Source organism: Lathamus discolor, chromosome 4, assembly GCF_037157495.1.
Source record: "Lathamus discolor isolate bLatDis1 chromosome 4, bLatDis1.hap1, whole genome shotgun sequence".
NCBI lineage: Eukaryota > Metazoa > Chordata > Aves > Psittaciformes > Psittacidae > Lathamus > Lathamus discolor.
This window is the reverse complement of record NC_088887.1, coordinates 110138064-110282242: the sequence shown is the minus strand read 5'-3', so window position 1 is coordinate 110282242 and position 144179 is coordinate 110138064. Positions and strand designations below refer to the sequence as shown.

The 144179-nt window shown below is 40.5% G+C and overlaps 1 protein-coding gene across 5 annotated transcripts; it reads left to right on the top strand.

Moving 5' to 3' along the window:
- The first annotated feature begins 95806 nt into the window (after positions 1–95806).
- Positions 95807–143960, top strand: RNF17 (ring finger protein 17). Of its 5 annotated transcripts, none has more exons than XM_065678616.1 (38): positions 95807–95879; positions 96375–96456; positions 97836–97927; positions 98590–98648; positions 99377–99432; positions 100795–100885; positions 102889–102969; positions 104059–104159; positions 104936–105107; positions 106569–106645; positions 107513–107587; positions 108784–109052; positions 110227–110292; positions 112840–112995; positions 113621–113810; positions 114303–114468; positions 115794–115984; positions 116942–117080; positions 117556–117709; positions 118379–118494; positions 120413–120533; positions 121192–121309; positions 124020–124241; positions 125185–125335; positions 126356–126474; positions 127237–127327; positions 128016–128131; positions 128757–129064; positions 130255–130418; positions 131214–131333; positions 132427–132507; positions 133210–133335; positions 137753–137860; positions 139804–139960; positions 140969–141098; positions 142267–142456; positions 142837–142938; positions 143289–143960. In XM_065678616.1, the coding sequence occupies exons 2-37, from the start codon at positions 96407–96409 to the stop codon at positions 142933–142935; spliced, it is 4722 nt and encodes a 1573-aa protein (XP_065534688.1). In that variant the 5' UTR covers positions 95807–95879; positions 96375–96406; the 3' UTR covers positions 142936–142938; positions 143289–143960. The 5 variants fall into 5 exon arrangements, with proteins under 5 accessions (XP_065534688.1, XP_065534687.1, XP_065534690.1 ...); XM_065678615.1 differs by having other exon boundaries at positions 95828–95879; positions 96371–96456; XM_065678617.1 differs by lacking the exon at positions 95807–95879 and adding an exon at positions 95890–96036.
- The last annotated feature ends 219 nt before the right edge of the window (positions 143961–144179 follow it).

Genomic DNA, 144179 nt, shown 5'->3' with positions numbered 1-144179 from the left:
TTTGCCATATAGTGTATTCTAATAGCAATTTAATAAGCCTTAGATCAAGATACAAAAGAAAAAAGAAAAAAAAACCAAGGGAACTTTAAAACACATAAATAAAATCAGCATATTCCAAGACATGTGTTTATCTGCTGTAAATCCATGTGACTCTGTTTTGCCAAGCAAATGTATATGTGTAGCAATGAACAGCCTCACACACAGAAACACAGGCACTATAGAACTCAGATCAAGCCTTTACTGCCTGGATTTTTCTCTATATGAAAATCATTTAATACCAATAGTTAGAAGTTTCCAGCAGAACTGAATGACACAGTCCATGTTGAGTCGGGAAGACTGGGAAATGTCTATATGAACAACTTTCATACATGAACGCTATACACACAGCATTGAAAGCACATAAGTCTGTGCAAATAACATCTGGTTCTCAACACCATTACATTAAGTGACACCATTCAGCCATTACTCCAAGCGTTAATCCTTCTTCCAGTAGAAATCAGAGAACACCTGGGATGGGACAAATCCTGTGGGAACAATAAATGGCAAAAAAGCTTCAACTTCAAAATGTGTTTCAAGGCAAGATTTCCAAATGTGCCTGATGGCAGAAGTAGCAACCACGAAATATCAAACACCTAGCAGGAAGTTTGTGCGAGATAGGTGCCAGGTCAGTTTGGGATTGTACAGGTGAAGACAACTCATGCCTTGAAGAGTGTCCATTGAGGTGGATAGGGCAAATGGAGGCAGAGGGGGTCAGACTGGTGGCTGCCAACTCACAGGCCACAGCAGAGGTCCAGGTGGCAAGAACAATTTCTCTGGCTTACACTTGGACAAGATGCTTTCCAGTCACAATCCCAATCTCCACAGTGCTCCCATGAGCTGCCTGGAAGTGCTTTGCCCTGACGGGTGCCTGGGATGGAGGACTACTGGGAGAGAGCAGGTCACAGAGAAAGAAAGGACATGGGTGGGAGTGGGGCAAAGCCAAACCTCCTTTTTGGTTGGGTTTCATTTTCGTGTCAGGACAAAGTCCTAGTAGAGAAATGTTTTGTTCAACACAAAACACTGAGAATATTTTGTTCCACTGGCTGTGTGACAGCTGTACTCAGAGCTGAAGTGTTATGACGCCAGTATGCAGTCTGCATTGCTTTTTTCACTGTGGGCTTCAGGTCTTAGACTTGTACCTGAGGAGTAGTTAGATTTGCCCCAGGTTTCCCTTTTCTTTGCTTGTGCTAATTTCTATGTGATTGGCATGTCTCTTTTCATTAAAAAATACACTCTCCCCCACATAACTCCTGGGTAGGAGTAGAAATAGATATTTTCAGCAAGCAGTATTTCTTTTTCAGAACTCCGACTTTTTCTAGAATGATAAATAATGCTATGAGTTTTATAGTGAGAATAAACCTAAATAAATAAAAATACCCAGAATTTGTGCAGGGACATGGATAAGAACATTACCTGGCCACAACAATGGCAATAGGAGATGCTGTTTCAACAACACAGAAACCTGGCCACTTTCTGCGGTCCTTTCCCATCATACTTCTGCATCATCTACTATCAATCCCTAATCTAGATAAGCGATATCAAAGGATACATACCTGTCTTTCCCCTTTAGTACTAGTTTTGGACCCGTTATCTATGAATCTGCCTAATTCCTATTTGAATCTGCCCTGGTAAAGTAGCTCCAAAACCTCCTGGGGCAACAAAATTGAAGAAATTGCTCAACCTGCCATGTTTTATGGGTACTCTGTTCCATCCTTTGGGTAATCTTTCCATGCTCTAAATTCTAGCCTTTTCCTTTTTTGTAGCCTTCTTACTGTTTCTGTTGAGCCACACACAGGTTTTGTTGTATGGCTTTGCTATCTTGTTGTATGGCTTTGCTATCTTGTTGTATGAAGATGCGTGGTGGTAAGCATGCGGGGTGGACAGGACATTCATTTTTTAATAATCATGTCCTCTTCTAGGGGCTTCAAACCTTCTATATTCTCATATTATATCCTCACTGAACAGTGTGGTGCAGGTCCACATACTCAGTCCTGCCCCCCAGCTCACTGGGCCATATGCAGAGCAATACACCTGCAGCCCTTGCTGCCCAGACAAATGGAGACATGCATAGATGCTCATACTTCTACCTGAAACTTGTGAAATTCCGAGAGGTTTAGGTAGTTTGCTTTCCTAAAAAGTGCTTTTGCATCTGTTTCAGGCACATGCACAATAAAAACAATTACAGATCTTACAAACCAGACCACTGAAAAGTTAGAAAGACTACAAGATGAGTCAGCGCATTGTCCCCTGGCCCTTCTTAGCACTTTGCACTAGGAAAATGACATCATTGGTCAAAAGAAAAACTGGTTCTCCAGGTGTGTGAATGATATCAAGGGGTTTTGTTCTCCCCTTATTAATATTCTTTAGCTGTGTGAGTTTGCCTATTTCAAATATGCGCAGGTAATAAAACATGTATGATGATGTATGCTTATAGTTTTAACATTCTAAGGATTTTTCTTTGTTGTACTATGCTTTAGAAATACAGTTACTGTGCTTGATTTGTTGCTGTATCTCTACGATTAGAAAAGAATTGCTGGAAAAGGCTGGTGTAATAAGGAAGACATCTGAAGAAACTGGATTCAAAACAATGTATGGTTTACAAGTGAGTTTCAATGAGGAACCTGATTAGTTCGTGATTTATGTTTTTAAAGGTGAATTAATTCAAAGTATTTAGAGAGGGGTTTGTGCCCCAAAGGGAGAAACTGGATTCAAAACAATGTATGGTTTACAAGCGAGTTTCAATGAGGAATCTGATTAGTTCATGATTTATGTTTTTAAAGGTGAATTAATTCAAAGTATTTAGAGAGGGGTTTGTGCCCCAAAGGTCCTGTTAGGACTTAATATGGTCTTCTTATTTGCTGGAATAGTCCTAAGAAAGAAGTGATATATTATTTGCTGGAATAGTCCTTCTTATTTGCTGGAATAGTCCTAAAGAAAGAAGTTATATATCACAACCATAAGTGAAGGAAAGCTGAATGATATAAACAAAGAATTATCAGGAAAACTGGACCGCTGTTACTTGTTAATAAATTATTTTTTGGCAAAAAAATCATAAATATTAATTTTAATGTCTACATCCTCTATTTTTTTTTCCCTAGCAATACAGTTTTACAGCTGTAGCCTCAACAATAATGCCTATTGATTGTCACTCACAGCTTTTCGGCTCCAGTCACTAACTTGTCAAAACTAAGCCTATGTCTGGTTGTGGGAGGAATAAGGGAAAAAGATCATTTTGTGAAAAGGTGTACAAAGAAACAGCCATGACATTTTCCCTCGGACAGAGTAGAGAACTGTAAGAAAATGCTGTTTCAATTTAATCCTCAGAAGCGAGGTCCAGTGGACCTAACCTGTGCCATGTCACTCCGCTGTAAGCCTTAGAGAGGCAGTGATGCTCCCTTTGGACTCAGCCAGGAGAAGCAGGTACAAGCCTACAAAACAGGGAGAGTCAGTCACTCTCCAAAGGTGCCTGTTTCTGTCCCATGACTGTGAAGGGAGCTCATCTACAAATTTTAGGTGCAGTCAACTCTCAGACATATAGATTTACTTAGAATGAATTCCACCCAAAAGTTATCTGCAGCACACATATACACAATGGCCACAGTTTGCATCGTGAGGGAAGAATCGTAGGTCACAGAGATGACAGAACTACTTCGAAACTATGAATCACATAGTTTAGTGCATGACTGCTTTTTTGCATCCCATGGTAGTGTCTTGGCAGGTGGAGAGATGGATATATGCAGGTGGGCTGCTGGAAAAGTACAGAGCTGCCCCTCGTCACATCTGGCCTTAACAGGTTCAGTATGAATAACATATGGACTGTTCAATAGAGGTGAGCGAGAAGTTCAGCATCCTCCAAGTAAAGCCCATAAGCAAAGGCCAGAAACAGTGCCAGATGCCTCAGTTTTCCTTTCCCATTTCATTTTTTTTCTCAGATGTTGTAAAGTTTCTCAGAGCTGCCAGCTGGGGTATGCCAAAAAATTTCCTAATTTTGTTCAGAGAAAATGTTTTTATTTGTGCCAAGAAAACCACATTTTTAGCAGCACTGAAGAACTTGGCCTTGAGACCAAATTATGAAAATACCTTCTTTTGCTTGCCACATCTGTTCAAGTTCTAGCAAATCACTTCAGGGTTCCAGAGGTTTGGATGTTCAAGGATAAGTGATACAGAAATGCTAATTAATACATGTACTTATAACAATTCTTTTCACCCCTCCTTGCAATTGCAGCAGAATTATTTTCTTTCCAAAGACAACTCTGGATCGCATTTTTTAGTTGCAAAATATAGCATAAACTAATTATATATTGAATAATTTAATGAGGCTTAGTTGTACAAAACTTACAGACTTTAAAAAAAAGATTGCTATAAAGATATTATTTAGTGCTTGAATGAAAGATACTTGTTGATCTGCTTATCTTCTGGAAAAAAAGGCAATCTTAAAACTTTTGTTACTCAGTGGGTTTCACAGTTAATGCAGACAGCTTACATACGTCAGTTGTAATCCACACTCAAGGACTTACAGAATGATAGAATCACAGAATCATAGAATCAACTAGGTTGGAAAAGACTTTTAAGATCATCAGGTCCAACCATTACCCCAGGACTGCTAAGTCCATCACTAAACCATGTCTCTGAGGGCCTCATCTACACGGTTTTTGAACGCTTCCAGGGATGATGATTCCACCACTTTCTTGGGGAGGCTGTTCCAATGCCTGAGCACCCTTTTGGTGAAGAAATTTTTCCTAATATCCAAAGATATTGCAAAACTGCAGAGGTTCCATTTGAGTCCTACCAAGATGGTCAAGGGAGCCACAGTTCATGGCCTACAAAGAAAGGTTGAGGACTTTGGGCTTGCTTTCCCTGTAAAGGGAAGGCAAAGATGGGTGTCTAATATCCCTGTTTGAAGGGGCAGTTACAAAGAAGATGGACAAACTCTTCTTGATAGTGGCAAATATCTACCAAGGGATAAGGACATAGATTGTAGCTCAGCAAGTTCAGGCTGAGCATTAGGAAAAACTCATCTACCTGGAGGAAGAGCAACACTGGAACCAGATATTGGGAGACTGGGAATCCTCATGTTTGGAAGTTTGCCGGACTTTTCTAGACAAAGCTGCGATCAACTTGATCCAGTGTTGTTGACAGCACCACTTTGAGTGGGAGGCTGAGTGGAGACCTCCTGGGGTCTGTTCTCACCAGTCTAGCTATGAACTTGTCAAATTAACTTCACAACCTGAATGCAATAGATCTTATACTATAGAACTCCTTTCACCCTGGCGGCTCAGGGTCAAGGCTGCAGTGTGTCAGTACTCTGCTTGCACCTGGGGCTGTCTAGTATGTCTTCATCCCCTTTTTAACCTCTGGGTTGCAAGAGAGATCACTCAAATCACTACTGAGATTAGCATTCGATCCTTACTTCTTGTGAGCATCTCTGGCAGCGTAGGAAAGGTGTGTATGAGTTTACATAGGGGTGCACTCATGGTAAGGTTCTGCTGCAATCTCCTGGCAGTTGCTGGCCTAGCTGCCAGAGAGATCTGACTGTCCCCATTGCTCTTCCATTGCCTGTCTCACAAAGAATACCTTTGGGATGGGGTGTCAGGTTGGGATTTTAGCCTTTCTTTGGGCTTGTTATTGTATAATTTGAACAGTGCACTGAAATCACTTGCCGCCCTGACTCCGTATTGGTTAATACCTACTGAGGCATCTTCAGCTTACATGGGTTCTTCCAGGGAACCTTGAGCCTTAAGCAAATTAAGACAATAATTGTATATTTCTTAATATTTTCTAGCCAGATCTGCTAGTTAGTAAACATGCTGTCGTCTGGAAGCTTGCAGGATGTAGAATCAGTGAGATCATAGATCATAAGCCCCTTCAGACGATTAATTTACCTCTATGCTATCTGCAGTTCAGCTTGCTCAGCACAACAGTGAAGGAAGATGAAGAAGCATTGCCTTCCACTCATCACTAGCAAATTATCAGAAATAACTATCCTTACAGCAACAATAAAAGAGCAGATGATCAAGTATTTGCCTGGAGACATATGTAAAGCCTGAATATTTAGCTTAATTATCTCAGAAATGTGATAAGTAAAAAGTATTGTCTCAGCTACAGCTGTTGGGAGATTTTCCTTTCTTACAATAAAGATTTTTACAAGTTTAAGCTATTTACTGTGTTTTAATAGTTTTTAACAAAATATGAAAAGAGAAGTAAAAATCTCAGCATTTTAATTTGATGGTACTTGTTTCACACAGAGGGCTAGAATCCAACTACACTCCAGTTAAACATTTAACTTCTGCTCACTTAAAATTTACTCTAAAGATAGACTTGATGAATGTATCTCTCTTCCTTCCCTCATCTGAGATGTTGCGGTCCCCAGTGCTGCGACTGTCTCACAAGCAGCTGCATTTCCGAACTGCAAAACCTCACCCATAACTTGTCAGAAACAAGAGGGGATTTTGACAGGCAGCACAGATAGCAACAGATGAAGTTAAAAATAGCCTCAGATTTGCTCTTTCAAGGCTTTATTTTCAGTTGCTGATGATTTTTTCCAACTCCTTGCACCCAGCTTGAATTTTTCTATCCTTGGTTGGTTTCCTTTGAAAACTCCCAGCCAAAACATGATGTTTAAAAGAGGCTAAGTGATGTCACCTCCCCATATTCAAATATTTCATGTTGGAGCTTTAGTATTCTCCTATCCTGGAGCACACCTTCGATGTTTGGAAAAGGGGCTGGCCTGTGCTGAGACTAAAAAAACTTCCACAGTTGATGGAGTCCGGAGCCTCTGAAAACAACCAGTCACTCTAGCAGAATTTACATCTAAATCCCCCCAAAGCTCCAGATTTGCCATAATCATGAGTGGGGCGGGTGAGGTTTAGCAGGACATCCTCTGCAACTACCCCAACACCCACCACAGGCCAATCTTCCACACATCCCCCCAAAAACAGAGGGGTGATGACATCATTTCTACTACAGCAGCAGGTTCCTATCTCCTCCCCCTAAGACACATGTCTTCACTTGGTTTGTAAACTGTGTGAGACACCATACCACCGGAGAGCATTTCTGCTCCTTATGGTTTTGTGAAAATATGCAAAAGAAAGTGGGAGCTGGAATCATGGAATTAAAAAAAATCTATTGTATTTAGCTTCTTTTTACATAATGTAAGTAAATACTTTATCATAATGTACATGCAGAGAAAATGGTGCAAATTGCTCAGGTAACTTTAATTTTGTTTTGGAATTTCCCAGTGTTTAACCTTGTAATCTTAATTCCTTTTTAACATCACTCCTAGGACGCTGATCTCTCCCCTCTCCGCTCCGGTGTTGCAGGCGTCCTCTCTCAAGCTACTCACCTCAGCAACTGATCGAGAGTGGCCGTTGATGGCCGGTTTGAATCTGACACCGAGCCTCCTGGCTCCGCCCCCTGTGAGTCAGCCCCTCGCGGGAGCTGAGCTTCCGAGTCCTGGGCAAGTCCTGTTGAGGACTTGAGGCTCCCTCCTCAGTGGCTCTTGTCGCTCTGAGGTGAGGCTCCTGGACGCTGATCTCTCCCCTCTCCGCTCCGGTGTTGCAGGCGTCCTCTCTCAAGCTACTCAACAAGGCATTTGATACTGTCTCCCACAGCATCCTCATAGATAAGCTAAAGAAGTGTGGGCTTGACGATCAAGTAGTGAGGTGGATCGAGAACTGGTTGAAAGGAAGAAGGCAGAGAGTTGTGGTCAATGGCGCAGAATCTAGCTGGAGGTCTGTGACTAGTGGAGTTCCTCAGGGGTCGGTGCTGGGACCGGTGCTGTTTAATATTTTCATCAATGACCTGGATGAGGGAACTGAGTGCACCCTCAGCAAGTTTGCTGATGACACAAAACTGGGAGGAGTGGCTGACACACCAGAGGACTGTGCTGCCATTCAGCGAGACCTGGACAGGCTGGAGAGTTGGGCGGGGAGAAACTTGATGAAATTTAACAAGGGCAAGTGTAGAGTCTTGCATCTGGGGAAGAACAACCCCATGTACCAGTACAGGTTGGGGGTTGACCTGCTGGAAAGTAGTGAAGGGGAAAGGGACCTGGGGGTCCTGGTGGATAGGAGGATGACCATGAGCCAGCAATGTGCTCTTGTGGCCAAGAAGGCAAATGGCATCTTAGGGTGCATTAGAAAGGGAGTGGTTAGTAGGTCAAGAGAGGTTCTCCTCCCCCTCTACTCAGCCTTGGTGAGGCCGCATCTGGAATATTGCGTCCAGTTCTGGGCCCCTCTGTTCAAGAAGGACAGGGAATTGCTTGAAGGAGTCCAGCGCAGAGCCACAAAGATGATTAAGGGAGTGGAACATCTCCCTTATGAGGAGGGGCTGAGGGAGCTGGGTCTCTTTAGCTTGGAGAAGAGGAGACTGAGGGGTGACCTCATCAATGTTTACAAATATGTAAAGGGTAGGTGTCAGGATGATGGAGCTAGGCTTTTTTCAGTGATATCCAGTGATAGGACAAGGGGCAATGGGTGTAAACTGGAGCATAGGAAGTTCCACGTTAACATCAGGAAGAACTTCTTTACTGTAAGAGTGACAGAGCACTGGAACAGGTTGCCCAGGGGGGTTGTGGAGTCTCCTACACTGGAGATATTCAAGGCCCGCCTGGACAAGTTCCTGTGTGATGTACTGTAGGTTACCCTGCTCTTGCAGGGGGGTTGGACTAGATGATCTTTTTAGGTCCCTTCCAACCCTTGGGATTCTGTGATTCTGTGATTCTTTAAGGGACATAATGATGATAACAACACGTCAATAGTTATGGGAGCATTTGAATCCTGGGCTTTCTTTCTTTTTGCATGCACTGAAGCATGTAGAAATGGAAAGCACGTCTACTGTAAGACTCTTCTTCTGGCACTCCCCATCTGTCATGCTGTCACCAAAGAAGAAGAGACGCTTGAGGCCCATCCACAGCGCAGAATATTTGAGAGGCAACATCTGAGAGCCCAGAGGAGAACTGGACACATAACCAACAGAAGGCAAGGAAGCAATTTTTTCTTGATTTGTCTCTCCATCTCTCTAGCCCGCATGAATCCCACTGTGGAAATCTCAGCTTTTCTCCTATGCACCATAAAGGTAAATGCATAGCCTACTGCCAGCTTTCCCTGTGATGTTACTCAGCAATAACAGCTAAAACAATGCACTAGCAAACATGAAGCAAACATATATGAGAGCAACTGATGGCTTGATTTAGTAAATGAGTTGAGGGGGGGAAAGTGCTGTAAGAACACTTAAAAAAAAAAAAACAGTACAAATCCATTTGATTTGAAGCAGCTACTTTTTCTGAGCTGAAGCAAACCTCTTCCCTAGCGCTGCATTCAGAACAAGGTCTGGCTTACCGCCGGCCACTTTCCCCAGGCAGTTTAAGAAATTTTGCAAGGGGTTTTTCTCTTTCTACTCTTTAAAGTCTTCCTCTTTGTGTAGAAAGTACTCAAATATTTGTTGAATTTGCCAGGCAAGTACTCGGAAGATGAGGCTGTCTCACACAGTGGGTATTTCATAGTCTGATACAATATTGACTAAATTCTCAGAATAACATAGTTTTGCCCAGTAGCCAAGGAACTAAATTACTTTTTTGAAATGTTGGAATCACTGCTTGAAACCTAAGCTCCAGAGAAGGCAGAAAAGGACATTTCGGACACATCTAGCTAAAGGCTAACGAACAGTCTCTCCTGCGTGGTTTGTACAATGGAGGGTGGATGTCTGTTTGAGACCTGCATTAGTTGAAGCTATTCCTGGAGAAAATTTATCAGATTTGCTTAGGCATCCCCTACAGACCAAGGCAAAGCAGCCTAAAGGCCCTAAACCCTTCTCACTGACAGCAAAGGGCTGGATGGACTTATATCCCATAAAACTGAAATAACACGAGTGAATCAGCTACAAAGGCTACATGCAAATTCAAAACAGAGTACCTATTCCAAGAGGCAGGCCCTCAAGAGCAACTGTCAGTTCCTCAAGGAGTCTATATACTGCAATGAAGCCTTTTGACCCCTGGGCGCGGGCTGGCTGAAGGTGCAGCACCCTCCGTAGACAGCCTCTGTAGTCATCAGGACATTAACAGAAAGAAAGAAGGACATGACTTTTTTTTTGTACCTGGGACACTGCCATCCTCAGCTCAGCATGCTGACAAGAAGGGGCTAACCTATCATTTCAGCTGTCATGCCAGAGTGTGGACACAGGGAGTACGTGCTATCTCCAAAAGAGGGGCTGGAAACACCAGCAAAACAGCAAGGTAGAGTGTATGAAGCAACTTAATTTAGGTGAAAAGCTAAGTCCAACAGGGGCAGTGACTTACAGATGGGAGTTTCACGGACAGTGACAGACGTTTAGGTCAATGCACTTCAGCATCACAAGGTTCCCTGTTGGGCACAGTCATTTACCAGGACTAGGTCCAACCTGTCGAAAGGACTGCTCACTGCAATCCCCTACTACTAGAGAGCTCCACTGTAATAATATGGTCATGCTTGTGCTGCTGCCTTGCTTTCAATGACAAAACCATCTCAATCATCATTAGCTGAGGCGGCTCTGCACAGTATTTTGCTGCTCCCTGAAGACATACCTCAAATTCCACTCAAGTCCAACTGTAGATACCTGACTGCTGTATTATTTGGTTAACCTTATAGCTTTAGGCAGTCTTTAGACACTAAGGCAGCCAGGCAGTAATGATTTAATAAGCTTTTTAAAATATTAATAAAAACTACTCCAAAGACTGCATATGCTTGTCATTTTGCTGAGACTAAACTAATGTTTCAGCTCCAGAATAAGGGATTTGTTTAAACTAAAGAGCTCTGGTCTTTCCGGTTTGTGATTGTTTTTTTCTAAGATACAAGCCAACCGAGTATTAAATGAATCCAGTGTGGGAAGAAGAGGAAAAAGTGAAATTAAAATTTATTTATATAGTGAACGCTCCACACAAGGTTCATAAAAACAAAGCATATTATGAAAAGTGAATTAAAATCCAATTTCTTCCAGTTTGAGAGTCTGATGAGCTTATTAAGCAATGTTTTCTCAAACCCAAGGCCTGCAGTCTCCAGAGAAGGTGGATAGCTGAGGGACACACCTTCAGACCACCGGCTCACTGTTTCATTCTCCTTCACAGCACAGCTCGGCAGCCTGAGTGGCACAAGAGCACCAAGAGCCACCTTCACCAAACCTCTTTGAAGTTCTTCTGAGAAAGGTGAGCCACCTTGCAATGATCTGGTGTGTCTTGCAGTGATCTGGTGTGTGCCATCACTGTCCGGAGGATGAAGTCAGAGCTGCTTAGCTTTGTGTCATAAGCTTTCTTTATGCAATAGGCAATGGCGCTTCCCCTTCACCTCCTCGGTTAGACTCTTATAGCAGAAAGAAGATCTGTTTTGACATTCCCAGTGTCTGGGAGGGGTATTGGTATGCCGAGAGCGAAGTCAGACAACCAGAGACTGTTCACAGCATTATGGCAATGCAAGCAGTTATCTGCAGCAGATTAAATCCTGTCAGTGTCCTACGTACAGTATGTAAGTTTCTGCTGAATAATATTTGGTGTCTCCTTACAAAAACATTGTTAAAAAGTCCTGCTGACTTCCAACAATGCTTACCACAGGGACAAGGTCTTCTGGCAGCACAAACTGGGACAATTCCCAGACATACTTGATTCCAGGGCTTCAGAAGTGCCAAGTTTTGGATGTTACATCACTTTATCTGAGACTGTCTTTATCGGGACCTAACACTGTACGTTTCTTAATAATGTGTGTGTATCTAGCCTCATGTTTTTCCTAATCTATCTGTCAGATTCTGAGCTACTTAGATATGTTTGCTTAAGTCTTGGACGCCATCAGTTCCAAGCAGAGGACAGGAAAAGCATGGGGCTTATAAAAATAGTACCTTTAGCTCAGCCCTCTTCCATTGTTTTTTCCAAGCATTTTATTATAAAATCTTTCATTTTTGGTAGATCAAACAACTTCATTCCTAACTTCATAATTTCTTCAAAACATAGGTCTGATTTGATCCACGAGCCTTTTGCATGAACGTATGCCCTGTATTTTATGATTTTGGCCAAATTCACATCTAATTTCCAAACCCTGTTACAAAACATAAATTCTTTAAATTAATTGAAGTAGGTCCTGCTATGGGATGACTTCAGATGGAGTGAAAATTTCAGGATTTGTTCCATTTACAAGTGATCTTTGGTAATACCGCAGGGAACAATTACCAATAAATTGCAGTAGATTCTGTGTTTCACAGAAATGTAGTTTCGAGACTTCCAATGTACAAAACAGAGGTTTGATCATTATACAACATCATGCAGATCTAGCTTTAGCCTGAAAGAACTGGAAGGCCACAGCTTCCTTGTATACATAATGTATCCAGCAGTCAGAGGGGAGTTCATGAACTGAGAGCATCCTATGGCCTTCTGAATCAGAAACAACCACACTGGCTCTATCACAATAAAATGTTTATAAAGGTCAAGAGACTCTGACTTTTGTCTCTGTGTCTTCCTTAGGCTACTGTCAAGACTCGTACAATCATTGATTCAAAGCTCTGTAATTCTTCTTCATACACGAAAAGCAAGAAATGTTCTTTGAATGGTAGGGGCATTACAAATGTAATTTTCAAACTCCACTTAACACATAGTAACATATTGGTACTTTTATGAAACATGGGCCAAGTACGCTTCCAAACAGAGAATGATTTTGTATTCCAGTGGGTATACTATCCATTCTGTAGTGTGTCAAATGTAATTGCTCCCTAAGCTCCAAAGCACTCTAACACACTTTCTCAAATCATGCACAAAATGGACTCTCAGAAATTATTGTGAAATTAAGTGTTTCAAGAAAAAAAAGTCTCCAGCTACCCAAGCTCTTCAGATTGCAAATCCAGCCTTGTTCTAACACAATTAAATTGATTTCCTTTCATACAGACTTCTTGGGAAGGAGCTGATATGTCGGTGGTTGAATGTACTCAATTCAATAAATGTAAATATGAAGAGAATTTTTATGCAAAGCTTTTGCTGGCTTGTTGCACTGGTGGATTAAAAATTGGCAGTTGCACCAGTTTCTTCTTTCAGAAACTGAGCTATTTTCTTAATTTAGATTTTACAGTCCTCTAAGATGCTAGAAAACAAAAGGAACCATTACATCCTTTTCTATCACAACATGGAACTCCCTGTGGAAAATACTCTCTCCTGCCTATTCTTCAGTATTATGAAAACAATAGGAAGTTAAGTTAGGCTGAGTTCAGATATGAAAAAAATTTTCTAAAGCTTCAAATCTTCTCCTAAACACCCTGGGTTTATTAATTCTCAATGTTGACCCAGAAACCCCACCAGTTTTTTTCAGGAGCTTTCTTGTAATTTCTTCTCTTGGACTGAAAATACAGGAGAAAAAAAAAAAGAATCTCCTAATTCTCTACTAAAGCTCCTTACACAAAACTGAACTACAGCTCTGACTTCAGGCTTCCTTGTACCTATTCTGACAACACTGAGGAAATTAAGAGAAATGTAGAAATTAAAACCCACCCCCCCATCTGTCTATTGACAGTGTACCATAATTTAAATTCATATAAAACACAGCTGGGATACTGTCCAACAAAGCCCAGCACAGTGATCTCTGTACCTTAGGCTGTAAATCAAGAATGAATGAATATATAGGGCTCCTAAAGGCATATGATTTTCTATTTTGCATAGCAGAGTGCCCTCTATGCTCAAGTGTAACTTTCTGAGCATGTAGTAAAAAAGCATTTATATCCCACCAAAGCTCCTCTGCAAGGCAAAGAGGCATCTTATTCCCATCAGAACTCCAGAGCAGTTCACTCCCTTAGGAAGTGCTCAGAAATGTCTGGCTGTCTACTCTGAGGACTATACAGAGAGCAGAAAATAACCAGCTCTGATAGAGGTGCCCACACTGGAAGTGTCCACACAGATGAACTTCACCAGCACTGACTATAATCTGTGACCACACTCCTAACATAAGTAGCTGCTTAGACAGCTTTCAGGCTTTGCATGCAGGTTTGTACTCACAGATGAGCTTTGAACTCAAGGAGGCAGCAGGGACTGAAAACCTTAACTTCTGCAGCCTGCTCCTGCTCACCCAGGAGATCACTGTAGGGTGGAGAATTGAACTTGTCCTGGCTACATCACTGCACTCAATATCATCACAGTTACAGAGAACCCTTTGTTGAATTCCATTGTTTCTAGTAAGAACAGTGCCTTTAATCAATGTCTAAAACTAATTATACAGGTAAAAGCGAAGGAAAAAATTCATTTAAATCAATATTTATTTCAGTCTTGTACAGAATCTGCACCACAGCACTCCATTCCAGTGATGCAGCAATTTGTCACACATTTTAAAAAAAGTTTTGTGAAAAGCCTAAGTAAACCCCAAATGTACTCTTTCTTTTTCCCCATATAATTCCAGATGACTACTGGTTATACAGTTACTAAGTGCTAAACAACCACACTGTATTTATCAGTAGACAGAAATTCTCAGCTGTTAAATAAAAGTGATTTTCAGATGGCAGAAAAGCAACTTTGGGGTATCCGAAAGATAAGAAAGTACTGGAAGAGAGCACTTAGCCTCATTGAACTTCAGGAGGTTTACACAGCCCACTTCTCCAGCCTGTCTAGGTCCTTCTGGATGGCATCCATTCCCTCCAGCATACCAGCCATACCACTCAACTTGCTGTCATCTGCAGATGTGTACTCAACCCCACTGCCTATGTTGTTGACAAAGATATTAAACAGTACTGGTCCCAGTAGGGATCCTTCAGGGACACCACTTGACACTCATGTCCACTTGGACAGAGCCATTGACTAACTCTTTGGATGTGGCCATCCAGTCAACTTCTTATCCATCTAGCAGTCCATCTGTCAAATCCCTATCTCTTTAATTTAGCTTCAAAAATATTCTGGAGGACTCCATCAAAGGCCCTACAGAAGTCCAGGTAGATGACATCCACAACCTTTCCCTTGTCCACTGATGCGGTCACTCCATCCTAGAAAGCCAGACTGTCAAGTGACAGATTGTCAATTGATTGTCAAGGCAGAAAGTCAGGTGACTAATCTTTTTACTACGGGTGATTTTCCTAGTAGCAGACAAGGTGTTTTTGCTTCCAGAATGCAGCAGCTCTGTAATTTGTTATCTACTTCTTATTTTTGGTCTGAAGAACCTTCTTATACTGCCTTTTCCCATTTAAATCTTCAAGTAACTGGCATCTAAGAGAATCAAAAATGCCCTGGACCATGCAAGGGATGCTCACCTAGAAAGTCCCCTTCTTATGAAGGGCGTGACTCTGTCTAAGAGGTTGGCAAATGTACTCTAGTGATACGGGTGAATATTTCAAGTTAATTTTTCACTTACAGCTTGACCTATTCTTTTTTTTTTCCACTCCAGTGAGGAATGCTGAATCTCCTTTGACTAAAACAATTCCTGAAGCATACGGGCTCTTCAAGCTTGCAAATGTTAGATCCTAGCGAATTAACTCCACCAAGAATGATAAATCAACAAGGCTGTACTAAGACTGTAAAGACAACAAAACCATCAAAGTCTGAAAAAGGCTGAGCAAAAGGCAAAACTTTCCCAGCTGTCATGATCTTTAAAATATCTCCACTCTATAACATTCTTGCTTGGCTTTGCATTTTGGGGGAAAGTCCGCATGAAATCACATTTCATACTGAGACTAGCAAGTGATAGTCCCTCCCATATTCCTGTCAGCAAGGAATAAATTGGATTAGGCTCAGACAACGTATGGTGTTCTGAAGATGTAAACTTATGCCAATAAGAAATAATATAACTCTCCAATTTAAACAAAAGTAATGCACAAAGGAAGCCAGCAAGAGCCATACCAAACTTAAGTTAGTCATAATAGTCAGGGGCAGAACATGGGATGCCAGCAGATTTACCCAACCCCTGGTGAACATTAAAAGCATTGTAAATAAGAAGGGCAAACTTGTCTTGCTGAACCTATAAATGCCACATAACATCATGTGCTAGATCTCAGAAGGAAGATCCTAGGGATCAAAACATGACTTTGAGTCACCAGTCTGAATCCGATCTGTAGCAAATGCAACTTGCTATGATGTGATGACCAGGCAGTAACACAGGAGAAATTGCGTCGCAGCTTGACTTTGTTTTTCAGCTGCTACAAGCATGCAGCAGAGAAACAGCCACCCTGGTTACCAGTAGCTGTTATCGTGAACTTGGAAAAGGCGTGGAAACTGGAAAACTGACCCATGCTCTCACCTTTCACAGAGGTCAAAATTGGACAAAGGAGGGGAGAACTAAAATCCTGCTGCTCAGTGAACTAAGGACCCTGTTTTTCAACTTCCAAATCCAGCACCAAACATGCAATTCTTCCTGCCATCCATAATCCAGAGTAAATTTAAAATAGATGCCCCTGAGTCAACAGAGGTTCTCCAGATTCACACCAGTGTAACAGAGGGTACTGACACATAACTACATGTATGTTACATTACAGAGGGTTGGGGGTTTTATATCTTGCTACCTATTGCTCTGTTCTTTGCAAACGGCCAGGTTTTTCACTCCTTTGAGGGTGAGCCTTATGGTAAACAGACTCTGAAGGGACTGAGTAAGCTGTGGGAGCAGTCCTGGAGGACTCAACAGCTGGGAGGTGTTATCTGCTGCTGGCTGTAGACCATATGCAGAGCAGAGTCTATGTACACAAACACAATTCCCTCCTCACATTAGCAGCTGAGAAGAAACTGGGTAATACAGAAATGAACCAAGCCTTCTTAAATTTGCATGAAACCTGAAATATTCATGCGCTTAAATGGCATTCAAGGGGAATTATTTTGTGTAAAGTCAAAAAAACAGAACATAAATGCTGAGAATGTGGTATTTTGATCCCATTCTCACTTGTTGCAATCAACTTTTTGACAGCAGAGTGTTCTGTAATGATAATACAGGGGGATCTAGCACATTTGAGTTTGGTCAGCATTACCTATTAAGAAGCTTTCAAGACTATTACAGTGATAGTGCTGTGCCTGTGTGAGCCAGCACAACAGCTATTATGATCTCTGGAGTAGTTTGTACACAGCCTTTTACATTAGAGCCATTTCCTGCCAGGCTGAGAAAATGCTACCCAGGACATCAACAGCATCCTTAAACCTTGTGAACAAATAGTTCCACTGAATGAGCTGTTAAATAAAAGAGCCTCTGTTTCTGTTTAACAAACACTGAGCTAAAAAATACATCTAGTGCGACAGCAATATCACCAGGTAGGAGGCTGTGTCTACAGCACTACAATAAATACCCCAGGCTTTTCTAGCCTTTTTTCTCCATCTGTCCTAGTGTTCCTCTGAATAGTGCATATTTTGGAATAAGAAGCTTATAGTAAAATGGATGTGGATTAACAGTCTCCATGGATCTGTCAGATGCTGTAATGCATATTTCTCTAGCAAACCTGCTCTTTGTTAGCCAGCATCTTCCCCTGACAGTCCAATTGTATTTAAAAACATTGGATGCACTCTGCTAGGGGTAGTAAACAATAGTGCCGACTAATATGAGCACCGGATAATTATTAATACACAGTGCCAAATTAAAATACTATCCATTTAGGTATATGATAGAGACATAAATAAAAGAGTCAAAGCAGAGAAGGATGTATCACAAGTTCAGTTCCCCAGGGCTCAGTTTTGGGACCAGGTCTGTTTAATCTCTACCAATGATCTGGATGACGGGATCGAGTGAGCCCTCAGTGAGTTTGCAGATGACACCAAGTTGGGCAGGAGTGTTGATCTGTTAAAGGGTAGGAAGGCTCTGCAGAGAGATCTGAACAGTCTGGATGAATGGGCTGTGGTCAATTGCATGAGGTCCAAAAAGGCTCAGTACTGGGAACTGCACTTTGGTCACAACAACCCCACACACTACAGTCTGGAGGCAGAGTGGCTGAAAAGCTGCTCAGCAGAAAAGGACCTCAGGGTGTTGGTCAACAGACAGCTGAACATGAGCCAGCTTATGCCCAGGCAGCCAAGGAGGCAAACAGTATCCTGGCTTGTATGAGAAAGTGTGTCCAGCAGTACTAGGACAATGATTGCTCCCCTGTACTTGGCATTGGCGGGGCCACACCTCAAATCCTGTGTTCAGTTCTGGGCTCCCCACTACAAGAAAGACCTGGAGGTGCTGACACAGGTCCACAGAAGGGCAACAGAGCTGGTGAAGGGTCTGGAGAACAGGTCTGATGAGGAGCAGCTGAGGGAACTGGGGTCATTCAGGCTGGAGAAAAGAAGGCTCAGGGGAGACCTTATCACTCTCTATGACTACCTGAAGGAAGGTTGTAGCGAGGTGGGGGTTGTTCTCTTTTCCCAAGTAACAAGTGATAGAACAAGAGGATATGGCCTCAGGTTTCGCCAGGGGAGGTTTAGATTGGATATTAGGGAAAATTTATTCACTAAAAGGGCTGTCAAGCATTGGAACAGGCTGCCCAGGGAAGCAGGTGAGTCACCATCCCTGGAGGTATTTAAAAGATGTGTAAATGTAGTGCTTCGGGACATGGTTTAGTGGTGGACTTGGCAGTGCTTGATATATAGTTGAACTTGATGATCTTAAGTGTCTTTTGTAACCTGAAAAGTTTTATGATCCTATGTATGGAGAGAAGGGCAGGGAGAAGGGAGAAAGAAGAAAAACAATTTTCTGGATTCCCAGAATAAAGAGCAAACAGCAGCAGCTGTACCCCAGCTGAGAACAAATGAAGAATTTTATATCATTTAGTAGAGACCCACAGTATATTTTTCACCAGTTGCTCTGGATAAAATCACACATCAAAGAAAGCCATTCCAGTACTGGCTGATGAAACCTGACAATGGCAATCTCGGTATACCAGTTCTAGCACTGCTGTGTCTTGAACTCTTTGGGTAGGATTCAACTCACAGACTAATATGGCTAAATTTAGAAGTCTACATGCACATTAGGTATCTCAGCTCCCTTTGCTGTCAGTAGAGATATAATCAAGTCAGTCAGGGAGCCCAAAGAGAGATTCAGTTCACCAGAGAAATAGAATCATAGAATCATAGAATCATAGAATAGTTAGGGTTGGAAAGGACCTCAAGATCATATAGTTCCAACCCCCCTGCCATAGGCAGGGACACCTCACACTAAACCATCCCACCCAGGGCTTCATCCAACCTGGCCTTGAACAGCACCAGGGATGGAGAATTCACAACTTTCCTGGGCAACCCATTCCAGTGTCTCACCACCCTTACAGTAAAGAATTTCCTCCTTATATCCAATCTAAACTTCCCCTGTTTAAGTTTTAACCCGTTACCCCTTGTCCTGTCACTACAGTCTCTGATGAAGAGTCCCTCCCCAGCATCCCTATAGCCCCCTTCAGATACTGGAAGGCTGCTATGCGGTCTCCATGCAGCCTTCTCTTCTCCAGGCTGAACAGCCCCAACTTCCTCAGCCTGTCTTCATACGGGAGGTGCTCCAGTCCCCTGATCATCCTCGTGGCCCTCCTCTGGATTTGTTCCAGCAGTTCCATGTCCTTTTTCTGTTGAGGACACCAGAACTGCACACAATACTACAGGTGAGGTCTCACAAGAGCAGAGTAGAGGGGCAGGATCACCTCCTTCGACCTGCTGGTCACACTCCTTTTGATGCAGCCCAGGATACGGTTGGCTTTCTGGGCTGCAAGCGCACACTGAAGCCGGCTCATGTTCATTTTCTCATCGACCAGCACCCCCAAGTCCTTCTCTGCAGGGCCGCTCTGAATCTCTTCTTTGCCCAACCTGTAGCTGTGCCTGGGATTGCTCCGACCCAGGTGTAGGACCTTGCACTTGTCATGGTTAAACTTCATAGTGTTGGCATCAGCCCACCTCACAAGCGTGTCAAGGTCCCTCTGGATGACATCCCTTCCCTCCAGCATATCAACCGGACCACACAGCTTGGTGTCATCAGCAAACTTGCTGAGGGCGCACTCAATCCCACTGTCCATGTCACCAACGATGATGTTAAAAAAGACCGGTCCCAACACCGATCCCTGAGGGACACCACTTATTACCGGTCTCCAGCTGGACATTGAGCCATTGACCACAATTCTTTGTGTGCGGCCATCCAGCCAGTTCTTTATCCACCGAGTGGTCCATCCATCAAATTGATATCTCTCCAATTTAGAGACAAGGATGTTGTGTGGGACAGTGTCAAATGCTTTGCACAAGTCCAGGTAGATGACATCAACTGCTTTACCCTTATCCATCAATTCTGTAGCCCCATCATAGAAGGCCACCAAATTGGTCAGGCAGGATTTCCCCTTAGTGAAGCCATGCTGGCTGTCACCAAGCACCTTGTTGTTTTCCATGTGCCTTAGCATGCTGTCCAGGAGAATGTGCTCCAAGATTTTGCCAGGCACAGAGGTGAGACTGACTGCTCTGTAATTCCCTGGGTCTTCCATTTTCCCCTTCTTGAAAATGGGGGTTATATTTCCCTTTTTCCAGTCGTCGGGAACTTCACCTGCCTGCCATGATTTTTCAAATACGATGGCCAGTGGCTTAGCAACTTCATTTGCCAGCTCCTTCAGGACCCGCGGATGGATTCCATCAGGTCCCATGGACTTGTGCGCATTCAGGTTCTTAAGATGGTCTCAAACCAGATCCTCTCCTACAGTGGGCCCAAGGTCTTCATTCTCACCGTCCCTGAATCTACCTTCTAAGACTTGGGTGGTGCAGTCAGAGCCTTTGCCAGTGAAGACCGAGGCAAAGAAGTCATTCAGAACCTCAGCCTTCTCCAAATCCTGTGTAGCCAGTTCTCCTGAAAGCTTCCTCAGGGGGCCTATGTTGTCCCTAGTCTGTTTTTTGTTTGCTACGTACCTGTAGAATCCCTTCCTGTTATCCTTAACATCCCTGGCTAGGTTTAATTCTAACTGGGCCTTAGCCTTCCTAACCTGGTCCCTAGCTTCCCGGACAACATCCCTGTACTCTACCCAGGCCGCCTGTCCTTGCTTCCACCTTTTATAAGCCTCTTTTTTCCTTTGAATTTTCCTCAGCAGCTCCTTATCCATCCAAGGAGGTCTCCTGGCCCTCCTGCTGCACTTCCTTCTAGTTGGGATGCAGCACTCCTCAGCTTGTAGCAGGTGATCCTTGATAGATAGAGATATACGTGGTTGTCTGAACTTCCCTGCCTGTATTGACCAGAGGCTTGACTCCTGGCTACAGAAAAGCACCTTGAGCTGCTTTTAAGTATCCCAACTTCAGCAGCTATCCCAGAAGACAAGGGTCCTTCACAGGTCTTCTGTAATATCTGCCAGTCCCATGCAACTCTCCTGGATACCCAGGTACACCTAAATAGCAATAGGCACCTAAGTTTCATCAACTGAATTCCATGCTAAAGCTCACTACTGAGATTTAAGGGGCAGACGCTGAATCCTGCAGACAGAAAAGTAAACAATGTTTTAAGAAATGTGAAAAACAAGTGCTTTTTTACTCTTACTAGTATGCTCCAGCCTATGTTTGTATATATCTTCTACATGTTTTTTCAAGCATTCCACAGAGCTTTAACTGTAAGAGTCTCATTAAAAGCAACTCCTTATATATTAAAGCCTCACATATCACAGATGGAAGAGGTTAATAACCAACAAGTATTTTTATTTCTGCTTCGTATATAGTTATATTTGTTCTCTAAAGAGGAAAATGCAAATGTACTTTCATGCAAATGTAACCTTTCTGCTTGTAAGAGCTGAATGAAAAAGGTGTCAGCATCAGTTCGTTTTATAATAAATTTTATGGCATCTAGAAGTTGTGGAGATGGAAAGCTGAAGAGTTTTGTTCCAGAATTACCAAGGAAAGCAGAAAAAATGCAAAATCTATTCATACCTTTCATCACGCAAGTTCTCAGTAAATACTGTTAGGCTTCATAGTGAGGGTGTATAAACATTTCCAGGAAGCACACTTGTAACAGCAGATCTGACAAAGATAGTGGCATGTTGCTTCTATTCCACTTAGACAAGAAAAAGATTGATGATTAGCACCTTCTTAATATCATTTGGAAAGCCAACACTTAAACATAACCTATATTCCATGAAAAATCTCCAGCCAATGGAAGGTTTAAATTTACCTCTGGGACTGAGCAGTTTAGATCAGAAACTACTGATTAGGACTATGAACTCACTGTTTGATACTGTGCTCAGTGCTTTATCAGCATTTCACTACCTAACTTGGAAGACCTCTCCCCTTCATGGGATTAGACAAATCCATCACTGTTAGGACAGTGTATGTGGTCTCTTGTTTCATTTCTGCATAAGGCTGGACCTTTTCAATGGTGGGTAGCACCTATCTTTTTAACCCAGGTTGCTACTGCATGTGTCAGGAAAATCCTCTAATATTTCATAAGAAGCTGCTCAAAACATATTTGATTGAGTTTAGATTGTTTTCTGCTGAAAGCCGCACCTGGAAGTGAGGCATTTCAGTGAAATACATCCACTCCCATTAAGTCTTTCAATAGAAAAATGGCTGCAGGTTTTGTTTAGACAAACAAAACCACTCCACTGTGACCACTGTGATGTTTTTCTTCCAAGTGAGTTGTTTTGATGCATTTCAGTTTGATTGTTTACTGTAATAAAACAGCAAGCTAATAATGGATTATATGGTACACAGCATTTAATGTTAAATAAGCTGCACTGTGATTCATATTGAATGGCAATATTAAATGCAAACCAAAATGAATCAAAGTGATGCTATTAGAATCATAGAATCATAGAATAGTTAGGGCTGGAAAGGACCTCAAGATCATTTAGTTCCAACCCCCCTGCCATGGGCAGGGACACCTCACACTAAACCATCCCACCCAGGGCTTCATCCAACCTGGCCTTGAACACCGCCAGGGATGGAGCACTCACAACTTCCCTGGGCAACCCATTCCAGTGTCTCACCACCCTAACAGGAAAGAATTTTCTCCTCATATCCAATCTAAACTTCCCCTGTTTAAGTTTTAACCCGCTACCCCTGTCACTACAGTCCCTGACAAAGAGTCCCTCCCCAGCATCCCTATAGGCCCCCTTCAGATACTGGAAGGCTGCTATGAGGTCCCCACGGAGCCTTCTCTTCTCCAGGCTGAACAGCCCCAACTTCCTCAGCCTGTCTTCATACGGGAGGTGCTCCAGTCCCCTGATCATCCTCGTGGCCCTCCTCTGGACTTGTTCCAGCAGTTCCATGTCCTTTTTATGTTGAGGACACCAGAACTGCACACAATACTCCAGGTGAGGTCTCACAAGAGCAGAGTAGAGGGGCAGGATCACCTCCTTCGACCTGCTGGTCACGCTCCTTTTGATGCAGCCCAGGATACGGTTGGCTTTCTGGGCTGTGAGCGCACACTGAAGCCGGCTCATGTTCATTTTCTCATCGACCAGCACCCCCAAGTCCTTCTCTGCAGGGCCGCTCTGAATCTCTTCTTTGCCCAACCTGTAGCTGTGCCTGGGATTGCTCTGACCCAGGTGTAGGACCTTGCACTTGGCATGGTTGAACTTCATAAGCTTGGCATCAGCCCACCTTACAATCGTGTCAAGGTCCCTCTGGATGGCATCCCTTCCCTCCAGCGTATCGACTGGACCACACAGCTTGGTATCATCGGCAAACTGGCTGAGGGTGCACTCAATCCCACTGTCCATGTCAGCGATGAAGATGTTAAGCAAGACTGGTCCCAACACCGATCCCTGAGGGACACCACTCGTTACTGGTCTCCAGCTGGACATCGAGCCATTGACCACAACTCTTTGTGTGTGAAATATTAGCATATACATTAACTTTACAGACAGAATTACAACCACTATGTCATGCCTAACTTACAACCAATGAATACATTGAAATAAAACTTCTTAATAGTCCCTGAACAGAGATTATTGCAAATTTTCATTTCAGGGGAAATGCTGAAGCCCTGTTCCTTAAAAAGATACTCAGCAGTGGAAGACCTTGTTGTGCCAATCTGCACAGAACATGTGTACAGACACAAGATGATATTCTGAATTATAGCAGCAAAAATAGTAATCACTAGTTCATCCTAGGATGTTGGAGCACTCAGTTATGGAGCCCACACAGGTATCTGCTGGACTAGGCTCTGTAGAAACCAAAACAAAGAGATGAAGATAACAGAATTAGAATAGTAGAAAATAATACAGTTGATGGCGAAAAGCTATAAAAAAATAATTAGACAGTCTCATCCAGCAACTGGGGAAAATTGCTTTCACTCACCATCACCCTAACAGTTGTCATAGCTACTCTTCATAACACAGTAGGTTTGCACTTTTTTGTACCGCAGTAGTGGTATCAATTTCCATTACATATTAAGATTTCAGGATAAAGAATTCAGAAAGAACAAATGAAGCCTTGGGTGGGATGGTTTAGTGTGAGGTGTCCCTGCCTATGGCAGGGGGGTTGGAACTAGATGATCCTGAGGTCCTTTCCAACCTTAACTATTCCATGATTCTATGATTCTCCTCTGTAAAGTATGTAACTTTTCTTTCCTCCAATAGCAATGCCTGGCCTGGCTTACATGTCCTGCTATGTGACACAATGGCAACGTAAAACTGCTGACGCCTCTTCACATGAGACAGGACAATGCCCACCTCTAGCTATTACCTACAGAAAAAAGCAACATCTAGAATTCAAGTTTGAGTGTAAGGGCTACATGGATCACAAATTAAAGGTCTTTCTCAGCCGTATCTGTAGTCTCTCTCTGGATGTTATGCTGAATGGAAGCCTGGTTTTGAGCTCCAAAACAAAAACGCTTTCTGACACTAATGCACAGCTCCTTCTGCCATTAGCCCCATGATTACACTGACTTCAGACAGAAGCGTTACTGGTCCTTGGCAGAAAACCAGACTTCAAAAAACAATGTGCTGGTCCTCCACTGTGCCTGTCTCACTGCTACCTGTTTGATATTTGCCGTGTGTTCTAACAATAGACTCCAAGAAAACTGCCAAGGTATATGTCAGCCAAGATGTGAGGAAAATGGTCTTTAATATTTAAATCAAATGCATCAAAATATTGCTGAGCTGTTCCTGAAAATGAACTTCAAGTTCCCCTGGCTCCTCATGCCTTACAAAAGCATGTATACATTCCTTACACAGCAATAACCCTTAAAGGTCAAATCTCCTTCCTCAGGCTTCCTAGAGACATGGAGATAAAAGCAGAGGATATAGGAGGGAAATTGTCCTCTCAGCAGAAAGGTGATCTGGTAGAAAGATGCATGATGCATGATGCAGTTAATCAAGCACATGAAAGCATTGCCCTCGCCAGTGTGTCTCACGACAATTTGCAGAAGAAGAGGAGCTACAGGCAGGCACAGTCACTGCAGCAGATGTGCTGATGGGCTAATAACACCAGATTTTCGTGATCACTCTTAACCTGAGTCATGTCACATCTCTGAGCTTCTGTAGTGTGGTGGTCAGCGTAAATTAGAAATACAAGATTAACAAACTTCTATATGAAAGGTCTAATTTCCCTCTCACCAACTGTGGAGTTACCCAGGAAGCAACCTCAGTAGGTCACTGCAGCTCCTCAGAGAGAAAGCAGACAGGGTAGAACACAGGCTTCCCTTAATGGTGCTTGGTCTTACTCAATTTTGCTTCAAATACTCAACAATTTAACTGGATTAACCAAGGTCACCTTCCAGTTGGAAACCTGTCTTTTACAGGAAGACACCTGCAGTGCATGTGGACATTAGTCACCTGATGTCCCACATAAAGGTCAGCTCTGAGATCAGACCAGGATGCTCAGGGCTTCATCATTCAAGGGCAGAGACTACACAATCACTCTGGGCAACCTGCATCACTGACTGACTGTCCTTACGGGGACACATCCCCAGTGATTGCCTCAGAGGTATTGGGGTCTTCTTTAAGGCCCCACCTGAGCCATCTCTGCTCCAGACTGAACAAGTCCAGCTCCCACAGCCCCTCCTCAACAGGGCTGGTGTTCCAGATCCACCACCTCAGGGGCCTCCTCTGAACAACAGCTGGTCTATTGGTGTCTGTCCCGTATTGAGTTGGGAGATGTGGTCTAACCAATACTGAGCGGAGGGGAATAATGACTCCCCTTGACCTCTGGCTCTGCCTTATTCATACAGCCCAGGCTGCTGCTGGCCATCACTGCTGACAGGACTTTCTGCTGGCCCATGTCTTTCTCCCTGCCCATTAGAATGCTCAGAGCCATTTCCTCAGAGGTGGTCCCCAGGCAGTCTGTTCCAGCTTGTGCTGTTGCACAGGGCTCTTCCATCCATGGGGCAGGACTCACGCACTAGTTCTTACCAAATTTCATGAAGTTCTGTTAGCCAGCCTGCCTAGGTCCCTCTGCATTACACACCTACCTGCCAGCAAACCAACATTTCCCAATTTGTTGTCATCTGCAAACATGACAAAAATGCACACCATCAGCACCTCAGTCTGAATAGATGGACTATACATTGTATTGCCCATTCACAACACAACAATAAAGCCCATCTGGATCTGGCGAGAGCCCTTTCCAGGCTCTGCTCCTGCAGGGGTGGCTACCTGCATTCTCAGGCTGTGCATCCCACGTGTTTTTGATTTGGGAGCCTGTTCTTTGTTTCATCCAAAATCCTCTTTCGCACTGGAGTATGGCTGTACTCCCACATGTTTCTTTCATATCTGTTTTGTTCCTGATGTGTTTATCCTAATGTTTTCACTGTGTGATATTTTCTGCCATATGTCATGGTGAAGAGAGCTGTGCTTTCTCCATGAGGGTGCCACTGGGTGCCAGAGGCACGGTTCCACTACATGTTCATGCTCGAGGAGAAGCTCACACACTAGATGTGTCAGAGGCAGCTGCTCATGAAGACATAAGAGGCTCCAAAGATCCATGCTGCTAGAAGCACGATGCAAATTGAACATCTCTCCAGGACCTTCTCCAGCCAGACTGAGAATGGTAATACCATGAGGATCATGAGTGGAGCCAGTGAACAAAGTCTCAATAGTACAAGCGTTGTGCTGGGACATAGGATCTGCTGGTCATTCCCAAAAGGCTCTTTTCCAGCATCTAATTTGCAGTAGTGGAGTCATTTTAAGCACATGCTGCAGCAAATGGACTGAGCAAGACAACTCCTTGCAGAGTGAGATTTCAAGGTACGAATAGTTTCCTCCAACTTCAGCCTCTATTCTAAGCTAGCTATTAGGATCCCACTATGCTAATGGAGAGAGAAGACTAGAGAAGGAGCGTGCATTTATCCTTCCTCCCCTATTTCAGGATAGGATGGATCATCCCCTGGAAGTGCCTGTCTCTCTGCAGTGATTAGAGGAAACCGAATGTTCTCAGATTCTCCTTCAACTGGTTAAATTTGGACAAGGATACTCCTGTCATTCTTCAGGCTGTGTAGCAGTAGTATATATTCAATGAATGAAGTTTTTTACTATCACAGCAAAAATCAGAGATCTAATGAGATCAAGAGACTCTGTCTCAACAACACGGCTGTCTTTCATTCACTTTAATCCTGCTTAGTCCTCAAGCAGGCTATTTGCAAACTTTTTGGAGCCAGGACCTGGCTGTATCTTCTGTTAAAGCAGCTGGCACATGGTTAGTCCTGTACAAACAAGCAATAATGACGTTTTATAGAAGCAGATGTTTGGAACCTGTTCTCAGATGAAAATGGCTCTAATTTAATGGAATGCAAATAATGTGTTACATGCAATTATCTCCATATGAATTTTGGACTCATTAATTAAAAGGGGACTTAGGGAATTTATTACACACTACATCAGTCTGGCCTCACAGGTAGATGTTTTCCATACAAATGACTATGGGTGTCAATCCTGGTCTTACTGACATCCATTGTGAAAATGTCACTGAATGCAGTGTGAGGCAGATTTGGTTCTCTTCTCACAGAAATGACTGTGAATATTCCCTTCTCCCTTTAGTATGAACATAACTATAGAAATATTATGAAGCCAGTCAGAAAGTCTCCAGAGACTGATAATTTACCATGTGATTTTTAAAATCTTTAAAGATCACATATCGGTATTTGTACGTGATGCTGTTTCTCTCACTTCATAGATTATACAGCTCCTGAGCAGCAACACTGATCATCAGTGGGTATCTCTCAGATAGCAGAAAGCAAAGATGTGAGACAGGTGGTATTCATTCTGCCCATCCCATATTTCATCACGGACTTTAAACCATTGACTAATACGTACCTGCTGAACCAGAAATGATTCTCCCTTTGCTCACCCATCTGAGTGAAACAGGTTTTTATTGTAATCAGACACTCTATACAGACTATGTTAGCAGATTGTTTAACCTACTGGAATTTAGTAAAAAAGGATGAACAATTTGTTTTCAACATAACAGAGGATGTTCAAGAAGAAAATATTATATGCACAGCCTAGAATGTATGTTATGGAAATTTAATGTAACAGAATTTTTATTTCTGCTGAAATAGATTCTTACAGCTCCACCACCCCCATCAGCCTTTTGTAGAGATAGATACCAGATACGTGCGTCTTTCATCACCCCAAACTATGGTCTACCTTCTTTGCTAATTCATTGCTCAGGATATTATTGCACTCTCGTAAGTTAACTTAGCTTCTGGCTTTAAGGACCCAGACCTCAATTCACCAATCACTTCTGTTTGTAACTGCATTGATTTCAGTGAAGTGTTACTGATTAACAGCAGTGTCAGTCAGAGAGGAATCAGAGATAGCTACAATTTCCTTCAATGATTACCTACAGATTCGAAGCTACAGATAGAAAAATCTGTGCAGAAACAACACTGCTGAAGTTCTTAAAACTCAGTTTCGGGTGAAGAAACCTGGATAACATTCCTCTGGCCTGCCAGGTTACACCTGCTTTGCTTAGTGGAGAGACCTGAATCCTAATTCTGGTTGTCACAAGTTCTGGTCAAAAAATTGTGGGACAGGCTTCTCCGAGGGAAAAAAAAAAAAAAAAAAGATTTGAAGAAACCAAATTTATTCATGAAATCTCATTCATTTAATACCATATCCTGTGCTAGGATCAAATGTTTTCAATATACAGGAAAACACTCCAAGATATGGAACAGTTGCATCTCTTGAATTTATACAGTGCTTATCCTTTTTCTTATTCAGAGAATGGCACTGCTTCATTAAAACATGAAGGGAAAACCATGTGATTTACAGACAAAAATTAAGATGTTTCAAAACAATATAAAATTGGTTTAATATTTTATGTTATTTATGATAAGGTATGTTCGGAACTTCTGCAATTCCAAGCTCAGAACAAAGACAGATACCATCGTGAGAAAAAGCCCCAGAAGCAGGAATTCTGCATTTTTAGCAGCTCAACTTCATACTGAAGTTCTCAGTAAGGTTGTTCTGTAGGCTATAAAGCTAGGATTATCACCACATGGATTTGGAAAGAAAAAGGAGCCGAATATTAGCAAGTATTAACTAATTGGAAAGCTTATTACACTGGAATAGCATGTCAGAGAAGCAGAAGATCTTTCTCCTGTGGCACTGAATATATATGGTTGGAAAAAGCACTTAGGAAACTGCTACAGACAAGAAGACAATCTGACAGATTAATTCTTCATAGCAAAACATTTTCATTTCTACTATCTGCCCCTCTCAGGGAAAATTAGATGTTCAGTTTTATCAAGAAGACTGAACTTGATATAACTGCTGGAGAGCCTTTTAGTAATTTCATAATTTCAGATTTCAAAACTACTTAAGCTAGTTCAAGAGATTTCCCAAACCTGAATGCTGCCTTTCATCTTCCAGAGGAAACGATTCTGAGCACGAGCAATATTTTCAGCTTTGAGGTTCGAAGTCACAGCAGTAATTGCAAATGCAAAGTCTTTAAAATGAACTGAAGTGTGTTGCTTGACACTTCTTTGCTCTCTGCAACACACACTCTTTCAGGTACACAGTCTGTGCCAAATTCTCCAGTCCTACCATGCACTGCAAATGTAGCACTTGTTTCAAGACGGCTGTTCTGGATTTGTTTTCTGCTAACACTTTTCTTAAGCAGTTGTTTACTTCCATCTAAATAGCAAAATTATTTGATATACATAAAGTATTTCCAAGAGGAAATATAAGGATGATTTTTTTTTTGTTTCATACAGTTCATATTTTTCCAGTTTCTATGGTGAAAACCGTGTGATATCAATAGTAAATTCCTTGCTAAATTTTAAATATATTCACTCTCAATTTTTCAGAAACTCAATATGATTATATTGTGCTGCAAGAAATGAAAACTTTACCTCCTGAAAACAAGAAAGCATCAGAGGCCCCACGTCACTTAATTTTCTTTCTGTGGTTGGTTAGATTTTGTTCCCTACATTCCATGGTCTGGCCGTTGTGTTCACAGCTTTGTTACCTCCTTGTTTGACTGTGATATAATAGTAACAATGCCAGCATTATAGTCAATGAACTGTGTCAAAGAAGCAATACACTGGATGTGACTTTCAGGACTTGGAAGACTGCAGTTAGCACACAAGGTTCATGTCTGAGATACCCTCATCCATGCTAGCTCTCACAAACAAATCAAACTGCCCTCACTCTCCCACACTGCCTCTCCTAAGCTTCCCCCGAGTAATAAATATGAAATGAAGATCCCAGACAGGTCTCTAAGGCACACTGCAGACCGCACCTACTTCTAGACGAAGTCTCCAGCTGGCACTTCATGTCATCAGCACAATAAAACTTACTTAAGTAATAATAAGAACTTCTCTGTATAAGGGAAAATAAAAACCAACAAACCCAAACTTCCTCTGGAGACAGCACTAAACACTGAGCGGCACTTGCACTGAAACTAAAGACAGTCAGTCCCCAGCCTCTCTGCCTGATATTCGCAGGGCAGAGCAAATTTCTTTGACCCTGTCTCAACCAAAAAAGCTACACGCATGCATATGGATATATCTTCTTCAGACATTCAAAACTGAAACACCATCTGTTAAATTTTCTTCCACTGAAAGAAGGAGAAAAAGCATATTACATATTAGTCATGTCAAAGAACTCACTCCTGGAAGGTGCTGTGCTGTTGAGAAATTAGCATAACATATAAAGGCGGCAAGGCAAGGCAAAGCAAGGCAATGCTTGGCTGATTTCAAGCTCTAATCAGTGTAATTATCTGGCTTGGATCCTCCCTACATATACCTATAATTTCCTTATTTTCATTTCCTATCTTAAACTATGATGCACTAGTTACAACAGGAGAGCTCCATTCCAAAAGTGAATTCATTAAAGAAACAAACAAATGGTTTTCTTACTATGCCTTGCCTGTCAGTGGCAATGGCATGTGTGTTAATGTTGTATTTATTAAATATTGACAATTTTCTTTAAATCCAAGTACTGGTAAACAACAAATACACCTGCATTAAGAATAGGTTCGTTGTTCATGCAAAGAAAGGCTATTAATTTATCTGTCCAGCTCCATCAACCTTCAGTTCTATGAAAATGAAGGCTTTCAGCTGAAATATTACCAAAGTTATAGCTTGAGCTATTACCTTTGTTAAATGACATTTTGTACAGGCCAGGTTAGTTTCACACAGCTGAGATGATATTTGCTTAAACAGCTATACTCTTACAGAAATCACAGTACTGAAAATGTCTCTGTACGTGGGCTGGTGTAAGAAGCCTGTTATCATAGACAGCTCAGTGGTGTTCCTGACATTTTTCAATAGCTGCTAAGAATAGGACATCTAAAGCCATTTTCTTCAGTTCCTTGTTTGGGATGACAATGATCTAGAAAGCCAGAAGAAACCATTTTCAACTCTGTTTTAACTGGATTCCAAAGCAGCACAGGCAACAATAAAGAAAAGGTAAGAAAAAGCCCAGCATTTCTGGCAATGTAAAAGAAAATGGTAAAAGGTCTGCTAAGATTATCAGATAAATAAAAATGGGCTTCAAGGGAGAGCAATATAAGCAGAATGCTGGGCTCAGATGCAGGTTTCCTCTAGGACAGCTTTGGGGCTCAACAGAATTGGCTTCACTCCCCCACATCTTGGACCTCTTCTCTGTAAAAGGATTTAAGTAACCATTCCTGTAAACCACTTTCAAACTGAGAAGAAAGAAAATTATAACTATACATTAGTAAGTTATTATTCATCCACAGCAAATTTGTGATACAGTCTTCATGGGTTTCTTGAGCCAACAATAGCAGTTGCTGCCAAAGTGACCATGAAAGCAGGTAAATAACTTTTATCAGCAAAATGGCTGGAGCGGCCATGTAAGTCTGTTCTCAGCAACACCCCAATGACTAATTTTTGTACATCAACCTCTGTCACTCACCACCATTTCAACTTCATAGATAGAAGCAAGCACTGAGAGGAAGGGTTTGCCCTCTTTGGCTCCTTGTGCACTGCAGAGTGCCATGCTTTTCTTGGGCATACACAGCTGCTGAGTGCAACTATCACCTGCTGGGTCCAGGTTTGTAAATTACATGTTTACAACTTAGATGTGTCAATTGCTTCAGTCCCTTTTTCTTCCTCCTCACCCCCCAACACCAAGCCCATCTCTATATCACAGAACCACAGAATCCCAAGGGTTGGAAGGGACCTAAAAAGATCATCTAGTCCAACCCCCCTGCAAGAGCAGGGTAACCTACAGTACATCACACAGGAACTTGTCCAGGCGGGCCTTGAATATCTCCAGTGTAGGAGACTCCACAACCCCCCTGGGCAACCTGTTCCAGTGCTCTGTCACTCTTACAGTAAAGAAGTTCTTCCTGATGTTCACAGTCACACAACATGTCTCTCCCAACTCAGTTATGGGTCAGGTTTCTGGCACAAGGCAAGGAGACGCTGGTACCTGGCTGACCATTGCAGCAAGGGCTCCAGCAGGAAAACTCAGGTGATGGGGCAAGAAGATGTTGGAGAAAAGGAAAAAGATACAAGGCAGCAATTACACCACAGGGCATGAGGGACATAGTACAAAGGACCCAGATCGGGAGAAGACAGCTGGAAATAGAGGCCATGAGCATGGCAGGGGATATGGAGAAATTCAGTCCAGAGGATGCAGCCCTTCATCAGTTCAAAGCAATTATGGTCTGCCAAAGGAAGCAAACTTTCCTCCAGTCAGCAGCCTCACTGATTTCAATGGGATATGGAAAGTTGGTATAGCTGTAGGCCCTGAGCTCTCCTTGAATTTTATTATGACAAATAGTCTGTAAGGTACAGACTGTACCACCTCATAGTGCTGCTCCACAAAGATCAAAGACTTTAGAAAGGATCCACCTACAGGGCTGCAGATTTTGGAAGGCAAGTCTAACCCATTTACTGCCCTGGGTGTTACATGGAAGCCCTCTTTGTCAGAGCAGGTGAAAGGAACAAGAGGGATTTTATTGTCTGGTAACAGACAATATGGGAAGCTGAAATATTAACTATAACTTTGCTTTTAGCAATTAACAGCAGGGTTGTTTCACCAGGCTTCTGTGCTTTGGGGCGTGAATGCTACAGAGAACCATGCAACGAATTGAAAAGAACCACACACAAAAGCATTAGTAAAGGAAAATTCCCTTCGAGCAAAGGAAAGGCTGGAGTGACTCAGGAAGTAAAAACACAGCACTGTACCTTTGGATAGCAAATTCAGCAGAAGGAAAAGTAACCACAAGAAATGGAGCATTGTGTAAAACATAGTGTGTCTGTGGGTAGACTTAGTAGATTTACTCAGATACAGAGAAGAGAAACTCACTCAAAACCTCTTAATAATAATAGGTCAAGCTACAGATTCTGGGGGCCTTTCAAACCCTACAATGCTTATCAACTGTTGATCATAAAGCCCATGGAAACGAGTGATTAACTTTCCGTTAATCTGAAAAAATTCTGTATCAGTAATAGAGATTACTGGCACTTAATATCCACACCATTGTTTTTCCCAATGGCAGTGACATCTCCTTGTCACTTTTTTCTAGCAGAGGGAGCGGACAGATCCCACCCAGCCCTCTGTTCTGCAAACCAACTGCACACAGGGGCCCTCTCCTAATGAAACAATTATTTTTACCATGGAAGATAATTAGAAGAGGCTAACTCCCTGTCTCAACCTGATCAGCCAGTAAAAACTGCAAACTGCCTTCCTTTCACAGAAATTTCAGATAGTTAATTCTACTTAAAAACAGTTCTTTTCCCAGAAAGAAGGGTAGGGACTGAGGATTCACCTGTATAATGGTATTCTGTCCTTGTTCATTAACATTTTCTAAAACAAAGGTCATCTTATTTCACAATGAAGACATAACCTAAAACTTGAGTAGCTAAAACTCCTGCAAATAGCAGGTCATGCTGGTATAGTCAGTTACAGTGTTGAGAAAAGCCTGGACTTCATCATGTGCCAAAGTGCAACTTGCCAAATCTTCATTGCATGTGCAGAAGCTGGTGCTCCAGCTAACTTGACAAAGCAGCAAACATCCTTCCTGATATGGCTCAGTTATACCACTGTATTTCCATGGTAAACACCTGGATTGTAAACAAAAAGTTGCCATGGTTTGGTGGGAAGGGCTGAGCTCTCCGAACAGGGAATGATGCTCTTGGTGAAATTTCTCTCTGCCGAATTCAGCTCCTTTGGTGGCCAAGGACAGAGACACAGCTTCAGATTTAGGATGAAGAGTGTGGCCTGAATGTGCCTGCTTGTTGGCCACAAAGGAGGCAAGATGTCAATAACTAGAGCAGATGCAAACATCTACAGGGAAATATTATATGTGGTCGCATAAATTCCACCCTTATGTCAAAAATGACACTACCTGTCCTTGTAGTTGTCATGGCTCAGAAGCAAATAGTTTTCAATTAGAAATTCATATTCTACTATATAAAGCATATGTAAGAAAACAATAGCTGGTATCTGCTACATAGCAGCTCCTTAAAAATATTACAATTCATACAGTGGGAATAAAAGTCATCCTGGGCATGACGTGCTGTGGTATGGAATACCTCTTTGGCTAGTTCAGGTCAGGTGTCCTGTCTCTGATTCCTGGCTTCCCCTCCTCCCTTGCAGAGCATGAGGCTCACAAAGTCCTTGGTCAGACTAAAACAGCGGTAACTAAGAACAGCGGTAACTAAAAACAGCGGTAACTGAAAACATCAGTGTTATCAGTGCTGTTCCCAGGTTAAAAGTCAAAACACAGCACTGCAGCAGCAACCAAGAAGGAGAAAAATGACTGCTACTACTGAACCCAGGACAACTAGTGACACAATCACAGAATAGCTGAGGTTAGAGGGTACACCTCTAGATCACTTAGTCCAAGCCCACGCTCAAATCAGGGTTACCTACAGCAGGTTGGTCAGGTCCATGCCCAGTCAGGTTCTCTGCTGCACTGCTTTCCACTCAGCTGGCCACCAGGTTAATGCTTTGTCTGCTGTTAACAGGTAGATAAAGTTCTACTTATCTCACTTACACTGCTTTAGGGTCCGGCTATATTTTAATATATTGTAATGTTGCTCATGCAAATGCACGTGTTACTGTAGGAAAAGCAAGTTCAGACTAAGTAATTAATCATTAATGCTGATAGGATAAAAAGGACAGCATTTCTTTGATGAAGAAATAATGAACTGAATTACAATTAAGTTGATTTTAAATTAATACTTCATTGAGTGTGAAATGGAAAACTATCAGTCTCAATAACAAATGATAAAATGTAGCAGCAGAATGGTCGATAAATGCATATTACTACTGGGTTTCCTGTGATGGTACTTCATACAGGTACCATGATGAGGCCACCAAAGAGAGTGCAACACAGATAAAGAACAGAAGGATCAGCACAAAGGATCAGCAAAACACAGAGGTGACATTACTCTTTCAGTCTCACAGCCACAAAGCTCGAAGATGAATCCAAATCTCCTGAATCACAATCCATTCATGTAATTAAAACTAAACATTAAATAGTCCTGGTAGAACAATTTTCTTCTGATTTTGTCAGTGTGTTGAAATGTAAACATCCCTAAAGATGGCTGAATTTCCAGTGGAAACCAGTTAGAAATCTCTCTAAATTCCCAACAGTTCATCTTGTAACAAACGCAGACTCTGATTTAGGATCCCAGGAAACTGGGGTCCATGATCCCACCACAGCCTCCCATATCTTGAATTAAGAGCCAACCCAACCTGACACATCTGCTGAAGTGCCATTACACTTTGTGGAAAAATGAGACCAAGTAAAATCAAAGACCTGTCTTACAAGGAGATGATTCACTTCTTGGAGGTGCCCACCTCTTTCCAGGGAATGAGAAAACCTCGATGACTAGCTTAAACCATATCCTACCTTTTTGGATGGCTAGATGATAGCGGAGATAAACCCAACAGTTTGTGTGCAATACAGGAGTATTCTCCTCATAATGGTTGCCAGCAATTAATATAATTATGAGCTGGATTTGCAGGCTTGTATCAGCTGGAAAACAGTGTACAAAAATCCTTAAAATTACAGATTAATAAGGAAGAGGAAGAACAGACTTCACTGTTTTCTCATGTCCATTCAAAGCAATTAAAAGGCATGTGCTGATAACTTCTCTTTTGGATTAACTATCCTGCTATTTTGGAGAGACCTTTTCCCAGATAAAGAAGACAATAGGAAAATTACTTTGAATGAATGCAGTACAAACTTCATAGGAGCAATTAAATGAAGCATAGTTTTTCATTAAAGTTTAATAAAATACTGTAATTAGAGATTACTTTTATTATATAGCACTTTGCTCATATATGGCATGGAAGTCTGATCTGAAGAAACAAATTAACCACCAGTTCCCAGAAGCCCCATCTCTGTCTGCTACTCTCCATCTTTTCTGAAAGGATTGTCTTGTCATTGTTTCTGGATATCATCAGAAGAACTCAAACAGATCACCATAGCTTCACAATAAATTCCTGTCTGTCATATTATGGCCTTGGGAATTATTACTGAATTTAGTAGATTTTAATATGTGTGCTTTGAACAACACGGTACTGGTGATAAGTTTGTAATATCTACCAACTAAAACCCTTTAACTCCTTATTATTAACTGAACAACATTACTGCCTTCTATGATTATTTGACTATGTGACTTCAGTGATCTTCTTCATACTTGTTCAGAGGACTTGTTCTGGCACTGTCATCTATCAGTTCGAAAAACAAAAATATGGCTAACCACAAAGCAAAAAATATTTCTGGTAGCAAAAGACCTGTCTGATCATGTTCCTTTATAGCCATGATGCACGCAGTTTTCTAAAATCAGTCAAAATTCAAAGTCCTTGACCTTCAGCAGTCCTAGACCATTACAAACCTTTCAGGAAGGCTTAGATTACAGTTTTGTAAATCCCCTTAGAAAACCTGAACTTTTGGTGGTTTGCGGATTTTTTTTTATCTCCTCTTTTTAACTCCTTGTGAAAAAAAAAAAAAAAAAGCATTGATATGGTCCCATGGATTGCACATGGGAAGTTTTTGACAACAGAAGCAGAAAGGGCGCAGAGAAGAACCTATCAGCTTACAATACCACACTGTGACCAGTCAGAAGTTACAGGACTTACGAAATGAATGGTTTGTCTAAAACTGAACTAATATGTTCAGAGAAGTAAAACAATGTCAGGCCTCCAGGAGAAGGTGCATTACCAGATAGAGTGTTTCCCCTGGTAGGAGACAAGGGCATGGATCTGTATCTTCTCCTTGTACTACTGATTTAACTCAGCTTTCAGCCTAAGGAATACCTAAAGTGAAAAGAGAAATTAATTGTGAATATACTCAAAAAACAATGTAATCAAACACGGAATTGTTTGTTGTTGTAAACAGAACAAAATTAACCATATCCCTGCCAGCAGGCATGCAAAGCAGTGTCAGCCAGGATCTGGTAGGATAAGAGCTAAGGCATGTGGAACAGTAGGTTGGGTAGATGGGAAAAGCACACTGAGAAATGTACAGGGTCAGACAGCATAGTCTGGGCTCTGCTGCTGGGTACTGTACCCACCATCCTCTGAATGTCAAAAGGCACTAACAGGAATCAGAAAGGATCTTGTTAAGATACAGTATTAAGAAAGGTCAGGATAAGCAGAGCTGAAGCCAGATTCACCAATGCTGCCGCAGTGCCTGATCTCCAGCCATGCTCCTGAGACACGGCCTATGTTGCCATTGACATTAGCCAAAATTCCAAAACATACCTTGGAAGGACTAGGTTATGGAGAAAATCCTGGGAAGTGCTTGACATTGTTTAGGATGATATTCAGAGTGCCACAAGAGGTAGAAGAGATTAAAAGGTGAAAATAAATTCTTTTAAATCATCAAGTTGATTTTTAAATGAATAATTTGCTACGCACAGTCTTTATCTGTCTCATGAACATAGAGATTGACAGTGGAACAAATCAGTCCAATTTAATTAATTAATTAATCAAGCTTCAGAGGAAATGAAATGATGAAATACTTAGTCTTCCTATGCCCTGTCACTGGCCTATGCACTGAAGCATTAACATTACTAACACTTTTACTCATCCAATTTGCTTGTGTACCCTCTTGGCTCTAAGAAAATTTACAGAAATAAACAAAATCTAGTATTTTTCAAAATATAAGCTAGGTGTTGCTTTTCACGTCAGCTGAAAACCACTGCTGTCCACTGTATGCGCTCTCCTTGGTGACAAAGAAGACTTGGCAAAAGGACACCAAAATATCCATGAGGGCCACTCATGTCTTCCCCTGAAAATCACAGATAACTATTTTTCTGATGACTGCAATCCAGTCTCAGGAACAATCTCTTGTTAATCTTCAAGTGATATATACAATGTTTTCAAATTGTGTTGCACCTCATAAGCTTTCCTAGGTATTTTAAGTGACTAGTGGATTTCATTGCCTCAATTTGGAGATCTCTAAAGACATCCTTTTGGAAAGAGATAAAGTCTTCTCTCTGTAAACTAGGTTCTGAACATGTTTGCTGAACACAAAAAACAGACTTAAAATTACTGATTATATAAAAACAAAAAAACAACCAATCACACTCCCCCCTCCCCCCCCCCCCCCCCCCCAAATCAGAACACCACCACCAAAAATAACAGCAAAAATTACAGCTACAATTCTAATGTACTGAAGCAAAATAATTTCCTGGGGATTGAGTACTAACAGATCTGCTTGTAGCAGACCTGAAAAATATTCCTTAAAACAAGCAACATTGTATGCTTCAGCACAAAGCAGCACCCAGCATCCTCTGGAAATGAGTCTTCCTGGGAATGCCTACTGCTGAGCTGAGCTCTTCTGAAACACCTTATCTATTTGCTGAGACCACCTAGGAATATGGATCAGGAATTGAAAATCTGATTCAAAGTCTATTCAAATAAATAGCAATTCCAACTCATTCCTACAGGCTCTGCCTCAGGATATTTAGCAAACAGGTTTTAGATATTAGCTTGGCTTATAGCTAAATCATTTACTTATCAGAATTCCTTCACACTGAATCCTTCTGCAGCCTGCATCCCATCCTGCAGGCACTGGCCTTGCTGGACATCATCTGCAGGTAACAAGAATGGAAATAATTTTTAAAGTGCTTGGAATAAATTAGCCTGCCAATGGAAATCTGGCACCCCCTTTGCTCTTGTCAGACGTCTTGATCCCATATGAAATGATCAGTCATTGATAGCATTGACAGCTTTATTACTGCGAAGTGTCAGAATGTCAGAAAATCAAAAGAAAGCACAGCAAGAATATGAAAAGGTTGAAAGCGATAGAGACATTACTGTTGCCATGATACAACCCAGCATCTAGGAAGGCCAGCAGGACAGTAGCAGTGACAGCCAGTGCTGAGGCAGTTTCTTTGTACCAAATAATTCAAATAAAGCATCTGGAAAGAGGTAGAGGACAACCTGCAGAGCACAGCCATCATAGCTCAAGAGAGGTTTCATCAAGGACCACACCAGCAGCTTATTATGAAAAGTCAAAGCAAGAAATGCTCAAGTCCTTCCCTAGGAGCATGGACAGCCACTTAGTTATTTATCTCAAAGGTTGCCTTCCATCTGCCCAGCTGCTGTTGCTTTCTCAGCAGCCATGTGGACATAGGAAAGCAAGTAAAAAGCAACTTTTTTTGCAGTTTTCAAACTTCCCAAACTTCTTAATTTCAATTACTTCTGAAAGCTTTGCCTGCTTCAAAAGCAGATATGGCAGAAAGCAAAAGAAATAGCTGATTTAATGTCAGTGGAAATTAAAACTGGATAAAAAGTTATGTCACGTGTTACTTCCTATAATTACTTTTTTTTTTTCTATCACTTTAACGTTTTGTCTATCTTTGGTTACCCTGTCTCAGAAGTATTTCTTTTTGTTGGGGCCATAGCACAGTCATCCATCTGCAATGACCTCACCAGCTAAACAAGGGAGACGGATTATAGAAACAGATAAACCTTTTTGTTTGTGACTGAGCTTCCCTGTACCCAAGACCATGGCAGAACACCAACTTTCCTGCAAACAAGCTGTACTCAGAATGACTGAGTATACTAGTTTTATCATCAAAATACTTGGCTCTAACACTGTAACATTGTCTTTAAATTTATTCCTTTGGGATTAACATTTATGAGTGGTTTATGTATTCTAATTGTGTTTTTTTAAAAAATGCTTTTACCAGAACAAATACATCAGCTCATTGGCAGAAATGGTATAAGCAACTTCCCAGTATCTTATGAAGACACAGGGGGCAAACCCAGCCAAATTAATGGCAGGTTCACAGCAGTGCGTTAGTTTACAGCCACTGCAAGGGACAAGACAGACTGGTATGGAAGAGAATGATGGCATTTCTTCCTCCTCATCTTTGACTTCACCTCCCTTTTCCTGCTGTTAGTATCACAGTGAGGAGTCACGACACTTCCCTTTCCACCAGCAACTCCACATTGCACAGATCAGCCCTCTGCCAGACCTGGGCAGGGAGGGAGAGGCACAGGCACAGAAAGCTGCACAGAAAGCACTGGTCTTGCATGTTTCTGTAGGGATGCCCAACCTGCCTCTTTGCCCTAGTTCTCCATTTGCTGACACTGACCCTTAACCATGGTATGGGCTCTAGCGTTTGGTTTCACCTAACACCTGATGATACCACTTCATAATACAAAAAAGCAGCAAGACAAGTTGTTCTAAGTAGACAGCAGCAATATTCTGTGTTACTCCAGCAGCCAAAGTATCCGTGATAACAGAAAATAAAAGTTAAAAAACTTATAGCAAGTCTTAAGTAAGGGTATATCTTGCAAGTCACAGGAACTGTAACTTGCAATTATCAAGAGCTTTAGTGCAGCTCTGGTTGGAGCACCATGTCCAGGCTTGCACGCTGTACATGAAGAAACACTCATCACTGGGAGTCCAGAAAGGAGCGGTCTGGAAGAAACTCCTCTTTACTTTGTAGGCATAGTGAGGCACTGAAGGACAGCTGAGAAGGCTGCGTGGTCCCTACAGTCAGAGCTTCTAAGAAAATGTTGGGTAACTGCTGGGTCAGTTCCGGGTCAGTTGCTGTGGTGAGCAGCTCCAACACCGGAGCGGAGCGGAGCGGAGCGGAGGGAAGCTCAGCGTCCAGGAGCCTCAATTCAGAGCGGCGGGAGCCACCGAGGGAGCCTCACGCCCTGCACAGGCCGTGCCCAGGAGCCGGCAGCTCCGCTGGGGCGGGCGGGGACTCACAGGGGGCGGAGCCAGGAGGGGCGGCACCAGCCCTGGGTGGGTAAAAACCTGCCCCGGGGAGCGCGGCGAACAGGGCGGGGCGGGTTGCGGTGGTTGGTGCGTGCGGGGGAGCGCTCAGCTTATGGCCGGGGCCCGCTCTGGGAGCTCTGCGCTGGCTGCCCCGGCGGTGGCAGCGTCGGCACCAGGCAGAGCCGATGAGAGGGGAGGCTGCAGCGCGGAGCTCGGGGGCAGAGAGTGCCTGCGCTGGGCTCGTGAGGGGAGGGTGCGCAATGGGCAGGGCTGCGCCCGGTGCTCCCTGGTGGAGGCCCTCCTGCAGCAGGGGCTGAGCTGCGGGACGCTGTCAATGGGCTGCAAGGAGTCAGGGAAGCGGAGAGGAAGCAGCGCTGCCTGCTCCAGGCCCGAACTGTGCAGGGGCCCCAAGCGTCCATCGTAGCTCATGGAGGAAAGAAGGAGGCCGTTACCCCGGGAAGCTGGGAACCAGTAACAAAAGAACCATCAAAAAAAAGGAGGAAGAGGACAATTAAAAGCAAGGGGCTTCCTCCTAAATCTGTTGTCCCCACCCAGAACCCCTTTGCACTGCTGGTGCTGCCAGGAAAAAGCAGCAGGTTGTAGTAGCAGGGGACTCTACTTCGAAAGGCACAGAGGCACCCATCTGTCAGCCTGACCCAGTCTCAAGGGAGGCGTGTCGCCTACCAGGGGCACGGATCAGGGATGTTGCAGAGAGGCTGCCTGCTCTAGTAAGTCCCACTGACTATTACCCACTTCTAGTCATCCATGTGGGTGCTAGCAATATAGACAGCAGTAGCCCAGAGAATGTAAAGAAGGACTCCAGAGCCCTGGGAGAGGTGGTTAGGGGCTCTGGAGCTCAGACAGTCTTTTAGTCAATTCTCCAGGATAAAAGAGAGGACCTTAAAAAGGATAGGAGGATTGGCCAGGTTAATAAATGGTTAGAACAGTGGTGCCATAGTCAGGGGCTTGGGTACCTAGAACATGTGACTCAGTTTAGGAGGCCAGGTCTACTGAGGGCTGGTGCAGCTGCTCTGACAAGGGGAAGAGCAGTTTTGGTAGGAGGCTTGCCAGACTCAAGGATGCTTTAAACTAGATGTGTTGGGGGAGGGGGGCAGCATTCCATCCCAACGCACCCAGTCAGTTGCCAGCACCTATAATAAATGCTTGGAGCAATGTAGAGATATTCCAGCCTTTCCAGCCAATGAGCCAGCTTCAGTTGGATCTCGTCTCAGATGCCTCTATACAAACGCCCGTAGCATGGGGAACAAACAAGAGGAATTAGAGATGTGTGCACGTCTACGGGGGTATGATATAATAGGCATCACAGAAACGTGGTGGGATGGCTCCTGTGACTGGAGTGTTGGAATGGAAGGTTACAGGCTCTTTAGAAAAGACAGGCCCGGCAGGCGGGGAGGGGGAGTTGCCCTTTATGTTAGGGATAGGCTGGAGAGTACTGAACTCTGTCTGGGGGCAGGTGAGCAGTCAAAAGAGAGTTTGTGGGTCAGGGTTAAAGGGAGAATGGCAATGGGAGACATTACTGTGGGGATCTGTTACAGACCGCCTGATCAAGAGGACTCTGTGGATGAAGCACTCTACAGACAGATAGGAAAAGCCTCACGCTCGCAGGCCCTTGTTCTCATGGGAGACTTCAACCACCCTGACATCTGTTGGAGGGATGGTATGGCCTGGCACAAGCAATCCTAGAGGTTCCTCGATTGCGTGGAAGACAACTTCCTTCTGCATGTAATAGAGGAGCCAACAAGGAGAGGTGCCATGCTTGACCTCGTGCTCACCAACAGGGAAGGGCTGGTTGGAAATGTGATGCTCCAGGGCAGCCTTGGTTGCAGCAATCATAAGATTGTCAAGTTTGAGATCCTCAGGACAGTGAGAAGAGTGCAAAGCAAGCTCACTGTCCTGGACTTCATGATAGCAATCATTGGCCTCTTCAGGAACCTGCTTAGTAAGGTTCCATGGGATATAGCCCTAGAGGGCAGGGGTGCCCAAGACTGTTGGTTGATATTCAAGGATCACCTGCTACAAGCTCAGGAGTGCTGCATCCCAACTAGAAGGAAGTGCGGCAGAAGGGCCAGGAGACCTCCTTGGATGGATAAGGAGCTGCTGAGGAAAATTTGAAGGAAAAAAGAGGCTTATAAAAAGTGGAAGCAAGGACAGGCGGCCTGGGTAGAGTACAGGGATGTGGTCCGGGAAGCTAGGGACCAGGTCAGGAAAGTTAAGGCCCAGTTAGAATTAAACTTGGCTAGGGATGTGAAAAATAACAGGAAAGGATTCTATAGGTACATTGAAAATAAAAGACAGGCTAGGGACAGCGTGGGCCCACTCTGGAAGCTACCAGAAGAATTGGCTACCCTGGACTTGGAGAAGGCTGAGGTTCTGAATGACTTCTTTGCCTCAGTCTTCACTGGCAAATGCTCTGACCACATCACCCAAGTCTTGGAAGGCAGACACAGGGACTGTGAGAATGAAGACCTTGGGCCCACTGTAGGAGAGGATCTAGTTCGAGACCATCTTAAGAACCTGAATGTACGCAGGTCCATGGGACCTGATGAAATCCATCTGCAGGTCCTGAAGGAGCTGGCAAATGAAGTTGCTAAGCCACTGGCCATCATGTTTGAAAAATCATGGCAGTCAGGTGAAGTTCCTGACGACTGGAAAAAGGGAAATATAACCCCCATTTTCAAGAAGGGGAAAATGGAAGACCCGGGGAATTACAGACCAGTCAGTCTCACCTCTGTGCCTGGCAAGATCTTGGAGCACATTCTCCTGGAAGGCATGCTAAGGCACATGAAAAACAACAAGGTGGTTGGTGACAGCCAGCATGGCTTCACTAAGGGGAAATCCTGCCTGACCAATTTGGTGGCCTTCTATGATGGGGCTACAGAACTGATGGACAGGGGTAGAGCAGTTGATGCCGTCTACCTGGACTTGTGCAAAGCATTTGACACTGTCCCACACGACATCCTTGTCTAAATTACAGAGACATCAATTTGATAGGTGGACCACTCAGTGGATAAAGAACTGGCTGGATGGCCGCACACAAAGAGTTGTGGTCAATGGCTCGATGTCCAGCTGGAGACCAGTAACGAGTGGTGTCCCTCAGGGATCTGTGTTGGAACCGGTCTTGTTCAACATCTTTGTTGGTAACATGGACAGTGAGATTGAGTGCGCGCTCAGCAAGTTTGCCGATGACACCAAGCTGTGTGGTTTGGTTGATGCGCTGGAGGGAAGGAATGCCATCCAGAGGGACCTTGACAAGCTTGTGAGGTGGGCTGATACCAACACTATGAAGTTTAACCATGCCAAGTGCAAGGTCCTACACCTGGGTCGGAGCAATCCCAGGTACAGCTACAGATTGGGCAGAGAAGAGATTCAGAGCAGCCCTGTGGAGAAGGACTTGGGGGTGCTGGTCGATGAGAAAATGAATATGAGCTGGCTTCAGTGTGCGCTCGCAGCCCAGAAAGCCAACCGTATCCTGGGCTGCATCAAAAGGAGCGTGACCAGCAGGTTGAAGGAGGTGATCCTGCCCCTCTACTCTGCTCTTGTGAGATCTCACTTGGAGTATTGTGTGCAGTTCTGGTGTCCTCAACATAAAAAGGACATGGAACTGTTGGAACAAGTCCAGAGGAGGGCCACGAGGATGATCAGGGGACTGGGGCTCCTCCCGTATGAAGACAGGCTGAGAAAGTTGGGGCTGTTCAGCCTGGAGAAGAGAAGCTGTGTGGAGACCTCATAGCAGCCTTCCAGTACCTGAAGGGGGCCTATAGGGATGCTGGGCAGGGACTCTTCGTTTGGGACTGTCTTGACAGGATAAGGGGTGATGGGTTAAAACTTAAACAGGGGAAGTTTAGATTGGATCTAAGGAGGAAATTCTTTCCTGTTAGGGTGGTGAGGCACTGGAATCGGTTGCCCAGGGAAGTTGTGAGTGCTCCATCCCTGGTGGTGTTCAAGGCCAGGTTGGACAGAGTCTTGGGTGACATGGTTTAGTGTGAGGTGTCCCTGCCCATTGCAGGGGGGTTGGAACCAGATGATCTTGAGGTCCTTTCCAACCCTTAACTACTCTATGATTTTATGAATTAGGAGTCATTCATTACCCAGACACAAGTTAAACATGGCTGAGGGAGGAAAGATGAGCTTAACAGACCTTCAAGGTCACCTTTTCTTTGTTTCTCTAAAGTGCTAGGTTTTTATGACAGTTCTCGTGCAGTTTAAGAGAAAGTCCTTCAGCATTTCAGACAGGGTGCAGAGTGTGGGAAAGAAAATCTATTTAAACAGGCTTAATTTTTCTAAGCAAAGAAACCAAGAAAATGTCAAAGACTCTACCCAACACTACCAAGGTCCTAGCCCAAAGCAGCTTGTAACCTGCATCTTTGAGTGGTGAGTAGGAAAATTGTCTGGGCTTTATAGACACAGAATACCTCACTTAAGTCTCTCACTAACCCAGGTATTTCTGCTGAGAAATGGTGAGGTGCGTTTTCATGTTCAGCCTTAACAATATCTCTTTAAAGCTTTTTACCATTTCAGATGAAGAGGGACTAATTCAGATTGTTCAGCAGTGGCTGACCACTTGCTTCCAGTTTCCTTTATGTGCATGGACACAAATGCCACATATCATTGCTGGCTTAATTTCCTTCTCCCGCAGCAAATAAAAGCTATCTTTATTTTCATCTCAACTCTTTAATTAATAGATTGCTAGATATCACTATCTACCCCCTCTGTATCAGAGACGCCATTACACCATCTGATGGCAGTCTCAGGGGCTTATACGATTGCTGCAAGCAGGAGACAACAGAGGCAACTGAGCTGACCTAGGAGCACACAGATTTCAAGTCGCTAAAGGGAGAGGGTTGTTAGAGATGGCAGACATTCACCTACCCTGGCACAGATCAAAGACTAGATTTTCCAGAAGCTGTTCTCCTAGAAACTCTCGCAAAATCCAACCCAGCAATTCATTAAGAGAGAGCAAGCCAGCAACATGCAGATGAGGCAACTCTCGGACTTTGTAATGACTCATTTCAAAAGTGTTAGTGCCAAATACATATAGCATCAGCACATTGTTGGGAAAAGCAAATTCCCATAAATCTGGGGAAAAGAATTCCAGGCAGTTTTTGTAATGAAATATATTCACTGATACCAGAGGGGAGAAAAACATACAAACCTTGCTCAGGGTGTCATTTCTACTAATGTGTAACAGATACTCCATAAGAGGTGGATTCTTGAACCATTGATCTCACAGATTACAGGACTTTAACACCTTCAGGTAAATGCCCTTTTGCTAGCCAGAAATCCTTCTTCCTTAGTGATCCTGATAATTTCAGCCAGCATGGTCTTGTTCATTCTGCACAGCATGTGAGCAAAAACCTCATCCCTCCTGGGGAGCTGCATGGCCCTAATCTTTGACTCCTCAGAACCTTCACACCATTTTCTTCTGGAGGAGTAGTCCACTTAGCAGAAGAGCCCACAACAGAAAACTGTACCCAGTCTCATAGGCTATTCACATTATAAGCCTCTTGCATGGCCAAGTGATAGCTCTGATTTTAACCTTGATTTCTGAAACAGTACCAAGTTACCATATTCTCCATCCCTGGTGGTGTTCAAGGCCAGGTTGGATGAAGCCTTGTGTGGGATGGTTTAGTGTGAGGTGTCCCTGTCCATGGCAGGGGGTTGGAACTAGATGATCTTGAGGTCCTTTCCAACCCTAACTATTCTATGATTCTATGATTCTATATATTTAGCACTTGCTTAGCTGGTCCCATTCCAATACCTGTCAAGAAAATCCTTCTCCCAGAGATAAAAAGACTCTAGGAAAAAGCAATTCAAGTTTAATTCCTTGGTGTGAATCCAAAATATCTCTATGGAATTCCACTGACTTTCCCCAACAATCAATTTGATTTATTAGTTTCCAGCAGACTGATGTCCCTTCTCTGGAGAGTACTGGTCTTGGGTCAGTGTCTCATTATGGGAGCAATCATTAGCCCAGTTAGGCCACTATTTACAGTTGTAATATGTTCACAGCCCTTAATATGGATGTGCATGAGGAGCTACATGCAGCAGAGCACATAGCATAGTGAACATACTTCCAGGTACTGGAAAAGTGTGGCTGAGGGGCTACCTGGAAAGCTGTCAGGAGGCTGCAGGCTTCTGGTAATGGGAAAGATTCTTCCTGAAGGTTAGATCCAACCTACAGACTGCCTGGAGGCCTCTGTTTCCTCTTGAATCCCTCACCAGGCACCTTCTGGGCATCAGTCCTTCTTCTGCAATGGTTTTCGATGTGACTTCTGGGGAAAGTGCCTTTTACCTTACAGTTATCTCTGACTAGGCATTGAGAAGCCATTTTCCAGAGCATTTATGCACTGCTTGCTCACAGCATACATAATGGAATCACCTACTGTCATACAAACAAAAAAGACTTGAGCCTAACAGTTTAAACCATGACTTTTAAAATGTCTCTATATCTTGATGTTTTGTGGCCTTCCCTTCTATATAGTTGATGTGAAAACTGGAAAAAATTTAGAACTCCACTAAAAATATTAGGCTTAAATCTCAGAACGAGATACGCTGCCTCAAAAATCCCGATTATTTTAATACAAAAATATGAAGTATACCCTTAAGCTACCTTCAGCAGAAGACCTTCATGTTTCTGTCCTAGGCATTTCCAACAGAACTGAACCAAGAGAAACTTACGATAGAGTTAAGCCATGCTTGGGTAACAAGAGATATAATAAATAGCAGACATAGTAGCAGAAGCAATAATGTTTTTATATTGCCATCTGGAAAAGCTTATTAGTATTTTTTCCATTTTGCAATTTTCCCCATAGCAGTGTTAAAGAATGACACATACTCTACCTGTAGGGTTTATGAGAAAGGCACCACATGCTTTCTACATGAGAAGATATTAACAGTCTTTGCGCCATCAAATCAGCAGTTTCCTAACTCCATATAACTTGTTTACCTAGCAAATACGTGTTTCTGGACAGGGTACTTGCCAAATGCTGGTCATTGGGCTGTTAGTGCCCATTGTTTCCTGCCAAACAAAACTGAAGCATGTGCCTTTTTAATGAAATTGCACAGACATGTTAGAGCTTTCTATTAAAAAAAAAATTGAGACTCTGTATGAAATCACAGCTTTTTGTTCAAGCAATATCCCAATCAACTTGATAATGTTTCAGTTTTTCTATTACTACCAGCTGTGGATGCAGAGTAAGTCCAAACTTCATGCAATATGGTCTTATTTTGTCTAACATTTTATATGTAAAATGAGTCCAAAAGGTTTTACAGAAGTAAATACAAAGCTACAGGAGAAAATAGCAGCATCAGAGAAGTAAAAGAGACCAGTAAAGAACCGGAGAGTAGAAGGCAAATAGATGCAGGTATTCTCAAAGGCAGCCACCACAAAGGATCATAGTCAGAAGGACAATGGCTAAAGAAGAACTTCTGCAAACAAACAAGGGAAAAAGTTCATGTAAGTTTAGCAGTAGCCCAAACCTATGGTCTGACCTCATACTAAATGCTTCTTGAAAGGTATTTCACTGGGAATAAGGGCTGCCCTAAAGCTCTCAGCAGATAAAACTAGCTGGACATACTTGAGAACAAGGTTTCAGATGAAGTGCAGTGATATTAAAGGGAAAGAATGTTTCAATTAATCCATCTAATAAACTAATAAAGGCAGATAAATACATGCTTTTTTTGCAGCAATAAATGAAATTAATTATGCAGCTGTGAGCCCAGAACTGCATTTAGGTCCACTACGAACTGTAGATTCTGTTCTTTGCCATATGCTTAACTAATTAGACGAGATAATAGAACAAAACAGTCTAAGTTTATGATGACTGTCATTAGAAATACATGACAAACTGCTAGTAAGCAGGTATTTCAAAAGCAGCATAGCAACACTAAGTTAGGTTTATTCAGCTATTGTGCAATGTTACATATGATCTAAGCATAAAAGGAAAATGCCTTAACTAATCTTTACCATTTACATAGATATCAGTACATTAGGCAAAACATTGATTATCATTAACTGTTGCACATTCATATAGAAGCTGTTCCTGTCCTCTTTTTAACATAGTAGAAATCAGAGAAATTAACCACAGATACTTAAATACACCTGTCTAAAATGTCAACAGCAAAAAGGCGAATTCTTATTTTAGAAGAAGTGATTGATTTAAGGTGTTTATATGCAGTAAAGAAACATACTTTCACTGCAAAGCAAATGTTCTAGAAACAGTTTTTCCATCTCTAATCCAGAAAATAACATATGCATTGCAGTAATAACACAGATGCTGCAGGGCTTTGGCCTTACAAAAACTTAGATTTCTGAATCTTAAAATGAATACCTTTTGAGTAATCATAATGTAATTACTTAAAACAGATTACTTGATTAGAATGGCATGTTAATATAAGACTCTTGTCATATAGATTCTGCTCTTAACTATCTTCCCTTTTTCCCTGGGTAATCATCATTACAGTAATGACAACGATAAAGGCCCATATGTTTCTTTGTCTTACGTACTGGTGATTGAGGGACCATGGTGCAAGTTAATGTAAAATGAGCTTCACAGCACACAGTGCCAGATCAAGATGCCTACGCAGTTATGTGAGAGCAGTTGCAGCCCCAGAAAGCAGGGCACGCAGTGACTGGAAGGCTGCCAGCCAAGATGGGGGAATGGCTCATAAAGGATGGCAGAATCAGCAAGGAGCAGGAGGAGGTACACAAAACAGGCTTTGCCACGTGATTGCTTCAACATGCCCACAGACACCTACATTTCTTAAGATAAGGAGGCTAATGCTGTCTGATGGGGTATGAACACACAATGTGTGGGAAGTACACACTGCAGATGTCCCAACCAGCGCAAAACCTGGCTTTTGAAAACAGGCAGCTGCATGAGTGCAGGTCACTCATGTCTGTAACCTACCTCTTGTCTGGAGGTGCATCTGCCACTGGCGTTAAGTGTGCCAATGCAATTCTCCCAGGTAAGCATGGCCCACGCCACCTCTAAATTACTTGTACTGCAGTACTGCAGGCTGTGTCTAAACCAAGACTTTGCACCAGTGCCGCCATCCCAGTGGCTGAAATTCCAGTGCAGATGATTTCCCTGAGTATGAAAGACCAGTACACGTGACTGACTGCAGCTGTGGCTCCTGCAGTGCTCTGCACTAATTTCTCATAACCACAGCAAAGAGCACAGGTTGAAAGCAAGGTTTATGGGAAGATCTGGTGTCACATAATAGGAAGGTATTTGAAATAGTCTTTGATGTCCAGAAAGGTGAAGGATGCTTTAATGGTTGTATTTTAGCATTTCTGCAGTTACTCAAACAAACAGGTATCTTTTTGCTCTTACTGTCCACCCACACACAGACAACAGTGGACACTGTTACATAGCAGCACAAGCTGCTGTCCCAGGCTTGTTTACTTGTTCCCACTTAATCTAAACACTTTTTGCAGGATAGGGGAGCACCTAGCTCCATCCTATTGCTCTGCTACTTGCAACATGAGAAAACAGAAGGTTGCTGACCTTCTCTTTCAAAGGCTAATTTTCATATATCGTTCCTTGATGCTACTTCTGTTGTGTGCGGTAATTTTTCCTTTAGCAATACAAACTTAATCTCTACTGTTCAGCAGGAAAACCTTGTGCGGGGCTGGCAGTTCTCATGCGAGTGTATACATGTGTTATGCTGACCTTTATGCTTAAGCAACTATTCAGTATGTCCCCTGCTAATATGTACAAAGACTCCTTGAAAGCAAAAATACCTTCATGGTACTGCCCTTATGGTTATATTTTTCTCATAAACATTGTGCCCATGAGAGACAGAGAGAAAAATAAAGACGGGGAGAAAGAACCACTAGAAAGAAATGCTAGACTGACTAAATTTCTTCTGGCACTTCAAATACGTTATTAGGTTCAATCTGTTTATGAGGAAATCACTGGCATACACATTTTCAAGCTAACCACTAGTTTTCATGAACCTTAGTTTCTTCAGCGGTGTTGAGCATTACTGTTTCACAGACCTGAATCCATGCTATGAATGCTCTACCCTTTTGCAAACCAGTCCCATACTGGCCACACAACATCTCTATTTGCATCTGAATATGTGTTCCTTGATGTGTAGCACATAATCAGATTGTTTTTTCCAGTGTTCAAAGAAAGAAAGGTAAAGAATGTCACTCAAGTTCAAAGTACTTGTGGGTTTGATTCAGATCTCAGTTGTCGATCTGGGAGAGACTTTCTCTTCCAAAGAGAAGCTTGGCCTCATTAAAGCTGACATTAATCCTTGACAGCAGAAAGGCAGGACTGGTTCCTTAATTTAAAGCAGATCTATTGATTGCATTCATAAACAAGAAGTAAGAGCTGGGATTTTAGCATGACCTTTATTTGCCCTCTTCATTTAAAAAAAAAAAAATGGGCAAAATAAAACAATTCGATTGACCTCAGCTGGGCAAGGTTTGTGGGTTGGGGTACTGCCCTGTAACCACACCGACCATCTCCCTGCTGCAAAATCCGCTACTGATTGCTCATGGTCTTCATGGATTAACCTTGATTTTCTCTTTCTGAGTGAAACCTTATATGCTGCCTGGAAAGGAGTCCAACAGCTTGTTTAACTGTGCAAGGAACAGCTTTGGGGTGGAGGCTGCACTCCTTGCCAACACCAATTGCCTTGTGGAGATCTTTCTGGCTGAGGAAGCACTGAATGCTTCAACACCCATCACAGCTTTTCCTTTTCTTTCTTAAAAGATGTTTAATCTACACTTGGACAGGTATTTTAAATGGGGTGGGAGATCTTACTGGGGAATAGCAGAAAACCTTTTTATGAAAACAACCCAAAGGCCTCTTTCTAGGAGTCTTCTGAAGGCTGCAGATGATAAACCTCTATTTTTGGCATGACAGAGGGAAAGTAAGTCCAGCATTAGCAGAGTTTGCTATTTCACATCACAGCTGACCTCCCTCCACAATATATACTCAAAGCATATTTGTTGTTTCTGGAAGAATTATGTCTGACAGCAGAAAAGAGCTGTCTCTTGAAAATTCAGGGAAGCTATTCATCAGAATAGATGTCAAAAGCTTTTATCATGACCACTCAGCCAAAGCCTTTTTTCTGACAAAAAACATTTTCATTAATGGTGCAGATAGAGATGACCAACTTGGCTGATAGTTGTTCAGTTTCATGCTGTTAATATTTATCTTCAAGGACAAAATCACCCTGCATCCTCCTTCATACTTTTTGTGTAATGAAAGTTACAGAGATTTTATTTTAAAGGGATTTCTTCAATATCTCTTCATCTGAAAGGGAATAAAATCAAAGTGATATTTTATTATGATTTGGTGAAAAGCAAAAGTGATTTGATGAAAGTTGGCCCTTTGATCCTTTGCTGCAGTATGGACAGAAAACCTTCCTCAAGGTAGCGTCACTTCAGTTTTGCTCCTCTGTTCCTGCTTAAACCTATGGAGAAGGAGTTTAGCATGCAAAGCAAGAGAGCAGAGAAAGTCACAGAGTGGGTCAGATATTCTCATAACAGCACTTTTAATTTCCAGGGCACCCCCTTTGGCTGCCCATGCCTTGTGATTTTTCCTGCAGAAACCACTGATGTGTGTAGACATTAACAGTGCTTTCATTGAGCATAAAACATTTCAGGCAACAGAAGACAGAACTTAAGAGTATTTTTTTCACAGAAATACAAGTCTGTAAAGGATGTCCAGGGTTACTGGGTCTTGCCTTGCTCTGTAGTAAAGGCTCCATAAAGACATTCATGAGGTGAACAAGTTTCACCTTTAAATTTCTTACATATTTTGTTTCCACTGTTCTTGTTCCATAGTCTCTTTTCCATGATGGCAAAAAATTCTCTCATTTCCCACGGAAGGCTCTGTTGAACCTTAGCAGTGAGGTGGGCTGTTTTCCTTTCTCCTGAAAAGCACAGGAGGAAAACAGCAAAACCCTCCCTATCTACACACAGAGTCTTCCACAGCACACAGAAACTGATGTCTGCCATCACCTTACCTATATCCAAAGTTCCCTGTCAAGCTATGACTGTCCCTCCCAGTAACCCAGCTTAACAACCCTAGAGAGATACTGGCCTATGACCTGACTGAAAGCTTCCCCTAATTCTTTTTTCAGCCCTACCTCCCACAGCCACACATGAAGTGGCCAGCCCTCCTTCACCTTCCTGGCCTCTCCCTGACTCACCACAGGACCCCAGTGCCTCCCCTGAGGTCTCCCAGTGCCAAAACTTTCCTGCTCTTCTGTGGCATATACTCTGCCATTACTGAAAAGCTGAATTACTGCCTGAAGGACTCTACTTCCAGCCGAATAATATGTTGTCTGTGTGAGTGAGAATTTTCAAGGCAAGACTAGGTCTTGTGCCAAATCTGTCAATACTGTTTAAATAATCTTGTTTCTTCTTCAGCATTTATGTCACTCTTTCATTTACTCCTGTCCTCTCCTTTCTGACACCTCCGGTTAAATTATAGAGAGCAATAATGTCCACTAGTTAATAACTTCAGTTCATAAGAAAAAAACAAGCTCTTTTTCTCTCAACAAATATCCTCTCTATTCCCTCCATCACGCAAAAAGACCTTCCCTGTATCCACTCCTCTTCAGCTAACTCTTCCTTGAGCATTCACAGCCACAGCAGAGAGCAACACTCCAGGGGAGCACTTGTTGATGAGGTTATAGCCAATGGAAACATCGTGCCTTGTTTATCATGGGAATATATTTGTGCATTTCACATCTGTAAGACAGTTGTTGATCATTCTGGTCCCATGATTGTTGCTAATTACATCCAGCTCTTAATAACTCAGCTCTTTTTTTCTGGCCAGGTCTTTCTTAGTGATGAATTCCTATGTTACTGCAGAAGAAATTTTTGTGTTACTTACTTCCCAACTATGTGGTCCCACACTTCTTGCCTTTATTTTATTTTATTTTATTTTATTTTATTTTATTTTATTTTATTTTATTTATATTTATATTTTATTTTATTTTTATTTCATTTTATTTTATATTACTGCACTTTTGAAGACTCCTCTTCTTCCTGTTTGACATATAAAGGTCTGTTTGAAGTCAGTGCCTTCCAGCTTGCCTTTTCATAGCCTCCAGCTGCTCCAGGATTCACCCCTTGTGACCCTGTAGACCACAGGCCTTCACGTGTTGTACATGGACTTGGAGATGAGAGAAATAAACAGATCTCTCTCTAGCACTTTCTTACTTAGCACTTTCACATTTCTAATTTAACTTTGATCATCTGTTCTCTTCTCTGGTAAGCAGCAAAGGTGACTGCATTGACACAGGCCATCTGCGTACTTCATGATGTAAGAGTAAGAAATGTTCTTCTGCTATCATAGAAAAGAGTCCAAGGAAGTTTTACTTTAGACATCAGAGTCAAATTTGTCTCTGGACAAGAATATATTTGGAGTTTCTGTTACTCCACAGAAGTTTCCTTCAGTTTTGCCTTAATACTGTGCAAATACATTTTTTAAAAGGCTTTAGGATAATACGTCTATCTTAATCCTAATAGTAAACATAATAAAAATGTTTTTTCAGCTTACAAATAACTTGCCTCTGAAATTACTGAAAGTCCCTTGCTGACATCAGCTCTGAGGAATTCCTGATGCTGGTTAGTTTGATTTATATCATTCATTATTTAGGGGAATTTAGTTAGAATTACACCAGTGTAATGCCCCCAAAACTTGTAGGATCATTATCTGCAAGTTCAGTACAATATATTTAATTTCAAGAACTGTCATTTGCTCAATCTGTATTTAGTCACATTCTAATTTTTCTTTACACATTTATTTGAAGACTTTAGTTTTGTAAAGATCAACAAATAAAAAATGCAGCTGTTGTTAGCAATGTTTTACTGAAATGATGTGGAGAGTTTATTCTGAGAGAGGTAAAGATAATTGGGCAAGAGGACTGCAGACCTACAATGACAACAAAAGTGGCAGAGAGGTGAGAAGTGTTCAAAAGATGGAACAAACATCCCCAGAAACTAAATGGAAAACAATAAGAGGAGAACCAAATGGCCTATAAAGTGAAAGAAACTGGAGAGAACAGGGCACCTTCTGTTCATCTCCATCCACCTCACTTCAGTGCTACAAAAGCCCAAGTATTCACCCTCTGCAGCAGACATCTAGGCCAGTAGTAACAAAACACCAGCACCACTGACACTGTGAGAGATATAGGTGGGAACCAGTAATAATGTCTACAGTACATCTGATTTTAAAAATATTTATTTTCCTACATGCAAACTTTCTGAAGAGAAGGAATGAAGACTGGTGGTATGGCACAACCCAGAGGCTGTGGGCTAACTCTGTGGGAGTTAGTGCCAAGTCCTATTTGCATCCCACTCTAGAAGCAAGCTGATCAACTCTCTCAATTCAATTGATATTATTATTTAAATTCTGGAAAAGTAAATTGACAATGCAGTTAAAAGTGCCTAATAAAGGCTACAAATTTTGCAGTGTTATATACATACACCATGACCCTGCAGTTGTTTAGCTTCATAACGGTGAAGTCTAGATGGAAGAAAGTAAAAGAAAGTGTTGGCAGATGTTCTCAAAAAGTATACTCAAGTACGTAGTGACTGAATGAAAGAGCAAAGCATTATTAAATGGAAAAGATTTTGTAGAACATTTATTGTTTATTTTATGCCACTTCGAAATGCATCACAAAACAATGGTTTTCAAAGCGGAAGAAAACAAAATTCTTACTACGTGAGGAGCATGCCTGGGAAATAACATGTTTGAAGTCATGTGGTATTACAGCATTTTGAGAAGAAGGATGAGTTTATTCTTTTCATTAACTTGTAATTCTCTCCAAAGCTCCTAATCCATTTTAATGGGATGCACATCAACAAGAACTAAACCTGACTTTATTATTTAACAGACTATTAGGTGGCATGTTCCATTGTTCAATATGGAAAGCTTCTGTCTGACAAGACTACGTAAAAGAAACTATATTGTCTTCTGCTATGTCATTCGTCAAGATTTAGGTTTAAAAGTATTGTATGCATCAAAATATGCAGCAGGATACAGCTAAAAAAGAACGAACCTACTCAGATATGACATCAAACTCTACTGTGTTGTGTTCATCATTTTAGATGAGTTCTGTGACAATGTCGACAACTGCAGTTAAATCTCTGTATTGTATTGTATTATATTGTATTGTATTGTATCAAAAGAGAAATGTAAGCTCCACGAACAGCAAAATCAATGATGTCTGTGAACTTAATGCTCAAAATTGATTTTGATACATTGACAACAGACTAACAAAATGGTGATACAAATCTGAGATACCTGTGGACTCTTACCCATATGAAAAAGTAACTGGGCATCCATGTGGCATTTCACTGCCACACGTGAAGCAGCTTAGACAAAACAAAATACTTAAGATCTGAATTATTAAAAATAACAAATAAGTTAAAATTGTAAAGAAAATCTACGGGAAATTGTTTTGCAAGCAGTAAAAATGCCTAGCTCAAGATACTTCTGGAAAGGGAATTCATAGTATTCAGTGATGCTGATGAATAAAAATATGAAACAACTTAGTCACATGCAGACTTTTTGATGTCCACATCAAAAACAAATTCTAAAAGCCTAAAAATTCTTGCACGTTACATTTTTACCACTGACAATGTGAATCAATGTATTTCTCCAGAAAGTTGTTTTCATTAAAGAATTACATAAAATTCAATGCAAATAAATGTCTGACAGAGTAAATGAGCATGACAATCTAACTCTCAAAGCAGCCAGGTTCGGGTACATGATTATGCAGGTCCACAGATGTGCAACAGGAGACATAGCATCAAGTCCTGTTATTACCAGCAATTCACACTAGCACCTCTACTTATAGGGAGGTTGATTTGTTTAGTAAGTCTACAGACCCCCTGAAAGTTTCCTCCACTCACTAAGGCTTTCCATACATAAATGGGGAGGTCAAGACATATATTACAAAGAGGGACCATAGGCAGATAAGTGAGGCATTTCAACATTGATTTTGCGAGAATCTTAACACACCATTCTGCATAATTTGGCACCAAACAAGAAGAGAGCAGGAGTGAACCATACAAAAGCCCAGGCATACCAGCAGACAACTGTGCAGGTGCCTCACTCAGGTCTTCTCCATGGCTGCCAGCTTCCACTCACCATTTAAGACTCCAACAACCTCATTCAGGGACAAATGCTGATGAGGAGAGCAATGAAGAGAGTGAGTGAAGGAGAAGAAAACAACAAATCAAGAAGTTGTGGGGGTTTTTGAACAGACAAAGAAATCAGAGCACAACTGAAGAATGATAAGGCTGACATGTATGCCTCCCCAGTCTTGAATTCACAGATATTGTTGCAGGCTAATACCTTTAAGATCAGATCAGAGAAAAATCCATGGTGGAGACAACCTCCACCCCTCCGGAGTAGTGGGATCATCCTACAAGGTATGTGGAACACACTTCTAGGTGGGGGAAGATCCCTTTGGTTCCTGTCTCATCCCTCTCTCAAAGCAAGCGGGAACTTCATTTAGGAAAGGTGTAGACCCTTAACGCTTCCAGGGATAGGGCAGCCACAACCTTTCTGGGCAATATGTTCCAGCCCCTCACCACCCTCATAGTAAAGAATTTTTTCCTAATATCTAATCTAAATCTACCCTCTTACTGCTTAAAGCCATTCCCCCTTGTCCTGTCTCTACATGTCCTTGTCAAAAGTCCCTCTCCAGATTTCTTGTAGGCCCCTTTAGGCACTGGAAGCTGCTCCAAGGTTTCCCCTGAGCCTTCTCTTCTCCAGGCCGAACAAGCCCAACTCTCTCAGTCTCCATAGCAGAGGTGCTGCAGCCCCCTGGGCATCTTCGTGGAACTCCTCCGGGCTCACTCCAACAGCTCCATGTCTCTCTTCTGTTGGGGGCCTCAGAGCTGAACTCAGAACTGCAGATGGGGTCTCACCAGAGCTAAGTAGAGTCAGAGAATCACCTCCCTCGACCTGCTGGTCACGCTCCTTTTGATTCAGTCCAAGACACAGTTGGTTTCTGGGCTGCAAGCACACACTGAAGCTGGCTCATGCTGAGCTTCTCGTCAGCCAGCACCCCAGGTCCTTCTCCTCAAGGCTGCTCTCAATCCATTCTCTGCCCAGACTGTGTGCCTGGGATTGCCCCAGCCCAGGTGCAGGACCTTGCACTTGGCCTTGTTGAACTTCATGAGACTGCCATCGGCCCACCTCTCCAGAGTGTCAAGGTGCCTCTGGACGGCATCCCTTCCCTCCAGTGTGTAGACCGCACCGCACAGCTTGGGGTTGCCATTACTAGTGAAGTAAAGAATAACACTCTGTTATCACACAAATTTTCAATGGTTTTAAAACACATGCTTTCTTCAAACCAGAGACTATACCCTACACAACAAACTTAATGATTTCGAAACCTTAAGAGCAATTTAATTTTTCAATAAGCTTTACAGATATCACTTTAATTGTAACTTAATGAGCTTTAAGTAAGCATAGTGTGGATATAATCAACCCTCTTCAGAGTTCCTTACCCGCTGTATGGAGAAGATTTAATCTCAGCAGCCACAGCTAAGCAATATAAACTCTCTCCTATTGAGTGGCAAGATGTACATAGTGGTTCACAGTGGTTTATAATTACAGAGATTAACATCTCATAGTCATGGATACCACAGTTTCTTTCTTTAAAAGAAAGATCCTCCTACCCATGAAAAGGACCAGAAAAAAATGAGTGAAGCCTGCAGTTGTTGGGCACTCGTTGGGAAACCACATACCACTAGAGGAGTCAATCACTCCAGCAACAGCAAGTTTTTCCAAGCAGACCCAAGTATTGGCTTTCACTCCACAGTGCTCTCTCTAAGGTCCCAGAAAATCATGGCAGAACACAACTGTCCTTTTTTCATTTGTAGATGATGAAGTCAGTTACATGGATCCACTTAACATTACATTTTAATCTATGATTCCTTGGGGTTTATGGTACAAATTTCTTCTGATTATCTGAATTTGCAGGTTCCTGTACTTTCTGGAAAGGTGCTCTTAAAATTTAAACAAACTCTCAAATGATTCAAGAATGAGTTATTCCTGTTATACCTGGTCATGAATCACTCTACAGTCCCACTTTGGATTTTAAAGCTCTTTCATTCAGTTGCTAAACAAAGGAGGTGAAGCAGATGGTAGACTACAAATCAGATGGTAGAAATACAAAAATAGCAAGATGCAGAAATGTTCTCACTGGGATCATGGAGGAAGCTTATGTCTCCCAATCCAAGAACCAAGTCAGAACACTCTAGTCTATTCCTGCCAAAACTCCTCAGTTGGGTGGGTGGGACTGCAAGTTCTCTTGGCACCCTATGTTTAGGTGCATGCTCAGAGTAGCCTAGTCCAAGAGCCCAGCATCTTCCTAACACCCATTTCAGGCCAGATATTAGGCTACTCATACTATCATTTCTACTTAAGTTTAAAGCCCAGTAGACAGAGTTGCAACTCTGTGAGGTTGCAGATGTGCAACTTTCTCATGCGTGCGAGAGCCTGAAAAGGAAGTAAGTCTTGCCCCAGCTTCTAAACAAGACCCTCAAACTAGGCCAGGCTTTTCATGTAGAAGTGAAAGCAGTAAAGCATCCAGCTTGCTCCAAAGCTAGAGAATGTCCATCAAAAAGCCCCATAAAGCCCATGCAAAGCCACTTGCCAATTTCAGTGAGATTTGAATCAGACTTTTATTGCATTACTTACAGCTCTGGAATCCACAGGTATAAAGAATCCCTGCACACAAATCCTTAAAAAGGAAATAGAAAGGGAACACCCTGTGATTTCTCATTCCAATTACAAATTTTGAAGCTAACGCAAATAGTCAAAATAAATATGTGTTTTCACAGCTGCTCCTAATAGCTTAAATATATAAAGCTTGAATTATGAGTTATTTTTTGACTTTAGAGAACTGCATCATACCTTCTGCCCCCATATGCATTTGCTCAGAGAGCCTGCTAAAATAATTTGCCAAGAATAGGACTGCACTGCCATCTGCTAACAGCCAAATAAGACCAGAGCAAGATTTACCTACTTTAAAAAAGAAAAAATATTTGTCCTCATATTGCCATTAATTTCTCCTCATCCTCTGTCTTGACATGACCTGGTTTTAGATTCTGAATGAATCCGGAGGTCATTAATAACAGGAAGAGTAATAACTTAGGCAAGAATCGCTGAAGTCAGAGAGGAAGAACACAAAGTGGACAATGAAGTCTGACTCCTTATAACTACATGATTGTGTTTATCTTATTTACAGTTTCAGTACATTTTATAACCTGCAAAATAAAAATAATGCAGGTCTCAGTGTTCCTCCTGTTTCCTTTCAGAAGTGATTCTGTAACCTAACAGTTCTCATTCCCACAAGCCATTTCTTCATATCACATAAGCATTTAGGATGACCCTTGTTATCAGTTGTTGCTTACTTCAGAGAACCTTTGAGTATGCCATATATACATATATATGAGCCCAGAGAAGGATGATAAAGCGGCTGGAGCACCTCCCCTATGAAGACAGGCTAAGAAAGTTGGGGCTGTTCAGCCTGGAGAAAGCAAGGCTGCGTGGGGACCTAATAGCAGCCTCCTGGTATCTGAAGGGGGCCTATAGGGATGCTGGGGAGGGACTCTTCATTAGGGACTGTAGTGACAGGACAAGGGGAAATGGGTTCAAACTTAAACAGGGGAAGTTCAGGAAGAAGCTCTTTACTGTGAGGGTGGTGAGGCATTGGAACGGGTTGCCCAAAGTGGTAATTGATCCATCTCTGGCAGTGTTCAAGGCCAGGTTGGAGACAGCTTTGGGCAACATGGTCTAGGGTGAGGCATCCCTGCCCATGGCAGGGGGGGTGGAACTAGACGATCTTAAGGGCCTTTCCAACTTTAACCATTCTATAGTTCTATAGTTCTATATTATATAGCTGACTCTGAGAAAGGAAAGCTGTAGCCTTTCCATCTTTGTCAAAGTTGATAAGACAGTGGCACTGCAATTGCTTCTGCAGCATTTTTAACAAGGTTACAGCATGGAGCTACACTAGTAATGGAACCTTTCTTTTTCATAGTGGGAACCTACTCACCCCTTGTGAACAGTATCCCAACTTCTCTGAGTACTTCTGATTTAACAGTTCTTCCTTTTAGTGAGAAAATATAATGTATGCTGCATAAAGAGAAGACTCCAGCAAGCTACACAGCCCAAGGTCACAATCAGATTCCATCAGGGAATGAGATACCCCTGTACTTGTCAGCTAAGTAAAGGAAACAGGAAAGGTCTTCATTGTGTTTTGGTGAAGAAGACACAGAAAAAAGTGGGAACAAAGCCAGACTCCTAGGTATACAGCTGAGATAACGTATCTCCAAAACATCCAAAGCAGCAAAGATGCATCTCCTTGGGGCTGAAATTAAATACATCACCTTCTCCCTCTTTCAAAGGCATGAAGAATTTAATCAAAGGCAAATATATCTTATAAGCAGATACCACATTAGTACAATTATGTATGACAATTACTATTCGTACAAATTGTTAATATGATCTTACATTTTAATAAAGCCATATGACAGGTATTCTCTACTTATCTCTCACTTACATCCACTTTCTTTCCATAGAGAGGAGGCAGAAAATTTTTCCAAATTAGTTTAAAAAATTGGAGGGGGAAGAGGATTTAATTTCCTTCACTGTAGTTCAAACATCAGAGCTCACTGTCACTCGCCTGAGACAATCTGGGAACCAGTCCACTCAAAACCAATCTGCTTTTTCTCTTTGCAAAAGATGTACAATTTGGCTTGGCTTGTCTCACTATTTGTAAATTTTGCAAATGATAAATTTAGAGTCTGTGAAGTTTCATAAATTTTATTTCTAAATTCTGTTTATATCCAGAGTGTATATAATATTCTTATATTTTCCTCATTTAAATTATTTCATCTGTGATCCAGAATAGATGGAATACTGACAGAGGTCTGAAAAGTGAGGGATAGGGAACAAAGAGTTTTCCCACATCTTTCCATTTTGGTCTTTTAAATTTAACATACTCTTTTCAACTGCTGGGCTTGCAGCAAAAGCTTATAAGCAAAGAACAGGTGCCTCAGCCTTTCAGACCAGATCAGCCAGTTCAGTATCATGTTCATTGATGGTCCGTACAAAGGGAAGGCCTGAAATGCTGGTATTGCCTGAAGAATAGGAAGACATTTTGCTACGTACTTTACGTGATGTATCAGGATATGTTCATGCTGTTTTCAGTAACATTATTCTGTCCAATATTCCTCTTAGCTGAAAGAAAGAATTACAAGCACAGAATTTCAAATGCTCCTGATAATTTTGTACCCTGTATTTTGGAAGTCATCTGGATGACCTTAGTGAAGAACAAGATACTCAAAAGCTAAAGAACGGGGGGTTTGTACAATTGTGTGTCTAGAACAATAGAAGTGACTGGAGCCTGGCTGGTACAGGGGATTATCTGAATCATAGTTTCTTTGCCAAAAGGGTGCATAGTCCAAGTAAGCATTTGGGTACAAAGTCTTAGAGACACAAGTCTTGTACGGATATTTTGAACATGTGTCAGACTTTTGTTAAGTTCTGAATGGGGATCTGAACGGGCATTAGGCTGCAATTTTATGCATCATTATTTCTTTATTAATAGAGACTGAGATCAGACCACATCCTGGGGTTGCTAGACCCCAGACCTGGGGTTGCTAGATCTGGGATTCTTGGATGCAGAGGTCACAGAAACGCATTCGCAAATTCAAGGTTTCCAACTCTTCTTTTCCTTTAAAAATATCATTGACTAACTGCTGATTTTATTGTTCTTAGCTTGACCTCTTGTAAATGAGAAAATAATCAAATCCAGACAGTTCCACAAACAGCAGTTCTTGTGATGATAGCTGCAATGTTTCATCAGAATTCAGGCAAGCAGAGAGAAACAGCCAAAGAACTGGAACTGAAACATGGTAAGGAATAAAAGCATCATAAATTTTCAAACATAGTAAGAGCAAAAAATGTGTTAGAGACGAGACCCAGTGGAGACAATAAAAGGTGAAGTTACAACAGGAAGTCCCAGAAAAAAAGAAGCCATAGCAGAAGAACCAAGTCTATTTTCTAACTGCATTTGCTGGGACAGGCAGGTAGTGGGGAGGATATGCTGGTACCCCTCAGAACACTTTTTGTGGTAAGCACATAGAAGATCTGTCTCAACTCGAAGTGTCAACATAAGTAGTTATGGACTGAAAAAAAGGAAGTAGCAGTAACAACTGAATGGGTAAAGATGGTAGGAAATCATGATTTCTAAAGGTACTCTCAAGGATAAAAAAGCCAAACCACTAAATCCCTTAAAACTGCCTCGTGACCAGAAAAACAGCAAGTTTTTACAAAGGCTTTCAAAAGAGGTTTGAGGAACTACAAGCAAATAACCTCAACCTCTACCCTGGGGAAACTGGTAGCAACTCTTCTAAGGTATATAATTGACAGTTACAAAATGGGGAAGATCAACACAGCCTACACAGATGTCAAGCATCACAAATCTACTGGAATGATTTGATTATACTTCTAATAAACATGTGGACAAAGAAGATGCATTTGATATAATCTAATTCCATTTCCAAAACACATCTGGCAGGGCTTACTGTGAAACACTCTTAAAGAAGCAAACTAAAGTGGAAAAGATGAAAGGTCCTCACATGGCTACATGGCTAGAAAACAAAGAGTAAAAATACTTACTCAGTTTTCATGTTGTGGGAGGTCACTATGAATCTCTGCTTAGGGCCACACTGTTCACCATATCTATAAAGAGATAGATAATATGCATAACGGTTGTCAATGTTTGCTAACAATACCAAGCTGTGTAAGGTACTTAGAGCTGCCAGCTGACTGCAGAAATGCAGAAGAAGTCTTATGACTAATTGACTGAAAGAGAAAGTGACAGGTTAAGTTTGGTAGAGGCAAATCTAAAATGATACAAAGGAGGAAAATCATAATTGCATGTTTATAATTGACAATTGCCACTCAGGAAAGAGGCCTTGGGGTAATTCCATGAAATAACTTTATAATGTTGTAAGAAATGCATTATTTTGAAAGTACTGGAAGACAGAAAAGTATCACAAGTCATTGCAGAGGCAACTACACTTTCAAATGCATCTTCAATAAATGGGAAAATTTTACTCCTCCATGCTGCTCATTTCTTACATTTTTATCTAAGCATCTGCTGTTGACCCCTCTTAGGGTTAGCAGGGCTTCATGAGCCTACTATGATCAAAAGAATATGATTTTTATTCTTTCATATCTTACAGCTTCTATGTCAAAGAAAATTTGTTCTTCCTACTGTTGCAACATATTACTTCAAATCCAGTAAGCAGCATAACAGGAACACTTCCAGTCCTATCTCACCACTTCCAGACTGGTGAGATAGTGATTTCAGTCTTATCACAAATCCTTTCAACCTAACAGAGATTTTTGTGTATATAGAAGATTGAACAAATGTAATAGAATTTAAAAAGGAAGATGCATGATACTGTTTGGTTTTATGCCAAATCACATTTGCTCCTGACAGTACAGTTTCTCACTGTTTTGGGGTTGGTTTTTTTCCTATTGTCTAATTCCTAAGAGACATTTTTATGGTTAATATAGCTGATGTCATTTCCCAGAGGTTGTGTCACTGCAATTTCCAATCCCTGTGCGTGGTAAAGACATTTGTAAGAATTACGTACGCCCATTCTGAAACTGCAATCTTAAGTTAAGCTAAGTTCCCTTTTGAATAAATGGGAATGGCCCTTCTTCAAATAAAGACAGGTGCCTGTACATGTAAGTGGAGGAAGAACTCTAATTGCTTTAGAAAAAAAGGAAATAAGAGCAAGTGTTTTTCAGCACACTATGTACCAGAGCTGCAATCAGATCATTGTAACCATTCAGTCCCGTGGAACACTGTATATTCTATTATGCCACAAATAATCAGGTGGTCTCATTCTGAACAGTGTGATTTTTCCTAAATACAGTTAGAATGTTTAATAATGAACTGTATGATTTTCTTTTGTTTCTCTCTAATGCAAAGCGGTACCTTAATTTGACACTTTGGGGTGACACAAGTAAATCTTCACCAAAAGATGCAAGAATATGAGGTGACTAAATGCATTTCCTGTTTACCACAGAACAAGCACACAAAATTGTGATTCATATAGATTCATTGGACATGCTGCTAACACGACAAGATGCTCCATATACCGTAGGCTCGATGTTTCAAAGAACCATGCGGACAAGCAGACCACAAGAGGACCACAGAGGTACTGCAGAGGTAAGCGCTTTCAGATTATTTCAGGTGAAACAATTGACTTTCTCTAGGGAGAAGGGAGTCTGCCTGCAGGATTAATGAGTCTTCCAGCTTGTATTTCCTTAACACTTCAGGAAGTTTTCATGCAAGATGTACCAAAGAACCAGTAGGTGCTACATACTTATTAGAGGGTTTCTGTGAGAAATGCTATTGCCTGAAAGTTGCACTGGAGGGGAGACTGGTTTATGTCCTTACAGTCATGCTAGGAAGAAGTGAAATATGTGTAATGACAGAAGGAAAGTGTGGGTGCCAGTGGTAAGTATATAAAAAATTTAAATGGCCAGCCGGCTTCCTTGATTTCATTATCTTCTCTTTTAGACACATCTGTCAAGTCCCATTGCAAACGCTGCCTCATGGAGGGAGGGCTGCCACCCTCCATATCAGACCTTTCCAGATCCTCTCATAGGCTTCATAACGCACAGGTATGACCAAAAAGCTGCTTGCCAAAATCCAGAGAAAGGAGTGTCTACCCTGGCAACTCAGCCAACCGGGCAGAAAAAAGAAGGCCAGCACCCTATAAACTCAAAACTTTAACATGAAACAGCATTCCCATATCCTCCCCAATGAGACTGGGCTGGTTCCAAGCTGCTACCATTGCCCAGGCACTACCTGCAACATGCAAGTCCCAAAGCCTTCTCAGGACTGTAGCTGGCTTTGGAGATACAAAGTCATTGGTTTGGAGGGACTTTTTTTATTCAGTTATAAATCTGAAGAGGTGCCCCAAAGAAACTTAATAGTTCTATTTCCCTCAAGAACAACATGGCAGGAGTCATCAAGGTGTTGATCTGAAGAACACCCAGGACAGGCTTTTTCTCTACACAGGAACCCAAGTGTAATGTAAATGGACCCAGGATTTGGTATTGTTACCAGCAATGAAATGAGGTGGACTGGCTCTGGCAGTCCTGATTCATGCACTGTCCATCCCCAAGGATGACTTATGGCAGTCCAGGGCACACCGTTCTGGATTCCTACTGAGTAATTACCACAACAGGAGGTGCCAGGCCACAGACTAGGACCTCAAAACAAGCTAGGTGGGTAATGTGGGGCTATGCACTATCCTTTCCTTCAGCAGCATGTGGAAATGTAATTCAGGTAGCAGAAGAGGTGGTACAGCTGCAGCAATGGGAAGCCTTAAGAACTCTGGGTCCAGAGGGAGACAGTTCCTCTGGCTCCTCTTCCTGGTATGCTATTGGCATGCTTGTACATGTACACGGGGTGAGGCTGATGCTGGTGCCTCTTTGCAATGCCGTAGCTGGCTGGGACAACTTCTGGTATCTGATCAGTAAGGGGCAAAAGACCGAACACTCACTAGTTGCAAATATATACAACAGAAGCCAAAAGACCAAGCTACTACATCTAAATATGCATAGTATTGACAAAGGCTATCCAAATGTTCTGGGACCATTCTGAGCTCCAATCTGTCTAGTCACTAGGCAGATCTGGGCCATGTGGCAACTCCACCTCAGATACCCCACTATGGTATTAGAGCAAGGGGATGTGCAATACTGTCGTGGTTTAAACCCAGTCAGCCACACAGTTTCTACTCCCCCCCGCCTCTTTCTTTCCTTCCCCACCCCTTCCCCTGGGCCCCTGCTCCCGGAGGGATGGGGAGGAGAATCGAAAGAATGTAACTCCCACGGGTTGAGATAAGAACAGCCCAGTAACTAAGGTATAACACAAACCACTGCTGCTACCACCAATGATAATGATAAGGGAAATAACAAGGGAAGAGAATATAATACCACCCGCCAAAACAAGCCTGACCAAGAAGAGAGCCCCTTCCCGCTAACTCCCAGTTACCTCCTCGGGCATGACGTGCTGTGGTATGGAATACCTCTTTGGCTAGCTTGGGTCAGGTGTCCTGTCCCTGCTACCTCCCAGCTTCTCCTCCTCCCTGGCAGAGCATGATACTCACAAAGTCCTTGGTCAGAGTAAACATCAGTGTTATCAGCTCTGTTCCCAGCCTGAAAGTCAAAGCACAGCACTGCACCAGCTACTAAGAAGGAGAAAAACACTGCTACTGCTAAACCCAGGACGCATACATACATGCTGGATGAATACACATGTATACACAAGTTGAAGGGCAAGCCTGGGTGTTTTGGATCTGGTGTTCGAAGTAAACAGCTCACAATGTTTCCAAGTACACTCCCAGGACAAGGCACTGGGATGGACTCTCAGGGAATGGAACAATGGGAGCTGATATGGTCAGTGGAAAACAGACCTGTTATAGTTATACTCATTTTCCTTTTGACAGTTTTATTTTTTAAAAAACACAGATCTTGACCAGTCTTACTTCTCTCTCTCTTACAGGTAATTAAAACATGAAGTAATAGGTGTTACTTGGAGAAACTCAGAGCAGATTCCTCACCATCTGAAATCCCTTCTGCAGTTCTTTGTTATTGACTTTGGACCTTTTCATAGAATCATAGAATGATAGAACAGTTAGGGTTGGAAAGGACCTCAAAATCATCTAGTTCCAACCCCCCTGCCATAGGCAGGGACATCTCACACTAAACCATGTGACCCAAGGCTTCGTCCAACCTGGTCTTAAACACTGCCAGGGATGGAGCATTCACAACTTTCCTGGGCAACCCATTCCAGTGCCTCACCAACCTTAGAGTAAAGAACTTCCTCCTTAACTCCAATCTAAACTTCCCCTGTTCAAGTTTTAACCCATTACCCCTTGTCCTATCACTACAGTCCCTGATAAATAGTCCCTGCCCAGCATCCCTATAGCCTCCCTTCAGATACTGGAAGGCTGCTATGAGGTCTCCACACAGCCTTCTCTTCTCCGGGCTGAACAGCCCCAACTTTCTCAGCCTGTCTTCATACGGGAGGTGCTCCAGTCCCCCGATCATCCTCGTGGCCCTCCTCTGCACTTGTTCCATCAGTTCCATGTCCTTTTTATGTTGAGGACACCAGAACTGCACACAGTACTCCAGGTGAGGTCTCACAAGAGCAGAGCAGAGGGGCAGGATCACCTCCTTCGACCTGCTGGTCACGCTCCTTTTGATGCAGCCCAGGATACGGTTGGCTTTCTGGGCTGTGAGCGCACACTGAAGCCGGCTCATGTTCATTTTCTCATTGACCAACACCCCAAGTCCTTCTCCTCAGGGCCGCTCTGAATCTCTTCTCTGCCCAGTCTGTAGCTGTGCCTGGGATTGCTCCAACCCAGGTGTAGGACCTTGCACTTGTCATGGTTGAACTTCATAAGGTTGGCATCAGCCCACCTCACAGGCGTGTCGAGGTCCCTCTGGATGGCATTCCTTCCCTCCAGCGTATCAACTGAACCACACAGCTTGGTGTCATTGGCAAACTTGCTGAGGGCGTACTCAATCCCACTGTCCATGTCACCAACAAAGATGTTGAACAAGATCGATCCCAACACCGATCCCTGAGGGACACCACTCGTTACTGGTCTCCAGCTGGACATTGAGCCATTGACCACAAGTCTTGGTGTGTGGCCATCCAGCCAGTTCTTTATCCACTGAGTGGTCCACCTATCAAATTGATGTCTCTCTAATTTAGAGACAAGGATGTCATGTGGACAGTGTTGAATACATTGCACAAGTCCAGGTAGATGACATCAACTGCTCTACCCCTGTCCATCAGTTCTGTAGCCTCATCATAGAAGGCCACCAAATTGGTCAGGCAGGATTTCCCCTTAGTGAAACCATGCTGGCTGTCACCAACCACCTTGTTGTTTTTCATGTGCCTTAGCATGCCTTCCAGGAGAATGTGCTCCAAGATTTTGCCAGGCACAGAGGTGAGACTGACTGGTCTGTAATTCCCTGGGTCTTCCATTTTCCCCTTCTTGAAAATGGGGGTTATATTTCCCTTTTTCCAGTCATCGGGAACTTCACCTGACTGCCATGATTTTTCAAATACGATGGCCAGTGGCTTAGCAACTTCATTCACCAGCTCCTTCAGGACCTGCGGATGGATTCCATCAGGTCCCACGGACTTGTGCGCGTTCAGATTTTTAAGATGGTCTCGAACCAGATCCTCTCCTACAGTGGGCCCAAGGTCTTCATTCTCACAGTCCCTGCGTCTACCTTCTAAGACTTGGGTGGTGCCGTCGGAGCCTTTGCCAGTGAAGACCGAGGCAAAGAATTCATTAAGTCTTTTGAGGGTTGATAGGTAATACATGTTTTAAAGAAGTGTCCATGGCAACATTTATTTCATTAAAACATACTGCATATGCCACAGCGGCAATATATTGACAGTATCTAAACAAATTCAAAAAATAATAATTACATCTTTGCACACTGTAAACAAGTAGATCACTATCAACACCCGCAGCCTCAGCTAATTACTCAACCCACTCCTGAACTTAAGTTCAGTCTAAAACTAATCTCTTCCAAGAAACATATGAGTGACTGTAAAGTCTTGTACTATTAAAGAGTCAACAAAATAAGTCTCTAGTGAAATAGGAAATAAAGTGACTATGAGACCAGAGAACTCTCTACCAAGGATCTGTGATGCACATTTCAAAAACAGCATCAAATATCTTTTAATGAAAGCAGTGTGGCTGAGTTCAGCCTTCTCACACATTTATATAGTTGGAATAAATGGCCTCTTCGATACTTTACAGATTAATATTTACTTTCTTAAGCTATTTCTACAATACTAGTGGGATTTACAATGCCTCTTGTGATGGTCTCATTCTCATCTATATGAAGGATAATTGCATATGATGATCACAGAATGTGTTTCATTCATTTACTGCCTTATATTTTGATCCTTCTCAAACATTGCATGGCCTAATGCTCCCCTCCAGGTTAACTCAGGCAGGGAAGGATTCTGCTGTGCACAGTATATACAGTACTAATATACCATTAATGCTTCTAAGTCCTGCCTAAATGCATGCTGTCTCCCATATTCCTATAGGAACACATTTTACTTTTTCCTGGTAGGCATGCCAGCACTGTTCCCAGCAGCAGAGTGGCTTCTTTGCTAGGTGAAGAGTCAATATTTTGCTTCTCCCTGGGAAGATTCGGTACAAATTAGCAGATCGTTGGCAGAACACTTCAATGAAAATTAATTAATTCATGTCCTGCTTGAAGTGGACTTTGTTGCCAGTGATTTCTAGAACTGGACACCACCCTAGAAAGCACAACGTAAGGCATAACCCTTCATCCTCACAGAAAACTGCATAGCCCTAATAAGTATATCCTATCTGTATTAGACGTCAGCACTGTAGCCTCTCAGACAACACGCCAGGTAGAAAGGGTCTATCATCATCCTGAAAAGCATATTAATCTTTACTTGGATATTGATGAGGTTGTAGAGGTCTGATGTATATAATTCCAGACCATGCCTCCAAGATAAATGTGTGTGAAGCAGTTCAGTCATTAAGAAGAGATGATTAAAGATACAAATTCTATCTGCCTCACACCCATCATACCAACCCCATTCCTTACACTTTATTAATGAGTTCACCATTGGAAAATCCATTATCAATGTTCTTATTATGCAAAGGTCACAGACTGCATTAGCATTTGCAATACAGCATTTTTTTCTAGAGGTTGTACAAATCTGTCACTTGCCAGACAAACTACCATATAAAGAACCCATCATCTTTCTCACATTCTCTCCTGCCTAGGTTCAGAGCAGAATCTATCACAAGTCAAGAATTTCATGAGCATCAAGAAGTCAGTATTAGCCATATTGCTCACATCTCTTCTGTGACTCCAGCTTTCTACAAAACATCTGCCTATGGAGATCTGAAAAGCAGCACAGTTGAAAGTATCTAGCTGCCAGCATGTCTCAACAAGTTTCTGTATGTTTGTTTTCAGGATGTGATTTTGTGCCTGCCACTAAGTTCTCAAATAAATGTCAGCGCTGTTCCCAAAGCAGCAGAAACCCTACTCAGAAGACAAATGGGGAAGGAAAACACACCAGCTTTTTTTTTTTTCTTGTTTTATAGTTACGAATCTTTACAGAACTCTCTGGTCAAAGGATGATGATGCAGATCTTGATAATTAACATGACATTTTCACAGTTACATTATCTTCTTTAAATGTCAGAATGGAGTACTCCAGTCACAATACATCAGTGCATTCAGAGAGGATGCAGTCTTACATTCCCTCACAACAGTTTTACACCAGTTTGACTTCACTTCCATTAACAGAATTGTAAAATAATTAAAAAAAAAAAAAAAGTAAAAAGGAATACAGCAGAGAGATGGAGACAATAATGATTTCTGAATTTCTGTGGGGAACATTTCCCTAAGTAAGGTATCTTGGACATTGTAACAGCTGTAAAGATGATTACATTTTAGGAAGAAATCAACTCAGCCATTCACTAATACTTCAGACAGTACAATCTCAGGGGCTTCTCTCAGATGTAAACTAAAACTGACACTTTCCCTGGTGTTTGGTACCTCTGTAAATGACCCTGAAAATTTGAACTAGACTTGCAGAAGGACAGTTACAAACTGGTAAGCAGAAAATCAAAATAGCAAACCAAAAAGAAAGAATCAACCCCCAAATATTGATGTATACCCTTCAGCACAATCGATCCAGAAACTTTAGTCTTTTTGCTACAAATACTTGGTTGAGAGTATTTGACAGATATGGGCACACGGACAGTAAGAACAGCGATACTGCTTAGACCATCTGCCATACTGCTTTTTAGTACACAAGCAAAACCTCTCAGGGAAGCTACCACAGTCCCTGGCTGCTTAACTCTGTCTTTAGCACATTATTAGATTCAGAACCTGTATTTCTTAAATTTTACATCTCTGCTTGATTTCCCCCATAATCTCATAACAATGTTCATGCTCTTATAATGGTATTTTTCCTTTAAGTATCTTTTCAAAGGTATAAAAAAATACATACATACATACATGCATACATAGCTTTGGCAAACTCATGTGTCTACAAACTTGAGTGAAAAAAAGTGTAATTTAGCAGATGAGAAGCATCACTTTAGAAAACTGAGAAAATGACAAGGGCGTGTCAGGGTAACCAACTGAATACGAGCCGCGAGTGACTTAATTTTAGCTGAGAGCAAAAACACAACCTTACAGTGCATTAACAAGCACTAGGCAGCAGAAGTGGTGAAGTGGTAATCATTTGGTGCATAGCAGATTTTTTGTCTGGTCCTCATGTCACACAGACAAAGGTTCAGAAAGCTGTTCAAATGAGAGTGGCACATTCAGATACAGCTTTGTTATTGAAGAATGAAAAGCATGCAGTTTGATCAGTCTCTACCTACACAGCAGAGAAATTCCTGAAAGTAGATGGATCTCTAAGCTAGAGGAAGAAAGACATGAAATTCAATATGTAGATATGGAAACTGAAGACTCTGGCCTAAAAAAAGGTGGAAACAGTTCACAAGGAATTTAACAATCTTCTTATAAATGTGATGAAGTTTGTTTAATTTACAGTCTTTAAAGCAAAACTAGATGCAGTTCTGCAGGACAGTAATACGACAATTAACAGCTAGAACAAAAAACAGTGAAGAATGGAAAGAGTTATTTTTTCATAAATAGCTTCTTTAATTCAGCATACATTTAAATCATGGCTACTATAACTGGAAACAAAATTTGCAAGACAAAAATTATTGCAAAATGTTAAAAAAACACAGTATTGTGGTTAAATATGTTGACTAGAACATGCTTGGGACAGTTTGACTTCCAGTTGACTGCTCTCCCAAAGCCACTGGCTTCTCACCATTTAAAGAAAATCACACATTTCAAGTGTATGTCCCCTACATAACTTCTCAAACTTGTTTTCTCTGTTGATGTTAACTGTTAGCAATAAAATGTAAATAGTCACATAATCTACAAAGAACAAGCAAGAAGAAAATGTCCATTTTCAGATGAAACAATGGAGCAAATAAGAAGAGGAAGAAAATACAACCAAGTTAATCTTGGTCTGATACAAAACCTCAACTATACAGTGGCTGGACACAGCTCAGCAGGATGCACAGACATTAAAGTTCAGGCACACTTAGATCTCACCACCAGAAAAGTAAGAACTGTGGGCAATAACTTTTTGCTTCCTTATTTCTCCTTGCCTCCATCATTTCTCTTGTACAATGAGTATGATGCATCCAAATTAGTTCTGCTTGAAACAAATGGCAGTTCTGATAGATGATGCCATTATATTAGCATGATATCAAGATGTAAGCATTACCTGTTCTTTACCTTGTAAAATATCAGAATCTTTGACTTTAAATTTATTTTAAAAATTAGGTTACTGATATCTGCAATTCAACATAGACTGATGAACACAGAAATAAAAATACAAAGAACTGATAAAGTGCAATACTTACAAAAATACTTTAATAAATAATTTTATAACAGCCATTTAGATCTTAATGGTATTATTTTGAAGCATTTGGATCACTGGCAGGTATGCATCCTCATACAGTTCCAGCATCCTTTTCAGAAACCCCTTCTTCATCACTTACTGGTAAAAAGAAGAGACAGGAACATACAATGCCTTCCAAGCACAGATTTCTAAACATTTTACATGATGAATAGCTCTGCATAAAGATTATTTTTTTCCCTCATGCCTTTTCTATATTCCACACTGTTTATATCTCTCATAATTTTTAAGGTATCTTCTCCCTGCACTGTCTCTCATACCAAATGGCAAACCTACAGATCCAGTCTAGTGTCTGATCACTGCACAGCTAAGAGCGAGCTTTTGCTAACATGGCCACCTATCATTGCTTAGCTTTGCGCAGTTGCATATGCACTCAGGAACACTCACTTTTACCAAATTTATCATTTAGATACAAGATTTTGTTCTAAATTCTCAAGTGTATGGGGAATGCTTTCAAAATGTAACTTGATGATCTTGAGGTCCTTTCCAACCCTAACTATTCTATGATTCTATGTTACATATTAAGATTGCAAGAGCAGCAAGAACACAGACAGTAGCCCACTGAGAAGGCTGCTGTAAGATCTCTAAGCACACGAATTCAGCGCTCTTCACAAATCTCCGGGGGACAGCTGTTGTTGAAGTGCTGGAGGCAAATCTGCTGCTGGCTTACAGAGAGGCAATTTTATTTCAACAGAAGAACACTCTCTTCCCAGTGGATTGTCTTCACTACAACCTTTATCTGACAACATTTTGTGTATCTGTGCATTTGTGCTTATTTGTCTAAAGGACAGTTATTAGTTCCTGAGCAACTCTGGCAGACACAAAGTTTCCAGAACTTTTTCACCTTCACACAGTAAAAAGTATGCTACTCAATTTGGAATTAATTTCTTTATGCTTCCACAGTTATTACTTAATGTTGCCTGCCTGACATTACATGGATTTATACCAAATCTTCTGTTTATTTACTTTTCTTCCCTCTCAGCCCTGTGTTCATTTTCTACCATGAATAAAACAGTTTCACATGAGCTATGTAAGATGACAAAAGACAGATATCATACAGAATAAAATATAAGAAATCACTTAGAAGAACAAGAAAAATTAATCCAAAACTTTTTGGCAATAACAGCGGTCTTCTCCTTCTCAGTCCATCCTTGCATGCTTGATGTTGACACAGGAAAGGTAATTTTTTCCCTTTTTATAAAATGCAAAATCCATGTAAAATATTAGAATAGTTTATATTAGATTTTGCTAGCTGCTATATTTTTATGTATATATGTATATATATATATATATGAGAGAATGCATTTATAAAAACCCATCTCCTTGTGAATTGGCTCCTTTTCCTGCAATGACTTAAGTGCTGCAAGTCCTCTGCCACAGTGCCACAGCAACACAACAGTGCTTAAACAAACTCCCAGAGGAATGACTGTCAAAGGGACAATTGGTCAGAAGCTTCTGACTTTTGTTTCTCCACAAAGATACAGTGGAATGCCTTCTTTTCATAGCTTTTGGTGAGTTTGGTTGGTTGGGTTTTTTAATCTATTAAAGACAAAAACAGTGGGTTAAGTCTCAGTGTTGGTCCCTCGTAACCAGTTAACCTACCTTCCAGTTAGCCTAAAAAGTCTTCCCTTCACAAGGGTCTTTCCAGGCCTCGTTCACAGAAGTACTCTTACGGTATGCAGTACACCATCTTGAACTACAAGCACATACTGGGTATCTCCTATGCAAGCAGGTGCTAGCATGTTGCTGGACCTGTGCATGCTCTCCCCTGCTCTCCAGCACAGCAGGCCAGCCTTCATGCTCTAGTCTAAGTAGCAGATCTCCCACACAGAAGGCTGTGATGGCAGAGATGCTGAGAGATGCTTTCTGACCTTTTCTATACAGACACAGCAGGATAGTTACTCCAGCCCTCCCATGTCCTGCATGCTGAAAATATCCATCTGCTTGAATTATATCACACATGGGAAAGCTGTGCTGCCTGCACACTCTTCATCTTTCTAATTTACATCTCAGCAGACTCACAGAGGCAGGGGAAGCACAAAGGGGTGTGGAGGTAATGCTCTGATGTTGGGCTGCCATCTCTGTGTCTGGTTCTGGTGGTTGTGCATGTACCTCACTCCCTTCCCAGTGGAATGCAGAGAAAGACTTGCACAGGAAATATTCCTAATCCCAGTTCCTCTGATTCTGTAGTTTATGATAGTTAAACCTCTTTCCCTAAAGCTGCCTCTACGGACATTTTATTTTCATGAGTGGACTGTACTAATGTTGAATTGCAGTCTTTGAAACATACACTCCATCTTATTCTAGAGTAACCTTCTCACACAGACAGGCAGATGGGCCCTTCAGCCTTTATTTCCATTGGCCTCAAGGCAAGTAGAACCAGAAGATTCGCATTTTGTATTGTCTGAGGAAATCCTTAAGGATAGTTCTCCAAGATTGTAACTCAATATATGAATTAAGTGGTGGTGTTGAAGTATAAACATATTCTATTAGACTTTGCACTGTATTATTTTAAATTCATATGGCTTTACAGAAAGGCTTTCAAAGGTGTGAGATGGCATAATGTAAATGCTTAGATAGCCATAGATACAAGTATATAAAAATTTCTAGATATCTACCTATGACCTTCTTTTACACGTTAGCCTCTCTCATGGTTACAGAGACCCTTACAAGCATGAAACAAGTTCATCCAACATTATCTACCTCAGTACACAGTCCTAAATCCTCCTCTGCTGAACTACCTGCTTTAAACCAGATAAAAGTCAACCAGAATGTATATTATAAGGCAGTCATATTGGTGGTTCAGATAGGGGAAGCTGAAAGTTGCACCATGGAGGAGCATGTTACAAAAACAGGAGAGAAACCTTTCAAAGACACAAAAGGGAAAGCAGGAGCAGAGAGAGAAAATTGAACAAAATACAGCAGCAGCCTAGTGTGGGTGATGGATAGAAATAGTTAACGAAATGGATCCAGGCGTTATCGCCCTGATCCAGCTTAAGCCTTGGGAACAGTGGAGAAAATCCCAGGAGCTGTTGCCCTGGAGGGGCTCAAGCCTTGGGAACAGGGAAGAAAACACCAGGTGTTAATGCCCTGCTCGGGCCTAAGCCTTGGGAACTGTAAAGAGAATAATGAAGGGTAAAGATTGGTTTGCAAAACAAAGCAGGCCGTTTGCAACATAAAGCAGGATGTGCATCTCAAAGACAGACCAAACAGTGTGAATATTTTTAACCCTTCGTAGTTTTGCTAAATCGGGATGGTAAGGGAGTAAAAGAGTGGAAAGTTACTGCTTAGCACTTAGTAGACTATAAAAGGGATGCAAGATGCGAAATAAAGGATTTCAGATTTCACCAGAGCGGGAGTCTATACACCACAGCCTAGAGAGGACAAGATTTCCTAGTGATTTCTTACTGATTTTGTGAACAAGAAGCACTAAATAAATCATGAGGACCTAAGTGTTCAATTCCCACAGAAAGTCATGTTCTCCCTCCAATCCCCATGCAACCTCCCTAACAATGTCCATGTCTAAGAGCTTTGTGCTCTAGGAAATTCACTGGCCTGATTTTATAGTTCAGGCCACATGAACTACATTATGCCTAATCAAACTGTGACATTCATTATCACAACACAGCAGAGAAATTATATGCATAAATAGCTTTAAAATAATTAAACAGATTTATGAGGAGAAGATCTATCAATGCCTATTGAACACGATCAATATTTAACCTATTGACTCCAAAAGCTAGAAGGACAAACTAGGAGAAGGAGCAGTCTGTAGCTCTACTGTTTTTGTATGCATCGACTATTCCTCACTACCTGATAGAATCCCAGATTCACTAAGGTTGGAAGAGACCTCTAAAGATCATCTGCTCCAACACCCCTACTCAAAGTAGGGTCACTTAGAACAAGATGTTCACAGCTAGTTTTTTAATATCTTCAAGGAGGACTCTACAGCCTCTCTGGGCAAACTTTTCCAATGTTTGACCACCTTTACAGAAAACTTTTTCTTATTTTCAGACAGAACTCACTGTTTTTCCATTTGCGCAGATTGCCTCTTGTCCTGTCACTGGGTACCCCTGAGAAGCCTTTGGCTTCGTCTTCTTTGCTCCCTCCCATCAGGTATCTATAAAAACTGATAAGGACTGCTGAGTCCTCTCCAGGATACACAGTCCCAGCTCCATAAGCCTCTCCTCATATGGAACATACTTCAAGCCCTTAATCATCTCTATGGCCTTTTGTGGACTTGTTCCAGTATGTCTCACTCTTCTTGTCTCCTCAGCCTGTGTTTCCAATTCACTGCAGCAATCCTTCCATGTTGCTGTGATCACAGTGAGACTGTAACCCTGCAGCTACATATAGACCTGTAACTCCTCCTGTTTGGTCCCCATGCAGGATGAACCAGCATACAGGAACTCCAGACAGATGTTTCGTCATGCTGATTTAGTGGCTTAGTGCAATCTTTGGTCTGATCCTGTAAAGCTACTGTCTTGCCAGCCTCCCCCCTAGTTTTATTGCTGAGCATGACACTACATGGCATGGAACATTCCTTGGGACAGTTGGGATCAGCTGTCCCAGCTCTGTCCCCTCTCAACGTCAAGGAGGCACTCCTCCAGCCCACTGCTGGTGGAGTGGGGTGAGGAGAAGAATAGGCCTTGACTCTGTGTAAGCACTGCTCAGCAGTAACTAAAAGATCCCTGTGTTACCAACACTGTTTTCAGGACAAATTCAAAACACAGCCCCTTACTAGATACTGTGAAGAAATTTAACTCTATGCCAGGGAAAAACAGTACTTTTTCAAGGTCAATATTGTAGGTAGTTACCATAAAATCACAGGCAATAGGTAGAGAAGGAGCAGTGTAAGGTCATGGCCCAACACCTTACTCTAAGCCAGGGTAAAATATTGTTCCTGAGAGATGTTTTGTTATCTCACTAAATGTTCATCTCTTCTTAACATTTGAGTGCTTTTCTGTAATATTTAACCTAATCAGTCTTTGCTTCCTTTGTTGAGCTAAAGCTCCCAGAAGGAACTTCTGTGCCTTCTCCAGTGAACGTGGAGGGCCTAATACCTTTTATATATTCCAAGGCAACCTACTGTTATTCACATTCCCTTAATTTTGTTTTCACTGGCTGTGCTTTCCTCTGTTCTGACAAGTCTGGCTGCTGCTCCTGGGGCTCAATCCAGCCAGTCCACCTTTTTCTTGATGTGCTTCCTCGAAACTGACATAGATAGAACAGCGAGGCCTGCCAAACAGAAAATGTACACAAGTATCTTTCAGATGACACTTGCCTTGTTTACAGTAACATACCGTTATGGACTCCCATTTACTTTGTGACTACATAATTCCAAAATCCTTTCATAGAACACACACAGACCCAGTTTACATTTTAGTAGAGGACATTCACAAAGCAACGTCTGATGGAAGAAAGTGCCACTAACGGTCTTGGGACACAGCCTTGCCTTCCAACAACATCTGAAAAAGGCTGCCGTTCAGAGAACTGATAGGTTAGAATTCACAGAGAAGATATGGCAAAGACAGGACAGGATGTGCTACTTGTGCACAGTAAAGCATTTGTCTTTTTCATAAACCTAGAGCATCATTAAGCAACCAATCCCAAAGGCTCCTGGCTTTCTTTGAAAGGAATTTAACTGTATTACCTTGCATGAATATAGTGTATATAACACCTATTATCTTTTGTGTTACTGTTGAAGATAAAGCCTGCAAGAGGGACCCCTGTAAATAAAACCTGTATGTCCTCACGTGTTTGTCACAAATTAGTGCAAACGACTTCTCATTACACATAACCTACTTTTTGCATGACTTCTTACTGATGAGGCAGTTCCTCTGTTTCTTCAAAGACAGAATGTGTTCAATCGTTCTACTTTCTCTGACACAAATTCCCACTAATTCAGGCTAAGAGCGATGTGAATCACAAACCCTGTATCACTCACTATTATGCAGGGATCACACAGCTTCCCAAATGGGAGAAGCCAAATGGGCTCCTTTGATACAAAAGTGGGTTCATACTAAAAGAAAATGCATGGAAGTGGCACTTCTTACTTCAAGGGCTTCAAGCACAATAGCTGACAAGAATCAAGGATGTACAACGTATCTTGACTTTTTTTTAAAAAGGTTTTCAAGTTGCTTTTTTTATTAAGGGGATCCAGTTTATGAGACCAGAGAGCAGGATAAATATTTAAAAGTATAGATACATATAAAGCTCCATAGGAGCTGTCAAAAGCTTCTGTTCCCAAATGCATATGGGCACAGAAATTGTTTTATGAAAGTACGAATGTTGCTGTCTTCTACCAGCCTTCTGGAAGTTGTAGCACTTCTGAAAACCAGATATGTCTAAGCTATTTTTAACACGGTAGATTAATTACATTAAATTAGGTCACCTTGTCTTTTAGTTATCATTTTCACTTCCTCCTTTGATGCAGCTCATAACTCAAACTTTCCTTCTGAGCAAAAGCTCAGATGAGTATTAGCATTCTATTCAGAGCAAGGATGAAAGAAATAAAGGGGAATACTGGCTACATTTGAATTCTGAAGGGAATTATGAGTATTACAAAGCCACTATACTGTTCAGGCTGGAACTGAGTAGTTCTATTCCTCCTAATGATTAGGTAGGTGACCAAGGTTGAGATGCTCACAAATTCAGGTGCTTTTGGAGGGAAGTCCTGTGAAATTAGGTCCTCCATTCCCTCTAGTTTACTCTTTCCAGTAAGAGCTATTACAGACTGCCAAAGTCGTACTATTCATTATCAGCCACCTGCAGATTTCTCTGTTGTGAAGAAAATAAAAAATAAAAAAGGGAAAACCTAATTTTAAAGCATTACAGTTGATACTTTTTCCTAGTGAGAGAACAGACAGCAATATCCATCAGTCTTTAAATCCCCTTGTTTACTGAACCACTAGACTTTATGTAATGTTGTTTTCCTTCCTGAAATGCATCTGCCAGTGATATGAAATGATCGCAATGTAATATCCTAAATGTTTTCATCGTGTGTAATTATTTATTTTTATGCCATTCTGAAATCCTAGGCAGATTGCCGACTTGATGATCATGTTTTCCCCCACAAACACTTCACAGGCAGGAGACAAAAGCCTAAGAAGGATCAGAAATAGAAATGTTTACATAACCTGCCACTTGAATCATCAGAAAGCAAATGCTATATCTTATTAGAAAAACACAAACAAGTTTTTCTTGTCAATGGCTTTTTACTTGTTTGTTATAAACCTTTATCAATGAATTACAGGTATAATTACAAACAGAAATTACAATAAAACAGAGGAAAAAAAAAGAATAAGTAAATGCCAAGCTGACAGAACTAATCTGTACCATCTTTCAAGACCTGGCAAAAGGCTTATTTCAGGTAAGGTTATTAATTGAATACCTATAGAACTGCAGTTATATCAATTAAATTTATGGCAATTTGCAAATAAATTCACAATGTAGGCCCCAGTTTTTAAACTGGATGGAGAACCAGTAATAGCATCATCATCCTATTTTCTTATTTTTTTTACCTAAGATATTATGTGACTCTTTCAAAAAAAAAAAAAAAAAAAAAGTTAGTAAATTCTCATACCAGAACAACAATTCAGAAGCTTGCCATCAGAGTGGATAAAAGTACATTACTTCAGGTGAAACCTTTCCTTTTTTCCCTAGGGACTGAGATGTCAGGCACACTTGGAACTTCTGCACCCTTCTTCGGAGTTTGTAAGTCTTGTAGGAATCAACTGCATTTTGGTCTTCTCTCAGTCATCCTTAAAAGCATTAAGAAATCCCAAATCCAGTAAATGGCTAATGTGCATGTACAGAATGCAAGAGCACTTCCATAGGTTGAAGAGAAAACCCTTCCATACACCTTATTAGATAGCAGAATCATTTGGGTGGCATTAATCTCAGTGAAAGGTGGTAATGTAAGTGTCCTGAGCTCAGCTAGTCCAAGGTCCCTTTATGTTCAGTAGAGAAAAATAAGCAATTTTAAGTGTGATTCATTTGGTTTGCTTTAAACATCTCCTTGAGAATGTAAAGACTGGTATTCTAAAAGTGCCTGTTCCTCTTCACTAATTACAAGAGGGTGGTTAGATGAATCATGTCCAGGTTGCAATGATCTAGGAATGCACTAGATGATCTAGCTTATAAATCACTAGGAATGATCTAGCTTATAAACTAACCCTTGAGGTGACATAGCAAATGCCTATTATGGTTGCAGACACAACCATAGCTCTTTATCACAAATTGGTGAGACCTAGTATTCTCCATTTCTCTGTGTCCCATGTGATACTTGTCAGCTTATTCACAAGTAATGGTTAGGCAAGTCAGGTTATTCACAAGTAGGGCTAAACAAGGACTGAAACGGCACTCAGGGAGTGTGTGCAGGGAACCAGTCCCATCTGTAAAATATTATTCTGCACAGTCATTTCTGTTCAGAATTCCTCTGGCCCTGGTTTTCTTTGGAGGGTGTCAGCTGGGTAACAGAAGGGAGAAGAATATGTTAGTCAGGCATGACATGTTTTAAAAGCTTTTCCTGTGATGTCTTTGAGAATCTTGAAGGAAGAATACAGTGAAGCCATAAAGCTGTTGTGCCATCTTCATTTCTACCCACCCTCACTGAGGTAACTGTTATAACATAGCGCAACAGAGCTTAACAGTATTCTGTATAAGCTTGGTACTCCTTTTGAAGCTGACCTTTTTAATACCAGAGGAAAGCTGGAAAACACAATACTCTTGTTAGCCTCAAGAATTACTAGAACTTAAGGGCTCTTACCAGTCCTAAGGAGAGCTTCTACTTCTACATCAGCAGAAAACAAAAACCATGGTAAATAAAACCTTGCAAAGACTGAGGTAAAAATCTCAGCAGTTTATTTTGTGCAGGGATGAATACTTTCATCAAGCTTTCTCACCTTAAGTCCTTCATTTCCACCTACACTTTCACAAACAATCATAGCTCTTCTACACTCTCAAATAATCTACTTCCAAGTCCACATCCAGAAGCTGCTGAACCAACCTGTATCATTTAATGACATTCCTCAACTGCAATCTCTATACAGAATCCCATCAGAGATGGATGATTTTGAAAGCACTAAAAGCACTTGGGAAAAATAAACAAAACCACCACCAACCAACCAAAAACCTCCCATACACTTTCAAACTCATTTTTAGGCTCTTTCCTGGACTCATTAGCAACTCCAAGTTGATTTGGGTTTCTAAACATGTGACCAGGACTCTTGGACTTATGACCTGCTTGGAAAGACTGAAAACAAACTCGCCAGGGATGCACTGATCGACTTTGCCTGGAATGTGACTGAACTCCACTTTGTAAAGACATGGAAATATACTCTGAGAAATTTCTAGCATTTTTGATTCTACCTTAGTATTTTCCAATATTCTAATTGTGAAGTCTGCTTGAAAAATGTGGATTTGTTTTCCTCCTTGTTCCAGCCACTGCTCTACTGCTCCAGTCTGGCTGTCTATATTGCTCAGTTCAAAAGAACAGGTTTCACATTTTCCATTTAAAACTCCAGTGATTCCTGGAATATATGTGATTTAAAAGGAAGAGCTTCCACACATTATTTCAGCCTGACAAGTGTTACAGAAGAAATACGGAAAGCAACATGGAGAGAAAATCCAGCAAAGCCTTTCCTTCCCTGCAGACAAACACACACTGGAAAATTGAGTTATATTGTCCCTTGATTAATATATGTCATCAATTTTCATTACATATTCTCTGAAATGCTAAGAACTTGAGACACATTGTTAAATATTCACAAATGAGCTCTTGATTGAATTAAATAAGGTGCCAAAATGCCGATCATAGGAAATGCAAGCCCGTGCTTTAACTGCTCTTCATGATTGCACATTGCATTCCATCAGCAAGCTGTCAGCCTTTATTGGAAGGAATGTATCTTCAAGTGAAAGAAAGTTTTTCCTATTCCCAACTCAAACAGTGCCATCTTTGTTAAATGTAATGTATAAGACAAAACGTTGACTGGGATGTTTACCCAGCCAGGAACACACTAAAACTCAAAACATATTTTGGTGAAGCTATCAAATAGAGGATGTGTAAATACTTTGTCACTCGTATCATAAATGGATTTAAACCGTATATTAAACAAATGATACACCTGAAATAAGCATATGCATGTAAAATTTTTATTGTACGCATACTCATAGAATCATGGAATAGTTAGGGTTGGAAAGGACCTCAAGATCATCTAGTTCCAACCCCCCTGCCATGGACAGGGACACCTCACACTAAACCATCCCACACAAGGATTCATCCAACCTGGTCAGTGGAAAACAGACCTGTTATACTCATTTTCCTTTTGACAGTTTTATTTTTTAAAAAACACAGATCTTGACCAATCTTACTTCTCTCTCTCTTACAGGTAATTAAAACATGAAGTAATAGGTGTTACTTGGAGAAACTCAGAGCAGATTCCTCACCATCTGAAATCCCTTCTGCAGTTCTTTGTTATTTACTTTGGACCTTTTCATAGAATCATCGAATGATAGAATAGTTAGGGTTGGAAAAGACCTCAAAATCATCTAGTTCCAACCCCCCTGCCATAGGCAGGGACATCTCACACTAAACCATGTGACCCAAGGCTTCGTCCAACCTGGTCTTAAACACTGCCAGGGATGGAGCATTCACAACTTTCCTGGGCAACACATTCCAGTGCCTCACCAACCTTAGAGTAAAGAATTTCCTCCTTAACTCCAATCTAAACTTCCCCTGTTCAAGTTTTAACCCATTACCCCTTGTCCTATCACTACAGTCCCTGATAAATAGTCCCTGCCCAGCATCCCTATAGCCTCCCTTCAGATACTGGAAGGCTGCTATGAGGTCTCCACGCAGCCTTCTCTTCTCCAGGCTGAACAGCCCCAACTTTCTCAGCCTGTCTTCATACGGGAGGTGCTCCAGTCCCCCGATCATCCTCGTGGCCCTCCTCTGGACTTGTTCCAACAGTTCCGTGTCCTTTTTATGCAGAGGACACCAGAACTGCACACAATACTCCAGGTGAGGTCTCACAAGAGCAGAGTAGAGGGGCAGGATCACCTCCTTCGACCTGCTGGTCACGCTCCTTTTGATGCAGCCCAGGATACGGTTGGCTTTCTGGGCTGCGAGCGCACACTGAAGCCGGCTCATGTTCATTTTCTCATCGACCAGCACCCCCAAGTCCTTCTCTGCAGGGCCGCTCTGAATCTCTTCTCTGCCCAGTCTGTAGCTGTGCCTGGGATTGCTCCAACCCAGGTGTAGGACCTTGCACTTGTCATGGTTGAACTTCATAAGGTTGGCATCAGCCCACCTCACAGGCGTGTCGAGGTCCCTCTGGATGGCATCCCTTCCCTCCAGCGTATCAACCGAACCACACAGCTTGGTGTCATCGGCAAACTTGCTGAGGGTGCACTCAATCCCACTGTCCATGTCAGCGACAAAGATGTTAAACAAGACCGGTCCCAACACTGATCCCTGAGGGACACCACTCGTTACTGGTCTCCAGCCGGACATCGAGCCACTGACCACAACTCTGTGTATGGCCATCCAGCCAGTTCTTTATCCACCAAGTGGTCCATCCATCAAATTGATATCTCTCCAATTTAGAGACAAGGATGTTGTGTGGGACAGTGTCAAATGCTTTGCACAAGTCCAGGTAGATGACATCAACTGCTTTACCCTTATCCATCAATTCTCTAGCCGCATCATAGAAGGCCACCAAATTGGTCAGGCAGATTTTCCCCTTAGTGAAGCCATGCTGGCTGTCACCAAGCACCTTGTTGTTTTTCATGTGCCTTTGCATGCCATCCAGGAGAATGTGCTCCAAGATTTTACCAGGCACAGGAACAGAACTATATCACAGAGGAACTATATCACAGTATTACTCTACAATATTAGTTTTGTATTAGATCTTTATCAGATTCTTGGGGTCAGAATCTATTAGCATGGAAATAAAAGCAGAAGTATACTGGTTGTCCTGGGTTCAGCCGTAGCAGTCATTTTTCTCCTTCTTAGTAGCTAGTGCAGTGCTGTGTTTTGATTTTTTGGCCCAGGAACAGTGCTGATAATGCCGATGTTTTTAGTTGCTGCTCAAATGTTTGGTCTGGCCAAGGACTTTCTGAGCCTCATGCTCTGCCAGGGAGGAGGGGAAGCCGGGAGGAAGCAGAGACAGGACACCTGACCCAAACTGACCAAAGAGGTATTCCATACCACAGCATGTCATGCCCAGGATGTAACGGAGAGTTAGCCGGAAGGGCAGGGACTGCAGGATTGGACGAGGCATCGGTCGGTGCTCCGATGGGGGGAGTGGGGCGAGTTATTGGTCGGCTGGTGGTGAGGTGTTGTATTCTTTCCTCTTGCTATTTCCTTTACCATTATTATTACTGGTGGTAGCAGTAGTGATTTGTGTTATACCTTAGTTACTAAACTGTTCTTATCTCAAAGCGTGGGAGTTGCATTCTTTCAGATTCTCCTCTCCGTCCCTCCAGGAGCAGAGGGAGGGCAAGAAGAGGAGGAGTGAGAGAACGAGCTTTTGTGGTTGGGTTTAAACCACGACACTGGTCCACACCCAGAGACGATCTGAGAAAAGTGGCCTTACCTCTTACTGTGGCCATAAGTGGATGGTTTGAGCAAACATAAAAATAGGTCAGTATGGAATGGTACTTCCCTTAGTAGACTCCCTTGCTGTGAGCACTGGGAGACTAACAGAGCTGCAACAGACCATGTGTGCATCACCCTTTTTAGCAGTTCTTCTGGTCTAATTTATGGACCATAAAACAGACTGATCATATTTTACAGTTTTACATTACAAATTACATATTTTGTATTCCTGTAGGAAGCAATTTTTATTGTTAAATTATGGATTGTTTTCAAAAGTACTTCTTACTCTATTTAAGTCTGTCATTTTATAATTTCATTAGGTGCCTTCTGGTTCTTATATTACTTACAAGCAATTTAGTCTGTCCACATTCTTACAGAAAACTTTATCTCTACTCTGTTCTTCAGCAACATGCGAAGAGTATTAGTCCATGTAAGCCTTTTCCTCTGGAAATCTCTGCATATTTCTAATTATTCACAGTGCTTTTATCTCTGCCTTCAAATGCAGAGAATAAGAGTGTATAGTCCTGTAACTGATCTTGAGTAAATTTTCCTTATATGCTATTATCAATTTCAGTTTTATGCTCAGCATTATATGAATGTACTTAAAATAGCTTTTTCACCAACAGAAGTTATTAACCACATATTTCAATTATTATTCCAGGAAAAAGTCAGAAAGATGGGTAAGTGCATGAAAGATGAAGCAGCCAGCTATAGCAGCCAAGGTAAACAAAAAGACTTTCTGCCCATTATATTTTCTTGTATTTGGAAAGGAAGCAAAACTCAAACTACAGATCTTTTTTGGGTTCAACAAAAGCTCTGGGTATATTAATTTCCATATGCTGCATACACAGAAACAACACTTTACACTTTCTCAAATAGCAGATGTGCACCCAGAAAAATGAACAATACAAAGATCAGTACTGGGAACAGTAGGTACAAGAGGCATTCAACCATAGCTTTCTCTGGGAACACAAATACAGTGTTTCATGAATTTTTAGTACTAAACCTTGTGTGGAGTGTGAAAGATTTCAAATTAAAATACTCTCAGTCCTGAGAATGTGCCCCACTGGTTTTGCAGTCTCTTTAAATTCAGATTCTCCATTTGTCATTGATTCCATTCCCTTTTCTTTACGCATGAATAACAAAAAAAAACTTTTAAGACATAGAGTGCCTTCTAGGAAAATACGTATATTTCCTAAAATAGGCAGAATTACCTCTATAGTAAATACAATGCCAGGAATTGGAACAGGTGTGCCATGGAGTGGTAATCCTGTTCTTTTTAACCATCACTTTAATCGGTAAAGCAACAGAATTCAGAACCAATGGTATGTGATATTTCTCATGGGTATAATAGCTCTCAAACTCCTTTTTCTACAGTTTTGGACAAAACGTCACAGACCAACCAAAACAGACAAGGCGAACTGATTACCTACTAACAAGCTCAAGGTCATACAAAGAGTTAGTGAAGGATTATGACACTAAACTGTCATTAGTTTCAATATCCCAGGTCATAACCATCAATACCTTGGATTTCAGTTAGTTCAGACAGCAATACACGAAAAGAAGACAACTGCAAGCCTCAGTGTGCACTGTAAAGTTTAGAAGGGAGTCTGGTTGCCCAGGTTACCACATCTTTACTCTCTTGAAAAAAGCTTCATAAAACATAGCTGGAGTTGTCCTTTCTATGCATAAGCAGAAATATTTCAGTCAAAACTACATGCAGCTTTTGCAGCACACTGCATTATCCTATCTTCTGCAATGTTACATTCCACAGGCTATAATCTCATTTGGTTTCTGAAGGCAGTGGCACAGAGAGCCATTCTGGTTTTTTTGTGGAGAGGCTGTAGGAATTCTGGACTACCCAACCACGTATGTATGCAGCTGAAATATTTCTTTCAGAAATCACTGCTTAGCAGTTGTCAGTGTTGGGTTCACGTGTTAATCAAATATTGCTATTCCTTAGGCTCCAATAAAATCTCCTGAAGGCTCCATGTACTGCTAGTATTTTTGAAGCTGTGGTTTAAAATCGCCTAACCAATAAAAAGGATGAGCTTAAACTTACATTATATGACAAGATAAAACCAAATAAAAAGCCCACTCGCCAGCATGCTCCTCTCAGCTATATGTTTAGACCCTAAAAAACTAGCCTTTTTTTCCCTCTGTTGTACTAACTAAACAATAATTTATGCTCCAAAATTTTGGACTAGAGAGAACATTTCACGAAATATTTCAGATGGATTTTTTTGCTGTGAAGCCAAGTTTCTTAAAGATTTTAAGAACAGAAAGAGAAAGCTTCATTTGCCTAGAGACAGATTTTCATCTTCAGTGAGCCTAACAGTAGCTGATTTGCAACATGCATTTCAGAAAGATTCTAGTATCTTTACATCTCCATACACAGTTATATATTTGAAGGTTCCCCCAGACCTACTTCAAGGCCAACGCAGGGCCAACGCAGGGCCAACGCAAGGCCAGACCCTGCAGGATACTGCAGTCTCTCTCTTTAGTAATTATTTATGCATTAGGGCCTTGCTACAGACATTGAGAGTCAATGGTTGAAAACTGAAGTCTGAAGATCTGCTTGGTGAACAAGTCTTTATTTCCATATATCCCTATTTATACTATGTGGTCAAGGTGCAGTGTAGTCTTTTCAATTATAAATTAAAATTGGGAAAACATGCTTAGCCTTGCTACTGGCTGGACCTGGGAAGATGAAACTGCAACAGCCTTACCTCTGTCAGGCACCCAAATTCATCAGCTGAGCACAACAGGCAAAGCTAATTCATAATCCAACCTCTGGCTGCTGTTTCCATACACGGTAAAAAAAGATGGAACTTAAAAAGTACTGTGCCATGCTCACAGTAAACATCTTTTAAGAGGAATTTTAAAGGATGAAAGCTTGATCCAAGCATTAAAGATGTCTCACAAAAATCACATCTTAAAAGCTTTTATATCTCTGAATTTTCAGTCATATTTTTACATTAATATACCTTAAGACAGACTCAGAACATTTCTTACACTGTGCTTCAGAAAGAAAAAAATCTGTACAGAAAAGAAAGTAGTGCGAGTTCAGCACTGATGCCACAGAAGTACCTACAACCAAACTGTCCACCATTACATTTACAGATAGTTTATTGGTGCTAGCCAAAAGCGTGGATGAGAAAAAAGTATCTGGCCTAGTTTGCAATGAATTTCATTCATAGAAAATGATAACAATAATAGTTATTGAATTAAAGGCCCAATAACCACTACTATGAGGCCATGTTCATGTAAGAAAAAACACTGACTGCGTTATTAAATGCAAGGATCCAAGGCTCTCTGTATGAATAAGGGAACCAACTGGTTAGGCAACAGCAATCTATAGAACCAGCTCACCATATGGCTCAAGAAACAGTAGTGGTAACATAAAAGAAGGGCGAACACACATCTGGAACGAGAAAAATACACAACCTCCCTTTTCAGCAACAGCACAGCTTTAGATCAATTTTACCTGGTCATAAAAGTTATTTTGCCTCGGTCTTCACTGGCAAATGCTCTGACCACATCACCCAAGTCTTGGAAGGCAGACGCAGGGACTGTGAGAATGAAGACCTTGGGCCCACTGTAGGAAAGGATCTGGTTCGAGACCATCTTAAGAACCTGAACGTACACAAGTCCATGGGACCTGATGAAATCCACGCATGGGTCCTGAGGGAGCTGGCAAATGAAGTTGCTAAGCCACTGGCCATCATACTTGAAAAATCATGGCAGTCAGGTGAAGTTACCGATGACTGGAAAAAGGGAAATATAACCCCCATTTTCAAGAAGGGGAAAATGGAAGACCCGGGGAATTACAGACCAGTCAGTCTCACCTCTGTGCCTGGCAAGATCTTGGAGCACATTCTCCTGGAAGGCATGCTAAGGCACATGAAAAACAACAAGGTGCTTGGTGACAGCCAGCATGGCTTCACTAAGGGGAAATCCTGCCTGACCAATTTGGTGGCCTTCTATGATGGGGCTAGGGAACTATGTACAGGGGTAGAGCAGTTGACATCATCTACATGGACTTGTACAAAGTGTTCAACACTGTCCCTCATGGCATCCTTGTCTCTAAATTGGCGAGACATCAATTTGATAGGTGGACCACTCAGTGAATAAAGAACTGGCTGGATGGCCGCACACAAACAGTTGTGGTCAATGGCTCAATGTCCAGCTGGAGACCGGTAACAAGTGGTGTCCCTCAGGGATCGGTGTTGGGACCAGTCTTGTTCAACATCTTTGTTGGTGACATGGACAGTGGGATTGAGTGAGCCCTCAGCAAGTTTGCCAATGATGCAGAGCTGTGTGGTTCAGTTGATACGCTGGAGGGAAGGGATGACATCCAGAGGGACCTTGACACGCTTGTAAAGTGGGCTGATGCCAACATTATGAAGTTCAACCATGACAAGTGCAAGGTCCTACACCTGGGTCGGAGCAATCCCAGGCACAGCCACAGGCTGGGCAGAGAAGAGATTCAGAGTCGCCATGCGGGGAAGGACTTGGGGGTGTTGGTCAATGAGAAAATGAACATGAGCCAGCAGTGTGTACTCGCAGCCCAGAAAGCCAACCGTATCCTGGGCTGCATCAAAAGGAGCGTGACCAGCAGGTCGAAGGAGGTGATCCTGCCCCTCTACTCTGCTCTTGTGAAACCTCACCTGGAGTATTGTGTGCAGTTCTGGAGTCCTCAATATAAAAAGGACATGAAACTGCTGGAACAAGTCCAGAGGAGGGCCACGAGGATGATCAGGGGACTGGAGCACCTCCCGTATGAAGACAGGCTGAGGAAGCTGGGGCTGTTCAGCCTGGAGAAGAGAAGGCTGCGTGGAGACCTCATAGCAGCCTTCCAGTATGTGAAGGGGGCCTATAAGGATGCTGGGGAGGGACTATTTATTAGGGACTGCAGTGATAGGACAAGGGGTAATGGGTTAAAACTTGAACAGGGGAAGTTTAAATTGGATATAAGGAGGAAATTCTTTCCTGTGAGGGTGGTGAGGCACTGGAATGGGTTGCCCAGGGAAGTTGTGAATGCTTCATCCCTGTTGGTGTTCAAGGCCAGGTTGTACAGAGCCTTGTGTGGGATGGTTTAGTGTGAGGTGTCCCTGCCCATGGCAGGGGGGTTGGAACTCGATTTTAAGGTCCTTTCCAATCCTAACTATCCTATGATTCTATGATTTTAGGCACAGTGATAAAAGCAAGGTGTTAACTGAAGATGAGTAAACAGTAACTTTTACTTGAATGGCTGTTGCCAGATACTACAATTGTAAACATTAACTACTCCTAATGATAAACTTCACTGAAGAAAATAGCAACTGTAGTGATAACGCACAAATTATGTACACTGGGTAAGTAACATGTTACCCAATCTCTAACATGTACATCCTGGCTAATAAAAAACCTGACAATCTTGAAAAACTGAATCCCTTTCATAGTCTAAGTAATCTAAAACTGGAATACCTCAGAAAGATTATTCTAAATATTATGAACCTAAATCTGTGGGTGAGGAATTGCGATGAAGTACAACATTTCCCTCAGGTATCAATGTCTCAGATCACCACCACATTCTGAAATGACTTTTCTAACATGTAAACTTTAAAAACCAGATAATTCCATTTGTAATGCTATCTAATTAGCGTTTCATTCATTGACTCTTACATCCAATACACCCGCATATCCTCCATCTACAAACTTTTCTGAATAATTGCATTTTGTTCTGTCTGCAGCAGTGTGCCTCCAAACACACGTGCAGCTCCTCACATCTATTTTTCTACTTACCATGTAATCACATAGCCATAATAGAGAAAAAAAACAATAGCAATTACATACCAAATAACCAACGTACACATTTGCAGAATCTAGCACCTAAATGAAAACAAGCAGACAAACAAACAAACAAATACTGGCCATTTTTAGTGCATTTAGTCATTACATTTTGAAAGCAGAAATTCGTGCTAAGAAAGGGTAAGATACAGGTGATGTGAAAGAAGGATGCATTTGAAGAAGTAACAACTTTCCGGAAAGATGACCAAAACAATATATATGTTTTCAAGCTGCATACGATTACGATTTTTAAATCCAACTACACTGTTCACACCAAAGAAAACCGCCTGTTCAGTATCATCTTTCTAATACAGCGACTTTCCACCACAGACAAAACTAGTGCGCTGCTGAGATCCCGCCTGCGTAAGGAGAAGACGACGAGTGAGCGCACCCAGGGTTAACCCACGCTGCCATCTTGTGGCTACCCGCACTAGAAACACTGACTTTCACATCGCCTGCATTTTAAATAGTACAGTAATGCCCTCTGGATGGCTAAAGGTACAGACAGAAAATGTTTCTTCTCTCGAAAATTCCTGTTATCTTTTCAGAAGTAATAAACCAAGTTGCCAGTTTTATCGTCAGGTTTTTGGAGTGGTATGAGCGCAAAAAATGAAGGGATGCAGTATAGGTTTATTGTTTCATGTATAAGCTGACAGAGCTATAAACAAATTACAGGATATGTTGCATTAACTATGTATGTTTCTCCTTTATAATTCTTTCTAAAGGCATAGAAAACAGAAAGTGCAGCTATTATTTTTATCAATTTTTTACAAATTCAGAAGCAGAAACATATAACACGTGCAAATTGTTCACTTATTAAATGAAACTGAAGTTGAAATATAAGCAAGGATAAGCTGTCTTAAAACAAACAAAAAAAAGCTAATCAGGCCTAATCAGGCTTCTCATCAAAGAGCTAATAGGCTACCTTTTAAAGAATCCTGTACACTGCTGGTTTAAAATTGCATTCAGACTTCCAACAAAGGCAGTCATTCCTATAATTTCCCTTTCTCTGCTACATCCACAAAAAGTCTGCCATCACCCACTCCACATGTGACCCCTCAGCTGTTATCCATTATGCTCCTAAGTAATATTCATGAGTTAATTTTTAAGTGGGAATTAACACAGTGTCCTGGGTTCAGCAGTAGCAGTCATTTTTCTCCTTCTTAGTAGCTGGTGCAGTGCTGTGTTGTTGACTTTCAGCCTGGGAACAGCACTGATAACGCCGATGTTTTCAGTTGCTGCTCAGTAACGTTTACTCTGACCAAGGACCTTCTGAGCCTCATGCTCTGCCAGGGAGGAGGGGAAGCCAGGAGGAAGCAGAGACAGGACACCTGACCCAAACTAGCCGAAGAGGTATTCCATACCACAGCACGTCATGCCCAGGATGTAAAACTGGGGGCGGTTACCCAGGAGGGCTAGATCACTGCCATGGTCAAGCTGGGTATCGGTCGGCAGGTGGTGAGCGGTTGTATTCTCTTCCCTTGTTATTTCCCTTATCATTATTATTATTGGTGGTAGCAGCAGTGGTTTGTGTTATACCTTAGTTACTGGGCTGTTCTTATCTCAACCTGTGGGAGTTACATTCTTTCGATTCTCCTCCCCATCCCCCGGGGTGGGGGAGGAAGAAGGGGGGAGTGAGACAGAGACTGTGTGGTTCTGATTTACAACTGGGCTTAAACCATGACACACACAAAACAGAAGACAGAATTCTAGGTATACAAGCCTTTCCTTACCTTCGAAATAGAGCAAGCAATTTTAAAAGCTAAATACAAGTTGAGAAAACTGAGATTTTAACTTCATTGCAAAAAATTGAAGAATCTGAGAGAAAAGACAACTGCTATTTACAGAACTGAAGAGGGTTTCGCTCTTACAGGACAGAGAGACAGATGGCTACTTTTTGCCTATGAAGCATGGGCTAGCTAAAGATGGGGCCATAATATAATCACATGCCATAGACCCAATATCTAACTTGAGCGTAAGTTTTCATGTCAAGGAGAAATAAGAATTTCAGGTCTCAGCCCTCTCTTTTGATAGTATTTTGTAGGACTTATTTGTAGTTTATTTCTGAAAAACACGCTACTGGTAACAGGAAGTTATACTGTATGTTTCCTGCAAACTTTCTGTAGGCAAACCATGCCAAAGAGAACCAGACTGGGTCCAAACCACAGCTGTAGAACTTGACAACTCATCTCCGCAAGGATTTTATACAAAGTACAGTCTTATCAGGTCCTGGTTAATAGTGAGGGCTTCTGAAGGAAAGTATTTACAAGGATATTTGAGGATATGTTCTGGGAAGTTCTGCCCTTCACAAACAAATCATGCTCATTCAAGCATAGCTAAAGAAAACCAATGCAAGCTTGCCTGATTTGGGTGTTCTACCAAAAAGTGAGTGACCTAGCTCCACAGGATCAGCTAATTTTTGAGTTCTACTGTTCCTTTCTTTCACACTTTTCTCCCCATTACTCCTGAAATCCTTCTTCTGCCCTTTTAGCAGACAGGACTGTAGTATCCTCCTTTGGCACTTTTCTCAACAGTTACTGCTTCCCTTGTTCACACCCCTGACATCATTAAGAAAAACTGGAGTAGTTTGTGTGACCTTTCAATCTTTGCCTTGTTACCCAAGTCAAAACCCCAACCTCAAACACACTTAGTATATGTAAAATGAAATATGAAGGATGGAACCTAGTTTTACTGGGTGAACAGTGCAAAAATATGTAGCACCTAGGTTTTGTTAGCAAAACTGCCTCTTGGAAAGTTGCCTAGTGCATGATTTGTCAAGTGCCTAGAAGTTGCAGGGGAAAGCCAGTGTACGTTTAATTTCAAGACATAACTGTATTTTACTAGAGGAGATTTAAGCAAATCTGGGAAACATCGTGCTACATTTACGGCAGCAAAAGCGGTACAACACTGCAAAAACATCTCTTGTTCTAAAAGTACGCACTCATAGAGTGCACATAGACTAGAAGTAACCCCAGAGCATGGACTTAACTGCTTCCAGTCCAGGAAGCCGCCCACCTCCAAAGAGGGCAGCTCCCCACCGCCCGCCAAAACGCCAAAATGGACTCACACACCGCGCCACGGCGCCCACCACCCTCTCTTTCTCTCTCCCTCCTCGCTGTGATTGGCTGCGATGGGAAGCAGGCCGGGCGAGGCGGTCGCTGATTGGTGGGTGGGGTGGATATTTTGGCGCCCTGAGGGCTTGTAGGCAGTGCTGTCTGTGGGGGTGTGCGGTGTTCCGTCAGCTGGGCCGTGCGTCCCGTCCGCGCTGCTCCCGGTATGGCGCTGGTCCGGCCCGCGCAGCGGCCGCTTTGTGGCACCTATCTCGGCAGTGTTGCACTGGCTGGGAGGAAAAAGCGCTCCTTCCGCCAGTAATTAAAGGAAAACCTCACCGTAGAGCAGGTTGCTAGGAAAGGAGGGGGCCAGAGTACATGGTAGAGCACAAACGGGGTGCGAGCTTGTTGTACTGAGGTACTGCAGAAATAAAGAAGTCATCATGCTGAGATATGATCAGGAGGGAGGCCTGGGGACCAGTAGTGTTGTTTCCTCCTGTGTCTGGCAGTGGTAAGGTTTAGGGGTAGAGTGGTGAAGTGAATCAGCTAGATACTGCAGAACAGGCCAATGTTTTGTTGCATTGCATTGGATTTTCATGAAAAAAACACTTTTATGTGTTTTATTTATTTTATGTTTCTCATTTGAGTGTAAACTGTAGTGTTGGTTCAGGTGTTGAAATGTGTATGTCTTAGAAAATCTGTCACTTTTTTAAAGCCAGATACCATCCTGAGTAGAAGGAAAGAATTCTTGATGGCTGATGGTAATGAAGAACTTCCTAGAAGAAAAATGGAAGCTGTAAGGTATGTGAAGATGGGATTACTGTAGTGGCTTTAATATTTGAAATTTTGGCAGTATAATTATCAGGAAATACTATTGAAGAAATGTAGAAAATAATGTTTGTATTCTGCAGTGTTGCAGCTGAGTCCATTTTTTTGTGCCATGTGTGGGTGTAAAATGTAATTTGTAGAAAGTTCTAGCACTTGAAGCAGGCTCAGAGAGAAGCGGGTTCAGAGAAAAGCCATTTTAAATGCATTTTTCAGATACTGAGTTATTAGGCTACCACTGTAGCGTTGGCAGGGCTCTTTAAAAAAAAAGCTTTAAACTAGATTTGCAGGGGAAAATGGATAAAACTGGCTTCGCTAGATGTAGGCCTGAGGGCAGCACACTGATGTTTGAGGGACAGTGTGCTAGGGAGGACCTTTGGTCTGCAATCTCAGTTGAGGTAGGGAATGGAGACCCATGCAGCAGCAAAGATGTGAGAGTTATCGAAGGAGGTGATCCTGCCCCTCTACTCTGCTCTCGTGAGACCTCACCTGGAGTATTGTGTGCAGTTCTGGTGTCCTCAACATAAAAAGGACACGGAACTGTTGGAACAAGTCCAGAGGAGGGCCATGAGGATGATCAGGGGACTGGAGCACCTCCTGTATGAAGACAGGCTGAGGAAGTTGGGGCTGTTCAGCCTGGAGAAGAGAAGGCTGCATGGAGACCTGATAGCAGCCTTCCAGTACCTGAAGGGGGCCTATAGGGATGCTGGGGAGGGACTCTTCATCAGGACTGTAGTGACAGGACAAGGGGTAACGGGTTAAAACTTGAACAGGGGAAGTTTAGATTGGATATAAGGAGGAAATTCTTCCGTGTTAGGGTGGTGAGGCACTGGAATGGGTTGCCCAGGGAGGTTGTGAGTGCTCCATCCCTGGCAGTGTTCAAGGCCAGATTGGGTGAAGCCTTGGGTGGGCTGGTTTATTGTGAGATGTCCCTGCCCATGGCAGGGGGCTTGGAACTAGATGATCTTGAGGTCCTTTCCAACCCTGTCTATTCTATGATTCTATGTGTATAAGTAAATCACTGTTGATTTATTCAATATACTTTTAGTTAACTGTAGAATGAATGTTATTAAAAGTATTTAAGTTTATTAATGCTAGTTCTAGTTACCTTAAATGGGGCATGTCTAAAAGCTCTAGTACCACCTTGATGGATGATGAATTTGGCATCATAGGAGTAAACCACTTTCCTAGTTAAGAGGGTAACACTTTTTTTATATGCATTTAATTAACTGCACCCTCTTCATAAAGTCACTTGGTAAAATGTAGGCAGATGTAGTTCTAAGAGAGTTGGGAGTCAGAATTTATGTTTGGTTGATATCCCTAATGATCCTAAACCTTTACTTCCATTTCTGAAGGCCACATCTTAAGGTACTAGAAGAGGATTTAATAGAACCAAGCTGGAAGAACAGGGCTTTCTGTCATATGTCAAAAGCTATGAGTGTGAAAGGTAAAGTTTTTGCATCTTATTTCCAACAACTTTGTGGTGTGCAGTGTTAACTATTAATTTATATTTTATATGGTCTGTTTATAGATGAGATGCCAGGCTTCATTAGTGTATTGTTCATTTACTACATTTCCAGTACTTAGCACTTTTTCTTTTGCTGTTATTAACAGAGCTAGTGAAAAGTTTGATATAAAAAGAAGCCTCATTTTTCTGGGATTTTCTGCTTGAGTAGCTTTTTTTCCAAGAGTTGCAAAATCCCAGTCAGTACATAAAACTTAGGGATGCTTTAGAAAACACTTTTTTCCTCTACTATATGTACAGATTTTGAATGTATGTTTTCTTTTGCCTTTTTGCCTTCCCTTTCATGCATTTATCATGTCCTGAATGTATACCTAATCATGCAGATAATATTAATATTAAATGCAAGTAAGTTGGGGTTGTTTGGTGGGTTTTTTTGTAATTCTGAAATAACTTCCAGATCTGTTTATCTGGAATTATTTCTAGCTTGAAAATTCTGTCATTATAAAAGTTGATGTACAAATTCCTGTTAACTTGATGGATACTGTCTAGAAGACTACTCTGTCATTTCTGTTTGTCTTATTGGTTAAGATGCCTTGCATTTAACAACATTGATAGTCAGGTGTTTCCTATGCTTGTTTTTACAGCCTTGCATGATTATGTGGGGGATGAAGACACCATTTTTTTTGGTCTCTCTTCTGCAGAAGTAAGTCGATTTAAAGCTTTGTTTGGTAGTCGCTGTGGTAGTCTGAAATAGTGATGTTACAGGAGCTTTTATGTTTTCATTGAAAGTGATTAAAGCAATATCAGGTCCCATGTGAGTTAAGAGCCTGCACTTCATAACCACCTGCTCCCCAGCAAGTCTTTGCTAGCACTAATCATTACGCGGTGTAGCTATGTAGAGCCCATCTGATGACTGAGGCATGGTTTTAGGAAGGTTTATTTTTATAGTCCTCATTAATGCCTCATGTTGTCAGCTCCATTCCACCCTCGTTTGCACAAAATGTACAAGAAAGTAACTGGCGCATATGCAAGTTAAAGAAAACAAAATACTCTTTCTCTGTCAGCTCCCAAGTAAAAGGACTTAAAAGATTTTAACAAACAACACCACCACCCCCCCCCCCCGAAAACCTAGCTTCATTTTGCACGATATTTTGTAACTTATGAATATATTTCAAACCAGAAATCAGCATTCCTTTTATTAGAAACACTTTTCGTTTACCACAAAGATACACTGTTGTCTACAGAGCTTCAGCATGGGAGCTGTTTTTTAAACCTCTCTCGGTTCCATAGTACATACTTTGAAGCTTAGTTGCACTGAAATGGGGGAGGGGGAGAGGTGAAAACAGGCTTATGGAAATATTTTTTTTTTCTTGTTGGACTTGGATTTAACCCTGCATTTAAACTTGCTTTACTCTTTCCCTCCGAATTTAGAACAAAAGTGATTTTAAACTTGGGCTGTGCAGTGGCAACTCACAAAGGCTAGCAAGGTAAACCTTTATTAACTCAGATGGGATTTATGTATTTAGATGCCACAATGGGGGAAGACTTTACCAAGCAAGCATTCCCAGCTGGTTTTCTTGCTCTGATTTCTTTTTAATAGTACATTCTTTAAACTTCTTTAATGTCTTCTCAGTATGGATGTCTAGTACTGTGGGAACAGCTTGCTTGACACTTGTGCAAATAACATTTCATTGAAAGGCAGGAAGAAGCAGATTGGTTTGACTTGAAAATGCTTGGAACTGTAAGTTTTAAGCACTGTGGTAACTCCCTGATAAAAGTTCAGAGGGAGAGCTACTGAAATCCCAGGTTGCCCCAGGAAGGACGGTATCATTGAAGCGCCTCCTTCCCTCCACCCCCCTTGCTGCTTCCATTGCACCTTCTGCTTAGATAACCAGTTCACGGCTATAAAGATTAGATGCTAGCAATGTTCTGTGGTGTATTATCATAATCTTAAGCTACAGTCACTTGCTTATTTCTCTAGCCTGTGTGAACCTGAAGTCTTAAAGCAGGTGTCTTTCTCTCCACTGCCATAGCTGTGGTGATTTATGTTGACACAAATGAGAATAGGCCCAGATAATTCTTCGATATGTTACGTAAGGGAGATAGAGGAAATTTGTCTTCTGGGATCGGTGCATGTAATGTGCATCACAAACCTTGTCCAGAATGAAATGGGAGCTGCAGTATACGAAGGGGGCCCATAGAATCATAGAATAGTTAGGTTGGAAAGGACCTTAAGATAATCTAGTTCCAACCCCCCTGCAATGGGTAGGGACACTTCACACTAAACCATGTCACCCAAGGCTCTGTCCAGCCTGGCCTTGACTACCGCCGGGGATGGAGCATTCACAACTTCCCGAGGCAACCCATTCTAATGCCTCACCACCCTTACGGTAAAGAATTTTTTCCTTGTATCCAATCTAAACTTCCCCTGTTTAAGTTTGAACCCATTACCCCTTGCCCTGTCACTACAGTCCCTAACAAAGAGTCCCTCCCCAGCATCCTTATAGGGGGCCTATAAGGGAATGTTAATAGTCACACATTTTATTCTCACTAAAGATAAAATGATGACCACCTGCTAAGGTTTTGGTCAGCCTTGTTGAAATTGTTAAAATGAAAAATGTTCCTAAATACAAATTTTAGGATGATGCTGGTAGCAAGGAAACCTCTTGAAAATGAGGTATCTCAGAGTATGTCACAGTGTGAATTTTTACTGTTTCAGGAATAGGCATATGTGTGTATGTATTTAATGACAGATTTTGAAATACTCAAATTGTGTCTAGAGCATATGTGGGATGATTGATATTTTAGCTGAAATACGTAGATTTTTTCCTTGAAGTTTTGTTTTGCAGGCCCTTGAGTCACAGTATGGTCACAACATACCCAGTTTCTTCAAATGGTGGGCTGAGGGATGAACCAGATGTAACTCCATCAGCTGACATGGTGTGTTAATACGAAATTTCCTTATATTCACTTGTTATTTTTGTATATGCATAGTTAACAATGGACTTTCAAAAACAAAAGCCTGCATCCTTAATAGTTATGTGCTATCATTCTCATCTTCTCATAGAATTGATGTGCACCTATAGTGTGAATGAAATAACTTGGCAAAGTGAGTGCAGGTCACACCCAACCAGGTCATAGCTGACAAGGGCTAGTATATTCAGCTGACTGTGCAGCTACGTATTTTGAGGTTTTCTTAAAAAATAACAGAAGCTTCATAATATTTGGGTTTAGGGAATTTTTATTTCTTTTAAATTTGAGGTAGCTGCCGGGCTCATGCAACACATCCTTAAAGTCATTCAGGGCAGCAGGGTTGTTGGACAAATGGATCTCTCTTGAAACATTCTCCTGAAGTTTCTAACTTGCTCTTTCTGAATGAGGTTTATGCAAGTTTTAGGCCAGATGAACTAGTGTCGTGGTTATTATAAAATGACAGAACAAACTGAAATGAGTATGTCCTATGCCACTCTTGTTTGCTTCTATGGACATTGTCCTGCACAGTTACCTTGAAAGAATTGTAGCTTACTTTTTTTTTTTGGGGGGGGGGGGAAGTTATTAAAAATGAACTCATGTGAAAATTCACATTTATTGAGATCCTAGTCTAGCTGCTACTGGTTGGTTGGTTGGTTGGTTAGTTGGTTGTGGTTATTTTTTTTTCCCCAGACTCCTTGGGGAGTGGTTGGTGATTACTAGATCTTTGGCAGTATCATTTCTTATATTACTGAGTATATCCATGCTTTCAGGTTTTAGAATTATTTTTATTTCTGCATCATTGATCATAATGGGAACCACAGAGAGGGAGCAGTGTAACTCTATGATGTTTTTACCTGTTATGTCTCCTTGCATCTGCTCAAAATAGAGTGGGAATAGTTGTCAGAGGGAAGGTTCCTAATATGGTTAACATCCAAATCAGTGTAGGAAGAGGGTTTTCTTCCTCTCTTAGGAAGGAGACATAATTGGTCTGATACACGCAGATGCGTTAATGTGAAAGCTGTTCTAATGATGAAAGTGGTAAGATACCTTTATTAAACTCCATAATGATGTATGTGACCAACAGGGCTCTCTCAAACTGTGGGCAGCACATCCTTTCACTTATACCAGTATCTGGTCAGATGCAGAACTGCTTCAGGTTTTTAAACTCTAAGCCTGGATTTTTCTCTAGTGTGCGTTTTGTTCTCTTTAACACTAGTGAGGAGCCCTTTACAAATTAGAGATGTTTGTATTTTAGTTACCTTGCCTTTTGGCAAGGTGATATGGTTGCCTGATAGTGACAGACTTGCACAGCACCATCCCTGACTCTTTGGTGCATTCCCAGCTCACGATACCATTTCGCTTTTAGCAAAATAGCTAGCAGTCTTTAACACTAGCTTTAGTAGTGCCAGTGACAAAATAAAGACATTTCTGTATGTGCATTTGCTTTTGTGCCAATTCATGTGCAAATATTTTGTCTTTTTTCACATCAGCGTAACACTGGGAGTTTATTATGTTCAGATTTTTGTTGGTTTTCCCCAAATGATACTCCTAAATGTTTTCTTTTTTTTCTAGGCTGCAGTTTTCCCGTTCTTGAATCTTGCATATTTTCTTTGTTCTCTATTAGTAGCTTTATTTTGCTTTCCTTCATGTACTATCTTTTTTTTTTCCTTCATGTATTATTTGGGGGGTTTTGTGTGTATGCAGGTGTGTAAATAAATCGCATGTATTTAACAAACAAAAATTTAGAACCATGTTTCAGAAATACTACAGTGTAAATGTGTTCAGTGTAATTTAGGTGAGCTCAGTAATTTTGGCCTGTTTGCAGGTATAGAGCTGCTCAGAGCCTTACACAGATAAATAACCACATCAAATGCCTCTTTGTCAAAATGGCAGGTGTGTCTAGCCCATCTCTAGCCTATGTCTTCTAGTCGTACAGGCAACTTCATACTCATTGACAAATCTTTCCCCAGGACAGCAAAATTATGGAAGATATTGATGAAGCTTTGGGCATAGCTATTTGTAATCTCAAGCACTTACATGATGCAAATGAGGTGGGTGAAATCATTAATTATTAAATTCTGTCCTTGACTGAAGCTTTTTGTTGTGAGTAGTCATGCATTAATATGCTATTTAAACATGCTTTTACTGCTTTCATTTTGATAACTCTTTTGTCCTTCAACTGTTTGTGCTATTTCTGTGAATATACAGCTTTAAACTCCAGGCTTTAGTAGTCTGTAAAAGAAGTACATGAGCCTCTCCATAATCTAAAGTCAGTAGGTCATTCCATGTATTTAGCAGAATCATATATATGTCTGTCATTAAGTACTAAGTTGTTGTTTCATTGAGTCAGGGTAAAATTCAGCACTTGTTTTTGCTGTAGCAGCTGTGCTTTTTAGTTTTCTCGTGCCTCTTCCTGGAGTTAAAGTGGAAGTTATATGGACCACAGAAGTAATAATTTTGACAGACACAATATGCAAAGTGTGTAAATCAAGTAATGTATTTTTATTTTAGGAAGAATCCTAAAGTGCTGGATGATGCTGTTAAAAGGTTGAATGTTGAATACCTAATTCATACACTAACAGCATCTCATAAAAACCTACCACTTCAGCAGCTCTAATAACTCATGCATGTGTGCAGCTGGGGTCTTCCAACAGCTTTTCAGCAAAGACAGAATTACCAAAGCAGTTCTGCATTACTGAGATTTATTTTTTTTTTTCCGTAGTCTCTTCATTAAATGTAAGTATAGTGACAAAACTGATGCTTGCCAGGGGAAGAAACTTACTTCCATGCTCACAATGAGTTTAAAAAAAACCCAGTAGAACTCTTAGTGTCCTATCTGTGTATGGTGCTGTATTAGAATGTCAGGTAGTGCAAGTGAGGCAGGAGGCTCAAGATCTATGGTTTCTTGCCTCATAGATCTAAGGACTTCAGTTGACATGAGGCTTCAGACTGCAAACGGATGAGGAACGGGATGAATGAGCTATATTCGGTTTAAGTGACACTCCTAAGTGTCTTACATGGTTTGGTGTCTTGGTACTCTTTCTGCTGAGAGTATTGATCACTGTCTTACTCTTCATTGCTTCTCTTCTGAATTAAAAAAAAATAATAAATGCATGTTTATTTGATACTGAACAAAACAGATGCTGAAATATTTGGAACTGAAAGTGAAGCAGGATGGAGACAAAGTTGCAGAAACTGCAGATAGAAAATTTGATGAACTTACTGCTTCTCTGCTCTCAAGGTAGTGTAGTAATCTGGTTTGTAGGATGGAGTGGTCAGTTACTTTTATCAAGAAGTTGTTTCTAGTTCAAATAAAAGATTTCTAAATAAAATTGTATTCCTCATAGGGGTATGTCGTAACACCTGTCTAATTTTGCGCAGTATTTTTGCCCTTCCATAATGGAATCTTGTAGCTGGTTTGCATGGCTAGAAAAAAACTAGCTTATGCAGCCTCTGCTCTTTAAAAAACCGAAAATAACTTTGTCTTGATGATGTTGGTTTTCCAAAATGGCTCGGTTTTGGGCAGTTTTGATCTGGTGGGGTATCAGCAAGAATCTTTTTTTTTTTTTTACTTTCAGCAAATTTTAAAGCTGATAGAAGCCTTGTGACCCTTCATTTCTTCATTTCAAAACTGAAGATTTAAGGGGTAGAGGGGTGTCAAAGCTTATGATTACAGAAAAGCCTCTTGAGAGTTGGGTTTGGTATCATCATAACTGAATTGTAAAAGCTAGCTGTTTCCAATAAAGTATCAGGAGGCTTGGATGTAAGAGTGCTTAAATGTTGAATAAAGCCAGAAATGTTTCTCCAATTGGCTTTTCACTGTGAATTCTTAACTTCTGTGGCTCGTCTGAATTTCAAGTTTTCCATACTTTCCACTTTTCATGGTTTGACAAAAATTGTATTTCTGTGTGAGACGTATCCACTTTGTATTGTGCTATAACTGGCAATTGTTTGTTCAGGTGAAGTTCATACAGCTGAGGGTATATTAAATTCTGAAAAATCATCTTTTTAATACAGGAAAAAGAAATTATGTGCAGAATTAGTGAAGCGTGTCAACAGCTACAGTGCTGGTATTGCAAAAGCTAAGGAAGTCATTGGAGAGAAGAAAAAGTGCTTGATTAGTGTTGTTAGGATTGCAAAGGAGTTGAAAGTTACACCTTCTGTAAGAACCTATTGCGATCTTGCTCAGGTAGTTACATTCTTGCACTGTGAAAAAAATTTAATGAATATATTCAAGTTTGGATTGAACAGTTCTGTGATGCATCTTGCAACTTAGCTGACTTCAGTACTTAGTGTGTTCTTACCCCACCTCTGCACACACACATGCAGAGTTTATATTTAGTCTTAGTCACAAATTAGGGTCTGGTGACTGATATGCAATAAAAGAGATGGTCCCTGCCTTGAAGAGTTTGCTGTCTGAAACAGCAAATGGAGTGGGAGGAAGGACAGGAAAACTGTGGCATGATACTGATCAGTGAAAGGGCACTGTTCTTATCACTTTAGGAGTCTTTCGAGCCTTTCCTGTTCCAGGGCTTTCCAGCCTTCTCGCTGAATTACTCCAGAATTAATAGCCACACTGTCCTGATCCTCTTGATCCCAGGCCTTTGCTTCTCTGTTCTTCACCCCCATAATACCTGCTGCCCATAGAAACCCACACTACCTCACATGCTGTATCAGACCAAAGGTCCATCCTGTGAAGTCTCCTGTCTCTGATGAAAGGAAAAGGTGCTTAGAGGAAGAAGTATTCAGTGAGCACAGGAAGCTGAAGGATAAGGATTTTATAATTGGTAGGATACATCAGGTTCCTTACACTAAATAAACATTGCCTCATTCTGTATGAGCTTGTGTAACACTTCTTTGAATGTCTTGATAATGCTTGTGGCAGTGTGCCTGTGTGTGTACATGTTTGCATTATATGTATGTATTCCTATGCAGTGGCAATGAGTTGCACATTTTAATATTTAAAATGAGGTGTATATGAATTAGCTTCATTTTTTTTTCTGAAGTTGCTACCCAGTTATTTCATTTGCAGCCTTTGTAGTCTTTGTGTTGAGAAAGATAATGAGAAACTGGGCTTGTAATTTTTTGAAGTAGGGTGGTTTTTAGGTTGTTCTGTTCCCTGTATCTGGTTGTCACATTGCATATGAAGAAACATAGTGTTTCTCATCTGACCCAGAAAAGAAGTTTAATCCCTCCTTTTTTCTGCCATTTTTCCTCTGTCTTGCCCAGTTTGACTTTTGGGAGCTGGCACCCACCACTGTCCTCTTACTTAAGAGGACACCACTACCTTCTTACTTAAAATCACCTTCTCAGCAGCTTTTCATACAAAAGGAAAATCTGACTTCTACTTACATGCTAACATTACAAAATTGTTAGCTGTTAGGTCTTAGCAATGTAAGAAGATGTAGAATCATAGAATAGTTAGGGTTGGAAAGGACCTTAAGATCATCTAGGTCCAACCCCCCTCCCATGGGCAGGGACACCTCACACTAATTGAGACCTGGCTACTGGCTGTTAATGAGGAAACTCTTGGGGTTTTTCTGTAAAATTAAAGATGTTAAACTCTGGGTTTGTTATGTTGTTGATAATAGGTGCCTGTATAATGTGCTTTTTGTATAATAGAAGCTAAGATTGTACTTCTTAATTTCAGGTTATTTATAATTTAAAGTTGCCAGTCGAGGGTGAGCTCTCAATAGTGAATAGCTTGAAGGAAAAAATATCTCCAAGGTAAATAACTGGAACAGGAGGTAAACTGGGAGGTAAATGGATGTACTGGTTATCTCAATTAGAGAAACTGTTAGTGTAACAGTTAAGCTGCAGAAATCAAACTGCTTCACTTACTTTTACTGAAAAACTGCTAGTTCAGATGAACATAAACTCATCACTAACAATATGGAGTAGCCCTCATCTGAGGCACTGGGGAAAAAGCACATGTGGTTTTCTTCTATGTAAACGTATATATGCATTTATAAAATTCTTGACATATTTCTACCACTTTTAAGCTTCCACTTCTTTCCCTTATAAGTAGAAATAAATTGGGGCAATAATGGCTTGTTTATTTTTTTTAATTTTTTTTTTTTACACATCTGTTTCTCACCTTCAGGAAAGACTTAAGTGCTTCTTTTGGGACTACTTACACTTCAGTTTTCATAAATTGCTTGTTCTAACTGGACAGCAAAACTAAGAATTTTACACTTAAAGTTCTGATAGCCTAAAAAGTCTGTTAGCCTCAAGCATACTTTCATCAATGAAATAGCTGTTTATTAGTGTAACAGTAAGTAGAACAATAACATACATTTTGGACTTCAGTTAACTCTTTATTGAGCTTAACTGAGTGTAGGTGTGAAAACTCAGTAAGTGAATGTTGGAGTACTCTGCATTTGAGAGAAAGCAAAGGCAAGAGTGTTGTGAATATGAATGTGATGGTAAATGGGCAACTAAATCTGTTGTTAATAGGAGTGAAAAACTAAAATTAAGTAGGTAATTTATCTGTTATTTTACCTCTCCATTAATAGTGTGCTGAAAAATGCCATACATCGAAAACTGAGTGATTTAGGTATTCATTTCATCTTCTGTAATGTTTCTTCTCTCAAGATTCTTCCTGAACACTGATGAGATTACATCTTTGTTTAAAAAATTGGGCAGGATTGAATGGGGAACAGCAGGGCAGTAAGTATGCTTTTAATAATTTATATACAGTAATTTTTCTGTTCTTGTGGCGGTTAAATATTTGTTGGCGATTAAAACAAAAATCTGTATATGCTTATGGGTTTCTGGGAATGCAATGAAACAAGGCAAAACTTCAGTTGCTTTTCTTTTTCAGCATTCCACTTAACTCAGTGTTTCAGTTCTGACAAGTTTTACTTGTGTTTCACCCAACCGCATTTCACTGCATCACTTATCAAAATCTTGTTATGCTGTATGCTTTTCAGCTTTGGCTGGCATTGAATGGTACAATCATAGAATTGTTTAGTTTGGAAAAGACCTTAAAGATCATTGAGTCCAACCATAAACATAACACTACCAAGTCCACCACTAAACCGTGTCCCTGAGCGCCCTGTCTGTATGTTCATGCTACATGTACTAGAGATGCTTATCATTTCAGCATATGAAAATTACTTCATGTCAGTGTAAATAGCTCTCTAAAATAAACAAAATACTGAGATTTACAGTCTTTCCACTTCACAATCTAGATACTGATTTTGTCAAATCACAAAAAAAAATTCTTAAGCTGTCATTTAAAAATTACAATTATCAGTCCCTTTATTTTTTCCTGGAGTCTTTAAAGAAACTAGAACTTGAGAAACTAGGATAGAGTTCCAGTTAGGGCTATTGTTAGCACTGGTTATGTTAAAAAAGGCTTATTTGCATACTGTAATATTTGAAAGTCCTGTAGATTACAGTGAAGAGTAACTACACAAAAGCACCTGACATCCCTTTTGGTTTTAATGTGAACTATCTGTCACATTAACATTTCTTGCAAATAGTTTGTATTTGTGCCTGTGTTCTCTGATTATTTAAGCAGGGGTATTGAGTTGTGCCCAAGATTGACTCATTGTGTGGGATAGTTTAGTGTGAGGCATCCCTGCCCAAGGCACGGGGGTTGGAACTAGATGATCTTGAGGTCCTTTCCAAGCCTAGCTGTTCTATGATTCTATAATCCTTAGGTTTCAGAATCATATTACTAGTTTTGTTGTCTTGGTATTCAAATATTCAACACAGTTGATTTCAGCTAGCATTTATGAGGTGTTTTCTTAACATAGTGATGCATTCTTAATAAAACTTCTGCTTTGACTTACATGCTTTTGGTAAAACAAAGTGGATTTTACTAATTTGTCTCCAAATAAATGTTTTCCCCAAAACAGTGAAGGTAATGGACAACACACTCGTATCCTTGATGACGAAGAAATACGAGACTGTGATAGTCAGTCCTCTGTACAGAATATTTTTCCAACATGTAACAGAAAAAGTAAAATAAGGGCTCTTGCAAATAAACTCTGTGTTCACAAAGTGGGAAATACTCAAGTAGAAGAAATACTTCCTATGATACACGAGCAGAGTATTCCTGCTCTACCCAAGACTCCATCCAGCCCTGATGTCATAATAGAAGAAATATTTGAAGATGACCTGGAAAGTAAGTTTTTAATACTGGATGCATTGTGTTCCATTCCTAAGCCTGATGTTATTTATGTGCTTTTATATGATGTTGTGTGTTTGTAGTTATACTTGGCTTGTATGAATTCTTTAATGGTGCCTGTGTTTCACTTTATCCTTTGAATTAGCAGAATTTCTTTTTTGTCCTCTTTCAGCTTAGCTTAGTGAAAACTCTCTCACGAGTTTGCTGAAAGAAGGGTCACATTTCTGTGCTTGCCTGGATGATTCTCTTTGACTCTTAATTATTACAGTCCATCTCAGAGTTTCTGACACTGGCTGGAGAATGCTTTTCTGCAGTTCTTTGGCTTCCTGAATCTTCTCCCAGGGCGTTGTTCTACTTGAACTGTCAATAACATCGCTTCTTCAGTTTGTCAGATATTGCCTGGACTGTATGAGTAAGAATGTAGCTAGCAGGTCCAGGAAGTGATTCTTCTCTCTGCTAGACTGTTGTGAGTAGTGGAGTACTGTGCCCAGTTTTGGACCCTGCAGTACTGAAAATCACTGTTACATTGGAGCGAGTCTAGCAGAGCCTACTAAGCTGGTGCCCAGGAGGTGCTCAGGGATAGGGCTAAAGGCATTAGGAACAAATTGGAATATGGAAATGCCAGTGAGATAATGGCATGGAGAGGAATAGATAGATATGTCTCACAGTATAATTAAGATGCTTAACTTCAGAGCATTCTGTGTTCACAACGTACCTAGAAAATGTGTATTGTTAGTACTGCTTGAGAAAGAGGGTAGGGGTGGTGAGAGTAATTGTGGTAACATACATCTGTGATCAGAGTGAAGTAAATTTCAGAGCCTGGGCACAGTGGTCTAAACCAGTGTATTTCGGAATCCCAGTGGACTTCACAAACCTCTTACTGGAACAAAATTCCTTCAAACTGCAGTATTGTAAGAGTTTTGTATGTCTTGAATCTAAAACTTTTAATGGTGGTTCTGTAATCTGGGAATTAGCATGCGGGCTGGCCACATGCGCATAGTCACTGTGTGTGTATCTGTTCAGATCTGTTCAGTCACATCAGATAGAATTTTTGCTGTTGGAGTATCCTTACAATACATGCAATGTCTCTTTACTGTATTTGCTGCATTACTACCTATGTATTAAGTGCATTGTGCCTTTTTTCTAAAATAATAAACAGCATTTCCCACAGAATGTCATGCTGATGAACAGAGGAAGAAACTCTTTGAGAAAGAAATGCCTTTTCAGCACAAAGCTGGTTAGTAGCTTTCCTGTCTGGTATATGGTTTAGTTTAATAGAAGGGGCCCATCATCTAAGTAGTGAGAGCAGATACTGGAATTTGTTGAAGAGTTGGGCGCATACATTAGCATTCTAGTTGCAATCAAGAATGTACTAGGAAGCAGATCTGACCATCCCTAGTTAGCATGCATTTGCTCACATGTAAGAGCAGAGTTTGAGTACGTGATTTCGTTACAGTTAAAACTAGTCTGGGAGGTGCTTGCTGTACAAATGCTGTACAACTGCACAAGCAGTTTTCCTCTGCAAAGCACTCCCTGATCTGCTTTCCTTGCTCATGTAAAGACAATACTGTCTTAAGGTTTACTATGAAACCAGTTAGTTGGAAGATGCAGTACAGGAAGTACCAAGCAACTTTGAGGAACTCAACACTGCAGTGCTTCTCAATACCTGGCAGATACTTGACATAATGATAGCAGTGCCAGCTGTGAACAGTGGGACCCATTTCTTAGTTTGGTAGTTCATGTGCTGAATTTTGAACTGTTGTCTTGTTCTGCCTTCATCTGTTTGGTTTTCTGAATTATGAGTGAACCAGAGAAACTGAGGAAATAAGTTATTGCATTGAAAAATTCTGCAGGCACAGTTCATGTGGTGCTCCAAGCTTTGCTGATTGTTGAGTGTAAATAGTAATGAAAGTGGAAGAGTAGAGGTTGCAGTATTGGGGAAGAAGAAACTGACCTAAGAAGTTGACATAGAAGAACAGCTGGGAAAAGATGTGCCTTAATCTAGGACAAAATAGTTGTAGTGAAGAAAAAAGATAAACTGCTTTTTATTATTATTATTTGTTTGTTGGTTGGGTTTTTTAACCTCAAGAGTCATGCAAATATGCTTTTCCTGTGACAGTTTCTGGTCTGATAACTTGAGAATTCACTGGCTTCTTTTAGTGGGATTTGCTTGACAGTGTTAGAGAAGTTGAACAGTTTAAGTCCATAACAAATTCTTTGGAAATAAGGTGTTAGCTGAGAAATTCTCCCAGTGCCCATACTGAAGTGAATGTGGTATGTGCTCACCCTGTATTAGACATCAAAGAACAAACGTGAAGAAACACCTCACAGCTATCATGGTTGTGTGATGTTTGAACCTTACCAGACATTTCAGTTAGACAATTTCTCACATGTATTTTAAGAGATTAAACGATCACAGAGTTACCTGATTGGTTTTATCAGTAATATGCTAAAATACATATTGTGTGCAGTATTGGCTTTTTTTTGATTATGGGAAGCATAATTTGAAGTTTGATATGAGTTTTTCATTCTGTCCTGGTAGTAGGGTTCTTATCAGACATAATAAATATTTGATAAAATTTTCAAATCCTTTTTGGGCAGCTGTGGTTTGTTGGGGTGTTTTTTGTTTGCATTTAGTTTAAAGAACATGCTCAAACAGCTTAAAAGCCTTCAGTGATCCAGAACTTGCCTAGTTCCTGACACTTTTTTTTGGCTGAAGGTGTCAGCCTCTGCTTGATCTAGTGAAGTGCCTGTCAGTACATGCTTTTCTGGGTCTACTTACACTAGCTGAGTCATCACATCATTGGAGATGGTGACCAGGAGTGGTCCAGAAGAGTTACTGTACCTGTAGGTGAAAGCTTTCAAGTCGTTCAGACATTTTACTGAGATACCGTATTTTCCACTGGAAATGCTGAAGAGTAATCTTGCATCTGTTCTGGACACTGCATTTCCTGAACCTGCAAGCACAGTCGTGTGTACGTGGTCAGAATGTTTCAGATGCCAGGTTCTTTGTACCATCTTCTGCCCACAGTTAGCTGTAGCTCAAGAGATGGGCAGAGAGATGGCAGAGCTTTAGAATGCAACAAATCTGTCTGATGTGCCCTGATCAGTCATGAAGATGGCATTGGATCTAGATTATGCTATCCACTCTTTGCAGGAGGTTTTGTGATGTAGAATACTCTTGTAGGAATTGCATTGCAGGGCTTCTAAAACCATCTGACCTATTCAGCAGCTTGGGTGAGTAGAATGAGAAACCTGCATTTTAGATCCAAAATTAAGGGAGGTGCCTGCAGTACAAAGGATTTGGATGCTTAGTAAGAAGTACTGAGTTGTTTTTTATTCAGGGTTGTCTCTTGGCTAGCTTTAGGTGTTCATGAGTTACACTGAATAACTGTACAAAAGTGCCTGGCATACCTGTTCTTAAATGTGTCTTAATCTCTCGAATTTGCTTTCTAGAAGCTTCTTATTTCTCTGTTGAATAGAGGGAATGTGAACTCTAAATTTCCTACTTAAAATTCAGGCTACCACTTCACAAGCAGTGGCAGCCTGCTTGCAGATTGTTTTTTTTGGCAGTGTAGCATAAGGGAGGTAGTTTTAAAAAGCAGATGTAGCCAGAAAACAGGCATGATACCTAGTTTGAAGTAACTGTGAGCAAACTTGTCAGATTAAGAGCTATTTGAGCTAATGTTATCATGATTAATGCAACATAAACCTAATCTCATGTCTAGTAATATCTGTTGGAGTCACTTGGAGTGTTCAATTATCTGTTTTCTGTCTTACTCAGGTTTGACAGAACTAGTGTTTGTAACCCATGTTATAAATCCATGCCACTTCTATGTTCAGAGATACTCACAGAAGAGAGAAGCAGGGGTTTTGGAGAAGAAACTGAAAAACTACTGTGAGAGTTCATCTATCTTACCTTCAGATATTTTGGAACTAGGTAAATTACTAATTTCTCAAGGGCTACGTTAGAATCGTAAAATGGTTTGGATTGGAAGGGTTCCTAAACATTATCTTGTTCAAACCCTCTTGTCATGGGGGGGGTTATTTCCTTACTTCAGTAAATTAGGTTTCTCTCATGCAAGCAACATCCCCTTGAAGTTCACTAACTGGGTAGAAACTATTCTCAAAGTAAAAATCAAAGACAGTAATATATTGCTAAATCATTAAAATTCTCTTCTAGCCCACATGTTGACTCTTACTCGCTTCTAGAAGGTGTTTAGAAACCTGATAGGAAGTATGTGATAGCTCTGAACTTCAGTGGGTTTTCACCATTACTAAGAGGTACACAGAGTTTCACAGAAATTACTTCTTAATACAAGGCAAACACCTCCTAGCTTTACAGATACTGTGTAAATGAATGTGGGGAGAAAACTTCTGGTGGCTATCAAGATAATGTTTCTAACATGTTTTGTGTGTTTATTTTAGCAGTAGCCCATTTATTCCATCTGTGGAAGAGGGGCAAGAATGGAACATTATGCAGAACTGTAATAATAGTTCCAGTATGACATATCTTCACATACTGAATTTTGTCTGTCTGTTTTCTTTTATGTGCTTCTGTGTAGGTGCTAGAGCTTTTATTAAGAGTAAGGAAACTGGGATGTGGTGCCGTGGAACCATCACTGATCTAATTCCCCTAAAAAGTGAAAATGAGAGGGAGCCTTGTGGTCCAGTAAGATGCAAAGTTTGTGATATTGCACTGCTGGAAGTATTCCTGCTTGATTTTGGGAGTTCTATAGTTTTGATTTTCTCAGGGTATGTTTACAGAGAAAGTTTCTCATCTGCAGTTGTTGCCCTTGACTGTTAATCAGGAGGATCATAACTTACAAGTCCGCCATCAGCTTCATACAGGCAGATAATCAGATATCCAAATGACACTAACATTCTGTACACACATTTCCCACAGGAATGTGGCGATGTATGTAAGTACACAACTGTACAAGCCTTCACACGTTAAAATATTTAACTTAGACTTGCATTGAAAAAGAGAACCTGAGTCTTCAGTGTTTAAAAAAAAAAAAGGCATTTTGTTGAGACTCTCTAATTTTGTTTCAATGACATGACATCATGCCAGTTACTGTAATAATGACTTCTGTTTTAAGTCTGGGGTTTGGTTTGGTGTGGGTTTTGTTGTTGGGCTATGGGTTTTGCTTTTTTGGGTGCTTTTTGGGGTTTTTTTTGGGGTTTTTTTGGTTTTTTTTTTTTTTCCTTTCAAGCTAGCACTGCTTCTATTCCCTTTGACAATAGATATGTCCCTGCTGAAAGGCCTAAACCTGCTACTCTCCAAACTATTGAAACAGATGACATTAGATTGTTTATAAGAAAGCCTGATGAGAATATTGAGGCAGAACTTGCAGCTGTTCCTCCGTTAGCAGTACGGTGTTCACTGAAGGATGTTGTTCCCAAAAATGCAGTAAGTAAAAGCTGTTTGTACTATTTCAGGATATTTTTTCTTTCTCCTAAGATTTATACTGAAGAACTTAAATACATAGTGTACATTGATCGTGTTCCAGTATAAACAGAAGGAAATTCAAGAGTACAGGGTATATTTTATTTAAAAGAAGTAGTTAAATAATCTCTTGTAAAAAAAGATGGGTTGCATACTTCCATTGGAAAGGAAAGGAGCTTATAGCAGTCTGTCTTTAAAAGCCTTTGGGTTTACAAATACATCAGGCTTAAATCTCACTGCTCTAACTCTAGACATGTTCTCTTGTCAAATTTAAAAACAAAGAACTGGTATTTCATGGCTGACTGATAACTTTAGGTAACTAGTAACTTTTAAAAAACATCCAAACAGAAGAAATGGCTTCAGATTTTTTAAGGGAATCTTTTCAGGGATTGTCCTTTGTAACTTTTTTTTTTTGCCACTACTGAGAAGTTACTTGTTTTCTTTCAGTATAGCAACAAATAAAGTACTGTCAGCCTTTATTGCCTTAGAAAAGTGACATTTTACAGCATTGTTTTCTTCAGTATTCACTTATCTATTAGGCTCTCTTTATTTTTGCCACATTCACATGGGAATTAATTAAGTCCAAAGCAGCTGTGCATTTGTGACTGCTGGTTGGTTTTGTGGGTTTTCTTTACCAGTCTGATGATGTCTGAAATAGCTTTAAATAGGAAGGATCAGAAGCAGTTTTTACAAGTGTAGGTAAAAATCCTTCCTTCTCTGTGCCGTTGCACCTAAAAAGCACAGATTTGCAGTACCAAGTGAGAAGTGTATTAATTTGATCTAAAAGAAATAAATTCAGGCAGGCTTTCTCAAGGTTAATTCTCAAGATTAAATGTCAAGGGGAGGATATTGTGGAGAGGAGGAATTTGTTAATTGATCAAACTTTTACACATTTGTAGAAAGACACAAAAAGATAAGAATAGATTTTGAAACAAACTGGGAGAGCAGAAATGCAAGTGTGACATTAAACAGCCTATGGCAATTCTGTTTTATCTATCAGAACAATCAGAGGGGATGAAATACCGGAACTTTAAAAGAAATGTGATGAAAACTGCACCCTTTTGATCTGATTAAGTTCTGTAGAGTTAAAAAACCTTACAAATCCATTATGCAAGAACAGCATTTAGTGTTGCCCGGGCTATGGACTAGACAGTCTTAACTGTGTTCAGTATTTCATCTGCTCACATGTCTGTGCTCTCTTTCTTGTGTATTTTTATTTTTCTCTTTGTATTTTTTTCTTCTAACATTCTCTGACATCTTCAGTAACTTTTTATTTCTTCCTAACACAGAGTGAAGGTTGGGGAGAGAAAGCAAACACAACATTTTTAGGAATGGTAAATAACAAAACAGTTTTAATGATCATATTTAGAGAAGAGGATGGTGTTCTCATTGTGGATTTGAAAAAACCTCCATTTAATAACATATGCAATAACATGCCATTGTCTCTCAAGGATGCATTAGTTTTTTTAGATTTGGCAAGGTATGTATTTTTCTTTAGTTTATACTTTTATGCCATAAATTATAACAGCATATTACTTGTGAAGTTTACCAGGCAAGTTGGTTTTGAGTGTCTGATATATTAATGTATTAATCTTCAACAAGACTTGATTTCCTTTCTTCACCTGCACTAGTAAGCACTGTGGTATAATCTTGTGCACTAGTCAGGGCTTTATTTAGGTAACGAACCTTATTTTAGAAAATGATAACATTTAAATTTCTGTACAAGTTTGAATAATGGGGGGTGGGGTAAAAGGAGAAGCCCTTACTGTCTGCCATGGACAGAAAAACAAATCAGCCTTGTATATGTTTGATTTGGATGGATGGCAGTGGCAGGTTAGTCACCACATCAGAACCGGCCATGTGATGTGATGAAGGTAGCACAGCAAATAGAAACAGCTGTAGGGTGTAAGGACAGAGGAGAGCTGCTTTGGAGGGGATGGTGGAAGAGGCAGGAGATGGAGAACAGCATGAGTGTTTTGGATACAGGGGTACAGCATGCAAATCTGTAGGAATTTATTGTTTGCTTTGCTGCACACAAAGAAAGGTCTTAGTTTATATTTGAGGGTAACTAGTTATGGTGGTGAGAACAGTGAGAGGTGATTTTTTTTTTTTTACTGTGTCTGTATTCCTCAGGTAATTGCTTTTTCTCATAAGTGAGGTAAAGGAAATCTAAAAGTGTTTTGCTAGTGGATTTGAGCATTTTACTCACAGCATTCTTCGTAAGTTTTGTGTGAGGGAAGAAGCATTACAAAGAATTGGCTGCACCAGCTGTGAGATGGAAAGTTGGAGCTACTCATACAAACATAAAGCTATTTTTATAAGACCATTTTGCGGGGTTTTTCTTATGAGAAACTTGACATTTGAATGTAAAAAGGTTCCTTCTCAGCTAGCTCTGACATAATTTATTCAGAATGTAATTTTTTTTTTTTTACCTAAGGTATAGATCTCAGCTTCCCAATCATTTAGAAAATAATGCTATCTTGAAGTACAGTCCACCAAAGCTTCCACAAGAAAGCGAAGGCATCTGTGTCATAGTTTGTCACATTAATAGTCCCAGTGATTTCTATCTCCGGTTGGTAAGTTTAGAAGCAAGGTCTATTTAAGTAGAATCCTGAATGAATATTTTAATGTTGAGTTACTTGTACTCCACATTAAATAAGCCACAATTTCCATTAACTTCTTTCACTTGTTACCAGTTTTTGGATTCGTAGAATTAATATAAGATTAATTCCTACAATCCTAATTAATCCTAGATTATTTGCATGAATTCTTAAAATTCCAGGAAGTTACCATTTGTCTTATGTTACATAGTTAATTCCTATATGGGTATGTAGTGTTCTGCTGTTCACGGTGGTGATTGAACAAGGCAATATTCAATGTTTCTTAGGCTTTTTAATTCACATATTCATAACCACTGTTTAATCTGGGGGAAAGACTAGAAAGTACACTACTAGGAAAAGTGTCCCTTAAAAGAGCAGATACCCTTAACGAACAAAAAAACCCAAAACACAACATCTGGTATCTATGTATGTTTTGTTTTTCTTATTTTAGAGAGAGAGTCCAGATTTTTTACATTTTTCAAAGAAAATTCAGGAGGTATATAAACATGACTATGGGAAAAACATGCAAATTGCCTGCCCAGTTGAAGGACAAGCCTGTGTTGCAAAACAGGAAGATGGGAATTGGTACAGAGCACAGATTATTGGTGAAGTACTGATCCTTTCACTCTAATGCTAGGTTGCAAAATCAGATGTGGTACTAGATCAGAGTCACACGCTGGATATAAATAGTGGCAAACAGCTGTTGTTTTTATTAGGCATTCATAGACTACTAGGTAAATACATAAAGTCAGTAGTAATAATTCATGTTATATTCTTTTGCTGTTAATGGAGTGTTTTATACATACTTTTTTTCCAAATGAGAAGCAGTATACTTAATTTTCTATGTATTATTGAAATTCTTTATATAATTGTTTCATCTAATTTAAACTATAGGTTTATCTATTATAGCCAACCTCTATTGTAACTAATGCAGGTTAATAATTCTCCATAGTAATTTCGAACAGGAGGGGGAATGTACTTGTGCTGACCTCTCTGTTGCCTGTATGGGCAGTGTAGCATGCCTGTATTTAGTGTGCCGGTGTCTCATACAGTCATTAAAAGGGGGCTTCAAAGCGCCAGCTGTCATTTCAGGAACCCAAAAGAGCTGGGTCTTAAAGGATATAGTTTTTTAATTGGGTTATAGAACATGTGAAAATGTGATGTTTTACAATTATATGGTGTAAATGTGGATTTTTACTCTGAAATTCTGGTGCTTTAATCTGCATCAGGTACTCCATTTTTTCGTTTAATAACTTGAGTTGTTTTCCTTGAAGGGCTGCCAAGTCATAAAGAAGTTACGGTGAAGTATGTTGACTATGGCAATGTTGCTAACTTAACTCGTAAAGACATACGTAGAGTAAAAAAGGAGTTTCTGAGCTTTCCAGAGAAGGTAAGTTAGTGCTTGCCCAGATTAAATACTTGGAATTAATAAAATCTCAATGCATGAAAGGGGAAGGAGAGGATTGTTAACACTCTGAAGTAAATAAAAGGTTAAGCAAGTTCCTTTTCATATGGGTTTATGATGTAACTGATCTAACATGGTTTGGGTGCACATTATATAATTCAGCTTTAAATGATATCTAATGTTAGCTTGTGGTGGGGGGGTATGTATATATATACATTGTGTGTGCGTGCTTAATTCAGATACCTTCTTTTACTCCAAAAAGCCAAAGTAATTTTTACATTTTTTCACTTTCAAATGATAATCTACTGATGGTCTTAAAAACAAAACAAAAGCACAAAATGTTTTTGTTTGGTTTATGGCACTTATAGTTTGGTGTTTTCCTAACTTTAGGTATGGTAGGAGTTTCCCTCTTGACAAGGAGAAAAAATTAGTGGGGAAGGCAGTTGCAAAGTATTCTGTCAAATAAAAAAAGCACTTCAGTAGGAAACAATTGTTTTTCTTCAGCTGTTTATTTGTTGGTTCTGGTTACCAATCATAATTATACTAAACTTTAAAACTTCCTATATTTTATAGAGGGGATTTAACCTGTTGTTGGCAGGAGAAGTAGTGATGGTTGTATCTAAGGCTGGCCAGTATCTGCTGAAAATATTATTTAATTGTTTATATTTTGAGCAATAACTAGAGAAAGTTTCAGCCAAAATAATTGAGCCTTTTTTGACAGCAAGGAAGAGGAAACATTCTGAAAATGGCAGAATGTTCTTGCTTTTGCAGGGTCTTAATGCTTCAGAGCAGGGCAGCTAATGGATTGAATAAGGGTGTGGGATTTTTGCTATGTTAATTCCATTATTCCAAATGATTGCTTGTTATTAACCAAATACAAGTCCTCAGAAAAATCTGCTAAGAGTTTGTCAGCTCTTGAGCACATGCTACTAGGCCTCTTCACTTTGAACATAAAGAAGGGGCTAAAGAATGTTGCCTTAAATCTAAGTTGTTTAAGAGATTTGAATTAGGCAGTCATAAGAGAAGTTGGACTTTCTTCAGCCCATTAACACAGGTTGCAGGCATTTTAATGGATCTTGATGGTGCAAAAATCTTGGCCAAGCCTGGCATAAGCAGTGCTTAATGTGGTGTTGGTTTTGTCATCCACAGCTCTTCCTTTTAATGGTTATTTAACCTGTCAATCTTATTTTCATATTTGACTACATGTGGCCTAAGAATATCTGCACAAAACATTCGTATTTCTGTTGTCCTTATTTTCTCTCTTTTTTTTCCCTCATCTGTGTTACCCTCCTTCAGTGCAATAAACAAGAAGGAAGAAACAATGATATTCACAATTAATTTAAAATTAAGTCATAGTGTAGCTAGCATAGTTTTCAATAAAAATGCTAAACAAAAATTCTGGTCAAAGTGCTTCATCTCATCTGGCTTCCTTTGTGTCTCTTTTGCTTTTTTATGTTTCATAATTAACACCTCAAAAATCTGGCAGGAATTTTCTGATATAGGAACTATGGTGTCTTTGTGTTTAGTGGTTCAGACTTCTACTATGGTTTAATGATGTTGATATTAGATGCTCCAGTCAAGATTATTGCATCATAAGCAAAGCAGGATGAAGGCTTTCTTTGTCACTCTCTGCAGTAATCTTTGCTGATCTCTGCACCAGTTCTATGCCTAACCATAAAGGGAGGCAAGGAGAAGTAAGGCCTTTCTATTTCAGCAAGAATGTATCTGAATTTGAGGTTCGTGCTCAGGTGACCGGGGTTGTCATCTGCAACTGAGCATTGGTAATGTAGAACCTTGTTATGCTGTCTTGTCCTGCATGAGTGCAAAGCAAAGGCTGTGATTTGGCTGTAGTGAGATGGTCTTGGTATGTGATGGTAGATACATAATTTGAGTTACTCTTTAGGCAATTAGGTGCAGGCTGGCTTACATTGAGCCTTATAAAGGGGCAAATGAGTGGAGCAGAGAAGCCAAGGAAAGATTTGAAGAAGTGATTGAAGATAAACTTACAGTGTGTTCAGTTGTTGGTAAGTTATCCAGTGTGTATTCATTTATTATTAAAACGGCTCAAATGCAGAAACATGGACTTTTAAACAGTATTTACTTGAAATGCTTATGTTCATACTTGCAACAGGTAGCCTGGAGTGAGAATATCTGAACATGAACTAATTGGAAGAGACATGACAGATAAACAGAGCTTTTGTCAGTTTTATGTCATCTCTTAACAGTCCACACCAGCATTAAGTGATAAAAGTATCCTGGTTATCAAGATGGGCTTGTTTCCAAAAGCACTAGCTATCCTTGACTCTTCTTAAATATTGGTAGCTGGGAGTGTGATCACTGCTGCTCAGAAACATAGCAAGGAGGGGATTTCAGATGACACATATATGCCTTAGCAGGGTTTTTCTCAATGCAAGACCATTTATTGTTAATATGCAGCTAGTTATTTTTCAGTGCCTGTAGAATGGTGGTTTGGAAACCATATTATTGGTGTACTTTAACTTAATCTTGCAAATACAGGGCAAGCTAAGCCACTACATATTGTTGATGCTCAGAAACAATTCTTTTATAAATTAAATGTAATCTTAAAAATTCTGTCCTTTAGTAGCACTTGCCATGCCTTCAAAACCATAAATCGTCTTTTTATTGTCATTGATCAGCACTAATTATATTATTCATTCACAGAAATTTTACATAACAACATCTTATCTGTTGAACTTTTTTACTCCTCTGCTGTTCATGGAAGAAGATTTAGTATTAACTGCCAGCTAGTTAAAGAAGACCTAGCATCCAACATACCTGGGTAAATACACTGTGCATAACTGAAAGTATTTGGAAATACTGAATTTGTGTAACAAAATTACTCGCTTTAGTATGTCACCCCAGTGCCTGGAATTTAGCACATTTGTGATAAATTCATTACAGATCACATTCATCAACTGACATGTTACAGAGCATAACTCTGCAGTTTGGCATAGTTGAATTCTCAAACTAAATCTTGCCGAACATAATGTATTGAAATCATAATTGATTAAAAAATTGGAGATTAAATGTTTGTATCGTATTTGCAGTGTACTTAAATGCCAGATCTTCCTGAACTGCTTATCGTTAAGGTTCCCATTCACTTGTAGTAAGACAAGAAATAGCACTTTTGTGTGTTTAACTTGCGCCTGAGGTAAGTCACCTCTTTGGAAGGTCTGCTACTAGAAAACAAGTACTCTCTATAATCAGCTATGACAGCAACAGGCAGAATTGTTGGGAAGCCTGCTGGGGGAGATGAGACTGATAAGCAGATAGCACTGCTGCATTTAATTTGTTGGCTTTTTAAAAAGATAACTCATGGGTTGTATTCATGAAAATCAATAAATTTGCTTTCATTCATTATTTTTGAATACTAAGAAAAGTAAAAAAATTGTTAAATAGAAATGGTTTATTCCAGAAGGGAATCCCTGAATTTGCTTTTTTCAGGGGGAGGCAAATACGTGCATTTTCATTTCTTAGCCAGAAATACTACTAAATCCTAATAAGTTTTCTTTTACTGCTTTTAATTTTAACTAAGATTTTTGTAAAGTTAAGCAGCTTTATTTACACTAAAATGTTGAATTGTTTTGTTACTGTCACTAGGGTATTCTGTTGTGTTGCGACTATACTTAGATGTCTGCTTGTGGTCTGCAAACAAGTGCAAACTTAAGTAACAAAGTAAACTAGTACAAGACAATACGAGCAGGAGGGCACAATGCTCCATTGAGGCTGACTTGCTGACAAGCAAATGTCAGTAACCTTACGCTTGCATTGGGATAGAAAGTAGTCCAAACAGAATTCCAGGAAGAAACCTTGGAGTCTGAAGTTTATTCTAAATTAATTAATTTTTTCTGATATATCTGCAGTGATAATGCTATGCTGGACTTACTAGAGGGGTGGTAGTAAGACATGTAATGTGTTCCACTTGGAAGAGCTCTCTCTAGCTGATCACCTCTGTCGTTTTCATAGTTCAGACTAGTTGTTGGCAAGATGTGTGTTTTTACAAGTTATGGTGTTCATTTCTTTCCTGGTTCTACGAGTTAGCTGTTTTAACCAGCACTTCCCAAATACCTGTATCAGGAAGGTTCGCATAAATAATTTTGTAGCAGTATGTAGTGGATGATTCAATACTTTGGCACTGTGGAATTTTCTCTCTGGCAGAGCAGTTTGTTTCCTTCATGGAAGGAAAAGACAGGTGGTAGATCTCCAAAAACTGGAAAGAGTTTCTTCCAGAGGCCCAGAAATGGCCAGCAGTTAAACTGAGGCTTGCTGTTTCCTTTAGTCGTTGATTTTTACAAGAAACCAGTTCTTCTGCATAAACAGGTGCTTTTGCATACTGCAGTCTCTTGCATCTCTGGTTGTCACAATTCACAGAGACTTGTACTAAGCTGGGCTGTGTCTCAAAATACGTACCAGCCAACTCCTGGTTGCTGCTGGGATTTATTCTGTCCAGTTCACACAATTTAACATGTTTTCATCAAGATAATACCACAACTATGCTTCGTTCAGTACTCAGCTGTTAGACCAGGGTGCATTGCATTTGTTTTCTCAGGGAATGCTAGAGAGGTAAATCATAAAATCATAAAATGGTTTGGGTTGGAAAGGACCTTAAGATCATCTAGTTCCAACCTCCTCCTGTGGGCAGGGATGCCTTTTAGTTGACCAGGTAGTTCAAGGCTCTCTCCAGCCTGGCCTTGAATACTTCAGGGTTGGAGCATTCGCATATGTTCCAGTGCCTCATCACCCTCACAGTAAAGAACTTCTTCCTTACATCTAATCTGAACTTCTCCTGTTCAAGTTTAAACCCATTAACCCTTGTCCTATCACTGCAGTCCCTAATGAAGAGTCTCTCCCCAGCATCCTTATAGGCCCCCTTCAGATACTGGAAAGCTGCTATTAGGTCTCCACGCAGCCTTGCCTTCTCCAGGGCTGAACAGCCCAAACTTCCTCAGCCTGTCTTCATATGGGAGGTGCTCTAGCCCCCTGATAATCTTTGTGCCCATCCTCTGGACTTGTTCCAACAGTTCTGTGTTTCACTAAAGTTAATATTCTTTATTTCTGAAAGAAGTATTTACACATCACAGAAGCTGAAAGTTGCAGCTTTTACTTAGAGGCAACACTGCTTTCCAGAAGCATATTAGTAATTCTTTTAAGCCAGGCACAGATGTTAATGTTCAGCAGCCCATATGTGTGAGGCTTGCTTTTCTGCTGACAGGCCATATTGCATAGTGCTTTCATCTAATAGAATCTGCAAGGATACCTTCTGAAAAAGAATAAAAATGTTACTACCATGAATGTTTCAGAAATAGTATTTAGAACTGATTTTGTCTTTTCCCAGGGGAAGGGGGTCTGCTTTTCTGAGTTACTCTTCGTTCAGCCCTCTTAATGTTGAATGATTCCTATCATGTTGAAGTGGGATTATTGAGCTCTTTTTCCACTTTGTTTAAAATGTGTTTAAACTTTCCATTCTAAGTACTTTATGTTTTTTACAGGTATGTTGAAAGTACTGCTGTAGGGCCTAATAAAATATGGAATGTTCCTATAGAAGAAATTCCTAAAACCTTAGAAGCCTTAAATCCTATAGACATGGAATCCATGGATGAAGCAGATCTCAGATTACTTTGTAATAAACAGCTACAAGTGAGAATTAGTCATGTTGTGTCTCCTAGTAAAATTTTTATACAATGGCTGTCATCAGAACGTATACTGAAAAGGTACTGAAACTCAAAGAACTTTCCTCAAGGCATTCAAATTACAAACTGTTGAAGTATAGCTAGAACAAATTGATTAGGGTTGCATTTGGTACTGGGTACTCTTAAATGCTGTTGACTTTATATGGCTTAATTGAGCACAGTATAGGAACAAAAGACAGATGGGCACTATGTTGTGGTTTATTAAATATTTGTGATTTCAAATTAAGTACATGATCTGACTTGTATTTCAAATCAGCTTAAATGTAGTAAGTATTGGGGCCTGATAAATGCAGCACTGTCCAAAATAATTAAGTCTCTCTGCTTTCTCTTCTCCTCCCCATTCCTTCATTAAAAATCTTGTTAAATAATACTGGTATCCTAAGTCATAGAATTCCAGTCAAGTATTTCTTTCCACACAATTCTTATATGTTGCTAGAAAAGTTTGAAGGCAATTTCTAGACATAGTGTATCAGCCTTCCTTTAGTAAATATTTAGGTAACATTTAGATAATAGTGTTTGAAGATAGTCAAATGGAAATGTCATTGCTTAGTGCAAATTGCTTACTTCCTGCGTCTTCTCATTTGTTTCATCTTTCTACTTTCTTGCTTGTAGCTACCCAAAGTCCCATTGAATTTGTCATGACACTTATTTAGTGTCATGATACTTTTCAAGCTGTTGAGAGAAAATAGTGCATCTTTCAAATAGTGCTATATAGAACAGTAAGGATCACTCAGATTAAATCTGTTGTTTAAGAAAACATGATAGCTTTACAGAATTTTAATCAGACTATGTGTTTCGAAGCTCCATTTCATGTTTTTCTAACGTCATGAAGAAAAACTACAGTAAAATACTAAACAGTTAATAAAACTTCACTGTATGCTAGTTGAACAGTGATTAACTAAATAAACCTCTTATTCACTGGATAAAATTATACCGCTAGAAAAACAGGTTTTTTGAATGTTAGTTTACAGGAGAAAATGTCTGCCATCTACAAAGAATTCCAGCCCCAAGTCCTGAAGTGGGAAAGTGGAATGCACTGTGCTGTTTATGTACATGATTTGAAACAGTGGCAAAGAGGTCAAATAAGCAGGATTGTCTCTGAAACAAGTGCAGAGGTAAACCTTCTATCATAACAGGGTTCAAACTTGTATTTCTAAAGTTTGTAACCATTCATTGATTAAAATAATGTCAGATATTTACTTCTCACTTATTTGTTAATATTTTCTCAGAGCCTTTTGCTTTTACCAAGAATTTAAGTTACGTTGTATGTTGCTGCAAATAAGGTACTCTCTCATGCCTTTAGCAGAGAACCTGAGAGCTGAGGAAGGCTCATGAGGTTGACTTTATGTATGTTTACACTACACTTTGAAGCATGGCACAGATTCCCATGCTGTAGCCTAACAGTTTAGCTTAGATTCCAGAAGCTGTATAAACCTGAGGGTTGTCACATTAATTCAAACTTCATGATACTTGCTAGAAGATGGAGCCAGTTGCACTGAGTGCACCACTACAGGAACACATGTAGTCAGGCTGTTGCTTGGGCCCCAAACAGATGGTGATGCACTGTGCACTTAGGTTTAACACTTTCCACAGTAACTTTTCACACAGTGCTGCTTTAAACATGCATTTTGTTGCACTCTTTTGAAAAGAAAAAGGAGCATCAGAAGAGGCATTTCAGGAGCAGATCACAACTACTTGCCTCAAATGTAGGAAGCAGAAATGGGACTTTTTATACTTCTGCTTTGCATCATCTGCTTTTTAAGGCCAAGAGCCCTCAAAGAGCTATTGAACCGTGTCAGACTAAAAAGCAGTTGGTGGAGGGAAGCTCTTTCAGTGTTCCTAGGTCTACAGATATCAACTGTGCATAAGTGAAGCACAGGAAAATAAATTTTCTTATTCAAGTAAGAGCCTCTGTAAAGTTGTCATTTGAGCACATTTGTGTGTTTTGTCCTCTCAGTACACTGTGGTGGTTATTTGTGTTGTGCGATGAAGAACTTCGGTGTAAAGGCCATTCATTGAACGCTGGTAATCTTTGAATTTTGTTTACCTGTTAAGCCATGCTTCGATTTACCATTGTTGCAGATAGCTCTAAGAGGGGCTTTTTTCTGTTTCATTGTGTTTCTTGTCTGAAACAGGTAATGCTTTACGATTCTGGAGCTGAAAAAACAGTCAATATCCACTGCCTAAGAAAACTTGAGGAAAGTATGAAGATAATTAGGACATTAGCAATTGAATGTTCCTTGGCAGATATAAGGTAGCTTTTCTCTTATACTGAGTATCAGTATTAGAAACAAAGAATGACATAACTTCATATTTTCCTGTGTTAGCGCTGATTATCTGAGATAATCTAAGTAGTTTGGTTTTTGGATAAAGAAGAAATAAGATGGTGGCTGTGATTAATTTTATAAAAGGCTGGGGGTTTTTTTCTAAGTGTTATGCTACATACCAGTAAAGCAGAAGTCATGCTACAAATAGAGTATTCATAGGATTAATTATAAAACCCTGGGGCAGTGGTAAAGATTTTTCTTGTTTCACTGAATGCTTTTTTCCTTGGCTCAGAATTTGAGATTAATCAGATCTCATGAAAACGTACAGGACTTTCTTAGACTATAGAAAAGGGAACTGGGATATTCTCCCATGAGTTAGTTTGTGTGCCTTCTGTACTGTGAAGGAAAACTAACTATGTTTGTAATACCCATCCCCTGACTGACTATAAAAAGCCTAATTTATAGGTGAAGTATGGATTTTCCTTCTATTAAAGCAGGTATACTTCTGGAACTCACAATCCTCATTTTGAAGTTTTGGGATTGTGTTTTTTCAGTTCTTCCTGTCAGATAGATCCAGAGATGAGTAACCATTTCTTTTTACTGTTGACTGTAACAGAGATTGTCATCTTTTCCATGACATTTCAAGTAGTTAAAAACACAAAAAATGCAGATCTCAGTTAAGGGAAGGCTTTGTGGTTAAGCTCAGGAGATGCCAATTTCTCATGTACTAACAGATTATAATTTGTTAGACCAACAGATGGAAGCACGCAGTGGACCGCAACAGCATGTGAATGTCTATCCTATTACCTGACCGGAGCAGAAGTAAAAATGATTATACAGGTTTGTATTTGTAGAATTTCTGTCAGGATGTCATTTTTCTTTTTTTTTTTTTTCCCCTAGATATTTCACTGTTCAAAAAATTGAGTGGAACTGGCATAGATTGCTGTTTGCTTTGCAGGAAAAGATGCTTTTTCTGCTTTTGTTCACTGAAACACGAGAGCAGTTTGGCTACACTGTGGAAAGAACAGTCTTGCATGTATTTAGTTACTGAAGAATAATATTTATATCTTTGGGATCGCTGCATGCTGAGAGCTTCTGTGGACAGAAGAGAAAGATGTGTTCTTGATGAGAGTGATTTCAGCAGCTGCTGTATTAGTTTTTAAGCCTCAGAAACTGAAAGAACTAATACGATGGTGTACAAACACCATTGGTTAGCTGATTTCTTGTAATGGTTAAAAAATATATTATGCAGGTTTGATTTATTTGGTGTCTGTTGGCAGCTCTTTCTAATACAACAGCTAAGGGAAAAAGCAGGGTTTTATTCTGTTACTTTTTTAATGTCATCTTTAGAACGGTTGGTAAAACGATGGGAACTGTGACATGGATTAAATAAATTTTGTGTCTTCTGATGTGGGCATCAGTTGTTCAGTGACACCCAATTTGCAGTTAGTACCAATAAAATAAAAAGTACACCTGTAATTTAGAGGAAATGCGTATTGTAGTATGTTGTCCTGCTCATTTTTTTCAGGAAAGTGATGGGGCTTGTGCATTGCCTGTGAAAATTCTTTGCAAGGATGAAACAGGAGAAGTGGTTGATATTTCAGAACACCTTATTGAAAAGGGTTTGGCTTCTAGAAACAGAAGGTTTGGATGCTTTTCTTTATGTTCTTTCAGACTCCCATATCCACATCATGATAAGGTAATAAGTAAAACAAAAAATTGGATTGCTCTCTACAGAATGTTCAGCAACTGAATTCCACATTTAGTGAACTTATTTGAGTATAACACTATTAATTGTATCCATGTTTCATTTATCGAGGTTGGTAGATGAGATGTTTATAGTATTTTAAGAAGCATTTGCCATTCTGTGTGTTTTTTAGAGTCGTAGAATCACAGAATAGTTAGGGTTGGAAAGGACCTTAAGATCATCTAGTTCCAACACCCCTGCCATGGGTAGGGACACCTCCCACTATACCATGTCACCCCAGGCTTTGTCCAGCCTGGCCTTAAACACTGCCAGGGATGGAGCATTCACAGCTTCCTTGGGCAACCCATTCCAGTGCCTCACCACCCTCACAGTAAAAAACTTTCTCCTTATATCCAGTCTAAACTTTCCCTGTTTAAGTTTTAACCCATTGCCCTTTGTTCTGTCACTGCAGTCCCTAATGAAGAGTCCCTCCCCAGCATCCACTTGTATGATTTCATTCTTTTTCACATTTCAAGTTCTGTGTCAGTTAATTTGTTGATGTGATTTGTTTGACTCTGCTAGAACTGATAAAGCTGATGTGGCTTGCTCAGTCTCCAAGGAACATCTTAAAGTACACTTAAAGCAGGAGAACGCACAACTGGATAGTTGCAGTTCCAGAGCTATATGTGCAAGAAACAGCCCTGCTCCAGAGGAATGCATCACTGTTCTGGAGCATGAACAAATACCATACAAAACATACAACTCACTGCTTCATTCAGGAATTGATGAAGTATATAAATCCCCTGTTATACCTGAAGCAAAAATTTTTCAAGCTATAGTAAGCTCCGTTGGATATGATGGAACTATTTATATAATACCCAAATCATCTGGTAAGATTGCATAGAAGAAAAGGCATTCATGTCTGTTAATCTGATACCTTTGGTACATCAGAGTATACCAGATGTGTTGTAGTACATGTATTCTGTATCAGAATGCAGTTCTGGAAGATTCCTGTTGGACGAATTGCTGTTGGGAGGTGGTAAGATGTTTGGCATGGAGGTGAGGGGTACGTGGCTGTGCACCCTTTGGTCTGCAGGAGTGGGGAGAGGTCCAGCAGATAACCTAGATCTGCAGGAGACAGTGACCTGTCCTTAAAGCCAACAAAACCAGCTCTCCTCTCTTTCCACTCTCCCACAAAATCAAAAAACCCTAAGCTCTTGGGTGGGCAGGTTACTTGGCTTTCTTCTCTAGGCAGGATTGGGTAAAGCAGCAAGTGGTTTTGCTTTGGTTTTTTTTTTTTTTATATATAATGTTGACATTGTGATACATTTTAACAAGGGTAATGAAGATACAGTCTTTAAAGATTCTTGGAAATTAGCCTGGTTCTCAAATGTTATTGAGTTGGTCTTTTTTCCTTCAGTGTGAGCTAAGTACCCAGTTTCCTTGGGCTCTTTATTTGTGCGGTGATAAATTCTGTGTCTCAATATTTTCTGTTTGTACTGGTTGAAAAAGGTACATTTTCATCTGACACACAAGAACTTTTTTTTTTTACTCCACAAGTCCATTTAACTATTAGTTCATATCGTAAAACTTTGGCATTCAAAATACAGTAGCCCCATCTGCCCATTTGTATTGTTCTTGCAGTTGTTTCTGTAGACTGACCTGCAGCAGAAGAGGGTCTTCTGAACACGTGTTTGGTTTGTGTTCTTCTATGATGTCCTGACACTGTCTCCAGGAGTCTTTTGTCTAGTTTAAGGAGAGGCTTTTGTGTTAGTGCTGCCAAGGTGTCAGTTGCAAAATTTATAGACCCCTCTTCTCTCTGAAATTGTAGTCCAGAATTACTAATGGTTTCACAATTGGAAGTGCAGTTTCTTACTTTAAATAGAAACTTGTTTGCATATGCTAGACATTGAACATACATATTCTGTCAGTCTTAGAAAATGTTTTAAGCAGCAAGTACATTTTATGTGCATACATGTCTTCACCTGAATCCGCTGGGTATAGTGATTGAAACAGTTTGTACTAATAAGTTGCAGAATTTTATATTTTTATTTTTTTTCATTCTCCCCCCACTGCCCAGAAATTGAACTAAGTAAACTGATGACTGAAATACAAAGTAAGTTCATATGTCTTGGACTTCTGGAACCCTACTGCTGGAAAAAGGGAGAAGCTTGTGTTGTAAGAGGATCAGATACCATGTGGTATCGAGGTAAAATTGTAGAACTCTGTGGCAGTACACTCCAGGTAAGTTCAGGTGTATGGAGGAAGGGAGGGATGGTGTGTGCATGAACATGGTGAACATGTGCACATGTATCTTAAGAAAAAAGGGCAAATAAGACTAAAATAAATTTATGATCACACCTTATTTCATTCAGCTGACTTTCTGGTCCACATGCTCATTCTGCTCATCAAGTGTGATGTCATGGTTTTTGTATTTAATTTAAAGATGAATTCTATTTATTTATTTCAGTTGTAACAATGTTTCCTGTAGTTTTTGTGGTGATGATAAATGTTCTTAAGTTAAAAACTACCTTTGATCAGCTGGAAGTAAACCCTTCTAGGTTTTTTTCTTTTGTTGTTAGCATATGTGGAAGGCTTTGAAAACACTTCTTTAGCTTCCCCCCACCCAAAAAAGTAGTGGCTGTCTGGTTTTAATTCTTCTTGCTGCACAAATATAGAGCTATTTTTTCTAATTAGGAGTTACATTTATCTAAACTCTTGAGTCTGCTCGTGCTTTTTGAATGCAGGTTCACACATCTGATACTATCCTAGTTTACACATATTTTAGTTCCTTCAGTTTTAAACTGTTGCAGGTTATTACATGAAAGTTAAGGTATCTTGCCAAACAAGTTTAGAGACTGAATTTACCTGCCGTACCAGTTTTTTAATCCTTCATTTATATTTTGTCACATTACCTGCTTACCAGCAAACCATTATTTATTCCTCGAGAGAAATGAATGCTATAAATAACTGCTTTCTCCTATAAAACTTGACTTAAAAAACAGGAATTAATTCAGGAAAGTTTTTCTTTTCATATAGGTACAGTACATAGACCATGGTTGTATAGAGAGGATTCCTCAGTGCCATCTGTATCCAACTACATTGTATACTGATATTCCTCCATTTTGTATACCATGTCAGCTCCACAAGACAATACCAGTGAGTAAGGGTAAACTCAGAGGGTTTAGTAGGTGGTTGCTCAAATCAATACACTGTTTAATTATATAAAGGTTGAGACTAGTTGCTAGTATTCTTTCTTGCCAATGAGGATTAATAGAATACCTGGTGAGGATCATGTCAGTCAGGGAGCCAGTTATCAAGAGCTTCTAGATTGCTTTATGAAGTGACCATTCCAGCTGTCACTGTAATTAAGTCTTTGAGACAGTAGTTGGCAGGATGATACTCTGAAGTGGCATTTCATTTTACAATAGCAGCAAAAAGAATTAAGGCCTGGATTTAGTGCAAAATGGCCAGAAAATTGAATCTACAAGTCCTGCAAAAGTGTTTCTATCATTCGGAACTTAGCTGCGTGGGAAACTGTTAGTCTAAATAATATATGTGAATTATTTTAGGGGGGGTTGTTAGTAATTGGTATGTAAATAACATCTTCACATATCATCACATCTTACTCAGACTTGAATGGTGCATTTAGTAAATGCTGTAGGTGACCCTGCTTGAGCAGGGAGGTTGGACTGGGTGACCCCTGGTGGTTCCTTCTCCAGCCTCAACCAATTTGCAGTTCTGTGAAATGACTTGCATCCTTTTAAACTTATTTTAAAGAAAACCTTTTTATTGCTGGAAACAGTTCAACTGATAGTTTAAGAAAGGTGGGCTTATAAACCTACAGGTGGGTGGACAGACAGATATTGAAGAGAATAAAAGAAATATTGAAAGTATCCTGTGTTTTCTGTTTGTTAAGTTTTATGTTCAGGGGTAATTCTGTATCTTTGGGCTATGCTTTAGGTAATTATGCACACATACGTTATTATGATACAGTAAAGGTTACACTTGGCAGCAGCATCTCATTGTACCACTTCAAGACCTGAAAATTGCTGGTCAGCTTTGTCACACAGTTTTAGTGTACCACATAGTACATAATGTTTAAACTGCTGTAGACTAAACTAATGATGTGTGTTTTCAAATAAGTTTTTCAATGATGGTCATTTATTTTCCTCTTTCTGTGTTAAAAATCGTAAGAGTATTACTTGACAGCATCTCAATGTGTGGGGGCTTCTTGCTTTTCATCAAATAGATTGGAAATTTTTGGCAGCAGGATGCAGTAGATTGCCTTCAAGGACTACTAACAAATGAAGAGGTTGAAATACATGTTCAGGTAGCTTAATTTATTCATAGATGGTAGATGTGGAACAAGGCTTTTTGTTCTCTCTAGTTTTTTTTTTGGGGGGGGTTCTTCTTTTTTTAATTTACATTGGGAGTAATAGATGAAGTAGTATAGCAGTAAATGTATTTCTTAGACAAAACAACTCCCCAAAACTAAAGTTGTTTCTCCAGTTGTTATAGTTTTCAGGCATTAAGTGTGTCCTTTAGAAGTATTAATATATTTTGGTCCTTGTTTGTATTATATGTTGTCATTCTTACAAGCAACCTACCAACCAATAACATAAGTTCTTCTAAATTTGATTTTAAGTTATTAACATTTGGCATAATTAAGTATGGACATGCTTAAATAAATATATTAATGCTCCAAAGAAACACATAATCTGTTTTGTCAGAAACACCATGATTTCATATAGCTTAATTTCTAGTGATAAGCTGTAAAAGGGGAGGTTTTACTACTAAGCAAGCAAACATTGGATAATGTTTCGCTGTTGGGAGTAAGTTGTCAGTGCTGCCATTCCAGTAATAAATATATTCACATTTGTGTCGTGTTAATAGCCATGCTTACTGGTTTTATATCTTCAATGAATGGGTATGGTGCATGTAGGAAGGACAAGTTTGAATTTCCTGATCACTGTTTCTAAAACCTCAGTCACACTATTCCTGTTATAATCTTTATTTTATCTTGTGTAAGTAGGAACTGCCAGATAACCCATGGGGCAAGTTGTCCATCAGCCTGTATTTTGGAGGAGTGTCGCTTTCTTCCTTCATGGCATACCAGAAGTTCTGTGTTACTGAAGATTGTCAGGACATGAAAGAGCTGGTGAGATTCATCTGTGTGGTTTTATGTGGTAATGTGTCTTCTGCTGTTGCTATTCTGACATTAAAAAGATTATTCAGTTGTTTGTGGTAACCTTTGATTTGTTGTTTGTTTTTATAATTCTGTAGAGATTCATGATGTAAACAGCAGTAAGGCTGAGTACACAGCTCTATAGCATAAGTGTACATACGATGTGTTGACAAGATTGTATGGAATAGAATCGAGTGTGTTCTTGGACTCCCTACTGAAGAGATTTTTGCATTTTTGTTTAAATTCCCATTACATCTCGTGTTAGGAACAGGGTAATATTTTTATCACTTGAAGGGATTAGTTAATCATAGAAATATATCCAAGGATGGAGATACTCAAAAGTGGTAAAGAATAAAAATTGAATTAAGTATTCCAGTGTAAATTTAGTAATACCTAAGGGAGTTACCCAAGTTTTTCATTCCAAGTGTTTGGAGCATCCATTTGGTGTTCTTTAGAGGAGGATTGAAATTTTCATCAAACTTCAGTGTCTTAACACACATACACACAAAAAAACTAGTTTCTCTGTAATTTTTTTTCCCCTTGAAATCTGGGGATCAGGTTTATTTAAATTACTAAGGGCTTGTTGTGTTTTTCTCTTAATTCTGTTTAAGCCTGCCAGTGTATTTTTCTTTCCAACATGAGTTTCTGCTTCAGAAAATCATTTTACAGTACAGAGTATGCTGCTGTCAGTGCTGATATAAGTCTTGGCATGTACCCAGTGGGCTTGAGATGCAGTTAGAAAAATCTGTCTATCAGAACTTAAGAACTGTGGAAAACCTAATTGTAAATGTCTCTTGCTGCATTTTCATAAAGTCACCACATGATGCAGAACTTTCACCAAACTAAATGTGGATCTTAGACTGAGGTTGTTCCTTTAAAATAAAAATGAAATTTGGAAAACAAAACCATGTAAAAAGGTTGTAAGCAAGTTTATAAAGCCTGGAATGCTTTCTACAAGGAATAAGAGCATTAAGCAGATCCATTTCAGGAATAAGTAGTTCAGAACAATTTGTAGGAAAATTAAGATCGAAGGTGTTCAGTTGTGGACCATAAAAGGAGCAAGGCATCTGGAGCTCAAGCTGGTTCCAGGAACAGGACTTCAGGAGTAGCAGAAGGGGGAAACAAGCAGCTGTCAGAACATTCAAACATAATCAGCTCTGGGTTTAGCTATAGATGTTAAGCAGCCATCTTCAGAAGCCAGCTGATACACTGCATTGACTGAAGGATACTATTATTATGTATAGTATAGCCATTATATATTTTATTATTTTATAGCTTTGTAACTTTATTTAATTCAGGTAAGTAATCTGATAAGGACTATGTGAGTGTTGTATCTCTGGTAGTGGTAATAAGCTGCTTAAGCAGAGCCTACCATACTTGTGTCTTGCTGCAGTGTTGTATTCTCTTTGAGATGCACTTGTGTTAAGCTGCACAGGTGAGTTTAGGAGCTGGTCTTTGTTACCATATGACAACAATCCTACCTTAGACATTAGCCAGAAAATTCCCTAGTAGGCAGTAGGACACTAGGACATTGGGGAGTACACCAGAACCCCAAGTGTGGTGAGCTTGCAGCAGTGAATCTCATTCTGGGTGTATGTGTATGTATGTGCGTTTGTGTGTACACACACAGCATCCGTACTTGCATACTTACCTATATATACAAGACCATTATACTGTGGGGTTTCGGGCTTTTTTTTAATTTGGCTTTTTGGGAGATGGGGTTTGGTTGGTTGGTTTTGTTTCTGTCACTGAGTCATATCCGAGTAGCCAGGTACTGCCCTGTGCTCAGAGAATCAGGCATGGGAGGGACTGTGACCTTGCTTCATTTAACACACATTTTTAATCTCTTCATTCTGAGCTACAGCTAAACTAACAGGTTTTAGATTTATATTTTCTACAGCAATTGACTACACACAATTTCCAACCATCTAAACCAAAATCAGTTCAAAAATGCCTTCTGCAGACGATCTTTATTATTTATTTAACTGCATTGCATATCAGACCCATTACAGTAAGGTACTTGAAGTCTGCAGATTTTAAATTCATAATCTGCGAAAACAGACAATGCTGCAAAGACTTCATACAAAGCTATTTTTGATGTTACTGACTTGTCATCTGAACGCTTTTAGCATCACCAGGAGCTGTTCAGCAGTAATTTAGAGATCACTGTCTTCTCAGGCAGAGAGGCAAATCTTCAGGCAGAAACAGTGTACAAAGGGCTAATTCCACCTCTTGATTCTGCATGGGCTTTCATGGTAGATGAGAGCAGATGCTGCATCTTGTGTTGCCCTACTGCACGCATCATTACAAATTCTAGCACAGAGATTGCTGTATGGTTTGGCACTTCAGCTTGGAGGAAGGCTTACTCCTCCTATTCCCATTCCTCACTTTTAAACAGGCAGTTAATTTCCTCTAAAACCAAGGATCTGTATGACTGAAAGACCTACCAGATATCCTAAGCTGATGTGTCCCTGTTAGGAATTTATCAGGATTTATCTGGATAAAGGACAGGGTTGTCAGATGACTGTAGACATGCATTGGAGGCCAGCCATGTGGGTCATAAGTCCCACTATCCCTGACACCAAGAAGACCTGTTCTGTCACTGATGTTTGCAACAAGACTAGTGGAAAAGCAAACACCTAGATAGAAAGCCCTTTCTGCTTTCCTTTTGTCAATATGAGAGTGAAGTCTAAGATACCTTGTCTGTTTCAGGGGAATCAGAATCTTGAGTTTGGTCTTCATCATCCTGACTATGTCTTTAATGACTCACACTACATGGTGGTCTCGTGTAGCTGTTCATAAACAAAGCTTTGCATGTGGTAGAGAAGGAAGTACAACATAGCACACTGCACTGCAGCTAACCATTTACCGAGTTTGGATTAAATGCTTCCTGCTGAGAAGCACTCTTGTGTCACCTTATTAAGTATGTGGCATTATGTGTTGTGTAAATTGTATATTAAGAATGCATCATTTCTGCTGTGGCTTTACAAATGTTATAAGGAATGTTAGCCATTTTTAGGTTTTTAAACAACAGATGCAAAGGCAGAAAGGATGAGTGATAACCGCTTGAAATAGGTAACTCCTAGAGATGGCTTGGTAGAACATCTTCTTAGTATCAGTATTTACAACTGGACTGTCTGTGCCTAAGTGTAGTAGATCTAGCAGTAGCCAATCTGACAATAAGGAAAGTCTGTAACAACAAATACGCAAATGCAGTCTTCATTTCAAAGACACACACAAGAGCTAGCTAAGATACCCAGCTCAGCTATGCATAGTGGTGAGCTGGAATGTAAGTCCAGTTTAAACCCAGTCATAGTGAGGTGGCCTGTCACAGTGTACCTGATTGTTCTGCAGGAATCTGGCATTTAGTGCGTATGTATGTATGTATGATGTAGTTAGGCATCATTTCTTTACAACTATTTACCTTTTTTTTTCCCTGAATCTCACGAGTATATATTTTCAGTGGAAACACTGTGTTTTCCTTCTTAAGTCTGAGGAATGTAGATTTTTTTTTGTACTGTATTCTGTATCAGATCATGCAGGGGAAGAAGGGGTCAGAATTCACTGCTTCATTTTGCAGTTACATGTATCTGCTTGCTTCCTCTTCTCTTGTTCTGGGCATAGGAAAAATTGCACCAAGTACATGTGTAAAAATAGAAAGTATTTTAGAGAAATGGTGCCATTTGTTACCTGCACTATTGAAGTACAAGCCAGAATAGGAGCTGTATTCCTGACCCACGATCCAGCCAACCTACATGCTATGCATCCTTATAAAGACATAATTTAATGCACTTAGGTTTATCTTGTTAAGAAGCAAATGAGTTACTGGCATACAAAATTCAAACTATAAAAATATGTGTTTCTAGAAGAAGACACACTGGAGCATGCTGTGGTACTGAAACAGTGTGTATCTGTACTTTACAAAATCTGTTACCTTTTTGAAGGAGTGGTAATTTGGGTGGCTAAGGAGTTAATTATCGTTTGCCTTTCTCTTAAGGGATAACTTGCTCTGGCAAACTGCAGTAAACATTGGGCATGGCATTCAGATTAATCTGTGCCACTTAGCTGTGATTATTTTAGTTTTTCTCTTAATTTTTAAAGGGAATTCCATATTAGTGTGTTTGAATTAACAGCAGAGTAGCAAGTCAGTACACTAGGGTCATTTCAAAGACACATCCTTTCTATATTTAAGTGTTAACTAGTTCTGTTTTCTTTTCCCTGAGGCTTTTTTAAAAACAATCAGTATTGAAAGGAAATGTTGATGTTTCTTGTGTCAAGGGCACATTGTTTACATTATTAGGTAACTCCTTTGAACCAATAAGCATACTAAAAGCTAGTTTCCATTTTGTTATTAAATGTGATGCTTGAATAAAGTGTTATCTTGGTCTAGGAGCTACTTGAAGATGTTGCTGTTACACCTTCATACAAGTTACCATCGCTTCCTCTTCCAGGAGATAACTTCCCTGTCAGAGTTACCCACTTGGTGAACCCTAAGGAGGTACATTTTGTAAGATCTTACATATGTTGCAGTTACATCATGCAGGTAAAAGGAAATAACAGCCAACAATTTTAGGTGATATCAAGAAGTATTAGTAAGGTTGCGAAATGCAGAGTTACTGATGCAGATGGTTGTGCAGAGCAACTATCTGAATAAATTCTTACTTGAAATACCCTTTGGGGCAGGGGCAGAAAAATAAATACTAGCCATTTCCCTAAAAAATGGATATTTAGAATTATGCATACTGCAGGTTGGTACTTACTTTGTATAGTAAGCAGACAGGTCATTAGATTTTAACTTGGTGGAACAATAACAAAATACCTCTTTGTCGTCAAAAAATAAATTACTGGAACGTATAGTAATGTGAACATTTTCTGACTGCTACAGTTGTATTTTACTGTCTTTGATCAATGATTGATCATTGATTTTTGTGTAAATGCAGAAACGGCTTCCTTTTAAGTAGTTTCCCAGGCAAAAGGCAGCATGTAGTGTTCATCGATCAGATAAGATTCCTGTGCGGACTTTAAATGCTGAATGATGAAATAGGAGAGAAGGAAGTGGTGAGAAGCTGATGGTGTTACAAAATCTAACATACTCTCAATGGTTTCTTGTGGCATGTGTGTTCGTTGTTTTGGTAAATCTGTAAACCAAATAAAAGGTTTTATAGTATCAAAGTACTATAAAACTACGACTACCTGAAAGGGCATTGTACCGAGATTGATGTCAGTCTCTTCTCCCAAGTTACAAGCTATAGGACAATAAGAAATGGCCTTAAGTTGTGCTGAGGAGGTTTAGATTGGATATTAAGAAGAATTTCTTCACCAGAAGACTTGTCAAGCATTGAAACAGGCTGCCCAGGGAAGTGGTGGAGTCACCACCCCTGGAGGTATTTAAAAGACTTGTAGATGTGGTGCTTAAGGGATATCATTTAGCAGTGGACTTGTCAGTGCTGGGTTAACAGTTGGACTCCATGATCTTAAAGGTCTTTTCCAACCTAAATGATTCTGTGATTCTATAATGTACAACTATTTTGACTAAATAGAAGATGGAAGTGTTTGGGTATCATAGAAAAGGGCTTTTTCTAAATTATGTATCCTGCTTCCTCTTCTACAGGAGAAACATCATAATATTTTTCTGGTTCCTTTTGTGCAAATGATTCAAACTCTTTACTTTTGATCATGGTATATAATTGTGAACACTGGACACTGCTTTGGACTCCTGTAGATTTAAGTAGCAGTTGCATGATGGAGTTTATATTGTTATGTTTATATTGTGTACAAATTAAAAAATTACTGTTTTCTTCCTGGCCAGTGAATTATAATGCTGAGTTTAGAAAAAATAATAACCTACTCTTTAATTTGTTTGGTCTACCAGTAGAATATCATCATGTTCAGAAATGGCTCTGTTTAAAAGTGAAAAAGGCATTTCAGTTAGAAGCTGTTGGATAGATTTTAATTTGCCTATGCATGTTGTTTGAACTTTCCTTTCCTAACCTACAGCATTATAGCGATGACCCAGTTATAAATTAGATGAACAGAATGTCTTTGCATATAAAACAAAATGTCATTTCAAAAGTTCTTTTTTCATTGACTTTAATCTTTGTTTTGATATTACAAAGTGGGACTGTTTACCAAGTAGCAGGAGGGAGGAATCCTAATGAGACACAGCTATGAAATCTTACATGGGCGTGTTCTCCAGTCCATTCTTACTTTCTGACATTGAAATGTGACATTAATAATTCATAACTCTCTTCTGCTCTTGGAAAAATATCTGTAAGTATGAAATTATTCATAAATTGAGGGAAGAAGAAAGAGGACCAGGGATGTGCTGATCCTTATAAAGATGGGAACCAGTAATCTTCTAATAATCCCTGACTACAGATAGAATTTTAAGGTTTTGAGTCATCTGAAAAACCTGTAATATGAGAGCCTTTCTTTGGGTAGGTATATATTTGCTTTGATACTTTGAAGAGCCTTATGAAGCAGCCTGCCTCAGGGGGAGATGCCAGCTGTGACTCGGGGTTGGAGAGCCTTGACGAAGCCCTGAAGTGGTGCAATAAAAGCGTGAACTCTTTTCCTCTTTTAACAGAATTCCAGACAGGTATGTTAGTGTATTTATTTTCACTGTTGTTTCATTTGGGTGTGCAAAAAGCCTGAAATTCTTTTGTAAGAATAGTAATAACTGTATTTCTATGAATCCTTAAAACTTCCAGAAAGTGAGTAACCCTACATTATAGTAATAAGATAGACTATACTCTTGGGTTGTTTGTTTTGTGTTTTGGGTTTTTTTTATTTTCATGAAATTGAGACTTCTGTGTCATTCTGCTCCACTGGAAAATAGTGGAAAGAGCTCACACTTCTGATGGTGTTAAAGTGGATTAACTGAGTTCAGATTGTGTACAGCAGTAATAAAACTTTTCCCTTAAGGTGGCTGTAATTGAAGCTGTAACTGAAAATCTTGCTATTAAATAATTCAAAAGACACAAGTTATGTACAGAAAATCATGTTACCAAGAGCTAGAAATCAGGTAACCCTGAAGAGCATCTCTTCACTTTAATTCTTTTCCATTTAGGGAAAAGGTAGGCTTTCATTCTCTTGTCCACAGTTTTTGTGCCTAAAATAATGTGAAGTATGTGGGTCTAAAACTCTGTGAAGAAACAGCTTACTGCTAGTACCTGGTGTTCTACCAACTAGTAAAATTCCGGTTGAAGTTTCAGGCAGCATCTGCCTTGTTCTTCCAAACTGTTGTTTCTTCTCTTACAGATCAATCTGCTTACTAACTGCAAAATACAAATGAGTTGAAGCTGAAAAGTATAAATGTTAAACAGTTTGGATCACTATCTTTACCAAGCAATTCTCTGTTAATTCTCATAATTTCCCTGTGAGGTAGAGACACTTGACTTAAACTCCATACTAATGATTGTGGAGTCCGGGGAGAATTGGAGGATACCTAGAATAAAATACTAGCAGGAATTAGAGAAGCAAAAACTTAATCTTGGTCATGAAGTAAAATGGAGTTTCAAGCTCAGTCAGTTTGTTTTGCACTGTGAGTATATTTTATGGTGTTTTGTGGTTGGTTTATTGTTGTTGGTTTTTTTTCTTTTTACAGAAATGCCTTGCCTTGTAGAATACCAGGATGGTTTATGGTATAGAGGAAAGCTCCTCTCTGTTATGAAATCTGATAAGATCCTGGTTCAGTTTGTTGACTACGGTAGTTTTTCAGTTGTCCCAAGCAGCAGGTAAATGCATAAGGAAGAATTGCGTGTAAAATCTATGTATGTATGTGTGTATACATTTATATTATAAAATACAGTTTATGTTTATTACTTTGTATTTTTATTACTTTGTATTTTTATATAACTATAGATATAATAATTTAGCATTAAATTTCAGTTGGAGAGAAAGTTGGTTGGCTATTTAAATAATTTCTGTCTGCAGGGTGTGGGGCTGCGCACCTGCTGTTCTTTTTCGGGTTGTTCTGAGAAGCATAGTATCAGATTTATCCATCTTTTGCAGGTTACATAACCTGTAAGGTAGGCTCAGGTTTATTATCTGCTTTTGCACCCAGGAAACTTACACAAAATAGGGACTGAGCCTTTCAGGTGTACAAACAAATCCCCTGATCCTGTGCAACTGCAGTCTGCTCAGAAGACAGCTGGGCAGTAAGATAAGGGAGTGTGTGAGTGGGGCACAACTGGCTCTGCTTGTGTGGAAAATGAAAGTTCAAATCCCTGTTCTGCCTGGTGCTGACACGCAGATGTCAGCTAAGTGTCTCAAACACCCTGGGCTTTGGGGGTCCTCTAAGCTTGTCTGAACTTTCTATCTGGAAACACTTTCACATTTTGTATATACTGCTTAATCACCTTGACTTGCTCTTGAGTTCATTGAGGAACCTACAGGTCCTTGCTGAAGATAAGGCAAAATGGAGATTTGAACAGATTTCCTGCTTCACAGACTATAGAGTTATGCGAAAGAGTGTTTTATTTCAGGGTTGCACTTTCCTGCCCAGCTTCCCCATTACCTTGTGTCTGAGATAGACAGAAGAATGTGAAGATGATAATACAGAACTAAGGTACCTGTTTCCAGCAGTGTGTCTAATGCATATCCTGGCATGAAGCACTTTGGACCACAGAGAAGGTGTCATTTTCCATATGCGCCAGATTTGGAGCCTGCACTGTGGTGACTTGCTCTTGCATTCCTGTGCTCAGATCTGTGTCAGGCACTTGAGACTCCTCCACGAGCATTGTAATGGGGATCCAGGGTGCCTTGTGGGCTGTGGATGTGGGGTCTGTGTGCTGACCTGCTTCTTGATAGTTGCTGTGCTGAGCATCTTCAGAGGACCTAGCCCTGGCAGTTTAGCTTCACAGGTGGATTGTTGCAAGCAAACACATTTCATTTTTGTTTTAGGTTGCGTCACATACCTTATCACCTGCTGAAGTATCCTGTTCAGGCAGTGCGAGCGCTGTTGGCTGGATTTAAGCCTGCCTTATATGACAGAAATGTGGAAAGAATTCCTTATTCCCCAGAATGGAGCGTGGATGCTTTGTGGGCTATGATAGGATGCATTGAAGGAAAACAGCTCTCTGCTTCCATAGTTGTGAGAACACTTCCTTTTTTTCCCCTCCTAATTCTTGCTTAGCCTAAAATTGTCACTAGCACTCTTAATTCCTGAATACTTGTTTTACTGTGAAACCTCATAATTTGGAATTGTGAACCATTTACCACGAAGGAATGCTGACGAAGAGAGAAAATCCTGTGTTGCTCTTAATCCTGCAGTCAAGAGGTTTCTGAGCATTCCTGTTGGTTTGAAACCAGTTTCCTTTACTTAAAACCAGAACTATTCTTTGTATGTTCACAGTTCCATTTAGGCAAGGAGTATAGCAAATACAGTACAAGCAGTACAGTAACTTGTACTGTCGATTAGCTGGAGATTCAAATATGTTAACTGTCAGTGCTTTGTGAACTTCTGGCTTTCAGGCTCTTGCACCAGAGATCACCATTTCTCTGTATGAAGATGACAAAAATCTGGTTCATATGAAACTGATAGAAATGGGACTTGCAGATTTGGATGAGTGACGTGTAAGTACAGTGAATATGAACTACATACTGATACCATTGCAAAAGTGTAAGTTCAGACATCTGAACTGTCAGTAATGTTGACAACTAGAATTTGTTTAAAAAAACCTTGTCTACAGTTCCACTCTTTTAACAAAATAAAAAGCTGTTTAAAAAAATAGAATTTCTTTATGTACCCTTTACTGAAGCCCATAGTGTAGCTTTAAGAACTAAAAGGTACTGAAACAAAAAGCCTTAAGGCAATAAAATGGAGCTTTTACTGCCAGTAACTAACTAACTGAGCAGGGTAAGTTGATGTGTGGCAGTGTACTCTGCCCTAACAATCAAAATTAATTGTTTCTCTTCATTTTCAGCATTTGACCTCAATGTCCAGTGCCAGTGGTTCTCAAATATATCCAGGGTACCACCACATGGATGTCCATACATCTAGACAAACATGGAATATTTTTAATGAAAAGCCTTACAGTATGCATTGACTACAGCAAATACTGGAGACTTAGATTTTCAAATTCCTTGGCCAACTCTGTTAAGTAGCCTTTTTCCCTCCTATTCAATAAGCATTCTTGTAATTTATGCAGATAATGTTCCCAGCAGTTCTGAATCTTGTGAACAGCTTCACTATTTCAACTCAGTTACTTCTTTCAGCCTTAGAGCCTTAAGTATTGTTCAGCAATACCCTTTTTCTTAGGAGGAGATGTCATTGGTGTATAGTTGTAAAGAAATAGATTGAAAGTTTTGCTGGGCACGCTTGTTCTAGTGTCTTGTTACACGTCTTTGAGGGAACATGTTAGTTCTATTACTGTGATGTAACTCTTGTTTATGTTTCAGGCATATTTGGTGACAGACTTCTCCAGTATGACTTCAAGATAGTGAACAGTTTAGGGTGGGGGAGTGTTACAGTCTTTGTTCTGGAACATGTTTGCATTGGGCTTTGTTATCTGTCATGATGAGATCGGTGTTTTGGGTATCCTTGCACCTCCTTCCTATGCCTGAAACTGCAGCGTGCATTTGAAAGTGTTGGAATAAACAGGAGCTTGCTCAGCATGCATCTGAAAGCTTGTTTTTCTTTACTGCTATAGTATCCAAAGAAACCTCACATCTCTGTTGTACTAGTGTAATATATCCTTTGCATTTAAAGCTTAGCACCTCTCAGTCTCCCTATGGAGAATTCTGTCTGGATCATTAAAGAAAAAACATGCACAGTGAACACTCCACAACCTCTCGGGGCAAGAGGTTTGAATGCT

Coding starts and splice junctions, on each gene's coding strand:
- RNF17 (XM_065678616.1), top strand. CDS start 96,407: ATGGCTGATGGTAATGAAGAACTTCCTAGAAGAAAAATGGAAGCTGTA. Junction 100,886..102,888: donor TAACTCCATCAGCTGACATG/GTGTGTTAATAC, acceptor ATCTTTCCCCAG/GACAGCAAAATTATGGAAGA. Junction 120,534..121,191: donor TACAGTGTGTTCAGTTGTTG/GTAAGTTATCCA, acceptor ATTCATTCACAG/AAATTTTACATAACAACATC.